Below are 121,896 nucleotides of genomic sequence, written 5' to 3' on the forward strand. Positions count from 1 at the left end.
CAAAAAATTTTTAAATAAATAATAAATTTTAAAAAATGTTCTAGAAAGCCAGGCTTCCTGGGTCAAGTGGTCAGCCTTTTAGTATGTTAAGGAAATGTTTTACCCACGTGGGTCTGCGAGCCTTGAGGAAGACGCCAACCCGGCAGTCCGCGATGTGCTGACCGGGGCAAGATGTTTGAGACACCAGTACCTCTAGGGTGGCCAGAGTGGGGCCCGATGGCACACAGAAGCCAGAGGAGCAGTACCAGACAGCAGACCTCTCTACCTGGCCTCCTGGACTGGTGGACTCAGGTGTGAATCAGGCAGGTGAGGGCAAGCAAGGAGGGGCATGAGAAACAGGGCTGGGTAAAGCTGACCCCTGTCCCCTAAACCAGGTCCATGCTGAGCCACACGGGGAAACTGGGGTCACCTTCTGCACTCTCTAGACCACACAGGGGGCTTTTCCTATGATGTCTGAGTTTCCTGGGGCTGCCGTAACAAGGGACCACAGACCTGCTGCTTAAACAATGGAAATTTTTTTAATCCTTTTTTTAAATTGAAGTACAGTCAGTTTACAATGTTGTGTCCATTTCTGGTGCACAGCATCAGGTTTCAGGCACACATATACATATATATATATTCCTTTTCAGATTCTTTTTTATTGTAGGTTACTATAAGATATTGAATGTCATTCCCTGTGCTGTACCGTAGAAACTTGTAAACAAAAGAAATTTATTCTCTCCAGTTCTGGAGGCCGGAAGTCTGAAATCAAGGGGTCGGCAGGGTTGGTTCCTTCTGAGGCTACTGGGAGAATCAGTTCCAGGCATCTCCCCTTGGCTTTTGGATGACTGTCTTTGCTCTGTGCATGTCTCTGGGACCCAATTTCCCCTTTTTATAAGACCTGGGTCAAATTGCATGAGGACTCACCCTAATGACCTCATCTTAACTAATTACACCTGCTACCACCCTACTTCCAAATAAGGTCACATGCTGAGGCACTAGGGGTGAGGACTCGAACATATGAATGGGGGGGGGGCACAAGGCAACCCGCTACCGCAAGTGACACATTTTCTCTGATGAAAGCCAGCCAGGAAGGCTGCTGGCTAAGCCGCACGCTGACCTGACAGGATTGCACCCTCCCTGAGCGGTCACCCAGGGCTCTAATGAAATGCTGTTTAAAAGCACCTGATCTGTGGAATAGTCCAGGCAAATTAAATATACAGCATCCGAAAAGCCAAGTGGCTTGGAAGAACACATTAGTGGCTCAGCAAAAGATGGAGGAGAGGGACCAGCAAGCAAGACACAGCACTAAGAGGCAGCCTCTTGCCTCCGCCCCACAGCTGCCTTGTGGATTCGTCTGGGGAAAAAAAAGTGTTGAAGCCTTGAAATTAAACACTTTAAAGAACAGACTAATGTTCCCAGAGACCACATTTTAAAGACAGCTTTTGTTCCATATTCTGGGTTTTCCCAATCAGCAGAAAACACCGTCTCGCATGGACAGGGGCACGAGATAAGAGGGAGACACCAATTTAAACATTCCGAGAGCAATTTTCTCTTCTATCTTACACAGCCTTCGAGACACATTATTTTCACCTGAAATGTGGTTTCAAATTGGGGAAGGAAAAAAAAAACTTTTTCATCTCTCCCATTCCTCATTTTTTTCTCTCTCTTCCCTAACGGAAGAACTTGCCTGCACTCCCCATGGCTTTGGAATCCCATCAAACATGCCGGCAGCTGCAGTGTTTTGGACCAACAAACCCCTGTCCAACCCACCACACGGGCCCAGCACGAGCTGTCATGGTCGCTCTGCAGACCTGGTGCGGGGGAACCAACGAGGCTTGGCAGGAAGCAGGAGGGGGGCGCAGAGGAGAGGTGCCGAACTGCGGGGAGAATCTGAGGGTCCCAAGTGCACTTTGCCCGCAAGCGCCCCACGTGCCACCCAGCCCTCCTTGGGCACCACTGTCTGCCTCGGTGCCAAGTCTGCATCTGGGTTCTCATCCATCCACAGACAACATAACCGCGAAGCCAGCTTTACCACTCCGCTCAGAAAGTTCCTTTTCCTTTGAGTCCTTGAAGCACAGAATTGAAGGGCCCGGAGGCTCAACTTCCCCTGTCCTTTTTCATCTCTGCTCCCCAAACCGGAATAAGGGAGATTTCCAGGACAACTTGACTGGTGTCACTGGGAAGTCATTCCAAGGCAGTCGGCCTCAGGATGGACAGTCTGAGCTCAGAAGACCTCAGAGACCACCCAAGGCAAAGGGACAGACAGGGAACAGGGGCCTACCTGGGGCCAGTCCCACAGCATCCTGTCTGCAGAGGCATTTCCAGCAGGTAGGAGAGAGACGGCGTGTCCGGAGAGCATGGAATATAAACACTCCGCTCCCTCCAACCGCAACTGATGGATGATGTGTGGCAGATCTGGTCAGGAGAACAAATGGGTGACATGGCACCATACTCAGGCTGTCACGGGGCCCAGGCGCTGCAGGATTATGGAGAACTGTGTTTGCATGTGAGCACTGACATCCACTGACATCCCTGAGGCAGCCTGAAAAATGAGAACCTCTGGAGAGACAAAAATTGGACTTTGAATTACTTTATTATATTGAGAGTCCTTCCTGAGTGCGTTTTCTCTCTCTCTCTCCTTCTCTCTCTGCCCGCATCTGTCAGTCTCTCTGTCTCTGTCTCTTGAGCAGTAATCACCAAATAACGTGGAAAATGATATGACTTGTGTCCTTTTCATTTCCGAGATGACTTCAGGACCCGGCTCTTTCAAGACCTAAGGTGAGTGGGGTGGGTACAGCTCAGCGGTGGAGTGCGTGCTTAGCATGCACAAGGTCCTGGGTTCAATTTCTAGTACCTCTATCAAAAAATTAATAAATAGATAGCTTAATTCTCCCCCCACCAAAAAACCCAAAAAACACAAAAGACCTCTGGGGAGTTGGTACGTGCGGTTGGTGGCTCGGATGCACATTACTGCTGAGGAACACTGTTAAGAGCTGAGGGGTGCTCCAGCAAACCTGGCTCCCCTGCCAACCTTTACAAGTCAGTTTCACTGGTGTGTTTCCTTTCTACATTTGGGAAGAGATGGGTCCACGTGGGAATTATTTCCCTCCAACCAACTGAAGCTGAGTTGGTCCGTAAAGTCCCCACAGTCCTGGAGGCAGAGTTTCAGACCCCCATTGTGCTTTCCTCCGGTGATAGGCCACCTGGAAGCCAGACGATATATACCAGCTACAGACACGTGGCACCTGGGGTGTGTGTGTGTGTGCAGGTGTATGGCTGGGGCTCTACTCCCCTCCAGGCTGGCGCTGTAGACAAGTCTTGCTTTATAGCCCAAAGCGCCCCCACCCTCCCATCTTACCATCTATCTCTGACCCCCAAAGCAACCGGCTGGAATGCCTTTCAAGCTTTTTCCACCTGAAGAAATGTGTGTGTTTTTGGGTCCTCAGCCTCTGCTCCCCTTTTTGTGGACTCAAAAGAAGAGAGCAGGGAAGAAAAATGATGAATGTTGTTAGCCTCTCTCAGGCTCAGGGCTGTGAGCTTAACAGACGTTCTCACCGAATCCTCAGCACGTCCCTGTCCCGGGGCACAGGGGTTGTTTCTAGTTTATAAAGGAGGTGGAAGCTTTTGAGGTCACTCGGCTAGGGCGGACCCAGGTAGGATGTCAGACCCCAAAGCCCACACTCTTGTTTCCCAAAATGCTGGCGTGATCCTGTTTACAGCAGAAACAGTTCTAGCTGTTGGGCTGCCCTTCTGCGTGATAAGTTGGCCAAACTGCCTGCTACACTAACCTTCGCAATTCTTCCCTTAACCCTCCAACCAGCCTGTTATTTTGAGGGTCCTCCTTCCCGTGGGCCCTTCCTAGCCTAGGCAGTGCCCCTGAGTTCAGATCTTAGCACCTGCTCTGTTCTTTCTGCTCCTTTCCTTGGAAAATGCCGCCCCCTCCAACCTATGAGAATGGCCCTCCCTCTGTGTCAGTGGCCCATCCTGTCTCCGGAACCTCCAGCCATCTGCTCGGCCCTGCGCAGGCTCCCAGGGGTCTATCACCCACCCGTCAGGTGTGAAACGCACAGGGAAGCTGGGAACTGTAGCATTACGTGATTCGGGGGAAACAGCTTTGTTGTAAGACCGTGCCTCTCATCTCCCTCCTTACACACACATTAATCCAGTTTGGATCCTAGATATCCACGTAAAAAAAAAAATCATCAAAACAGGAGAAGAAAACCTGGACAGATATTTTCAGATTCTCGGTACTGAGAAAGCTTGAGAGGTGTGGTGGGTGTAAACCCACGTCAACAAGTTCAGGAAAACAAGGTGTCTATTTTGTGTGTGACTTAATTTGCATTTCAAGCAGGCTTGGGGGTTGGGGGACCCCTCCAACCCCCCTTAGTTAAGGATGTGCCTCAGGTTCTGAGCCTTTAAACCGTGCTGGTGGAGAAGATGAAGTTCAAACAGGGAACTTTTAAGGGGAAAAGACCCAGAAAGTAAGCGAACATTTGGTTCATTTGAGCTTGGAAGCGTGAACTCTCTTTTTAGCTGTGTTTCCATGGGTTTATAACCCACGCGGATTATAACCTGAAGTCACATCACTGGAGCGGAAAGGGAATCGCGGTTCCACCTGACTTAGGGGCGTTCCGGTGGTAGATGCTGGGTGCTGGGTCTCAGCGTGTGCTTGCAAACAGCCACCCAGTGGTGCTTTTCTTCCTTCTCTCTCTCCGTTCTCTTTCCTTCCATCCTCCTGCAGCAGGATGAAAGCAGCTTGTAACCTTTTCCCGTGGGCAGGGGGGCTGGGGGGCTGGGGAGCTGGGGTGGAGGGAAAACATGAGGACTGTAATCGACTGTTTGGCTGGTTTATTGAGCAGTCTCAGACTCCACGGTATAAACATAAAATGGTTTTATAGTTTCTCTAATTGATGCCGCAAGCCCCACTCTGTCCAGTTCCGCTTTCTGTGTCCCATAGAAAGCCCAGGCAGATCCCACTGTTTCCTGATCACTGTCAGTTACTACAAATTCTTCTGGGCTTAAATCACTACCTGACGTCCAGGTCAGAGCTCGCGGGTCTCAGTCTCCCACCAGCCCAGCTGTGTCTCTGAGATGAGTGGAAGAGACTCGCTGCCCGTCTCGCTCTGACTTGGTCTGGCCCATCTTCCCCTGGGTAGCTTCTGCTCTCAAGGCGGTCTCCATGGAGACCATCACCCCCCAGGTTTCCCAGGGTGCTGTTCAGACTCAAGCTGGACATCATCTCCATTGGTGAGGACACCCTTTCAAAGAAACTCCCACGTATCTCCTTGGGCCCTTCCCGGTGGTCCACCTGAGGGCAGCTTGGGCAGTCCACGACTGCTGTCTCTTTTCAGGGTCACCGTCGTTCACATGGAACCACAGGAGGGACTGCAGAGTCACAAGCCAAAGGGCAGCAATTTCTCACTCTCATGCTGGGAGTGAGTAAAGAGTTAGAAGCAAGGCGGGGGCAGGGGGTACACCTCAGTGGTAGAGCGCCTGTTTAGCATGCATAAGGTCCTAGGTTCAATCCCCAGGACCTCCGTTTAAAAAAAAATCTAATTACCACCCTCCCTGCCTCCGCCTCCTCACCCCCACCAAAAAAGAAATAGAAGCAAAGATCTCATCCACCACAGTTGGGGATCCAGGATTTGAACTTGAATCTTGTCGGACTCAAGAATCTATATCTTATCCCTCTGCTACACTGACTTCTGTCCTGGGCAAACTGTCATAAGTGCAATAAAGGAAAAAGAACAGGAAAGCCATGGAGAAAAGAACACAGAAAGACATTTCCATTGTTCTCAATCCACAAGAGCTTTTTCTGAGCCCCACTGGGTACCACCCAGCACATCACCATCTCCTGTAACCAATAAAGCTAGCAACTGTAAACAAAGTCAAAATGTCTTCTGAAAACCCTTGGAAAGCCTCAGCAAGTGCTTGCAAAATCAGCATAGTGTTCAGGAATAACTGAATACGTACTGACAGGAAGTGGAAAGGTTCTGAAGACCATCCTTTCAATTACCCAGCAGGCATTCTCGGAGCCAGCTTCTTTCAGAGTCAGAATATAAATAAGTCATGTGTGTCTGGAAGCCCTTACAAATGAGAAGAAGGAGACGGGAGAAGAAAACTTTGCAATTACCCCTCTGCCCGCTTTTCATGCAAGCAGGAGGGCGCAGACCCACTGCAGAGCCTCCTGGTTGTGACACAGGAAGCCTCGCGGGAGTCAGGATCTGTTCAGCATTTATTGTGCTGAGTGACAAGGATGGAAACAGTGTGGGAGAGGATGATGAATAAATGCCTGGGCATTACAGCAACTGAGCGAGCCTCCCGCGGCCCCGAGTTCATTCTCCAGGTCGTAATGGAATCAGGCACTTGCCAAGAAATCGACAGGAGGGAGAAAGAATTTATAAAACATGTACGTGCTGCTCGTTTGGCTGCTGCTGTTCGGAAAGAAAGACAGGAGAAGAAGGGAAACTTAGCAGATAATATGGTGACACGGACATGCTGTAGAACGTGGTGAGATGGGGGAGGGTTCCTTTTCAAGCTCCACGGAGAATCAAAGAAGCTAAGAAACAGTGGACGTAGAGGATCTTTGGATAACCGCAGGTCAGAAATACTGTATGTGAGGAGATGTCGTCTTGGTTCAAATCCCTACGATTATTGTCTTTCTGAATTGTGTTCTGAATAAAATCAAATGTTTCTGCGCATGCAAGTTTCTTTACTTACATATGCAGAAGAGTAAAAACTACTATTTAGTGAGAACTTATTCGTACCAGGCAGAAAATGTCTTAAAGACAGGATTCCATTTAACCCTACCTATGAGGAGCATGTAACTACGCCCACAGTACACATGAAGAGACTGAGACTAGAACAGAAAGGTTCAGTGACTTGCCTGAGGCAGCCCAGCTCATCAGTAATAGAGCTGAAGCTAAAAATTGGATCTACCGGGGACCAGACCGGTGGTTTTCATTCATTACGCAGCCTCCCCAAAGAGGAGGTTAAAGCACTTTACCCACAAGGGGATATAATTTAGGCCATTTCTGTGGCTGCAAAAATTTTGTTTGCAAAATGAAAACATCACCCTCCCAATTAGGAGCTTCCTGCGGCCCCAACTCACCTACACTGCAAACCCTGGAGGAGGTGAGGACCAGCTCAAATCAATCCCCAGTTTGTCCTGCCCCCAGGACCACCGTGACGAGGCTCACTGGAAGAGACTGGGCACCCACTGGCTTCTCCCCACTAGCTGTTTCCCACTCTTACCCCCAACATTTGGTTATGAAGATTCTCAAATATACAGCCAAGCTGAGAAGACGATCCAGTGAACACTCATATGTCTATCACCTAGTTGCTACCATGAACACCTTACGACTGTTGCTTTGTCTCCATGCCTCCACCCATCTACCCAGGCATCTTATTTCTGATGCATTTCAAAGTAAGTTGCTGTCATCCGTCCACTTTCGTGAAATAATTCAGCATGCCTATCATTAGCTAGAACTCTATATTTATCTACATTTTTAGGTAAAATTTACATACAGTGCAATGCCCAGATCGGAAGTGTACACTTGCTGCATTTTGACAAATTAATATATAGTGTATCCCAAACCTTGATCACTGATATAGAGCATTACCAGAAAGTTCCCTTCTGCCCAGTTAATCCTCACTTCCAACTCAGAGGCAAAGAAGATGTGATAATGTGCAGGTGACTGTTAACAGATCCATTGGACTCACCATACACTCCACCGTCTGGTAACATCTGGACTAAGAGAACAGGAGGATGGCTCATTAAAGACTTACCGAAGGCACCTGATAAGAAGTAACATCCTGCAGCGTCGGTGTGCTGACCGCCAGACGTGGGAGACGCACTGGATCGATGGCCAATACGTGGGGCTGTACCCACAGGTACTAGAATACACCGGTACTAACACAGAGCTATGGATATAGGAGCAAGGATCACTGTGGCCATCTTGGGGCTGGCTATCACAGCTACCAACAGCCCAGAAGTACCAGGGAGTTAATGCCAAGAAGTCGGCTTGGATCCATGGGGGACAGGAGCCAATGAAAGATGCTTCCCCTCTGTCCTCCCAGGCAGACAGTTCTGAGATGCATGTCATAGGACTCCTGAGAAGGTCCTGGTGAAATCTGGTGCCAGTCGCCACTGGCAGTGGCCAAACTGATGATGCTTCTGGTCTTGATTTTTCCTCCTCCCCTGTTCTACACCCCAAGTCCCTCACACCTGCTCACTGGGATTACTTCCCAAATAAACATGTCTTTGTGCCTGGTTAGCGCGCGCACGTGTGTGTGTGTGTGTGTGTGTGTGTGTGTGTGTGTGTGTGTGTTGAGGGGGGAGGGGAACTAAGGCTAAAACAACTATGTGGTATTTCTTGTTGCCTGTTTATTTATTAAGGTGTAATTATATATAGCAAAACACACAGCTCTGAAGCACCCAGTTTGATGAGTCTTGACAAATGTGTATACACCCATGTAACCAACACCCCCCATCAATATAGTCTTGCCACCACCCTAGAAAATCCCCTTGTATTGTTTTTCAGTCCCTCTCCCGCCCCGGCCCCCAGAAGCAACCACTATTCAGATACCTATTCCTGTAGGTTCATTTTGTCTGTTTCGAGCTTTATAGAAATAGACTAGAGAGGCAGTATTTTCACCGTGCTGGTGAATGGAAGATGACTGAAAATTCCTTGTCACTCTCTGACAAGCGGCTGAATCTCTTTCTGTTGAATCTGGGCTGGCCCTGTGACTTGTTTTGACAAGAGAATGCTGCAAAGTGACACTGTGATTTCCAAAGCTGTGACTTAAAAAGTCTGCAGCTTCTGCATTCTCGATTTGGATGTCCCCTCTGGGGAGTGGCGCTGGCAGGAGCTGGGGGAAGAAGAGGGGCCACGAAAGTCTGCAGAAGTGCATAGGAGGTGTCCAATACGACATCAGAACGCGGGAGATGCAGCCAACATGGTGCTTAAGGGCATAGGGAACCCCTAAAAATAAGAAAGGTGGAAAACATGAGTCAAGTAGGCAATTTAAGAAGATGGGAGGGTGGGGAAAGACGGCAGCGTAAAGCTGAAGACAGTGAAGTAAAAGAAATAACAAAGGTGAAAGCAAAAATTCATGAAACAGATAACAGAGAGCATCAATGAACAAGTTTTTTTTCTTTGAAAAACTTAAGAAAAACTCTAGCCAGGAATAAAAGGTAAGAGCCAATACCAGGAACGGAGAAGAGGGTCTAACTCCAAAAGGAGAGGGGGGGACTTTAAAAATTATATATAAACGCTATGAACAGCTTTATGTCACTGCATTTGAGTATAGCCGGGGAGACGGGCAGATAGACACAGCACAAGGTGAAGGAGACATCATGGGGTGGGATGCCCAGGGGCTGAGGGAGCGGGAACGAATGATAATTTTCAAAAAAGTTGAAAACATGACCTTCACGTATAAAATGGCCGTTGTGTAAGTAGTTGTTTCCAACTCATTAATTGATGAGGGAACCAATAAGATATTAAGGCCAGCTGAAAGGACGATTCGAAAATCAGCCCTGTACATAGGCAATCAGGAACGCCAGAACGCGCTTGCTAACAGTTGCAACACAGGGCAACAGGGCCATGAAATGGGATGTTTCATGTCGTCTTTTCCAGACGACAGAAGCCGGTTGAATCTCTGCAGGACAAAATCCGTTCGCATTGTTGAGAACAGTAATTATTTCCACTTCCATTTCGCAAGCCAACTTCTCCCCGATGTGAGCTATAAAAATAGCGGAGTCCAGAGAAAGATAGAGGTTCAGGCTCAGCCAGAGCCAGGCAGCTCCTCTAGGGGGGCTGCACCCGCCTGCCCAGCAGCTCTAGGCCTGTTTCCAAGTCTTGGGCAGTTTCTCTAGACAGGGGGCTGCCTCAGTCCATGCACACCTGCAGGACAGAGAGCGCCACAACCCAGCGCCTTAGAATGATCCTGGTCCCAGGCCAGACCCCGGACCCTTAAAATCAGTATTTCTGTGGGTGGTGCCTGGCGTCAGGGTCTTTAAAACTCCCGGACGATGCTGATGTGCGACCACTTTCCAGTCCCAGCCCCTCCCAACCCCAACCCCCCACCCCGACCTCTCCCACCCTCCAATCCCCGCCCCTCCCATCGTCCACTCCTAGCCCCTCCCACCCGACACCCTCCACTCCCACCCACCTCCACGCAGCCCGCCCCTCCCTCCTCTCCTCTCCCGCAACCTGGCCTCCCTTGTGCCTCAGGGGGCAGCCATCGCTGCTGCTGTGCACAAGGGACCGAGTGGGGTCAGCCCAGGACAGCCCCCCTTCCAAAGCATGCCTTCCCCCGAGGGTTAGTCCCAGGAGACGGCCTCTTCTGAAAGAGTTTTGTTCCCGGACACAGAAGGAACCGCAGCTTGAGAGCAGCAGATGAGAAGAAATCGATCATCCTCAGGAAATTGGTTCCGGCCGCCCCGCGGAGTGACGGTAATCACCGAGGCCCTGCAGATGCCCGGCGAAGTGAAAAGGTTCACCGGGGACGCGCCCGCCGTCTCTGCTCGGGCATGGATCCGGGCGCTCTGCGGGGGGAGCCCCAGCCCCCAGCAGCTCCTTCCACAGAAAGCGGGATGGGGCGGATCTGCTTTCGGCTTCCAGGCCAGTTTTCAGCCTGGGGAGAGCGCAGCCCTCAGCTCCCCAGGCCCACGTCCCACCCTGGAGAGCAGCCTGGGGAGAAGGTCTGGGAGGGCAGGGCTGCCCTTGACGGGACCTGGCCAGCTCTCCCGGCGGCCAAAACCCTGAGCAGGCTGACCTGCCGGAAGGCTGAGCGGGGAGCAATGGCTGGTTTGGAGTTCTGCCCCTGGGATGACCTTGAGGACATCACAGATCCCCGCAGACCCTGGGGGCAGTCAGGCGGTGAGGGGGGCAGTCCACCAGGGTTTGTAGAGTGACCTCAGGCAAGTCTGAACCTCTAAAAAATAAGCACGGTAATACCTGGTTCCTGAGGTTGCTCTGAAGGTTAAATGCCACCGTGCACAAAAGACCAGCACGAAGCCAGGACCCAGCCAGCCTCTGTGGTATAATCTCCCTCTTTCTCCCCGTTTATCCCCCAAGAATCAGGGCTTGGGCTTGGCGGCCTGCAGGCCCTAGACATGCACTTTGCCTGGTGGCAGCCACATGTGACCACTGAGCACTTAGAACGGGGCTGGTGCAAACCCAGAGGAGCCGTAAGTGTAAAACACGCTGGACTTCGAAGGCTCGGCTTAAACAACAAAAAAGTAAAACCTCTCATTATTATTAATTTTTATTTGATTATGTATTAAAACAGTATTTTTGGTGTATTGAATGAAATCAAATTACTATTTAAGTTGATTTCACCTGCTTCTTTTTACTTTTTTTAAATGGAGGTCCTGGGGACTGAACCCAGTATGCTAAGCACACACTTTGCCACTGAGCTATAGCCTCCTCCCATGCTTTACTGCTTTTACATGTTAATTCGCTTTTAATTCTCATCAGAGAGAATGGGTCGGACCTGGGATTCGAACCGAGCCAAGGATGCTCAGCTGGGCACATGTGCTCTTGTGGGCTATGTCACACCCCTTCCAACTGGCTCCCCAGTAGCTTCCTCCAAAGTTGCCACCAAAACCTGGGCAGAGGGGCCCCCCCTCCATCACTGTGGGGGCTCCTAGGCACACCTAGCACTGCAGGTTTGAAGTCAGACCCTCTCCCCTCAGGGAGGGGAGGCCAGGTGTTCCCAGGAAGAGCATTGTGTGGGCTGATGGGGCCCCCTTGCTAAATTTCATTTTTTTAATTCTTACTTTTTATTGAAGTGTAGTCGATTTACAATGTTAGTTTCAGGGGTAGAGCCAGAGATTCACATTTCATTCGTTGATCTAAGATGTAAGTTGAGGCCAGTTGAGCCGCTACACACCTCAGTGTATCCTGAGAAGTGTGTCCATGGGAGGGAGCCTCTTCCAAACCCAGGCAGTAATATTTCATTTGGTGAGAGAGGAGTGTTCTCTCTCCCCCTTTCAAAGCCTTTCTCTCTGGTTCCCCAGCCTTATGAAGAAGAGTGGTCTGTTGTTCAGTGGTTAAAAGCAAAGGCTTAGACAGCACTGTTGACAATAGTCAAGACGTGGAAGCAAACTAAATGTCCACCGATAGATGACTGGATAAGGAAGATGTGGCGTACACACACACGTGTGCACACACACACACACACACAGTGGAATACTGCTCAGCCATAAAAAGGAATGAAATAATGCCATTTTGCAGCAACATATGTGGACCTAGAGATTATCATACAGAGTGAAGTAAACCAGAAAGAGAAAGAAAAATATCATATGATATCACTTATATGTGGATTCTAAAAAAATGACACAAATGAACTTATTTACAAAACAGACAAACAGACATAGAGAACAAATTTATGGTGACCAGAGGGGAAAGAGGGGAGTGGAGAAATAAATTGGGAGTTAGGGATTTGCAGATAATAACTACTATATATAAAACAGATAAACATCAAGGCCTACTATACAACACAGGGTGCGGGGGGCCACTCATGACCTGAGGGCTGCCGAGCACAGAAACTGGGCCTAAACTCCCAGAGTGCGGGGCGCCAGGCTCTGAGGTTGGGACTGCCGAGCACAGAAACTGGGCCTAAACTCCCAGAGTGCGGGGCGTCAGGCTCTAAGGTTGATTGAGCAAAGACAATCTCTGTCCCGCCACCCCTTTGTTAGAAAAACAGCAGGTGCATTTGGAGTCGGAAAAACATCTTGATGCCATTGAGTTATTAAGAACAGGGGCTTTTGGAAAGAGAGATACAGGTCACACAAGTTAGTGATCTTAGTAACAATCACCTGAGTTACCTATACACAAGTTACATAAGTTAGTGATCTTAGCGACAATTACCTGAGTTACCAATACACAAATCTTAGCCTAGAGGAACAATAACAGTAATCAATAATGTTAGCTCTTGGGGAACGGTTAGTCTTGATTGATGAGAAATATAAACAATAATGATGTATGTAACTATGCACAAGTTACTGATTTCAGTACACATTGTTAAGAGATCATAAAAACAATCCGTTACCTACGATACCGTTGCCTATGGGTTAAAAGCATATAAATTAACTGCTGGAAATAAACACGAGGTCCACTCTTGACCTAGCGTCTTGCGGGCTAGAGTGAGACCCTCTCCCCCAGCTTTTAGTCTTGTCTTCCTTTTAGTCTTGTCTTTCTTTTCTCAGTCCTGCAGCACAGATTTCTGGACCTGATCGATTGTCGGCTGGCTCCGACAACAGGGAACTATATTCAGTATCTTATAGTAACCTATAATGAAAAACAACATGAAAAGGAATGTATGTATGTTTATGTATGACTGAAACATTATGCGTATGCCCCAATTGACACATTATAAACTGACTATACTTCAATTAAAAAATTAAAAATTAAAAAAAAGAAATTTCCATTAAAATGTCCAAAAGAAAAAAGGAAAAACCCTAGCTCTGCCATTCACTGGCTTTGTGATCTCAGCAAAGTTACTTAACCTCTCTGAACCCCCACATCCCCATCTGTAAAATGGGCTCTATGAGGCTTTGATGGAGGAGGTCAAGTGGTTAGAGCCCCAGCCCCACCCACAGAAGACAACGTAGCTTTCATTACTAGAGGGTCGGGGTGATAAGGGGGCTTCGGCCCACAAACCTGCAGGAAGTTCCTGCACACAGGGGCTCCTCGGTGTCCTGCCATCTGCCTGCACTCCCGAGGGTACAGGTGCAGCCTGGGCCCAACACCACCCAGAGCTATCAAGGCCATAGGGGGACTCACTTCCTGGCCCCGGTTCCTTGATGGGTTCTGCCAGCTGCTGTGGCTGCAGGACCTTAGGCTGGCGCTTTGAAAACCATATCCACAGTGGACCAGTGGGCCCCTCGCCCTTTAATCCAACACACCTGGTCTCTTCTGCCCCCCTACCCCAGCGTCCCCAACACTACGTTCCGCTCCACCACGCAAACAATTCTTCAGGAACCACTGGCCATACACTGCCCAGCCTTTGCTTGGGGAGAGCTTGTAGCTGGGGATTGATATGCCTGTTCTCCAAATGATAAAGCCACAGGCACTCAGACCGTCCTGGCCCTTACTTTGAGCATCCATGTAACGCTGGCGGTAGCTTCCCTGTCCCTCGGCCACTTCCTCTCCCAAAGCTGTACCAGTGGCTTCTGCCTTGCAATTAGAGTTGCCAGATAAAATACAGAATACCCGGTTAAATCTGAACTTCAGATAAACCACAAAGAATTTTTTTAAGTTTAAGCATATCCCACGCACTATTTGGGACATACTTAAACTAAAAAAACAAACTCCTGTTTTATCTGAAATTCAGACTTAACTCAGGCAACCTGTTTTGTCTTGATTTGCTCAATCCAGCAGCCCTGCTTGGAATACTTCTCCAGAGCTGGGCTTGGGGTTTGGGTATGTAGTGTTGAGAGTGCCCACTCTGGGTTCACATTTTGCTTCTGCCACCTGCCAGCTCCATATCCCTAACCTCCAGGCCTCAGTTTTCTCATCTGCAAAATGGAGATGACAGTAATGGTCCCTGCTTTGAGTGACTGTGCTGGGGAGGAGACAGGGCACGTCGGAAGTGTTCCCCTGCCGTATGGCTGATGAGGTGGGAGGGGGCAGCAGTGGGATGGGGTTCAGCTCTCAAAGCCAGGGCAGGATGTTCCCTTCCTCCAAAAGGGGGTGCGCTGGGGGTGTCAGGTACAAAGGCACATGTTCCCCGTGACACCATGGCATTTGAACTCTCGGACTCTGGATTCCAAAGGGAAATGTCCTGCCACGTGGGTACAGACAGCAGCACTTGTCTGCTGAATCCTGGGCTTGTTTGAGCCCCCTGACCTGAGTGAGCACACCCAGAGCCTCCCAGAGGAGTGAGCGAGCTCTGCCGGGCCTCTGGGCCACTGGGAGCCACTAGACCGACAAGAGGACAAAAGACAAGCGGAGATCACTCAGCTCACCATCAGGCAGCACGCCACACCTGCTCCCTCTTCTCAGTCATGACTTCTGCGAGAAGTGTCACTGTGTGATGAGGCTGTTTGTGAAATCAAAGTAAAAGGTCCCGAAAATCAGTTAATCACTGCCGGTCTGCAAGGCTCCTGCTACAGACATAAATGTGCTTGGCCTTCAGGGGGGCGCTTTGAAAAGAAAGACAGAGAAGCACGTCTGCTGTTGCAGCAAATGTCACTTTCTGAGTGCCAGCTCTCGCCTGGCCCTGGTATCTGCAGGCAAGCTCTCCAAACACCCTGCAGACACTGGGCAGAGACCCCTTCCAAGAGCCACTCCCCTCCCTGGCCGCAGGAACACTCTGGTAAAAGGCTGCACTTCCCAAACTCCCTCGAAGGTAAGCGTGACAGATCTAGGCGTCCAGGGCACTGCTTCCTCCTGGAGGTTCCTGGGAAAGGGTTGATTTTCAAGGAGTGCACAGTCTAGTCTAATAAGGATTTCGGTACCTAGACATAGGAAAATACAGTGGCTCTTGAATTGTCATCACTTCATCTTGGGCTGGAAATCAAGAAGGATCTTTACACTTGCATGGTTTACCGGGTGTTTAAGAGCGCAGGTCCTTAAATCGAGGGACACGCGATCTGTGTGTCTCCGTGTTGCCTTGTTAATCCAATGAAGCAGAAACAGAAACAGAGGAAGACGGTAGTTTGGATGGTGCCCCACAGCTCGCAGAGAGGCAGGGTGAGCCTTCGAGCAGAACTGCCAGGCCGGCTGGTTCGTTTCTGACCCTGCCTGCGGTCAGCAGCGCCACCAACAGCCGTGATAGAATAAAATTTATGTTTTTGAGGCCGGACAAGAAAATGCAAGTGTAACATACTCCCTGCCCTGTGTTGGGCCCTCCCTAACGTGCAAGTATACGTTAACCGGACCTCCTCAAAGGCAGGGGTGTCCACTCAACCATAAAGAACAATTTTTTCCCCTTCTTCAGACACCAGCACTGTAACTCCTTAGAAGAGAACATTCTTTCCCGACCCCGTCAGGGGTCATGGTGACCGACTGCTTGCCTCCTGCCGATTTGGACCGTGACTCTTTGGTGAACGTGGTGTAGAATGTCAGCGTGTCATTTTGATGTGTGATCCTTTGTCTCAAAAATGCACATAATTGTGCTTTCAATTGCTAACATGCGGAGCCGTCCTCAGAGCTTCCTGGGACGGTCGCCTTATAATTCTCAGGTTGGCTCAAATAAAATCCTCCGTTTCTCCCTCAGATGGACACTGGTTAATTTTTGTCAACAGTAACCACCAAAGAGCACAGCAGGGGCCAGGGTGCAGCCCCCCTCCCCACCGGTGTCTGCCCAGGCACCTCTCTCCCGGTGCTGTTCCTGCCCCCGTCCTTGGGGAACTGTCCCTACTCACTCCAAGTTGTTCTGGTGGGGGTGACAAAAACAGCCCAGCAGGAAGCTCTCTCACCAGACACCTGCCTCCAAGGCTCTGGTCCTCTGGGAAAGTCCTCACGCTCTCCAGGAAACTCAGACGCCAAAGGCTGATGCTCCTCCCTGGGAGGACTCAGGCTTCTGCTCCGACTCGATGAGCGAAGCCTTGCCCAAAGCCACTTGGATTTGTTCCCAAATGTATTCGTGCCACTTGAAGTTGTTCGATAACGACATGACTTAAGTACAATGTAGACTGGTGAGATTCTGCAAAAAACAAACAAAGAGAATTGTTGTTCCTATTCAAAATAAAAACAAAACAGATCTACACTGTGTGGAGGGGAAAAATCAATACGCAGTCTATAATAGGAATAGAAAAGGGTTTTATGTGAACCAAACTGAGGATGGTAGTCCAGGAGACAGTCCTTTTGTTTTGATTTTTTTTAACTGAAGTACAGTCAGTTACAATGTGTCAAGTTCTGGTGTACAGCACAGTGTCCAGTCACACATATCCGTACATATATTCGTTTTCATTAAAGGTTGTTACAAGATATTGAACGTAGTTCCCTGTGCTGTACAGCAGAATCTTTCAGGAGACAGTCTTAACTGAATCACTATGCTGTACACCAGAAAATAACACAACATTGTTATTTAAAAAGTGGATCTTGGAAGACCTTCTATCCACTTTCTCATTTTTTTTTCATTGTGCTAAAATAGAAATAACATAGAAGTTGCTATTTTAATCACTTTTTCTAATTAGTAAAAAACTGTATTATGGGAAAACATACATAAAACTTACCATTTTAACCATTTTTAAATGTACAGTCTGTGGCATTAAGTATATTCACAATGTTGTGCAACCATCACCCCTATCTACTTCCAAAATGTTTTCATCAGCCCAAATAGAAACTCCATCACCCTTCCTCCAGCGCTGTGACCTCTAGTCTACTTTGTGCTTAAGAGTGGCCTGGGCTACACAGTTCACGTGAACAGAATCACACACCGTGGGGCCTTTCCTGCCTGGCTTCTGTCACTGCTTTCAAGGTCCATGCCTATGTCAGAACCGTGTTCCTTTTCTGGCTGAATAGTATTGCACCGTGTGCATAGCCCACATTTTGTTTATCTGCTCCTCTGTTGATGGACACTCAGATTGTTTCCACCTTTTAGCTTTTATAAATAAAACTGCTATGAGCACGGGTGTATAAGCTTCTGTTTGAGTCTCTATTTGCAGTTCTTCGGGGTAACTACCTAGGGGTGGAATTGCTGGGTCGCATGATAATCCTATGTTTAACTTTTTGAGGAACTTCCAAACAATGGTCCACGGTGGCTGCACCATTTTACATTCCCCAGCAATGTACAAGGGCTACAATTTCTCTATATCCTCCCCACCATTCCTTATTTTCAGATATTTGATACCAGCCCTCCTGGTGGGCAGGTGTGATATCTCATTGTGGTTGTGATTGCATTTCCCTCGTGACTCACGACACTCATGTCTTTTCATGTGATTTTCGGCCACTGGTATGTCTTCTTTGGAGATATGTTGATTCAAGTCCTTTGTCCTTTTTTTTTTTTTGAAGCCATACAAACATTTATTCTGCATTTGATTTCACTGGTTCAGAAGTCCAAGGCTGGAGTAAATCCACCTGGCTCCCTTCGGTGTCCTTACTCTGAAGTCGCTGGACTGAACCGAGGCTGGCAAGACACTGCTGCTGATTTCTGGCCCTCCGAGGCCTAGAGACTCACCCCCTAGACAGGCCTGGGACCAGACCGAGCTCAGGAGGCCACAGGTGCAGTCTCAGTGGCATCAGACACTGTTTGGGCCGATTCCTGAGGTCTCGCTCCTGCACCCCAGAACACGAGGGTCTGGCTCATGAGCCCGTGACCCCTGTGGAAATACCAGGCCTTTGGCTGGGCTGGCCTCTAGCCCGTTTCCTCTGGGTAGCATGTGGGAAAGAGCTCCCTGCTTCTTTTTGTGCAGGGGAGGAGGGTTGTAGGTAATTAGATTTTATTTATTTTTTTTGATGGAGATACTGGGGATTGAACCCAAGACCTCGTGCATGCAAGCACGTGCTCTACCATTTAAGCTCTACCTCTCCCTGTTTTTCTTAAGTCATCCAGATCTAGCTTCAACGGGTCCTGAAACACCTTTGCCCCACCTGCACTAGAAAACAAGAGCTGATTTTTAAAAGCCAAATTCTCATTGCATTTGGACAGAATGAATAAAGTATTTTTCATACTTTCTTTATATTTCCTTTCAAGAGTTGTATGACCCAACATCTTTCTGTCTGCTCTATACAATGAAAATACAAACTAAATGAGAATAGAAAAAAATAACGAAAGCATTAAATCGTACAAATTACAAATCTGTTCCAAAATATACTTACATTAAATAAAATACACATTTCAGTAAGAGATTTACAGTGAATGACTAGTTTCTAGGAAGCTGCAGAACACCTAGGCAGGGCCGACATTCTAGGAAGGAGCTAAGAGGATTTGCATCCAATCACAGTTTGTAGTGGGTTTCTGATCACCGACCTTCAAGCCACACTGAACACGTCATTAGCATCACTGTGCAGAGAACGGACTTTGCCCATTCTTAAGGGAGGTTTCTTGTCTTTCTGTTGTTGGGTTTTAGAAAGTTCATGTTTTAACTACTGGATTTCTGAAAGATATTGCATCTAAAAAAAAAAGTTTTCCTGATAAATGAAAGCTGGGACCTGGTCCAGTCTTTTTTCTTTCACCAATAGAGAAACAGAGACTCATGAAGTCAAGACACCTGGGAAGTAGCGAAGCAGAGCCTGACAGACGGCCTCACCTCCTCTGACCTCACTCAGCACCTGGAGTGAGAGAGGACCAGGAGTGCGCCCTGGTGCCTTCCAGGCCAGAGGAGCAACACATGCAAAGACAAATCCTGCTGTAACGGACCAGGACCCTGTGCGGCCTTCCAGGGTCAGACCCCTCCCCCATGTCCTCTGCTGCAGCTCCTCTGTGAAGGACCCATGGATCTCATGGATATTTCCTGAGTTTTTCAGCAACTTAAAACCACCACCAATGGGAAGGAAAGAACTACTTGATGATGGCGAACACATAGCCCCCAGACCTTCTGGCGCCCAGGGGTTGATAATGTTCCCTCAGCATCGACCAGTCAGAGAATTGCGCACAAGCTGTTTGTGCTCTCCCTTGCCTGGCCTTTAAATGGGCTTTGCTGAAACCCTTCGGGGAGTTTGGGGTTTTCTTGGGCATGAGGCACCCCGTCCTCCTTGCTCGGCCCTGCAGTAAACCTTCCTCTGCTTCAAACTCCAACGTTTCAGTGTGTTTGGCCTCATGGTGCGGCGGGCATATGAACTTGCCTTGGTAACACTGTCCTTCAGGACTTGGCTCCAGCAGTCGTCTCGGGTGGGAAGATGAGGCTGGCGGGGTTGGGTGTTTGCGGGCATGGTGGGAAGTTCCCTGTAATTGAGGGAGGGAGAGAGTGGTGGCAAATGAGGCTAGATTCGGATTTTATTTTAATTATTTTATTTTGGTTGGGGGATGTAACTAGGTTTATTTTCAGAGGAGTTATTGGGGAATGAACCCAGGACCTCATGCATGCTAAGCAAGCACTCTACCACTTGAGCTATACCCTCCCCCTGGAAGGTTGTTTTTTTTTTTTATTGAGTTATAGTTTACAATGTTGTGTAGACTTGGAAGGATCTAAATGCCAGTAAGTTGGGATTTTCAGCCAGGAGACCCCAAGCTACAAATTCAAACACCCTCCTGGGACCGCAGGTACTGTAAATGTGAAGAACAGAGGGTGTGAGGCGATACGGAGTGGAGGGGCCTGTGGCTAACCAGAGAGGGCCTGTCCTCCCTAAAGGCAGAGCGCAAGACTGCCGGTTTGTGATTCCTAATGTATGAAGGCGAGGACCAATAGCCACCCGGCTGGCCAGCCTTGGGAAAGGAGCTCCTCTTGTTTGCAGCACCATTTTCGTCACCTGGAAAGCAGGCGTGATCCTGGGTTGCGTTAGGAGTAAAGGGATAGCTCACGCTCGGCTCCAGGCACCCAGCTGGCCTTCGATATCCCTTGTAAGGCCCACCCCTTCCCGCCAGGGCGCTCGTGCCCTTTAATCACCATCTCGCGGCTGCGGCCCCTTTAAGGCGGCCTTGGAGGACCCAGTTTTCGAAGCTAAGAGTGATCTTCTAGCTGCTGCCTCTATGGTAAACCGTCACTTCCGCCCGGAAGTGCGTGTGCGAGGCGGCTTTTCCCGGGGATTGGGAAGACCCCGGCAACGTGCTCGCTCTTGTCTGGGAGGCGCACTCTTGTCCGAGAGATGCACTCTCGTCGCCGAGGTGTGGCGGGTCCCCGGCCCGCAGGGTGACGCTGGGCCGCAGCTGGGCCGTCATGAAGCTCCGCGGGCCCGAACTTCAAGGACCGCTCCTCGCACTGCAGCTGGGGCTTGGACGGAGGAGACCGAACGCAGGCACCACAGTCGGGGTGAGGGGCTGTCGAGGCGCCCGCCCCTCAGAAGAGCCTTGGATTCCCCGGCTGGGGGTGGCCTTCGTGAGTTTCCGGGGTGTGTAAACATCCAGTGAGACTCACCCTCCAGAGCATATTGTCTCCCTTTCCCCAGGGTTTCCACCGAACCGGAGAGCTCTCCAGCCCCCGGCGATTGGATGAAGCCTTGCAACCTTGGTTTTCGCCTCCTCGTCGGTGACGGTATTCGGAGTGACATCAGTTTGGGGGATCCAGGTATGTCAAGCACGGAGACGCAGGGTCCTGAGGCCGGTGGTCTGGGAAGAGGCTCCTGTGTTGTTGAACCCTCCCAGTTGTGGGTGCAACCTTGTACCAGGCAGCCCGACCCTGACCTAAAGTAAATTCCCAGGAGACCGTTTCCCTGGGTTTTGAATTTGCAGTAACAGGTGTGAACATTCTAGCAGCCGTTTGATGATCATGTATGATACTGCAAACAGAACGTTCATTGCAAGAAGACCACTGTAGTTAGGATCAGAGATCAGGTCGTTTCCAAAAGCCTATAAACAGCGTTAATGTGACTTGTTTTATTCAGTAACTATGTTTTGAAATTTGGGCCAGGTACCATGCTGATTGTTAGGGATACAGAGATGAACAGAACAGTTACAGCCCTTGTTCTCAGGCAGCAACAGCCCAGCTGGGGTGACGTCAGTAAGTGCCTGGACAACAGAAGGGAGCCATCCTAGCTGAGAAGACATGTGACAAAAGGCCAGACACATGAGAGGAGGCTTCAGAGGAGGTGGGGACCTCAAGGCTTGGGACCAAACTGGAGACCACCACGGCGACAGGTAGGGGAGAAAATGTACGACTAAATGGGCTGGTGGTGGATTTGGGGGTGCTTTGTCAGAGTTCAGGTTTATGGTGCCCATTACGGGCAGGTTTCTGAGGGAGGCCCCACGTGGTGGTGTGCAGATGTCCAGGTGTGCCAGGAGCAATGGGTTAGGAAGTCCTTGGGATGAAGCTTGTAGACTTGGAAGGACTAGGGGACTGGTTGGTCACTGCCAGGCACTGTCTGCATTGTATTCTGGGTGGAAGGTAGATTTTAGATTTGGGAGGGTGTTTTATTGTGCTAACAGTTTTAAATTCTCTGAACGTTCAGACTCGCCCCCGTAGTGTAGAAACTGTTAACAGGTGCTTCCTTTGCAGGTGAGTTTCCTGGAAGATTTGTGTATGCTGCACGACGACGGTGACTCCTGACGGGTGGCACTTGTGAGGGTTCGGTAAAGCTCGTAGGAGCACAGTGGACCAGTTAGCTGTGCCTTTGTGAGTGTTAGTTACCCTTTTCCCTCGGATTTTCAGTGCATTTTCACAGCATATCCAGCTGGGAACCTCTAGGGGTCTGCGGCGTCTGAAAGTTCTGGGGTCTTTACAGATGCTGCTTCCAACAAGAAGAGGCCTGCCTGCCTCAGGGTGAGCGAAACAGCCCCAGCGCCGAGGCAGGGGTCTGCTCCAGGCTCTTGACTTTTTACCGTTTTAGTTTTCCTGTTGGGGCCACTCACAAGGGCATACAGTTCACAGGACGGTGACCTGCACTCCCCCGTGTGTGCTTGTCTTTAGAGGGAGAGGCTGCAGTAATTGCCTAAATGAACCCGTTGTACTGAGATGGGGTGTGTCGGGGAAAGCGTACATGTGGGTATTTCTGGAATAAAGAGCTTTTGTGCCCGGGCGCTGCCTTGTTCTTCTACGTGGTGTTTCTCTGGAGTGCGGGTGTCGGCTTCCTCGCTGTGGCCGTGGGCGGGTCCTTGTCTGTCTGTCTCCATGTCAGTCTGGTCAAGCAGCCCCGGGGCTCCGTGTCTGCGGACTGTCCTCCAGGAGTTGATCCAGCCTTTGGTTTGCTGAGTTAATGGGAAGCATTAGCCGTGGGTCCCTCTGGGCAGTAGCGTGTCATTTGTAGCATGGAAGATGTTAGCGAATGAAGTTCACGTTGACGGAGCCGTTGTGATTTTTGAGGATGTTTTTGGACTCTGACAGCGAACAAGGACCATGCCTTCGTGTCCCCTGGGAGTCCCCTTGGGTTGGTCTGGGACTTCCTAGGACAGAAGAGCCTGCCAGGAGCAGGGAAGGGGATGCTGAGAAGAGAGTGGTTGTTCCCGGGCAGAGAGGCTTCGTCTTCCCCGGAAGCCCACGCATCCCCGGGTTACCTGCTTCTCTTTGCGTCCTGTCCTGCTTCCTGCTGCTGGGTCTGAACATTGACTGTCCGGCCCTTGTCTGTGACTGCAGCACAGGGCGTGAGTGTTCTTGGTTTCACACAGTGGGTGTGCCGGGTGCCTGAGTGGGTGATGAACGGAGCCCTCAAACCCATGGGAGGAGACACGTGAGAACATTTCATGGAGCCAGTGGATTCCTGGGTGTGGCTCCTGGAATGTTTCCCAGCGACTCTGGCTCCTGCGGCTCCAGCCCCCTCATCGAGTCGACCCCAGCTGGTCACAGCGTGGTGATGGCATGCTTGTTTTCCCCAGAGTGCGTGGTAGGCTGTGTGCACCGGGGATGGGCCTCAGCGCTTACGACGTTCCTCTGGATTGTGTAAGAGAGGGTTGAAGCAGGCAGGAGTCCAGACTTTCAAAAAGATGGTGTTTTGATAGTAGCAGTGGATAATCAAGCTTGTGAACTCTTAAGAAGTTGTTTTTAACGGCCCAAAGCAGAAAACTTAAAAATTGAGCCAAAGGACAGTTGCCAGGTCAAGATTTTGAACTTCTTTCTTTGTCCACTAGGGGGTGGAATCCTACACCAGACTGCTGTATTCTCTTGTAACTTGGTACAGAGTTTTCTGGGTTTGGGGGTTTTTGTTTCTTTGTTTTGTTTTGTTTTAATTTAGCCAAGCTCTTATTTCACCAGAAAATTATGCAGAAAGTTAATCTGCAGGGTTGTGCTCTTAGGAATCTGCTAGGGTGTCCCAGCTGCAGGCAGTTTCTGGGACATGCTTATCATGTCTTGGACCAGTTGAACCAAACTCGGTCATAGGACACGGCTGGCACTTGGAGACCAGAGCACATTCTAATGCAGCTTTCTGTCCAGAGTCACTCCCAGTGACAACAGGTGGTTCTACTCAGCATGAAAGGTTTTCTTTGATGAGAAATCCAGTGCAACACATACTAGTGTTTGAGGTCTCAGACGGTGTATTAAGGGTTTAAAAGCATCTCTGACCAGAACGTTGCTCATACTTGAAATTAAAAGGGACAGATTAAGACTGAAAGACGTTTGTACAAAACCAGTGTGTTTCAGATTGTTGATTACTATCTGCTAGAAAAGTGCCCTTGATTTGGCGGGGGAGAAGGAATCACAACTCTGGAGGTGTGATTTTAAGTAGAGTATTGCACATTTGGTTTATGAACCTGGTTGACAGCTTTCTGATGGATTAAACAGATGTTGGCCAAGTGAGGCCAAGACAGGGAGCAAAGCAGAGGCATCTTGTCCTCAGGGAGCTAACGTTCCAGTGCCCGGGAGACAGAAATCATTAGAGTTGTGGGATATCACAATTGTGCTGGGGAAAAAAAAGGGAACTGGGGTAGGAAGGAGTGGGGTATGAGGTTTGCAATTTTAGTTAGGGTGGCTGGGAAGGGCCTGGATCTTTAATTTAGCAAAATCCTGAAATAGGGAGTAAGTCATGTGACACCCTGGAACAGCATCCCAAGCAGAGGGAACAGCCAGTGAAAAGGCAGCAGAAGCAGCCAGAATAATAGACCATGAGCAAGAACGGCTTATGAGGAGGACTGAAGCGGCCTGGGGATCAGGTCTTGCAGAATCTTGTAGGGAATTGTGGGACTTTGGCTTTTACTCAGAGTAGTGGACCATTTTCCCCCCCTAATAAAGTAGTTAACGTTAGAAGTATTTCCTGTTCTTGTGCTAAGAAATTTGCACATTGAGCTGACCCCAGCTCTGTGCATTGGGAGCATTACTTTTCCCCTTGGCAGCTGGTGGCATCTCTCACTCTTGGCTCTGTTGAACTGTAACTTCCATGTCCTGAGATGAGTGACACGGCAAATGTTTAGATATGACAAGTAAAGTTCTGGGACAAATGACCCTCTTCACACATGAAGGCCCTGTGCCCTTCACCTCGTAGACGAAGCCAGAGGTTGCTCGAATGTCTGCCTGTCTCAGCGGCAAGGATGGGTCCCTGTCCGCCTGTGCTCACCTCCACCGTAGGACTCCTCCTGTTTTATGATTGTTTTCTTGTCTGTTTCCCCCTGGGAGGAACTGTGTACTTGTCTTTTCAACAGAGTAGATAATGTGTCATTTAAATCGTTACATTACCATCAGGAGGACTACACGAAGTACATTCCCCTGTAATCTTGACAATGTACAGGCCTGTTGGGGTTGGAAACACATAACAAATGCATTGAAAACAATTAGTCATTCTGATGTTTTTTTTTTTCACATCAGTTTTGTGGCTCCAGCAGAAAACTAGGTCTTTGTTGCAAATTTAATTCAAGTGGAGCTAAGTCAGGGGGAGCTCGCGTGTCTCCAGTCTGTCAGCCGTGCAGTTGTGTGCCAGTTACACAACACAACGCTGCTTTAGAAGGGCAGCCGCCGTCAGCAGGACGTTTGGATTACTGTATGGAGTCCATGTAAGACTCCTGTTTGCTGCCATCCCTGCCGAGTCGATTTCTTCCTATCAAACGCCCAGCATTTGTGCCCATTTGTAAACTTTGACGGGTTGTCATCTGTTAGGATGAGTTACCGTGATGAGTCTCTGGGAAAGCTCCCATAAATCCCCTTCGCTTGTGGGCCACCTTTGTTTCAAATTACTTGCAAATTAATTGCCCCTTGGAAAGTTAATGGGGGGAGATAAAAAGAGGAGATTAAGAAGTCAAAATGACAAAGGTCTCGCTTCCTCTGGTCACGTTAGATACGTGTAAACCCTGCTTGGTGTTTTTGTTCTTAGTTTTTTTTCCCTAAAGTAATAGTGCATTCATTTTAAAAGTTGATGGGATGGGGAGGGTATAGCTCAGTGGTAGAGCACTTACTTAGCATGCACGAGGTCCCGGGTTTAATCCTCAGTACCTCCATTATAAAAAACCTAATTACCTTCCCCCCAAATAAAAAAAAATTTTTTTAAGTTGATAGGACTCAAAGGCTGGCACTAAACAGCAGTTCCCCGCTTCCCACAGCCCTCCCCACAGGCAGGGTTTTGCACTGGTTCACTCCTCCCCCTGTTTCTGAAAAGCCCGTGTGTGTGCTGATCTCTGGACTCCCCACCACCCCCTCTAGTCCTTGCCTGTTGCCTGCCTTCCCGGTGGATCCGGGCTGAGTGCTCACAACCTGCCCCCTGCTTCCATCCTCTGCTGCAGTCACCCTGTATCTTTTCTGTTTCCATCATTGAGAGGCGACCCTGTTGCGAATGTGCGGAAGGGCTCTGCGTGGCCTTTTTACTTTCTCCCCTCATTGACATTTCGCGTCTTTGGCTGCGCTTTGTTTGAACCTCTTGCCAATGATTCTTCCCACGTTTATGGTAGCCTCTCAGCATAACTTGACACGAGGTCAACCCCATTAATAATCTATCCATTCTATTTTTGTAGGTGAATAGAAGACTTTCCAGAGAATTTCATGATGGATATATGTTACAAAGTTTTGTTGCAATCTTGTACGCAAGGGGAGAGGCCCCTGAGGGCCAATTTAGTTCATTTTTAGGTAGGGATTTTTTTAAAATACCATTTTTAGGCTAAATACGAAAAGAAACACTGGCTAAAGGCTCTGACAGTCAGCTGGGTGGATAGGTAACCAGTTTCCCAGATTACTCTTTATTAATTTTATCAGGGATGCCAATCTCTTCCCAGAAGGAGGATATGAATTATATCAGGCTAAGAGCCTCTGTTCCAAGCCTGATTTAGGCCAGTTGTTTGGCTTTTTTGTTTTGTTTTGTTCTTTTTAGAGTCCCTCTTTTTGGCAGGGACATCCTACCTGTTTAAGTTAAATACCTGACTTGGTCAAGAAGGCCCATCCAGTTGCACTTTTGTTCTAGGAACAAAGATGAGAGTGTTGCCTGGGTCAGCGCTTCCCAAACAATGCGGGCCAGTCCCCTGCGGGTTTGTCAGATGAGATTCTGGGGCCGCAGGTCTGGGGCGGGCCTGGACCCCTGCCTTTCTCTCCAGCGCCCAGGTGCTGCTGGTCTGGGCACCACACCTTGAGGAGGGAGGGAGGGCATTGTTAGTCGCTGTGTACATTTCTCACGGATGGCGGGGTGAAGTGGAGGCTTACCTTGTACCACACACGCACAGTTGATTCCTCGCGGTATTTATACTCACTGACCTTATTCCTTTGGGCCAGCATCTGTATCGGGGAAGGCTCTCTCAGCATCACCCCTAGGGGCAACGATTCTTGTAGTCTGTGCACCTGGGCCTCTGCGGCGGAATGGTAGCCGGGTCCCTGGAGGCCTTCCTACTTCAGTGGGTGCAGCAGAAGACAGCGATAAACACTCAAGGACGCCCTTGCTCTTTGCTTTAAAACTCTGTAGTCACGTGTTGAGGAAACAGAATTAAAAACAAAATCTCCCAACTGTCAAAAACCTGAGCTAGACAGTAGTTAAAGTGGTAAAAAGCCAATTTTGTTCAGGATTCTTGCAGTAGTGTGGGGGAGCAAAACTTGCCAACCGAAAAAGCGTCTCTTCGACATGCGTGTTATTTCCAGCAGGAAACAATCAAGGCCCAAGATCTGACAGAGCCTTTGACCTTCCCTCTAACAGCCTGAAGCATGTGGGCGGAGGACCTGTTGCGGGAAGGGAGCATCACTGTAGATCACTAGTGTGTGAACCAGGGGTGGAGACGGGGAGGACCCTGCAAAGTCTGTTGAAGTTCCTCGCTGTGTTCTCTGTCTCCGCAGGGCCCAACCAGCATTTGCTTTACCATCTCCAAGCCAGTTGCCTTCCTCTCCTTTAGGGTCCCAGGCTGCCACCCCACCCCTTTTGTCTTCAGCCGAAGATGGTGTTTAAGGTGAGGGTTTCGGCTGTTCCGACGAGTTGCTCGGTTTCCCTGGGTCTCTGCGGTGCACAGAGGTACTGAAAGTTTTGTTGGATTCTTCTCGTGTTCATCTGTCTCGTGTCGGTTCTTCTGACTGGTCTAAGAATTAAACTTAGAAGGGTAGAGGAAAATTCCTTCCTCCTCGGCAGAGGAAGGGAGACCACAGTAAACACACGGCTGGGTTCAGTTCTGAGTACAGCGTGGGCACGCGGGAATTCAGAGCCAGAGAGCAGGGTAGGGTTGGTGGATGGAAAATAACTCAGAGGAAACATCAGGGGGACCGGGAGGGGGTTCTGGCTGCACTGACCTAACGGGATTCTTGCTGAAGGCAGGGCAGGGGGCTCAGACTTCACCTGGGATGGTGAAGGACAAGAAACCTAATTAGACATGGAGGGAGGTGAGTGGTTCTGGCTAAACTGACTCAGCAGAACCAGATTTTACAGGGAAGTGCGCAGACGGGCCTCAGAGAAGGTCCAGGAGCCTGAGTAACGTGTGACCAAGCAAAGAAGCTTTGTCACAACCCAGAAAACATCCCCACAAAGGTAGAAGAGAAGGAAAACAGCGCTGCTATTCACTAGGCATTCCTCCAGCACGTCAGGAGCGCCACAGGCCGCTGCCGACGGAATTGCAAAGACAGAGAGCGGTCTTGCCCTTTGAAAGAGCTAAGTGGCCGCAACCCTTCATTTCAAGGACATGGCTCTCTGGCCCTTGGACAAACGTTCCAGAGTCGTGGGATTGCAAGAGACTTGTTCAGCCACGACAAAGATCTACAGACATTTGAGGACGAGGAAATTCTGGAAGAAAAGGGAGTCAGGGTCAGGGGGTTCTCCTTGATTTTCAACAGGGAGGACTACGCCTCTGATTGTTCATTTGCACCTGCCCTCGTCCACACTGGCTGATTCCTGAAGCTAAAGTGTTAAGAGCAGCCTGCAGCGTTGAAGAAAGTGCGTAGAGTGCCTGCTTAGCATGCACAAGGTTCTGGGTTCTATACCTACTACCTCCATTAAAAGTAAATAAATCTAATTACCTCCCCCAAAAAAAGTAAGGGAAGGGGGAAGGGAGGGGAGGGAGGACATTAGGGGGAAACAAAGGGCTTTTAGGAAAGATAAATGGGCCTTTAGAAGAATAGAGGAGAGTTCTGGCAGTTTTATGTCTGTCTGGGGGATTCTGATCTGCGCGTGGGTGTCTCCAGGGATAGGGGTCTGCCTGCACAGGTCTGCATCCCAGCCTGGGGAGGGGATTTGTGACAGTTGAATTCTCTTGGGAAGTTCTGCTTTTAGGCATATAAGGTGGGGCAGGGGGTCAGAAAAGAAAACAACAACAAAATTTTCTGGATCCCCTCAACCTGCCTTTTTTTTTTAATGAGTAGGTTCTTTTGTGGGTGGGGCGTAATTGGGTTTCTTTATTCATTTATTTAATGGAGGTACTGGGAATTGAACCCAGGACCTCATGCATGCTCGGCATGCCCTCTGCCACTGAGCTGTACCCTCCTCCCAACCTGCATTTTTTTTCTTTTCTAATTTTGGTACAAATCAAGGAACTCACCGTCTCCTTCCTTCCTGCCAAGTAAGAGGAAACTGAGATGACGCAGACTGGCTCTAGGGGCAGGCGGGCTCAGGCTCCAGCCTGGCTCCTGAGCGTCCCCCTGCCCTGCCCCCATCTCTCCAGCCGCTGACCCCCTCTCCCCACCATGAATCCTCGTGTGGTGACAGAGTTCCCCTCTGCACACCGGCAGTGGCTGTGTGTCACCTCCAGGAGCTCATTCATTCCCCCAGGCGTGTAATTTCCGTCAGGGAGTTGCTTCCTTGAGAAAATAGCTGCTCCACGTGGAGTTTCAGTGACTTCAAGACCCTGGGTCAGGGGCGAAGAGTCTCACTCATCCAGCCGTGGCGCTGCGGACCCACAGGGAAGGGGCAGAGAGCGCTAAACCTAAAAGCTGCCACCTAAGGCCCGCTTAACCTGCACCTGGCGCTGGGCTCCAGGCTTCGCCTGCGTCTCCTCGGCTCCTCCAAACAGGTTTCTGAAGCCAGGCGGCTCTTTTCTTCGCTTTGTCGAGAGAGGGCCTGGGCCACAGGGACTGTCACTGCCAGGGCCCCACGGCCAGTGAGCGCTGGGGCTGGAACATGGGCCCTGCCGACTCCCAGGGTGACACGCAGTGAAGGGAGGGTCTCATTCAAAAAAATTGTAGAAAATATTAACAGTATTTTAAACAAAATCTCTATCAGGTATTTCCATTCTCTGTTACGTCCAGTTAATGCAGACACAGGAGAAGGGGAGAGGTGGACGGAGCCCGGAGCACGGGAAGAGGGGAGCAAACGGGGGCTCCGCAGACCAGAGCAGAGCACCCTCCCCCACACGCGCGCGCCCGCACGCACGCCCGCGCACATACGCACACGCACGAAACGGAACAGAGGCCCAGAGGGAGGGACCCCAGCTTTATAAAATTATTGTAGAACACGTGTCATGTCATTTTCCGAATGACTTTTCATCTCAGTTCTGCTAAAGCTGTGGTCATCTCAAGAAAAAGTCCTGATGACACAAGAGTAAAGGGTGTTTAGTCAGATTTTCTAACTGCCTCTGAAAGGGATGAGTGAAGCCAGCTGTGAAAGGTCTACTTTCTAGTTCCTTTCTGCATTATTTATTTTTCATGCCTGGCATTGGGCGTCTAGACCATTCCATGTATTCTTGTTTTTCTTTTTGTAGGCGGGAAGTAATTAGGTTATTTTTTTTAATGGAGGCACTGGGGATTGAACCCAGGGCCTTGTGCGTGCTAAGCATGGGCTCTACCACTGAGCCACACCCCCTCCCCCATTCCATATATTCTAAGTGGAACAAACTAATACACAGGTGCTGAATACCTGCTCATTTCCAGCCATCAGAGACCCCAGTTCACTACAGTTGAACAGACTGTTAACCACTACATTAACTAAGTGCATAAAATGCTAATATCCTAATATGCACATTTTGGGCAAGTGATGTCATAATTTGTCAGCCTGCAAACATTTTCCTTGGGATATGCTGGGCTCCCCTACCCCTCTCCCTTCCGGACTTCCTGTGCAAACAACACAATAGCTGGAACCAACTGCAGGCCAACTGCTTCGGGTGTTAACTCTTGTCACGCTACCCGGAATAGAGGTGTGGACTTGTTTACTTGGTTTCCCTGGGAACAGTCTGTCTTCCAAGGAATACTGGGGAAGAGTTCCCGGCTGGAACACGAAGCTCTGAACGGCAGCTGGTCGACCTGGGGGAACGCGAGCTGACTGAGCTCGGGGAGGAAATGCCTTCTTGGTTGCCGGGTGGCAGGGAGAGGAAGTGGCCCGGATTGTGGGCTGTAAGAAAACAATCCTTCCAGCGGGGCCCTCGGTGTCCTCCAGGAGGCCTGGGTCTTGCAGGGATCTGTCACAGCAGTGGGCCGGGGAAGAGGGTGATAGTGTGTGAAGACCGAGCCGGAAGGCTGTGTGTGTGGATTGTCACCGCTGGCCCACCTGCCTCTGGGGGTGGAAGAAGCCCGCTGCATCTTTGATGTTTACGTCTCAAAATTACCCGCAAACTGGAAGCAACCAGAGGCAAAAGGAAGAAACAGATGAAACAAAGCATGGTACAGCTGTACAGTGGAAAGTTGCTCATATTTTGATGAGTGAAGGCAAAAAACTCACCATATGATTCCACGTACATTCACAAACCGCCAAGTCAGGCAGAAGTGATGCTGTGTTGACGGAGGTCGGAACACTGGTTGTTTGGGGGAGGGGGACGGGCACTGGGCTGAGGAGAGGGAGCCTTTGGGACAGGAAGTACTCCTTGTCCTGAGCCACAGGGCTGTTGAGGGTCTGCCTCTGTGAAAACAGGCCTAAAATTTGCACTTTTCAGTATGTGTACGTTATACCTCAATGAAAAAACCCAAAACAAAACACGTACGTACTGTGTGGTTTCATTTATAAACTTCCTGAGCAGGAAGTCTAGGCCATGTGTACAAGTCGGGAGGGGGTGACTGAGAGTAGGACAAGGGGCTTCTTTTTTTAACACCTTTATTGTGGTATGGTTCCTGTGCAGTAAACTACACACATTTGAGATGAACGATTTGAGGAGTTTTGATAGATGTATATACCAGTGAAACCGCCACCACAATCAAGATAGCTCACATTTCTGTTACTCCCCAAGGGGTGCAAATTTCAAATTCCCAGTTTATCCCCTCCCACTTCCTTTACCCCCCTGGTAACTGTGAGCTTGTTCTCTATGTCTGTGAGTCTGTTTCTGTTTTGTAGGTAAGTTCATTTGTGTCCTTTTTTTTAATATTCCACATATAAGTGATATCATACGGTATTTTTCTTTCTCTTTCTGACTTATTTCACTTAGAATGACAATCTCCAGTTCCATCCGTGTTGCTGCAAATGGCATTATTTGATTCTTTTTTATGGCTGAGTAGTATTCCATTGTATAAATATACCACATCTTCTTTCTCCAGTCATCTGTCGATGGACATTTGGGTGGTTTCCATGTCTTGGCTATTGTAAATAATGATACTGTGAACACTGGGGTGTGTGTTTCTTTTCTGATTAGAGTTCCCTCCAGGTATCTACCCAGGAGTGGGATTGCGGGATCATATGATGTCTATTTTTAGTTTTTTGAGGAATCTCCATACAGGACAAAGGAGCTTCTGGGGAGGGTGGCCATGTTAAGAGTTCTTGACTGGGGCTGTAGTTACATAGGAGTATTCTCTTTGTGACTGTCCAGCTGTAAGCTGGGGATTTGTGATTCTCTGTTTGGATGCTATACTTCAATGAAAGATTTATTTGAAAATATTATGTGCAGCATGGTCCTGTTTTTGGCGGGGTTGAAAATACATGTGCAAAGAAAAACCCTGGGAGCGACTGTGTTCATTTCCTGTGGTGGCTGTAACTAACAAGTTGCCACCAACTCAGTGGCTTGACACAACACAAATGGACTGTCTTCCACTTCCAGAGTCAGAAGTGTGTCTGGGGGCTCCTGAGCTGAAACCCGGGTGAGGGCAGAACGCTTATTTTCCCATGGGGCCACTGGGATAATCCAGGCTGATCTCCCTTTGTTAATTCCACCCGCAACTTTCATTCCTTTTGGCCACGTGACCTGACTTACAGGTTCTGGTTTGGGATGTGGACATCTTTGGGGGAACCATCCTTCTGTCAACCACAGGCATCCAATAAAAAGTTAAGAATGCTGATTTCTAAGTGGAAGGGTCTTCCCCCTAAACCTCATCTGTATTTTCAGAAGTTTCCCTGGGAATACACATACTGCTTTTGAGATGAGAAGAATGAAATACAGGCTGTCTATATGGATGGTGTCTTTCTAAGCTGTGGTCAGTCTTCCAGCCAGGGCAGTCCTGGGCAGCTAACAGCATACCTGAGCCTGAAGCGTTTTAAAAGATGAATCGAAAAGCATCGAAGCCTTGAGCAGATCACTGCCCTTGGAAATTCTTCTGTTTCAGCCAGGCATGCAGAGCAATCTTACCTGGAAAGAAGCCAGCTTTCCTGCTTAAAATTTCGATCAAACCTTAGAGTTTAACATTTGAAATAAAAGGATGCTTTACCATGGACTTTTAAAAATATGTGAGACAAGTGAATTACATTTGGGAAACAGAGTTTTGGTCACTTGCCAGGATACCATCACATTCCTTTCCCCAGGGGGGGCACCTGGTGTCTGTGAGAGGCGGCGCCACCCCCTGCCCACTTAACCGCGGAGAGTGGAGAGTGTGAAGTCAGCACTGGTCTCCCGTCTCACCCCTTTGCCTTCCCTGCCAGCCCTCCTTTCCTGGGTGCTTTCTGGGTCATAGGCTGAATGCACCCCAAAACGCATCTGCCGTCACAGACTCAGCAAAGAACAAGTTAAGAAATGCCAGCCGAGGTGAGTCTTTCTCTGCTCACTCGCCTCTGATATACCGCCAGTCTGAGGTTATCACTGCCTTTGGGACAAACGGCAGTTCACAGATGAGGATCCTTAAGGCCTCGCACTTCCCACGGAGTAAAACAGAGGGACTTGTGAGATGTGCGTCTTCACTGTTCCCACCTTACACCATCCCTTGCTCCTGACTCTGCCGTAATGAACACAACCTCTTCCCCTACTCACAGGCCTAAAATGCTCCCAGGCACATGCCTTCTGGTCTCAGGAGAGAGACCCTGGCTGCTAAATGTGGGGCACAGATAAGATTGGCAGAGGTCGCCCAGGGCAGAAAGGAGAGGCGAGGGCCAGCGTGCCTTGTCCGCCTAAGTGACTTCGTGTGTGTGTGTGTTTGTGTGTGTGTGTGTGTGTGTGTAGGGAGGTAATTACGTTTATTATTATTATTATTATTTTTTTAATGGAGGTACTGGGGATTGGACCCAGGATCTTATCCATGCTAAGCACGCACTCTACCACTGGGCTATACCCTCCGTCCAAGTGACGTCTTTTTTTACGACACCATTTGTATGGCCACCTGGGTATCTGGGATAAAAGACGTTATCTTAGAGATGCTAGAAGCCACTCTCTTCCCTCCACCCCACTCTTGATTCGAGAGTCAGGCACAAACTTCAAATAAAACATTAAGTCCCCACAGCATCTTCTGGAGGCTCGTAAACCACAGGAATGATGCTCCCCTTGGCTGCCAGCTCCCAGTCACAGAGCTGTGTTCTTGTTTCACCTTTAGTCCTTAATTTAACCATTCACTCCAGGAATCTGCCCCTCTTCCAGCTCCTTCCTAAGTCGAAAGAACGTTTGTATCAGTAACATCATGTTCAAACAATCTTGGGATTCCACGGATCTTTCCTCCACCAGTTTCAAATAAACTGGTAAACGCAAATGGGGGCTTTTTACCCTGGGAACGCGGGCTGAGCGTGTCTGTAGCTGCTGCATGATTGTTTTTAAAGCTGGGAGTCCTTTGTCCTGTGGCAGCCAAGTGTGGGCTCAGGTGTTTTCATCAATCAGACAGACTCTTGTTACGGGCTGGGGGGGTGGGGGTAGGGGGGGTTGGCCTTCACTCTGGGTGGCTGACGCCTTTCTCTGGTGCTGCTCACCTCCCAGAAAAGGGACATTTTGCTCTGACCACCCTGTGAGTTACTGCAACCAAAGCAGCGTCGTCTCTTGCTTTTAAAACCCAGGGGAACAAGTCACTGCCTCCTAAATGAAAAGGAACAAAACCAGCACTGGGAGAGGCCGTGGTGTGGGGGTGTTTTCCTGGTGTCCAAGAGTACTTGGCAGAGCAAAGCGAGAACACTGATGCTAAAATCCTCTTGATCAAGGCCTGTTTTGAAGTTGGTTCATTGTGCGGTAAGGGAAAGGAAAGGACTGAAAAGTTTTGACTCTCACATATTTTGAAACCCTATGAAAATTCGCATGGCTGTTCTAGGCTCTGGCTGCTGCAGGAAACTGGTGTGAGGGGGTCCCTAGACAAGGCAGGGTCTTCTGAGAGCTAGAATAATGGTGTGAGCAAAAACAGACCCAGAACCCAGAGGAAAGAGGACTTGATCCTGACCTTTGCATCGGAGGGATGGGGTTGGATTGCAGGGGGCAAAGACTGGGAAAAGAGGCCCTCCAGGTGGAAGAAGCTCAAAGTTCTAGAGAGGCATGCACTCCGGGGACAGGGAGTCCTTAGGTGGCCAGTCTCAGGACCTGGTTTTCAGCCCTGGCTCCTGGGGCACACACAGTAGCACTAAGTCAAATTTTTAGCATTGTTTCCATATTGTGCTTTATGAGTCAGAGAACTGGCACAGGTATCTATTTGCTTAAAAAGTCAGGAGTTTTTTTGATTTTTGTTTTTTTCCATTTTATTTATTTATTTTTTTATTTTTTTATTTTTTTATTTTTTTACATTTAAAAGTCAGGAGTTTTGATTTGGAATTCAAACGAGTATTTGTATCGGTAACATCATGTTCAAACAATCTTGGGATTCCACGGGTCTCTCCTCCACCTCCTCCCATTCCTCCGAGGAGCGACCCGGCGGCATGCTCAGTAGAATTCCTCACCCCACTTCACCCAACGCTGTGGATGTGATGGGGGCTGGTCCATGGGTAGGAGAGGTTTTTGGACTGTGATACCAGGCCAACCCCATACCCAACGCCGCCCATCTTTACAGAGTTAAATCTTGAGCATCCTTTTCATTTGCCATAACTGGTCATCTCTGGGTCTGTTGAGTGCCCCCTACCCAGCAAGTTTCCAGACTTTATTCTCTGCAGTAAATCCTCCTGCGGTAATCTGCATGCGAAGGCACTTTTTGGGCACAGGCAGAAACTCAATCAACCTCTCTGCAAAAGAGTGGTCTTTTTAAAAGCCCGAATAAGTTATTCCCGTCAGCTGAGTGACTGTTTTGACAGCCTGATGGTGATCGATGTGTTCTATAGCTTTTAGGCAGAGCTGATGAATTATAGAGTAATTCACAGATCAGGCCCTAGATGAGAATTTTCCCCGTGGAGTTGGCCTGTCACCAGCAACCTGCTCAAGAAAACCCAGTCCCCTGTTGGCCCTGGCCACCTCCCGCAGGAAGAAACACTCGTTAGGGCTGAGGGATTAGAAAGTCCTTCGTTCCAGTGGAGTTGGGGGAGAAAGGGTTTAGTCCGGAGGCATCAGATCTTTGAGATATTTTAAGGGTAAGGCTATCATTCCACCCATCCCTCTTCATTCTCATCACTCCAGGTAGATGTAGAATCCATGTAGAATCACAGAATACTTGGCCTTTGACGGGGGGTCTGGAAATGACCCAGCATGGGGAGAAGACCCTACAAACAGGACCAGTCCCACAGGGGCCAGTATCCTCTGCACAAGCCTGGTTCTGACGTTTCTCTTAAGCTACGACCTGAAGGCTTGGAGGCCAGCAGCCAGGTGACCGTTTCATCTCAGTCAGGTCTAGGGTCGACTGGATGGCAGGAACCATTTGATTTTTCCAGCCTGGCCATCCTGCGCAGGCCAACAGGCTCCCCCTCCCCCGGCTTAGTTTGATCAGCCCGGTGCCCCAGCAGCCGGGGGTGTGCAGCTGCTACGAGCCATTAGGGGCGGCCGCGGCTCTTTAGAGGGGCGTGGAAAAGCTGCTTCTCCCTGCTCTTTGTTCAGCCTAGAGCCCTCTTACCCAGGCTGGCTCTCAGGGGTCCACACCCACCAAGGGGCGTTGTCGCCCTCCTTCTTCTGGAGGATTACAAACCGGTGATCGTAATACTGATCACCTACTACGTCCCTTCTGAGAGTGAAAGGGGGCGTTATTAATAATTACCTTGACTCAGTAGGCATCAACGGAGACTGGGACCAACAAGGATGCCTGACACCCTAATTATAAGGGATGGAGAAGCGAAGGAATGTGACTCACTAATGAGGCCTGTTAATCTCCGCCCATGTAGGACTGTCCTTTGAGCCCCACACATTCCGAGTGACAATGGACACCTTTATGTAATACCACCCTGGGCGTCACCAAGTCCAAAGGTGACCAAGGACAGAGCACTTCCAGCTGCTGGTCCAGGAATGCCCTTTAACATAAGGAGAGCCCTGGCCCCAGCCAGAGAACTTCACGCTTTCCCAAGTCAAGGTTATAATTACGCAGCGCGGAAGCCTCCGAGTTCCCGTAATTGTTCTAATGTGCGTGCAGGCACACACGCAGGCGGTGCGCCTAGGAGCTGCCATCTATATTTAGCTGCCATTAGCATCGCCTCTGCACAGCGTTCCTGTCTTATTATGCAGGGAGCACAGGCTTTGACTGGCAGTGTAGTCCCGGGGGGGTTTAGAACGAGAAGGAAATAACTAGTACCTTCCAGTCACCGTCCCACCACCTTCAACGAGATGAAGGCGGACCTGGCTTTACCGTGCTCCTAAGCAGGGTCGCAAGAGCTACTTCCGCCCGCAGCAACGAGGGGAGAAAAACAGCCTAGAAGATCACTAGGCCACCCTTCCTTTGGGCTTATGGCTGAATTCTAGGCTTCTGTCCTACCCTGAAAGGACAAGTCTCAGATCCCTGCACCAACTGGGGGAAAACCGCAGAAAGGAGCTGGTGTCCCTGTTGTCCGGGATGCCAGCTCTCTCGAGGGACAAGTGGCAGTTCTTCTTTTATCCTCCTGTGGGATAAAAGAGTAGTTGATGAAATCACTTACACAGAGTGAATGCAAACTATCATTTTTGCAATTGAAGGTGATTAATAACGTCTTCGTCTGTAAGGACGAGGTGGCCGTCTGGCTTGTCTGGAAGGACCCTTACACTCTCTCCAGCACTTTGCACTCCTATCGTGTGTCTAATCCCTGGACTGCATAAGCCAGCCTGGGCTCACACTCACTGGCTCCGCTCACTCCAGGAGCAAAGGCTGTGATTATTAAAAAAAAAATCAGAGCCTGTACAGGTATGTTCTGATCCAGTTTTCCAGAGGAAAGGTAGCAGCTTAGAGCAGGAACAGCTTCAGGACTGACCATGGGGATTTTTCTGCGCTGCACTGCCCCTCAGGCTGCATTCGCCCTCACTCACAATATTTCCTTGGGGAGAGGGTAATAGCTCAGAGGTAGAGAGCATGCTTAGCATGCAAGAGATCCTGGGTTCACCCCAGTACCTCCATTAAAAAAATTTTTTTCCCTTTATTGCACCAAAGACAATTTCAGCTCCTTTGTTTAGTAAGATTTCATCCATCAGGGATGAAAGTTGACAGACATAGGAAAGGAAAATGTTTTTCTTGACTCTCTGAGGGTCCCTGGCCAAGTCTGAAAATTAACCTGACAAAGACAGATGAACAGGAGAAAAACATACAAATTTATTTAATGTACATTTTCTGAGGACCTACTGGATAGCACATGGAACTATATTCAATTTCTTATAACAGATATTAGAAAAGAATCTGAAAAAAAAATGTATGTATATGTATAACTGAATCACTTTGCTGTACACCTGAAACTAACATTGTAAATCAACTACACTTCCATAAAAATTTTTAAATTAAAAAATTTTTAAAAAATAAAATTTCTGTGACTTAAAATTTCTGGGAGACTTCAGATGGAAATGAAGATCCAAAGAAACAGTTAAACTTGAGTGTTTTTTGCTGGGTTTGACGGAGTGGAGGAAGAATATGATAGATCAGAGAGTGTGAGGGAAGTGTAGCAAGCTGGCAGAAACTTAGCAAGGCCTGTTTGGATTCTTCCCAGGGTCCCTTTGCTTCTTTGTTTTCAAAGGTAAGAATGCTACTTTCTTCTGGGTTTAGGGAGGATATCTTTCCTGTGAGGGTTTTTTTTTGGAGGTGGGGGGGAGCAGGTAATTAAGTTTTTATATTCATTTTTAGTGGAGGTACTGGGGATTGAACCCAGGACCTCGTGCATGCTAAGCACGCACGTGCTCTGCCACCGAGATATACTCTCTCCGCACCCCTGGCCCCTGTGAGGTTTTATGACCTGTTTCAGGGGAGAATTGGGGAGTGGGGGGAGATCAGAGTTAACTTCCTGCTTCTGTTATTTTCTCAAACTCCTTCAGCTTAAAATGTTTAATATGCCAAAGGGCTGTGTTGTAGGGTAGCGTATCCTGAACCCCATCCGAAGCAATTTCTTAAAAGTGCAATGTAGAGGGGAGAGTATAGCTCAGTGGTCAAAAGCACTGTGCTTAGCATGCACACATTCCTGGGTTCAATCCCCACTCCCTCCACTGAATACATAAATAAACCTAAGTGGTTCCCCCCACAGAAAAGTGCGTTGTGAAGGACCCATGAAGCACGTGTCCCTGGGAACGGGGCTGTTGAATCACCTGGCTTTGCATCTCGCATCTGAGCTCAGCTAAGAATCTAACTGGAGCATCTTACAATGCCATCTCTGAGGGACAAGGACAGAGGTACATAGCTTTAGAACATGTGTCCTTAGCCTGCTCCCCGCCCAGAATCTGAGGCTGCCCTGAGCTTTTGAGCCTCCTCTCCACACTCTGATCGTAATCAGATTTCCAGGCTGCAGGTCTCCCCTTTCCAACGCAGAAATGTAAAACCTGCTGGAGTTCAGATGTGTGATTTAGATTCAACCTGCAGGACACTTTGACTCAGAACTGATATGTGGAGACAGAGACAGCGAACAGGGCATCGTTTTGTTGGCATGGATCGTGGCAGAGGGAGCCTGGTTCTGGAGGCCAAGCTGACTTGGCAGCCTCCTGGTCTGGGTGAGGTGGCAGCTCCCTCGGTGAGCCCGTGTGACTCGAGGAGTCGTTTGTTCCTGGAAGCCTGCCTAGTGCCTGCATCGCCAGTCCTCCTGACAATTCTCTGAGCTCTGTAGCCCTTCGTCAACCCCCTTTGGCTTGAACCAGCTAGAGTGGATCCTTTTGTCTGCAACTAATTACCCACTGGCTAATACAAAGAAGCAAAGACAGCAGGGTTGGGGAAGAGAAGTTAAGAATGTAGTAGAAGAGTCTAGAAAGAGATACGGGCAGTTGGCAAATATTTTGAATAACGGCTACCATTTATTGAGTCTGTACCATGTGCATTATCTCCAAGCCTTCCACCAACTCTGTGAGGCATCATTATTCCCATTTTACAGCTGAGAAAATAGGCTCAGAATGGTTAAGGAACCTGCCCAAGGCCACACAGCCTTCAACAGTGAATCAGGAATTCGAAGCCAGATCCTTTGCGCTCTAGGCCCAGGATCTCTCCACTTTGTTTCCTCTGCCCAGGCCAGCCCTGCTTGCAGAAAGGAAGGGTAACTCCTTCCCCCGTTCCTCTCACTCCTCCTGGCTCCCCACTCTCAGAGCCCGGAGCTTCCGCCAGGCTGAGTCACCTACAGTTCACCCCTGTATGTGCTCCAGAGACTCTGCGGGCAGGATCGGCACTTAAAGCGCTGACACAGTGGGGGCAAAGCTCCCACCACGGGTGACAGACTGCCGCATCCTCCCCAAGGGGCGGGTTCCGGCAGCTGCTCCTATGTTTAGCAATTGTGCTATTTGATTTTTTTTCCACAAAAAGCAAGCGTATTACTTATGTAATTATGTGTCACAATTAACAGCATCCAAGAGTTGGATAAAAGCAACAAAACCTAAATTGCGGTTGTTACTGGCTGGTGGGGTGATAGGTGACTTTTATTTTCTCCTTTCTGCATTTCTGCATTTCAACACGTTTCTAAAATGAGCTCAGGTTGCTTTGAGCTACAAGGAAGAGAAAACCCTTCTCCAGGCTGGAGTGAACAAGGAGGACACTGATGAGTTCGGGTGGTGGGAAGTCTAGCAAGAAGGGGACCCCCGGACAAGGCAGGGACGTGTCACTGAAGACCTGCTCTGTTTCCTCCACCTCACCTCTCTGTGGTCCCGGCATCCCACACCCCCCCTATCAAAGGCTGCTTCCTCCCATGGGCACAGCACAGCCGTCCCAGTCCTGGGAATCAGAGTGGGAACAGCAGGATCCAGACACAGAAATGGACCCTCGAGGGGAGGGTGTAGCTCAGTGGCAGAGCATATGCTTAGTATGTGTGAGGTCCTGTGTTCAATCCCCAGTCCCTTCATTAAAAATAAATAAGTGAATAAAAATTAAAATAAATTTTAAAATAAACTTAATTATCTCCCCCCACCAAAAAAATTTAATAAAAGAAAGAAGGAAAAGAAATGGGCCTTGTTTTTTGGTGTCTCCTTTTTCAAGAGTGCAGGAAATTTCCAAAAATCCCTGGCAGGCTTCCCCGAGGGTCTCAGTGGTCAGAAGTGGGTTACGTGCCCACTCCTGAACTCAGTGCCCAGGAGAAGGGATGCCTTAGGCTCACCTGGTCAACTTGCTAGAGCAGGGGCGGGGCCCCGGCAGGTGGAGGAGGGTGGGCGCCTGGACAGAGTCCGAGCCTTGGAAAGAAAGACGTGGGGAATGAATGGATGCATGGAGACAGTCTGCTGGAGTGTGTGTGATCTTTATACTTGAAAAAATGACACTGATATTTAAAATTTCTGAATTACCCTGGTGGTGGTTAGAACTGCGGTTGAAAGCTTCTATCAGGGAAGAAATTTTGCTTTGTATCAAGACTCAAATTGGGCTTGCAGTCTTTGCTGCTGGGACATGAAAATAACTGGGTTTACTGTGTCCATAATCACCCAGAACTGGAGGCAACTGAGATGTCCTTCAACAGGTGACTGGATAAACAAACTATGGTGCCTCTGTACATGGAACACTATTCTGAAATAAAAATAAATGTGCTAGCAAGCGACAAAAACGTGGGTTTAAAGAAAAAGAAAAAGAAAGGAAAAAAAAAACTCTTCCTATTATTTTTGCCAAGTTTTGGGTGCCTTTAGTCTCATTCAGCATTCTCACACTTGAACTTAATCCCTAGCTTTCAAAGTTGCAAGCTGTTTTTTTGTTGTTTTTTGTGTTTTTTGTTTTTGCCTCCATTACATCATGTGCTAAGCACTCAGGAGCCTCATTATTATAAACCTCAGAACAATGAGCCGATGGAAGAATACATGGAACACTTAGAAGTCATACAGGTGATTGCCACATGCTATTTAAAGCATTTGTGATTCGCCCCTATTCACCTGCTATGCAAGGGCCATATGGAAATATTTTAAGGCCACATACATTCCTGGTTTGCCTGCTCAGCAGAACGCCCCGGGGTGCACAGGTGTCTCCATCCATCAGGTGCCCACGCACCGCCAGTCGGAAGCTACCTGGGCATTCACGTGCCTGTTCACGGTGACACCTGGGCGTTCAGGTCTTGAACGTGGTAAGCTGGAAGAAAGAACAAAAAGGAGAAAACCTGTGAGTGAAGCAGAGAGAGGTTAATGTTCCGGAAACCCTCCTGTGAGTGTTGGGGTCAGTGTCAAGGTCACCTTCTCAGCCCTGGAAGTTACTTATGATGTGTGTCCCTTGATGTCCCCACCTGCAAAATGGGCTCTTAGGAGGATCAGGGGTGACACGTGTACAGTGTCCGGCGCCAGGCCCATAGGGTTGGCGAGCAGCAGAGGGGGCTATCATTAAACTGTAACTAAATTAAATAGGTTACCACATTCAGTTATCGTAGAGGGTGAGAGGGGCCCCCAGAAGCTGGAAGAGGCAGGCGGCATCCTCCCCTCCAGCCTCCAGAGGGAGCAGGGCTCTGCCAGCACCTCGAATTTGCCTCCAGAACCTTGACAAAACATTTCCCTTCTTTTAAGCCACCTAGTTGGTGGCAATTTGTCACAGCAGCCCTGGGAAACTTAACATATCAGCCCCGGGTGCTTCCTGAGCCTTCGTGGTAAACGTGCTGTGAACAGTTCACAGGTGTGACTCGCATCCCTGGGGGTACGGAGAGGGGTCGAGCAGGCTCCTGGTTTTCCGTCAGAGTGTTTGCACGTGGGGCACGTTGCTTGGGAGCTGCCGAGAGCCCGCTGGGGCCCTGGAAGCAGCTGCGGGTGTGACGTGGCAGGGGCACAGCCCCTGCAGGGGCCGTGGTGGGAGCAGGGCTGGCTGGCGCGCCCCTGCTGGGACCCGTGCTCACTCACGCTTCAGCGCTGGGTCCAGTGAGCTTTGTGAACCTGGGGGGTGGCGGAGACGGTGTGTCCGCTAAGCCAGATGACGGTCTCTACACACTCCCCTGATCCCTGCAAGTCCCGTTCCTAATTATAGGAAGTGGTTTACCAGGAAAGACCCCTGTATTTTTCCAGCCTGTCTCTGCTTACAGCCATTCAGGTGAGGACTGATCGGTTTCGTTTTGTTTTGTGGCTGGCGGGTATTCAAGTTTATTTATTTATTTTTAACAGAGATACTGAGGATTGAACCTAGGACTTCATGCATGCTAAGCATGTGCTTTATAAACCCTGAACTGTACCCTCCCCCCAGGACTGCTCTTTTGAACAACACTCTATTATTTTTCTGCTTGGGGGAAACTTGAGGACGGATTTGTCAAAATAATAGAGGAAGATGCTGGTAGCCAACCTTAGGGGTGGGCAGGATAATAATAATTTATGCTGAAAGAACATTCTGGAGGCAGAGCTATTTGGATGCTTGGCTGTGGGAAGTATCTGCATAGAGCCTAACGACTTACAAAGTGTTTTCACAAACATTTTCTTATCTAAGCTTAACAACCCCGAGAGAGATATTTTTCTGACATCAAATTCCATCAGCTCCAATTTAAAAAAAATTTTTTTTTCCTTTGGAAGAGAAAAATCCCAAAAGCTGCTCTGGGCTATGAGATGGCACACAGGCCATGGTGGGGAGCGATGGGAGGTGGCATCTGTGGCAGGCGTGAAATGAGCAGATGAGTGCTTCTCAGCAGGAGGTCACAGAATATTCTGGAGGCAGAGCTGTAGGGCGCCTGGCTGCGGGGTGCACCTCAAGTCAGGAAATGAACCGAAACACCCCCCACCAACGAAAGCGTTAGGGGGACAGTAGAGCTGGGGGTCTGAGGTGGTCCTCTCTTTCACCCAAGGAGAAACTGGGGGAGCTCTGGACTCTGATGGCCTGTCTGTCTGTTTCCTGTGCGGGCCGGTCTCTGCCCAGGGAACTGAAGGCGGACTCTGTCTTCCACATTGAGCTTTGGGGAAGTTGCTTTGCTAACCGGATTTGGGATGCTCTGTTCCCCTCCCCACCCAGTCCCTCCTTGTCATGTGACCTTGGGTCCGTCCCTTGTTAGCGCCAGATCCCTTCTGTGAGGCTACCCCACCTCCACCTTGCGTGACCCGTGGTGGAGAAGCCCAGAACCAGGACGCAGTGCTGACTTGCTAATCTGAGTCCCAATCTGGCCCTTGAAAGCGCCACACAGCTGCGCCAGGCTAGGAGGAGCAAGGGCAATATTCTGCGAAAGAAACAAACCCCAAAGACGTCTAATTGGGTTGCCTATTTTTATTTCTCTGAGCCAGAAGCTAAGAGACCTCAGGTCATCCTTTCTTGTCCTGAATCTCATGCACACTGCAGCAATTCTCTTAAGCTGGGCTGCTTCTCTCGGCTTGATGTCCTCGTTTGGTGACACAGGGGACAGCATGGGGGTGTGTGTGTGTGTGTGTGTGTAAGCATCACCCCCAGGATGCGTCAGCTCAGTCCCTGGGATAGAGACATGAATTTAATACGCTCAGAATAAAAGTCTAATTTAAACCTCATCACTTCAACCCAACTGATGTTCATAGGTTTCTGGAAAGCGCTGAGTGCTATGATACATAGAAGGATGAGTGGATGTGATCCCAGGACCCAAGCAACTTAGAAATTGAGGGGAGAGGCAGACCTGACTCTGCTACAATCTCATCTCAGGTGGGATGCCTCATAATACAAGTGCCCAGGGCACAGACACAGAGAAAACAGAAGAGGCGAAAGGAAGGCTTCAGGGAGGGGTTACAGCACTTACCAGCCTGTGTTTCCACTGCTTGCATGTCTATCCTATGCCGCAGGCTGCACATCTTGAAGGAAAATCTGCTTTTATAGAGTGTACCTGCCCACATTCCCGGGCTTAATATGGTGTCTGAATGAATTAAGGGGATGAATAAATGTTTGCTGAGTTAACAAAGGAATGAACAAATGAGCAGATGAAGTGGAGGGGAAGCTAAAATCATTCTGGACAAAGGAAGGATTTTTAGAAGACCCCGGATGGCAGGCTCTGAAGCTTAAATTTATTTCTGTTGTCAGTGTCAGTTTTTGAGTGACGGAGTGGGTTCGTGTGTGTGTGTGTTTTGGAAAGAGAATTTTGCCAGCAGGATGGAGTGCCTTGGAAGAGGGAAGACTTTGAGGCAGGGAAACCAATTAAGATATGGGGAGCGTTGCCTCTCCAGATTGAAATGAAATATTTTAGAAATAGGCAAGGTTGGATGATAACTTTTACAGATCCGGCTTCTTGGCCTGCAGTTTTCCCAGGTTGGGAGTGATGCCATGGTAGTTTAGCTCAAGGCCACTGGACGACTGCCAGAGCTCAGTGAAGAAACTGTGCCTGTAGGGTAACCTATATTTTTTGTACTTTTCCAGGCTGGAAACTTTGCCAGATGCCCTTGTCGGGAGAATCTGTCCTGCCTTGCCAAGCTTTTACCTTTTTTTTTTTTTTACTACCAAATGAAAAAGTGATCTCTTTCAGACATGGAAGAGACCTGGCATGTCTCAACAGCTGACCAAGGTGGAAAGCACAAATGCCAGGTGGGTAGGGCCACCAGAGAATCAGAACAAAGTGCCACTGGGCCCCTTGGCCCAGCTGGAGTATCTCATTTACCCTGACACTTAGTAATATCAAAGGGGTCGTTCAGATTTACCTCCTGTTTCTTGTACTGTTGTGGAGACAAGGTTGGGCTCTGCAGACTAAAGTCTTAGCCAAGCCTGTCACGTGCCTCCCAGTGTCTTTCCTGCAGTGACCCTCCCCTTAATCTATAGCCCCAGTCCTCTTGGGGTCACCAAGAGACCCCGTGCTTTTCTTGAGATGATGCCCGATACTGCGCTAGGATTGACGGAGAAGGTGTGGTCGGAGGGACCGGTTCTCGTGCCCCCAGCTCAGGTTAATCCCGTCGGGGAAGAGGGAACAGGCCACAGAGGCTGTCAACGCCACATCCTGACGTCAGGCAGAGGTGGCCACAAGGGACGGCAGCTTCAGACTCAGGCTCCTTATGGGGATTCCGCTGAGCCCCTCAAAGGGACCACAGTGTCCTGCCAGGACCAGGGAATCCTCGGTCTCCACCCCTGAGGCACTTGATGAGCGGCCTTCACACAGCACCAGTCAAGACTTCCAGCCACCAAGTGAGAGGTGACGACAGATGCCTTGCAAGCTAGGGGCGCACTCAAGGTGTTTCAGATACTCTCATAACATGACCTGAGAGAGAATCTGTCTGCGGAAGAGAGCAGGTGTGCAGCTGAAGACAGGGGCACAGCAGGGTCTTTCCTGGAACACTGCTGTCCCACCAGCCCTGTCCTTTGTTCTGCTGGTTATCCCCACACGAGTGCACGCACACACACGCCTTCCGTTCGAGGAAGGACCTTTGATTCTCGGCACCCTTTCCTCCTGCTCGCTGGCTGGAGGTGGAAGATGCAGCATGATAACAGCAAAGCTGTGTCCCCGACCAGGAGACGGGAGACCGCCTGCACCCACATCCTGGTGGTTTTCCGGGAGCTGGCAGTTGCCAGTGATCACGGAGGTGCCGTTCCCGCCCTGGACTTCACTCACATGGGAAGGACGTAGGCTTCTATCTTGTCAAGGCACTTTTATGCTGTGGTTTTGATCACTGGCAACCAAACCTGATCCCAATACAGGTCCCCACTTCCCCTTCCACAGCATACTCATCCCACGCCTCACGTAGCGCCGGAAACGTAGTGAGGGCTCCGTGCACACATCTTAAAAGGACTGGATCCTTCCACCTAACTTTGCAGCACGGTGCTCAGTACAGTTTCTTATAGATTTTGGCTACCTGCCCAAGGAAACGGATTTATTTTTAATTGAAGTATAGCTGATTTACAATGTTATGTTAGTTTCTGGTGTACAGTGTAGTGATTTGGTTATATATATACACACAGACACACACATACACATATTCTTTTCCGCTATAGGTTATTATAAGAGATTGAATATAGAAAACTGATTTAAAAACCATCAAACCTACCATAACTTATGCATCTAGACAAATGTTGTTTCCTTCAATTGATTCACCCTGGGAATCTGTTCATGTATCTTAATGTCTACTTGAGACGTTTTCTTCTTTGTTTTAATTGAAGTCTAGTCAGTTTATAATGTTGTGTCAGTTTCTGGTGCACAGCATCATGTTTCAGTCACACATATACTACATATATTCCTTTTCATATTCCTTTTCATTATAGGTTACTACAAGATAATGAATATAGTTCCCTGTGCTCTACAGTAGAAACTTGCTGTTCATCTATTTTATATATAGTAGTTAGTATCTGCAAATCTCAATCTCCCAATTTATCCCTTCCCACCTTCTTCCTACACTAGTAACCATAAGTTTGTTTTCTATGTCTGTGAGTCTGTTTCTGTTTTGTAAGTGAGATCATGTGTCTTTTTTTTAGATTCCACAGAGAAGTGATATCATATGATATTTTTCTTTCTCTTTCTGGCTTACTTCACTTGGAAGAATGATCTCCAGGTCCATTCATGTTGCTGCAAATGGCATTATTTTATCAAATATCTCTTTTGTAATTATGTCTTGATTAGTCATCTTCAGTGGTGACAAACCATCCTTTTTATTAAAAATATTTTATTATAGATAACTTCAAGCATATACAAAAGTGTACAGAAGAAGTAATAAACAATTATCAACTTAGGACCAATCTTATTTCATCTAAGCCTTTATTCCTCCCTCTCTCCACCTGGACAATTTTGACTGTAATCCTAGACATCACATCAGTTACCCTAAAATATTTAAGCGTGCATTCCTAAAAAATAAGGCTTCTTTGAGAAATATTAGCTATAATACCATTATCCCATCTAAGAAATTAATAATAATTTATTAATTATTAGCAATGTTTAAACTTGTTCATAAAAATTGCTTTTACTATTTTATTAAATCAAGATGGAAATAAAATTCATGTATTGCAAGTGGTTGATACCTCAAGTCTCTTTTTTTCTTTAAAAGTTTTCATTGGAGGGAAGGCACCCTGGTGGAGGAGCTGGTTTTAGGGGTGTGGCAAGCAACCAACTTTAATAAGCAATTCTGCTCCTACTCAGAGAGTAAGCAATGGGAGGCTCCATGGAGTTCATCCTGCAACTCGCCTGACATCCATGGCAGCCTGGCCAGCAGCTGTCCCTCATCGTGGTCTGAGCCAACCACCTCGCCTTGGTTTGCAATTACAACAAAGACCTTTTAGACAATGTGGTGGAAATGGTGGGTGGGATTGAAGTGGAAGACCTGCCACGGTTGACGGCCAGAATCAGTGAAAAGCATCAAAGCTCAGGCAAGAGACCCATCACACATTCCTCCAGCTGCAGGCTTAGCAGGGAGGCTGGGAAGCCCACCACATGGACAGTAGCAGTTCTTCAAGACTCGTGGTATTACCAACACGGAGGAAGGCGTAATGAGGATGAAAGAAAATCTTGTACAGACTGGTGTTCTAAAAGGTCTTGTTGCTCCAGGAGCTTTCATTGTAAAAGTAGGCATGGATACTTATTTATAAACCACGCCCTCTTTATGATTTTCAGTTTTTGAATGTCAAACTGTTAAAAATGCCTATTTTTTAATGTTGATGTAGTAATGGCAGGTAGTGAATTTTACGATTTGGATTTTTCAACGATGTCCTTTCAAGTGTGGAAGACATTTTTTAATTGAAGTATAACGTATATGGAAAAAAGCATACAAAATCATAAACGTATGGCTCAATGAATTTTCCAATCTCTTTCAATCTGTAGATTGGCCCTTTCCCTATGTTTTCCTTTGAAATTTGATAAAGAATGTGTTTGTCATGCAGTATTTCCCATGATCCATACTTTGCTGATTACTTCCCCCTGGTATCATTAAACATGTTCCTTTGTTCTCTATTTCCTGTAAATTGGTGGTTGTATCTAGAGGCTTATTGGATTAGGTCAACTTTTGGTGAGACCACTTCATAGCCTGCTGCTGTTTACTGGGTTGTTTCTTTCTCCAAGCACCTTTCGAAGGCGGATGTGATTTTTACAAACAGGCAAAAGCCAGCCCTAGCTGACTTTAGTAAGCAGTGTCGGTGATCACGTTGGAGAATGACGGTTTGAGCTGAAAAACAAGGTGTGATCAAGTAATGAATAATTTTCTTGTGTGACTGGTAAACTGGCCCTGAAGGAAATTCCAAAACAGTTCCAAAAATGCGCTGTGCAGTGGCAACGTCAAATGTACAGCCACCCAGGGTGACGAACGCGAACGGAACAGTGACATTGATGGAGAAATTGTACGTTGGCTATAAAACCAGCCTCGTTGTGTGGGTGGACATACGTGCTGTCCCTTTCTAGTCATTAGCTCCTCTTGAGAACCCCTAAACGTCTCGGTGTGTATCACGCTTGTGTTTTAAAGCTTGTGCTCTTGCTGAAACGCCAGACCCACTTGGCTTAGTTCCATTGGCACAGCCTGGAAGTGTTGACAAGATGCTCTTGGCCTCCACTCAGCCCCTCCCCAGCCCGGGCGTTTGCCTCGTCTGCATTACTCGTGAGAATGTGGTCAGGGCACTGTAGCAGTCAACAAGAAATGAGGAAGCACGGGGCGCCTCCTGCGCCGACCAGACCAGGGGCAGGGCCTCAGAGCAGGCGGACAGCCGGGTTCAGGGCCTCAGGAAAGCCGGAAGGGCCCGGCTATTTTGATTCCTCGCACACTTCCCTGTTCCAAGTCAGCGGAACTCCTTCACCCACGCAGTCTGCCCCTTTCGCGTTTCGCTCGCCTCCGCCCCGCTCCTCGCAAGCCCCACCTCTCACCTTAGCCCCGCCCCGTAACGCAGAACTGGGCGGGACCAGGCGCCTTGGGCCAGGCCGGCCGTGCGTCAGGGCTGACGCTTGCTCCGAGCTCCTCCCACGCCCTCCGGCTTGTAGTTGGCGCCTGCGCAGCCCGGTCGTCACCCCTCCCCCCTCCATAGCAACTGTCGTCGCGCCCGCCTCCGCCCCCTCGGCCGCGTTCGCGCACGCGCGCCCCTTCCGGCCGCCCGGCCCCGCCCTCCCCGTCACCCGTAACAACCACTGGAGCCTCGCCCGGCCCCTCCTGCTCCCGCCCCCCGGCCCACTCCCCGGAACCGGCCGCCGAGCTGCGGCCGCCGGCAGTGGAACGGCAACGGCACCGCGGAGCCGCCAGCATGAGCGCCCCCCGCCGCCCCGCGCCCCCGGCCCGGCCCTTCTGACAAGAGGTAGGCGCGCGTCTCTGCGGCGGGCTCCGAGCGTGCCCCCGGCCCGGCCCCTCCCGGCGGCGCGGGGCTCTCGCGGCCGCTTCCTCGCCTTGCCCGCCCTTCCCCGGCCCCCCGGCTTCCCCGGTTCTCCCTGGCTCCCCCGCCCGGGTCCGGAGCCGACCCTGCTCCCGTCGCACTCAGAGCCCGCCGCCTCGCTGGCCGCTCCTACGGGACTGGTCGCCCCCTCCCCGCCCCCACCCGCCAGTCTTCCCAGCCAGGACCCTTCCTGCGGGAAGCAGAGTTTGGGGTCCCAGCCGGTCCCTGGCTCGCCTCCGCAGGTCGGCCGGGGCTGGGGACCCGCCGGAGCTGCCGTGCCGGACCCCCAGGCCGAGCAGAGGGCCCGGCCGCCCCTCCAGCCTGCCCGGGGTTGACTCAATGGGGTCTGGCCATTGGCTAATTTTTGAGCACCAATTGTCATGCAATAGAGGCTGCCATGGTCCACGATGCCACTTGGCCGTTGTAACTCCTGATTCCCACGTAGGACGTTTCTTTGGACCAGAGCATCCGAAGCTGGGGACTGGCAGGAGTTCAGAAGCTCGTGAATTAGCAGGTTCTTGAGCGTAGTAGTCGCCTTGGGTTCTGCCAAGCAGTGGAATCCTGAATGGGTGTTAGCGAGTCTTAGCCGAGCATTCCTCTTTTTTAACATTCTCCCCCAACTCCTTTTCATACCCGGTAATCGCTCTCTCCTTCTGTGGGAGATACCCTAAAAATTAATTCTCCTAATTAAAATTTTGAAAGGTTATTGAATTCCTGTTGTGCACCAGCATGATCAGGTTTGCAAAACTAAATAGAACGCGGTCCCGGCGCACCAGGACCTGCCAGTCCCCGAATCAAGATTAATGACGGCCTCCAGTTGATTGTGGTGGATTCAGGAGTTTGGCTGGGTCTCATGATTTCAGAGCTGGAAGTCTTTCAAGATTATCTCACCCAAACCTCACTTTACAGAGGTGGAATTGAGTCGGGGAGAAGTGAGATGACTTCCTTGAGGTCACCCAGAGTTATTCTTTAGCAGATTTCAGACTGCCTGATAATGGCTGTTTTCCACCCCGAGCCTGTACCTTCCGCGAGGTATGCTAAACATACCAGGGAAAATTCTAGACCTGTTTAATTGTGGTACTGTAGGGAGGAGTCTTATGAAATAAAATATATCTTCGTAATTTTTTCTCTTTTTACACCTAGACTTTGGGCTCCTTGAGGATATTCCATTTTGTTACTTTTGAATATCCTCTCACCATATTCAGCATAAAATAACATTCTTAATGGTTATCCTCGGCAAGACAGGTAGGCTCTTTGGATTTGTTTTTTTCCCTCCCTTTTAAATAGGGAAGTCAACTCCCATAGAGGACTCCAAGTAAAAATGTGCTTTCAGAAAGATCCATGGAGGCTGGGACCAGAGCGTGAACGCGTTGTATCTCTCAGGGCAGGAGGATTCCTTGACACATGAAGTAGGTCCAGCACTTAGCTGATTGCTCCCTGATGCTGCCGCTGTTTGAGGCTGGACATTTCAGTGGAGCCTTGAGCCAGAGTGCTTGGTGTCTCTGCCACTCGAAGATAAGTCCCCAAAGTCGTAGTCTGCGCAGTTAGAAAACAGAGATTGACAAGTTTCCTTTGAAGCTAGCTTTTGAGGAGTATTCCGGGATTTGAGATAGAATAGTATTTTTTTCTCCCACTTTTTTATTTTTGTGTGTCCTGGGCTTAAACGCCACCGTTTTTGTTTGCTTGTTTGTTTTTGGGGGGGAACATAATTAGGTTTATTTATTTATTTTTAATAGTGGTACTGGGGATTGAACCCAGGACCTTGTGCATGCTAAGCATGCACACTACCACTGAGCTATACTCTGTCCTCTGCCCAGTGCCATCGTTTTTATTTGGCTTCCAGTGGAAGTTGTTGAAAGTGAAAATGATTCAAGAACTAATTGTATGGGCTGTCAGAGCAATCAGATCATGACATTTCACTGCTCAGAAAGACCCAGGTCAGCTAACCCAGAGCAGCCCCTGGAGAGGCAGCAGGGTGGATGGGGGAGCAGAGTCCTCCCGTCCTCAGGCCGGTGCTGTTTCCCTCACTCCGCTTGGGCTGTTCTTCATCTCCCCCCGCCCACGTCTTGCCGACCCCCTGCCCCCCGCGCTTGTATAATCAGGCATCAGCTCTTGGTATTTGTGTACATGGGGTTGTGCCCTGTTGGGGTCCATTAGACTGCAGTATGTTGTGTGGATGCAGACTTAATTTTTCCACATCATGGTTATTTATCACATATGTTTGTGTCTTGCAGGTGTGAGAGGACTGCTGTTTTATTGCAATCATGGTGCAGAAATACCAGTCACCAGTGAGGGTGTATAAACACCCCTTTGAGTTAATTATGGCTGTGAGTACTTTTCAGTTTACCCTGGGGCTTCTTGTTGTTTTAGATGTTTGAATTTGGTGATCTGTAAACTTGTGTTTGCTATATTGCTTGTCTCCCTTGCTCCACTTTTACTTCTTCTGTTTTCATGCTTATAACTTTGTTGAGTTTGTGAATTGTTTTTAAGCTATAAGTCTCTGAAAATCATACTCTGCAGGTGTGTTTTTAGGAAATGCACTTCAGGGTAATGCATGAATTGGCGTTAATTCTCCTTTTGAAAACAAAGAAGTGGGATTCTGACTACGTACTTCTTCCTCTGGATTTTGCTCTTTTCTGGGGTTTGTTTGTTCAAGTAGAAAAGGGATGTGGAGAGTGGTTTTTTCCTCTGCTGCTCATTTAGCTTATGGGTGATTTCACTATGTGGAACTGGGCACTGGGATGGAGTTTAATTTATGTGATTCTAAGGACTCTGCTGACTGAGTTTCAGGGTCCTAATAGCAAATTCATGAGTCATATTAGAATTCCACGAGTGGGCCAACTCAAGTTTGTTTTTTTTTTTAAATTGGAGTATCGTCAGTTATAATGTGTCAGTTTCTGGTGTACAGCACAGTGTCCCAGTCATCCATATACATATGTGTGTGTGTCTGTGTGTGTGTATGTGTGTGTGTGTGTGTGTATGTTTTCATATTCTTTTTCATTGAAGATATTGAATATAGTACCCTGTGCTATACAGAAGAAATTTGTTTTTTTAATCTATTTTTATATATCCAACTCAAGTTTTAATTTTGTTATTTATGTGAAGTGAAGCATTTCACCAGAGGCCAAAAAAATCCCCAAACACACCTTCTGCCAGTCCCTTTCAGATTTCTGTAGGATTTTCTTTCCCTTCCCTTCTGTCTTGTGTTACCGTGAAGGTAGAATTCAGTGTGCGCACAGGAGGATGTCTCTGTTGTGAGATGCACCCCAGTGAATGGGTCAGGCTGACCTGGGATGCGAAGCAGACAGTCCAGCCCAGTAAGAAGACCACTCAGTCCCGGTCAGGTGGCCGCCTCTCTGCCTCTGACACGGAGGCGAGTTTGTGTCTCTCCTGTGTATATGTAGAAACTCAGGGATTTTTGCATTGGACTTCTCCCTGCTTAGCATTGTTTGTGAGATTTATCCAGACCAATTTAGTTTCGGAAAACAAAACAAAACTCAAGTCCTCTCAAGGGAACAGTTTAGATTTAGGGTGTCTGTTTCTTTAAATTGAGGTGTAATTTACCCACAGCGAAGTGGGCACGTGTTAGGTTCACAGTTTGATCAGTTTTGACCAAAGAGTGACATACATCTCTGTCGAGATGCAGCACCTTTCTGTCCATTACCTCTGAAAGTTCCCTTGTGCCCCTTCTCTGGCAGCTGTGAGGTTTGGGCTTTTTCTTTGGGGGGGGGGAGGTGTTTTTTAGTTCCGTATTTTCCTTAAATACTAGGACTGTTCCGTATTTTGTGTTAATAACTTATCAGAAGGGCTTGTTTCCTGTTTGTGCGTTCCGTGTGCTGGCTCGGGCTTCGGGTATGAGGGGCAGTGACCCGCTCCAGCGAGCCTGAGATGGGTACTTTTGGTGGGAACACATGCGGGGCCACAGGGTGGCCCCGAAATCCAGGAATGCTAGCTGGCTCAGGCTGAGCGCCAAGAACGTGGTGTTGGAGGGTGGTTCCCGGCAGCAGTTGTCCCTGGAACTTCCCCCGGGGACTCTGCCTCCTCCATCTGCCCAAGCCTGTCTCCCCCCACCAGCTGGCTGCTTTGCTCACTCCTACCTTTCCCTCCCCTGTGGCTTCGGCTCACTGGCCTTTTCCGCTGTCACAGCCCCTCTGGCCCCAGTTCAGCTTTGTGACATTTCTAGTTTCGTTATTTCAGTTTCTAAGTGACTGATTCTTGTCATGTTTCCTAGTTCAGATTCTAGAGAGACTTGATCTGGTCCTGCCCCCGGGCCCAGGATGTTGGTTCCTGGGCGGCCTGTGAATTATTTGCCCTGTTTGTCACCTGACCCTTTCCAGTTGGCAGGGGCTGGTGGCGAGGGGGCAGAGGTGTGGGGGTGTGGGGGCCGAGTGAGGCTGAGAGCTGCCTCGTGGGGCGGTGGGGGTGGAGGGGCAGGCACGGGTAGGGTACATTGTGTTTTCCAGAATGTTAAGGACGACTTTAAAATCTGGTACAACCCCATCACTGGAGGCAAAGTTTGGTCTCTGGGTGCAGACACTGGATTTAATAAAGAGGTATTTTGACTGTCTAATGTTCAACTTCCTTATTTTCCTTACTTTTCTATTTTCAAAAAGGTACAGTTTGCCTTGCCACTTTGATGCATGGATTTACAGAAGGATTTGAAATTGAAATTCTGAACCATCCCCCACAATCTTTAAAATTAACCAGTTTTTAACTTGCTTTCCTTTTGAGGCAGCAGTAATTTTTTTGAGTTGTTAGAAAATATTTTTAATCTGAAAATGAAATATGTGACATTTTTCCTTCCAGAATTAGATAGAAACTAGAATGTAAGGCTGTAGTGATTTTCACGTGGTGTCGTTTGCCAGTTTTCTGGCTGTAATTGTACAACATAAGTCCTCAGTATTTACCTTGCTTTCTTTTCTCTCATTGAGGACAAACAGCAGTAGAAAAGAGTTACTCTGAAAATGTCCTTTTCGATTCATTCAGGCAGAGGAAAGAGATCCCCAGTTAATGCAAGAAGAGAACTATAGCTTCAACAGAAATATTTGTGAGAACCTCAAAGTGCTTGTGCTTCAGTAATCTCAGCATGTGACAGTGACACAGGCGTGTCCCTCAGATGGTCCCTTGGGTGTATTAATAGGCAGATCCAAGTCCCAGTTTACAGGGTCCCATAGGAGACTGACCATTGGAAGAAATGCTGCTCCATCCACTTTATGCCTTTGCTCGTTTTCACCAAGAGTTTCGCTGTGATTTAGAATTGCCAGAACGCTGTTGAGGAAGAAGATACCTATGTCCACAGGTACATGGTGGGTACCCAGTATGTTAATTGAAGTTTGATTGATTTAATGAAAACTTACTTGTTTTGGGGTCAGTATACTGGTAGAATCAAGTTGCGTGTGCTTATATCACAGTTTATTCATCCGTTCTACTCTTGATGGACAATTGGATTATTTCCAGTTCTTTGCTACTACAAACAGTGCTGCAGTAGACATTCTCACTGACGACTTTTGGTGTACACGTGCGGTCCACAGTCCTAGGAATGGAGCTGCTGTTTGGCAGAGAAAAAAAATCAGGTTAATGTTCTCATGAACTAATTTGGATTAAAAATGGTAAACAAGCAAAACTGAAGTGGAGGTTTTTCAACAGGCATTTGTAGCATTTTAGGGGCATTCTTTTGTTAGATATTAGTCCAGAAACAGTTGTTGGAGCGTCTGTCCCTTTAGAGGGTGAGGAATCTGAGACTCAGGGAAGGTGAAGCCTCCACAGTCAGTGGGTGTGGAGAGTTCTGTGTTCTTTCATTGTATTCTCCCCCCAACCCCCGTCATAATTTGTACCCTGGAATGTCTTTTGAGGGTTCTTGTCCTTGAAGAGGTCTGTAACTTTTTCAGGCTCAGCCAGAAACACTTCTGGGGCTACTCTGCCTGACTTGTGGGAGGAGAATTTAATCAGTGAAGGACATTCCAGTCGATCTGCCTTCAAGGATCTGTGGTCTCTCCTGGGGGCTGGTGATGGGACCACAGAGAAGAAACTTAGGTTGGGAGGTGTACTTCTGAGATGCTTGGGTCAGAGTGTTTCATTTTGAGATTTCTAAGGTAAAAACAAATTTTAAAACTTAAGCATTTTCAAGAACAGCCTTCTCCCTCCTGATGTTAGTGGCCCCTTAATAAATGATACAGAGGAAGAGTGACGGAGAGAGAGATACTGGAACGGAAGTGCGGTGCAGGAGGGCGGCGCGGCAGAGGGGGTCGGGGCGTGGACCGAGAACCGTCCAAGAGAAGAAATCATGAATCTGTCTTCAGGAGCAGAGAGATCTCTATGGGGACAGTTGCCGGGAGGCGAGGACTTGTCTCTGGTCCTTTTTCGCCTGAGGACAGCTGCCAGTTCGACTGGTTGGCACATGTGATAGGAAGGGTGCACTGCCTTCGGGTAACCCCCGAGGTGGCATCTTGTCCGGTCCCCGTTCTGCTTGGGCTTCCTATTGTCCTCATGGATTTGGTCCCATCCTTGTTCTCTCTCTCCACCCACCCACTCTCGCAGGTTCCCTGCTCTCTGGGTCGGGCCATCGTGCTCCCAGAACCCCTTTACCATCTGTGTCGCCAGCAGACGCATCTTTTAGATTTTGCCTTGGAGTCACATTCTGTCCCTTTGTCTCCCGAGCACCGCCTTCATTCCAGCCCAAGCCCTCGTCCTAGGTGGGGGGTGACCGGAGTTGTTTCCTTACTGACATGTTCATCCCTTTGGGCCATCCTGTGCTCTCCGGCCCAGACACTGTTTCACGTGTCAGTCCTTTGGTTAAGTGATCTCTTACTATCTGCCCTAACCCTCTGTTTCGGTGATCTGTTATCAGTCACATCCGATCTAAATCACTTCGCTTCTTCTTCAAGGCTTCATGCTCTGTCCTCTCTGTTGAAGCTTTATTCTTTATTATACAGACTTCCCAGCATGAACTTTTAGGCCTGTTCTGTGCTGTCACTGTTTGTCCTCTCAGTGTCTTTTCCTGCCCACCCCCCCCCCTTTCTTTTGATACTTCCTTCCTCACTTTAGGTGTTTACCATCCCCCAGTGTCTGATGTTAACCTCTTGACCCACCCCACTTCCCTGTAGTGGTGCCCTTCATGCTTCCCCCCGTTCCTCTGACTCCTCCTTAACACTGTAGTCAGGGATGGGCACTTTCGCTTGTAATTAGAGTTTCTTTTATTCTCAGTGGTTCCTGAGTGTTGCTCTCTGTTTTGTGTAGTCCTCAGGGGCAGAGGCTTTGCTGTTTCTCTTGTTCCCTCCAGCGTTGGTACCCAGCACGCAGTCGGCACCGGGTATGTTTGATCAGCGGGTGTCTATTTATTTGTTCACTTGAGCTTTGAGTGTAAGGACTTGAGAAGTGGGTTTGATGGTTGAAACTCAGATCAGAAATGTAACTCTGCTCTGTTTTCAGACGGGGTTTGTGTTTTCTCCGTGGGGAAGAAGTCGCACGCTACAGGCCTTCGGTAACCAACGCCTCCCTTCGGAGCAAAGCCCTGTTGTGATGAAGCTGGCTTTTTTTTCTTTACCGTCTTTATAAATCATGTGAAACTCAGGTGGCAGACTTCATGAGAGTAGTTTAAGCGATGTGCTTTTATAGGTCAAATAACCAAGATGCCCTTTTTGCCCGCATGCAGGTCCTGATGGAACGGCCCCCGTGGCAGCATCTGCTTCTGCTCCTCTCAGCCTTGGGTCTGTCTTCTGTTTGTTTCATCCTCCCGGGCTTTTCGTTGCTTTTCTCTTTTCTCTCAGATATCTCCTGTCTCCCCCCTAAGACTAGGATGAAAGGGAGAGAAAGGGGTTTGCTGTGACACTAGGTCTGGATCCCGGCCCCACCACAGCCCCCTCTGTGACTTAGGGACAGGCCAGTTTCGGTGTGAGACTGTCGTGAAGAATTACACAGACCACAGACGTGGAGGTGGGGGAGGCCGGGCCCCGTCACGTGCATGTCCTCCCCTCCCTTCTGGCAGCTGGCCCCCGTCCCCCTCCAAGCACAAGGTGAAGTGGATCAGTTTGATGTCAGCAAATGACTGCTGTGATGTGTGGATCTTTTTTAGATTGAATAGACATTTGTGTTTATATTTAAGCTTTGTTTCATCCATTCAAATTGTATACACCAGGACAGCTGGGGAGGCATGTGGGGAGACACGTGGGGACCCTGGGTAGACTTGCACACTGCAGTGCAGTCTGCGAGAGCCTCACAACTGGTTCAGTCAAGTTGCTCTTTCTGGAACACAGAAATCCGGGCGGTAGAGCGCTTCCCGAGGAGGTGTCTTGGAACACAGGCCGCCCCCCATTCCCCCACGCAGTGCCTCCAGATTGTCCCTCTGTCGGCCCCACCATGGGTGGGCTGGCTCTGTCCTCCTGCCCTGAAGAGGCAGGTCTACTCACTCCCCCTTCCCTCCTGGCTCAAAGACCTCAGAGCCCTGCCCCCTTTCCTCTGATTTTGTTTTCTTCCTCTGACCTCAGTCTCATGCACGTTGGTTTTTAGCTTTATTTTACTTATGAAATACTACTGTTACATCTGTCATCTTTTTTTTTGGAAGCACATCCTCCTCCTCTCACCCCAGATATTCTCCCTGGGCCTTTTTGTAGTTTCCAGGTTTCTGATGGTTAGGTGTGCTGTTGAAATACAGCTTCTTCATTAATTGAGTTAGAAGTAGAATGTGCAGTAGAAATTATTTTTAGTCAAAGGGATAAGCGTCTGCATGGTTTTGGGTCGCTGACTTTAAAGCCGGTTTTACTCAGTCTGGGATGGAGGGAAATGCTCCAGTTTGTCTTAATCGTCTGTGAAGGGTCCTGGTCAGCTTTTAGTGGGGGAAAATGCACTCTTTTCGTTTATAAAGTTTCTGAATGTCGTAGTGTGAGTCCTGTCGTATTTAATAAAAGCTGGGATGTAGTCAAATTACTTGGTTTTGAAAGTGGACAATTACAGTATCCATCCTTTACACACTGCTTAGTACAGAACCAGGCACTTTCCCTTCTCTTAAACCCACTCTCCCAACGCATTATGCATTTGGACTTGCTTTCAGTGTGCTGGAGTGAAGGCAGTCATGGCTCAGTAGGGAATATTTCAAGGAGAAACAAAGCAGAATCTGATTCAGCTCCTTGCCTCTTTGATTTACCCATTTTTGTTAAAAAAAAAAAAACCCATAACAAAAAAACCTGCCCAAACCCCCTTGTATGATGGGAATTTTCAAGCATACCGAAGTAGAGAGACAGGTTCAATAAATGGCCAGGAGCTCATGGCCCAGGTCCAGTAGTGCCAGCGTTTTGCCAGTTTGTTTCATCTGCTGCCTCCACATTCCCCTTGGTGTATATAAAGCAAATTTCAGGCATCTTGTTAATTCGTCTGTAAACACTTCAGCATGTACCTCGAATCACAAGGACCTTTTTCTTTTTATAAGGTAACCACTGTGTCATTGCCACACTTAACAAGAGTACTAGTAACTCCTTGATAGCAGCTAATACTGAGTCCATGTTCGGACTTTCTCTACTTTCTTAAACAATGTCTTTTAATAAGTTGTTTGGATCCTGCTTCAGAAAAAACCCTTGTGTTTGGTTATGATGTATCTTCAGTCTCCTCTGTTCCCTGACATCCTCCTTTCTCTTTGTTTTCTTCCCTGCCGTTGCTTTGTTAGAGAAACTGGGTCATTTGTCCTGTTCAGTTACTTCAACCTTTTGCTGATTTAAATGTTCATTACAGCAAGTAGGCCCAGGGAGGAGGCGTGGACCTCAAATCAGTCAGTTCAGCTGCTTTGCAGCAGCTCTGTTTAAACATTTGCCAGTAGGGATTGAAGCGAATGGTTAAAACCGGCTCACCCCTCTTTGTCCCAGTGATTATCCTTTGTAATTTTGAGCAGCAAATTGGATGCAGAACATTTTTTCCCAAATTAAACTGGGTTTTTTCATTTATGATTACTTTTCAGCCTGCTTCATTGGTCCTAGTACTTCATGCAGAGAGCGTTTGAGAGGAGTTGCCTTATTGGCGGGGCTGATTAAGAGGGTTTCTGTGTGGTGTCTGCCGTGAGTGCCCAGGGGGAGCGGCCCGGGCTGGTGAGGTTGAGGAGGTGTCCAGCCTCGCTGGTCAGTCCTTTGTCCCTGCTGCTTTTATCAGACCCCGGATAGTCTGGTTGGGGACGCTCCCACAGAGAAATTCCCTGAAGGGAGGATTTTGGTTGTCAGGTGTGGTAATTGATCCTTTTCCTTTGATTTTTAATCTGTACAGAGTGAAACAGACAGTTGTATATATTTCGAGTGGAATAATTTTACGTATTACAACAGAAAGCATATATTGCATTATAATTCTCTTAAAAGGTACAGTCTGGTGTTGGGAGTACTAGCCTTGGTTTTGCTTTTTGTTTTTTGTTTTTTGTGGATAAGTCTTTGTATGTATGTAGGTTTATGTAATTATCACTCTATATAGGATAATTGCTGTATATACATCGTGATCGCACTGAAGCCTTTATCCATTCAGAAATCCACCTTCTGTATTTCATAGGTCTCCCCTGCACTGTCCGAGTTACTGGTGAGCGTCCAGTTCCTCAGTGTCCGCCAGTAGCTCTCTTCCTCTCAAGCCTCTGGTCCTCCCCTCTGGTCGCCCTTGCTTTTCCCACTCAGCCTCCTTGCCTTCTTGGGAACAGATGGACTCTTCCTCGCTATTTTGGGACCACCCCGCCAGTTGTATATTTTTTTTCCTGGACATCACAGGTATTTTAATTGTTAGTTAATGCTGTTTTTAGAAATATCCAGCTCTCTCTTACCTGACATCTCTGCCTGGGCAGCCTCACTTAAACCCATGGCTTCAACTATCACTTTATAAACCAAAGCTCTCGAAGCTTATCGTCAGCCTACACTCTGAGCTTCCAGACTTCTAGCCAGCTCCATGCTGGGACATCACCATCTGATCATTTCAAGGCAGGCTTAGCACATCTGAAACAGAATCCACTCCTTCCTCCTGCCTGAATGAGGAATACACCCCAACAGAAAGCACAGGCAGAACAAACAATGAACCACCCCTGGCAAGTTCTACCTTTTCCTCTGAGCCGCTGTTTCTGATGGGTGCCACCACGTGCCTGGCCCTCAGACCTGAAGCTGAGGGTCCCTGGCAGCTCTTGCCCCACCCCCAGCCTCAGCCATGCCGGACCCTCGCCTGTCAGGGATGTCTTCTGAGCTGGGCCTGAATCTGCCTCTCTGACCGAGTTGGCTCGTCCTCAGCTCACAGCTCAGCCCTGCACATCCAGGACCTCGCAGCAGCCTCCGGGCTCTGAATCCCAAGCCCATCTCGCCCACTCGTTCTCTCTCCGGGCTGCTGCTCCTGAGTCTCCAAATTGCACATCTGACCATCTCACTTACTAGTTTAACATTCTTAAGTGCTGCACCTACCTTCGAAGTGAAGTTCAGTTTCTTCTGGAGCCCCTCACCTTCTGCTCCCTGAGACCTTCTCCCGAGCCTCCACGTGCAGGAACCTCGGCAGGTGCCCCAGTTGAATTGCGTGGGATTACTTACCGCTCCCCAGGTGTCCGTTGTGTTCCAGAGCCTTCTGCAGCCTGCCTGCAGTTCCTTTCTCCCTCTTTCTCACCTGGCCAGCCCTCACCAGTCAGATTCAGTTCTCCTGGGAGTTCCCTCTCTGTGCTCTGCGGTCCCGTTGTCACCTTGCGGGTCACCGCCTTGCCGTGGGTGCTGGGCTTGTTAATGTCCCTTCCACGCCAGCGTCTCCAGCGTGGGAGTCACGCCGTCTTGCTTTTCACCCTGCGCGCAGAGGCGGCCCTCAGACATCCATCTGCCTGAAGAGTCAGTGAGCCTTGGGATGCACGCTCTAACTTCCTGCATTACTTCTGCTTTTCCGGTAGGGGGATTCGGGTAGAACGCCACACTGGAACATATATTTTTGGTTGGATTTACTATGTATACTTAAATCGTCTTTTGAAGGAAGCTGATGCAGATCATTTTTTGTGAGTTAAATAGAGTTTATATTCAGTGAACTGATGCTTGTAAATACTGTAGTTGACTGAAAATCATGCCTGGTTATATATCGCTTTGTGTTTGGGTGGCTTTTTTCCCATAGTGAGGAATGCCAAATATATTAAAAAATTTCATTACTTTGGTTCTCCTACAGAACATAAAATTCATTTAAAAATTCTTGGTTCTGATAAGATGGTGTTATAATTTTCTTCTCTGAGATCTCTACAGGTTTAAACCCGAGAGGCTGGGTATTGCATGACTCTTTTTCCTAGTGAACAAGTTACTCTGTACCATTAGGTAGTCCTAATCATCAAATGTGCACGTTTCTCTTCTTTTTCCTGGTTTAATGCCTGTGTATGTTTTAAAAACCAAGTCCAGAGCTAATAGCTGCAAGGTACATATTTTAAGAAGTAAATTGATTTAAGAGATCACTGGTTGTATTGCAGGATTTATGCTCTTAATATTTGGAAAGCTCTTCCTCAAACACCAGTTACCTTCATTTCACTTTTCTTAACACACAGTTGGTTTAGAATGCAGATTCTAACAATTCTGAATTCTGATTCTCCACTGAATCAGAATTTCTGAGGGTGGGCCCAGCAGTCTGTTTCCACAGAGGTGGTTCTGGCACCTGCTCAGGTTTGAGAACCACGGGTTTAGAGCGCCTTAATTTGAATTTGTAGCAAATGGAATAGAAAGAAAAGAAGTTGGTTTCAGTTACAGCTTATTTTAATGTAAAATTTTCAAGAAGAATGGATTCTTTAACAGGTTGTGTAGTAGCTCATCACATGATGCCTCCTTTTCAAGGATGTAACAAGTATGGAAAGGAGAGTACTTGCTTTATGTCTTCTCTAGACTGCTGTTCTTGAGTCTGTTTAGTGATACCAGCTTTATACCAACAAGCATGTGCTTCCTTGAACTTGTCTTAACTAAATTATTTGTATGGCTTTATTTGCCAATTTTCAGTTGGAGTAGATTTGTACTCTTTTAATGTGGTAAAATAAACATAACATAAAATTTACTATCTTAATTGTTTTTAAGTGTACAATTCAGTGGTATTAAGTAGATTCACATTGTTGGGTGGCTGTCACCACTACCCGTCTGTAGGACATTTTCATCTTCCCAAACAGAAACTCTGTCCCCATTAAACACTACCCCTCCCCTGCCCTCCACAGCCCCTGGCGAACACCACCCCTTTTCTACTTTATATCTCTGTAAATTTGACTGTTCTGGGTACTTCATGTAACAGAAGTTACGCAGCATTTGTCCATTTGTGACTGGCTCATTTCACTTAGCATAATGTCTCCACAGTTCATTCATGTTGTAACGTGTCAGAAGTTTTTTTCCTTTTTACAGTTGAGCAATCCTGTACACATACACGCACACACACTACAGTTTGTTTATCTATTCATCAGTGGACACTTGAGTTGCTCCCACTTTTTGGCTATTTGTGTTTACTCTACACTTTTAGTTTTTAATTATAATGTCAACCAAAAATAAGTGCATTCTGTCTAGGTTTGTTTTTTTGTCTTTTATATCTGATAGATTCCAGATCTAAAAGACAAGTTCGTTGAGGATTTCAACCACTGTATTTTATTCCATCTACTCAAAATATATCTTTAATTTACGTCTCATGATTGCCAGTGCTGTTAGTTTCCTAATAAAGAAAGAGCAGCATCTGAAAGTAGGTGCAGGATGGTGAGCCAGGCGGGGGGCCCAGCAGTGAAGTCGCGGGCTCCTGGCCCGAGGGAGTGGGAACGGCAGGGAAAGTAGAGAGTCAGATGCTTCAAGGTCTGTGAGGTGCAGCTCGCATAATGGCGTCTAATAAGCAGTACTTGATAGATATTTTCCTGGTGGATTAAACCAGCTCCTGCTGTTGGCCTCCTGATGACGGAGTTTTTATTCTGGTTCCTGAAACCAGATAATATTTCCATAGCTCATTACATTCTTTTATGTGGGCAAACACATGGCATCTTTAAAAGCTGACAGCTGCAATTCCCTGGAACACCAAATGCTCTTCTGAAGTCCACGGATTTATTTTTTATGCTCCGGAAAGTAAAACGGTGCTCTGCCAAATCCAGCTTGATTTGAAGAAGAATATGCAAAACTGCTATTTTTATTGTCACCTATACTCAGTTTGCTCTCATTTCATGGATTAGGGATAGTTTTAGAAAATCATGACCCATTTTGGATTCCGTCGGGTCCTGGATCAGTCACCTGACTGTTTTAAATACAGAAAACTGAGAGAAGAGAAACCTTTCATAGCATTCCAGACGTTCTTGTCTGCCTGAGGCTTCAATAACTGAGGCCTGGGAGTCATTTGACCTTCAAGATTTCTTGACAGAGACAAGATACCTTAAGTATAAAGATCTTCTTAAAGATGTGTCTACCTCTTTACCTCTATTTTTTCTGACTAGTACCTTTAATTCTCTAACAGGAATTGGTTAATATTGCGCTTTCATTTTGGAGGTTGAAAAAAATACTACGTTGAGATCATCTGGACGCCTAGCATATTCATAACTAAGTGCTATCGGACAGTATGTGTTTTGCTTTTATGTTTATTTTGGGGGCACCAAACAATACTATTTTTTTAAAAATTTGTTATAAATTTTTTTATAATAAGTATTCTTTTTTAAAAATTTTACTTTTTGAGGGAGTAATTAGGCTTATTTATTTATTTTTAATTTAACTTAATTTTTTTAATGGAGGTGCTGGGGGTTGAACCCAGGACCTGGTGCATGCTTAGCACGGACTCTACCACTGAACTGTACCCTCCCCCACCAAACAATACTATGTTAATGGTTGAAAGCAAGTACAAAAAGAATAGAGGTGGAATTGATACGTAAATGATGTGTTTGAACCAAGTATAAGTTAAGTTGCTTCGCAGACAGGGGGCTGTACCAATAGAGATTTAAATAGAGGAAAGTGGTGGGAGTGGTGAGTCATCTCTCGCCATCTCTCGGTGGGTGGTGTGGGCATGCCAAGTCTGAAAGCAGCTGTGCCCTGCTGAGCGGTTCCATATTCATGTTGGAAGAGGAATGTCATCCTTCCCGTTAAATGTATGTTGGTAGTTTGAGTTTTACAATTGTATTAGTTTTTACCTAGTTTGTTTGTACATATTTAAGTAACATTCCAATAAAAATAACTGGTCGACACTAAAAGTCCAAGGGAACTTTTCTCTTTTAAAAGGGGTTTGTACGTTACTCAAGTCACTTCTCTGAGTTAGAGATTTTATTATACTTCCATGAATCCAGATTAGCCAGGTCCTTAAATTGGATTTTGTTTGACACTCAACCAGAGGTTGGGGAGGGGGTTAAACTTTCTTGTGTCATTCTATCTGTGCTTCACTGGAGTGGCTCGTTGGCTGGACTGTTTTAAATAATGGGCAGTGAATCTGGAGTGATGGTTCTTTGACAGTTGTTTTAACTGAGTATTGACTGGTGAGGCTGAGAGTGGAGAACAGGGATAGCAGTGTCTTCACTTCTGGGTCTGACGGAGCGCTGTGGAAACTGGCATGACGTAGACATTTTGACTCTCTTTTGTCATCATATAGTGGAATGGTGGGAAGAGATGTCTTTATGTTTGTGATTCTCATGGTCATGTTTCTTTTTCATGAAGGGAATTTTAGGTTGTGAATGGTCCTCAGATTCAACTGTATCATGTTTTTAACCTAAACCTTAAAACTTTTAAAGCAGTTTAGTTTGAGAATGGTAGTCATGTACCCAGAAGGCAGAGTAGGGCTGGATGCTGTAGGGGGATGGGGAAGGTTCCAGAACAGGTTCTGCCTTCAGAGCTCTTGTTATCTTATCTCCCGGAGGGCTGGGAAGGGCATTCGGCTGTGCGAGGCCTTGAGCGTGCAGTGGGTACCAAACCAGTGAGGAGGCCTGGTGGCCAGACCCCTGTGGGCAGACGGGAATCCCGCTGCTGAACCACCTTTTACAAAACACTTAGAGGACATCTAAGAGGTCCAGGAATACGGGAAGCATGTGTGGGGTGCTCTGGGTCAGCAGCTCATTTACTGCTCACACTTATTTTGTGGGGAAGGCATTTCTACCCCCTCCCCCAGCTTAATTGAGATATAATTGATATACAACGTTGTATTTGTTGAAAGCCTGCAATATAATGATTTATGTACATACTGTGAAATGATGACCACAATAAGTTTATTGACGTCCATCACTTCACATAGTTACTTATTTTTTTCTTGTGGTGATAACTTTTAAGATCTCTCTTAGTAACTTTCAAATATACAATACAATATAGTTAACTCTAGTCATCATTCTGTATATTACATCCCCAGGACTTACTTATCTTGTAACTGGAAATGTGTACCTGTAGGGACAGGCTCTTCTCTTATTTCACTTTGCAAATGAGGAAACTTGAGGTTTAAATTGCTTGCTGAGTGACTGACTCTGACCTGCCTGACTGACTTGCCCACTGACAGCGGTGCAGACTTGCCCCGGGACCTGAGTTCCCAGCTGGCCACACGCTCACCCAGACCGCCTGCAGCCGGCTCACCTCCACACAAACCTGGGTCTGGACCTCTGGTTGGGGGGTGGCAGTCAGACCCTTGGCTTTCCTGGTTCTGGACAGGGCCAGTTTGCATTTCTCCTCCCCGCCTCCTTCTCCCTCTGGCCTGTCTGTGTCCGCACCGGTTCCCTGCTGGCAGTAAGCTCTCTCCCCTAGGGCCCCATCTTTGGTCGCTCAGCATCTTTCTGTTTCTGTAACAGGAGGTCTGGCTTGTGGGTGGCGCTGGAGGTCAAGGCCTGTGAACATTGAGCCCAGGCTCTCTGTGGGCTCCGTCCTGTGGCTCCGTGGTTTGTGTCCTAGTCTGACGTGGCAGCACTGGGGGAGTGAAGGTGAAGGACACTGCTGGGTGGCTGAGTGGAATACCTAGTAACTGGGAGGCGGGGGCGGTGTGTGGGAAGTCTCCCGGAACTCGCAATTTAAAATGGTTTGAGGCCACAAGTGCTGGTGCGCTTTGTAGACAGTTGTGCCACATTCCCTGGAGAAGGCTTTTGTTCTTAGAACAGCAGATAGCTCTCCCAGGGCTGTGGGACAACAGTCTGATGTTTACATGTATCCAGGCCGCGCCGGGGCTGAGCGATTAGTTTCCTGACACAAGTTCTTTCCCTTCCGAGTATATTGTGTTTCTTCCTTCTGTGGAAAATGTCCATACCGTCAGCAAAGCCTGAGTCAGGGCTACCTGTAACTGAACCCTTTTCAGAGAACATCCTTCCCTTTATTTTATGAACATCCTCTCCCAGCTTCGCTCATGTTTATCTTCAGGGCTGTATTTTCTGCTTCCAGCAACTGAGTGTAGTATATGTAGCTACTTAATGAGTTACCTTCCTGAATCCATGTATTTCTTGTGTTTGCTTCATACCACAGAGGGAATAGTTCACTCTCAATCCCTCAATTGAGATAATATCATTTCCATCTTTATTTTCTGTTGGCTTTTTCTTTTCCTCATAGGAGGAGGGAGACCTATGTGGTATTACTTACACCTAGTTCCTTTATTTAGTTGGCTAATTATGAACTTAAAGTAATTGATTTCCAACATAGTGTCGTTATATTTCTCTCTTTTGTTTCTCGGGCCATGGAGAACATAATGATCATTTTAGCCCGGTGAACACGTGGATTTGGGGGTGCATTTTCAAAGTATAGTAAAAAAGGTAAATGTCAAATGAAAATGCTTACAGTTTTTAAGGCCGTTTGCATTAGGAAGATTCTCTTCCTCCCTGCAGAGCCAGGCTGGGTCCTGGACTCTGAATGGCAATGTCTTTTCTTAATGATCAGGCACTCTTTTCCTCTTTGAGAAGTTTACATGAGACGCGGAACAGTAGACACATTTTTTAAGTATTGTGCTTGGGCCTGCTAAAAACTTTAAGTTTTCTTTTTTTAATTTTCCACAATTCTGTGCGTTAAAGAAGATGAAGAAACTAAGGTGAATTGAAGATGAAGAAACTAGGGCTTGACATCATTAAGTAACCTTCCCAGGGACCTACTCTGATGGTGGGGCGGGTGGGGCTGGGTCCTCTCTCCCGGGGCCTGTGCTCTGAGGTGTGACGCTGCCTTCTCCGGAGTGGGATAGCCTGGGTTCCAGTCCCTGGACTTTACTTTCTCAGCCTCAGTTTCCTCATTTTAAGGTGGGGAGATGCTCGTTTCATGGGAAGAGTATGCCCAGCATTGATCTTTGTGAACCCAGATAGGCATCAGGGAGGAGGCGGTGGTGGTGGTCTGCTCCTGACTTGGTGCTCCCTGGGTGAGAGGTCTTAACAGGGAGGATCCTTGTCGTCTATTCACGCGCCCCTGGTGCCTGCTCCCTGGTGCCTGTTTGTTGAATAAACGATGTTATGAATTTCACTAGGTTCTTTTTAGGAAAAGTTTTTTCTTTTTGTTTTTTTATAGCATAAGCCGTTACGGCTCTTACCTTTGCCCAAGGTGTTATTTGATGCCCTTTCCCCCCCATATTTAATAGATTTTACCTTTTAGAACAGTTTTAGGTTTACAGAAGATCGAGCAGAGAGCTTCTGTGCCATCTGCAGGCACCCTCTCCCGCCTCCCCCTCACTAACATCTCTGTGCTCTGTTTCTGTTGGCGGCTGAGCCAGCCTTTACACATTGTTATTCACCAAAGTCCACGGTTTACATCAGGATTCAGTCTTTGTGTTGTACAGGTCTGTGGGTTTTGACAAATGCATAGTGTCATGTGTCCCCCATTGCAGTGTCCCACAGGTGAGTTTCACTGCCCCAGGTCCCCCAGGCCCCAGCCCTCACGCCACCCTCCTCCCCTCCACGCTTGGCAGCCGCTGGTCTTTGTATTCTCTCCACGGTTGTGCCTTGTTCAGAATGTCATAGTTGGGGTCGTACAGTCTGTAGCCTTTTCACACAGCCTTGTTTCTTTAAACAGTAATCATTTAAGTTTCTCCCACGTCTTTTTGTGGCTTGTTAGCTCATTTCTCTGTTGCTGAAGACGACTCCATTGTACCTGTGTACCGCAGGCTGTTTATCCATTCACCTTTTGTAGGACACCTTGGTTGTTTCCGGTTTGGGGCAATTATGAATAAAGCCTTTATGCTGCGTTCCTCTTCACATGCTCTTGGATTTTCGTGCTCTGTGCTGGACGGTGGCAAGTGAAGCTTCTTTACCAGGAAATACTGGTCACTATTAGAAATGCTTCCCTGAGTTGGCCTGCTGGTTAAAACTGTTTATGTTTATGTTTTTGTTGTTTTTTCTGTTGAGGTGTAAGTGACAAATAATAAACTACATTCTAAAAGTACACAGTTCGATAAGTTCTGACGTATGTGTATACCTGTGAAACCATCGCCATGTTAAGATAGCGAACATACCCATCACCCCGGAAGTTCTTTATGCCCGTTGTAGTTTCTTCCTCTTTCCCATACCAACACACCTCCACCCCAGGGCAACCACTGATTTGCTTTCTGTTACCATGAATTAGTTTGCATTGCCTAGAATTTTACAGAAGTAGAATCATATAAACTTTTGTTTGCCTAGTCTCTTTGATTCAGCATAATTATCTTTGATTCATTCATGTGTGCATGAAAAATAGTTCACTAAGTTGTATTGCTAAAAACTGTTCCATTGGGTGGATATACCACAATTTATATACATCTCAGTGGAAAACATTGGCATTAAAACAAGATAATACTCTTTGATTCAATAGTATCTTTCTAACGTTTTGAATCTGTTAGAATCAAGAGTAAAACCTATTATTTATTTAAAAATCTAGATTAATACTTGTAAACTAGAAAACAAAGGGATACTTTTCAAGCTGTAAGCCAAAAAAAAGGAAAGAAAGAAAGAAGAAAACCAGTCACTCAAGTTATATTCTAGGCAGAAAGCAGAGCTAGACCTGTGAGTCCTGGCGACCTGGACAGGGAGGGCTATGGTGGGTACAGCAGAGCTAGCTAGCCCTGTGCATCCTGGGGACCTGGACGGGGAGGGCTATGGGGGAGGGCTATGTTGGGTACAGCAGAGCTAGTCCTGTGTATCCTGGGGACCTGGACGGGGAGGGCTATGGTGGGTACAGCAGAGCTAGCTAGCCCTGTGCGTCCTGGGGACCTGGACGGGGAGGGCTATGGGGGAGGGCTATGTTGGGTACAGCAGAGCTAGTCCTGTGTATCCTGGGGACCTGGACGGGGAGGGCTATGGTGGGTACAGCAGAGCTAGCCCTGTGCGTCCTGGGGACCTGGACAGGGAGGGCTATGGTGGGTACAGCAGAGCTAGCCCTGTGCGTCCTGGGGACCTGGACAGGGAGGGCTATGGTGGGTACAGCAGAGCTAGCCCTGTGCGTCCTGGGGACCTGGATTGGGAGGGCTATGGTGGGTACAGCAGAGCTAGCCCTGTGCGTCCTGGGGACCTGGACGGGGAGGGCTATGGTGGGTACAGCAGAGCTAGCCCTGTGCGTCCTGGGGACCTGGACGGGGAGGGCTATGGTGGGTACAGCAGAGCTAGCCCTGTGTGTCCTGGGGACCTGGACGGGGAGGGCTATGGTGGATAAAGCTGGGGGAAGATTTGAACAGGAAGGGAACTTGCAGGGATGGGCCTATGTCTGCCAGGGGTAGGAGGGACCAGTGGCCTGACAGGGGTCCCTCTGCCCCCAGAACCTCTTCAGAAGAGGCCTTTGAGCCACCCCAGGCACCTGTCTGTGGAAGAATTAGCTTATATTTACCTGTAAGTTGGCTTTATGATTGGTATGAGTTCAGAGGCTGCCTGTTTTTAAAGGAATTTCCCTCTGATGCCAGAAATTTTAGATAGGGGGGCCCAGCCTTCTGTTCTGCTTCTAGACAAAAGGCTTTAAATAAAAAAGCCAAGTTGATCAAACAGATCTGAAACTCATACTAGAGTTGTTTATCATTAAGTGTAAATGACTCTGGGTTCATGGGGAGAAGACGTTTATTGTAAGATTTGTTTTTCAGGGCGTCTGTTGCCGTAGCCTGGCAGACAAGTCTCAGGACTGGGACTGGGACAGAGATGTGGAGTTGTCAGGTCAGAGTGTTTGCTGCTGATTTAAGTTCTTCATTGTGAGTCTGCCAAGAAGATCAGAGCAGCTTCTTGAACTTGAAATGTGGCCATTGAGACTGAGGAACTGGATTCTAATATTGTGTACTTTTAATTAAATTTAGACAGCCACATGTGGTTAGTGGCTGGGGTTTAGATGAGATGGTCCTGGAGCTCATGTGTCCGTCGAGTGGAGGAGGCACAGTTGTCCTCACCGCTCACATTTGTTCTTTCCTCCTCACTTCTGTTTTGGGTTAAATGCACTAGTCAGATTTGTATGTGAGTTAGACGTGCGTTTGTGGGGACCCCGCTGTATAATGGAGAGCAGTTTAGTTAAATACAAGGAAGGAACAGTCCATTGGCTTCATAATTCTTTCTGTTTTATTGAAAGTTTTTGTCCTTCACAGTTTTGGCTGGTTGGCAGTTAAAATAACACTTGGATTTTTGTGAGAAAATAGTTAAATGGAACCTGTTACAGTTAAATCTCTTAAGTCAGGAGTGGGCGCACTGTGGCCTGCTGCCTGTTTTTATACGCAAGCTAAAAATGGTTTTTACATTTTTTAACGGTTGGGAAGAATTCAGAAGAATATTTCATGGCATGTGAAAAGTATATGAAATTCAAATTTCAGTCTCTATAAATACAGTTTTATTGGAACCCAGATATACTCAATTTGTTCACATAGTGTCTGTGGCTGCATCTGTCTCCAAAGGCAGAGTTGAGTATTTGCCACAGAGACTATCTGGCCCAGAAAGCTGAAAATATTTACTGTTTAGCCCTTTACTTACTGAAAATTTTGCTCACCTCTTTCTCAGATTTTTAAGGGCCTTTATGCAGAAATTGGAAACTTAACATGAATACTGGACCCTTTGTATTTAATAGAAAATTTGAGGATAATCAGTTGGGTTGAAGCTCATTTGTTTGCATTTTGAGCAGTGCATTTATAGGCAGACGGATCTGTGACTAAATGATTCGGATTTAAAGCACTTGGAGCCACAGTTCCCAAACTGTGTTCTGAGGCACCCCAGAGCACCCCAGGGCTGTAGGATATTTTTAATTTTTGAAGAAACACAGTCATACTCTGCATTTCTTAAACACTGCAAACTCCTAGTTCAAGGTAGCTCGTGGTCTCCACACCACACTGCATTGCCTTTGATGGTGTCACGTCTTTGTGAAGCCGGGGTCGCGGTGGTTGCTGTGCTGAAAGGCGGGCACCGCAGAGGAATCTGTTCAGTAGGAAATGGCGGGGGCAGGAGGGGGGCAGTGGGATCCAGTGATCCCAAGAGGTGCACACACATCTTTACGAGTAATTCTGGCTATTTAGGAGTGAAACAGGGACAGTTTTTTTCCTTCAACTTAAGTGTATTATTTTTTTGAAACAGTTACTGAGTTATTAAGACAAATGCTTTTAAAGTTGTTTGGCCCTAATGATTTGATCAAGTGGTGTTTCTTTTGGCCTTGGGGCACCCTGAAAATGATCCTGAGTTTCCAAGGTTGCTGGAGCCGAAGTTTAGAAACCTCTGACCTAGAGCACCAAGTAACAGCGCTTTAAGGACAGATGATCCCAGAGTGTCATCAGGGATTATCCTCAAGATAATAAACAAACTGAGTACAGGGCCCCGGGCTGTTGTCTGGCATGTCCATCTTGCGAGCTTGCAGAAATGTGACACAGTTGAGCAAGTGTGGGCCTCAGTTTTCTAACCTACGTTAAAATACCGAAGATGTGGTTAAACAAGCATACTGGATTATCCTGTGAATTTTATTTGAAAGCCCAGCAACTCTGTGTCGGTCCTAAGGACTGTGCTAACACAGGTGGTCTTCCTGGACGCTCCCGCGGAGGAGTGTGGTGCGGGGCTGCGAGGCACGGGGTGCGGTGGCCCGCGCTCAGCCGGGCCTTCACTGTGCAGCGGGCCCCCGTGTGAGGGTCCGCGCAGACAGCGGGGATGGGGCTGTTCCGTCTTTAACCAGGACCCACCAACACTGTCCTCTGGTGTGCGTTGTATCTAAGGCAAGAGCCGAATGGTAGTCCTGCTTTAGCCAAATGTAAAGAAGCCAATTTTTAAGTAGATTTAGATGATTATGACACACTTGCACACTCACCTTGCACTGGGGGGCGAGCGCAGGCGGGGGGCACTGTCCAGTCATGCGTTATGGTGCCTGCTGCCCCTTTGTACCCACTCCTTTGCCCCTTTGCTCACTGCTTTTTTTTTTTTGTCACGTACTAGTACTTGTTTCTAGGACTCAAAGGGTTAGGAAAATTTGAGGTGGTAGAGCGCTGTATTTAGGACCAACTCGTGCTGCTATTTGGGGGGGAGACCATCGTCAAAGGACACTTTGGGTTCAGAGCACTTCCATCCTGCTTGTCATTCAGCTCTGCACGAACACTGCCCCTAGGAGTAGAGTCCACCAGCCTGCATTACTTCAAAGAGGTCAAAAACCCTACTACTGTTTGGTTTTTTGGACACTTTAAGAATGTCATAGTAGGGATAAATCAGATTAGTGACCTGTCTGTGGAGGTGATAGTTTGCACATGTGAAGCCTCAATTTTGTGGGTAGGTTTTGCCAGGTCCTTTGAAATTGCACCGCTGTTGCCTGCTAATAGTCGCCTGAAGGTCAGTTAAAGGGCAGGTGGTACAGGTGGAGTCCAGTCGGGCCGCAGGGCAGAGGACAGATGGTCACTGGGTGCAGTGACTTTTCCTTCATGCAGGCCTGACACCCCACTTGGCACGCATGCCCTGAGTCCGTGTACTGTTTCCTGAGAGAAGATTCAGGGATTTTAGAAGGAATCCTGAAGTTTTGTATCCTTTAACAAAAATATTTCATATTCAGAACTGGTGGAGCAAAGAAGTCAATATATGAGTGAAAGAAACGGCTGTCTTGGTGCACAGCTCCCCACCTTTCTCACCAGTGTCTTCCCATCCCATTGCGGAGTGGTATATGTTGAAATGGCTTTTTTATCAAATGCACGTAGAGCTGATTTGTATCGGTGTGTGCTAACTGTGAGAGTGGGTGTGGGGAGGGAAGGACGCATTCCTGGTAAAGAAGGCCTGAAGTACCTGGAGTGGTGAGTGCTTGGGTGCGCGGTGCACGGTGTGCGGGCAGCACGGCCGCCACCTGTTCCTCCCGCTGTAATCTCACCCTCCACAGTCTCATCATAATCGCACTTCGGTGAGAAGGTTCTAGAAGAGAAACCAGCCTTTTATTGGGTTACTTTGGCATCTGTCGTGATTCTCTGAGATGCCCTTTCCCACGGGTTAAACTCAACGTCTTTTCCAGACTAAATATTACCTCTGGAAAAAGTGTGCTAGCAAGATCATTGAATTTGAGGTTGTCTGAGAGGAAATTAATCATTTAAACCTCAGATATGTTTGATCTTAGAGGGAAATGGCTTGGAGTGTATTAAATTTTTGTATGTTTCTTTTTGGTTTTAGTGTAATCGTTATGTTTTCTTGTTTGGTCTTACCAGTGGGCATCCAGCCTGTTGTTATGACTTGGTATCTGGGTCCAACTTAAGACTGGTGACTGAGGGAAGTGACTTCGGGTTGAAAATAGCGTTCATCTAATGCAACTGTGTGCACCGTTTTGCTGTTGTCCGTTTGCCAGTCTTGCACTAGTTTGAAAACAGCTGAGCTGATGGGGCCGTGTCTTTGGATGTATGAAGTGTAGCATGACAAGCTGGGTTATACCTTTTCTTTAAAGTGGCTCAGATTCTCACACGTTTTAGTTTCTATTAAAGTGGTGTTAAGTGTGCATATATTTATTGACAAACAGCACGTCATCGGGAGCCTCGGTTCAGAGGTGGCACGTGGAGCCCGTGGGGACTGAACTGCAGTGAGATGCGGTGCAGGGCCCCCAGGTTCCCTGGGTCATTGTCACTTTTACTGTACGGGATCGGCTTGGATGTTCACGTGGTTTGAGTTTCAGCCGCAGACGTGCTGCTTGTAGAGGGGCTGCCAGAGGAGAGACCTCCGTGCTCCCAGGAGCTGGTGCAGCCGCGCTCCCTTTTGGTTTGGCTCCTGTTCCTCCCACCAGGAGTGCTCCCTTCTCTTTGGGTTACTCCTCTAAAGCTGCCCACCTTTCGAGACTCACCGAAGCCTTCCTGGGGCGCCGAGCGGAGGGGTTTGGTGTCAGTGCAGCCCACGTGCTGGGCACGCCTCCCCCCTCAGAGGAGTGGCCCTTTCCGCTCCTGGCTCCAGGTGTCGCCTCTCCTAGAGAAGCCCCATTCCTGGTCCTCCACTCCTGTGTTGCAGAACCTCCGCGCAGCGCCGGATGCGGGGGCCTCCTTGCAGTCTGTTACTTTGATAGTGCACTACAGGATTACAACTCTGAGGGACTTTGGTCAGTTTGCCACATTCTCTTCACCTGCTGTGTATTTGTGTCCGAGCATTGGCAGCTTCTGAGAGAGACTCCTGCCGTAGTTAGTTTTCTCACTTAACCGACCCTTTCCTGGGTAAAAGCAGATCTGTTTATAGGGGTCACGGCTGGCGCCGTACAGCACCCAGCTCGCTGCTGGGAAAGCAGCCGGCTTAGTTTGTTGGCTAACTTGGGTGAGAACACAGTTCAATTTAAAGGTAGTTTCTTTAAATGGAGTTTTTCTTAGAAGGATTTTCCTGACAGAACGCAGGGTTGAGCTCATTAATTCTCAAGTTGAAATGTCTTCAGTAAAATAGGGTTTTCTTGAGCACAGTGCTAGCTTTTAATATGTCAAAATTACATTCAAAGGTTGGTTAAAAACTGAAAGTACTGTTGCCAAGCTCCCAAATTGCAGGCTCCGAAACCCTTTCTGAAAGAGGAGGAGCGGGTGTAGGAATCTGGGGGAGGCCGAGTTCCCCAGGAGGCAGCTTTCCGCCCAGGGGCAAATGGGAAAGGCTCGGAGGGTGCTTTTACCATTGAAACAGCCGCTGTGTTAGACACAAGGAGTGAACAAATGACTGCAGCGGTCACTTTTCTTACAAAAGTAACTTTTCCCTTTAAGAGGAGACATCAAAGAATGTTCCCCCTCCTCTAAAGAAATTACTTATGGAAGAGTTGATTTTGTTCAGCCTTTCTTGATTTTTGTGTTTGATGATTGTTGAGTGTGATCAGGGAACGACTTGACAGCCCTGCAGACAGTTTGCAGAAAAGAAGAGCTTTGAGAATGACGCCTGCCCTTCTGATGCCGTGCCTGGGCCTGGTAGACGTGGAAATGGGTCTTCCTCATGTCTCTGCTCCAGAGAGTTCTTAGTGCAGGACACAATTGAAGGCCCCCAGTGTGGGCTCTTTGGCGTTTTAAAAATAGGGAAGCTGCATAAAATCCAAGTTGCTGGCTTGTCTGAAAACCGGAGGCTTGAGCTCGCTGGGCCTGCATCTCGGTCTCTGAGCTGACCTGAGCTGGCCAGGGGCGGGAGGCCCCCGAGAAGGAGCAGGCACTGCAGGACCGCTCGCGCGGCCGGCTGCCTGGGCTGGGGCTCGGGCAGACCTAACGTCTGGGTGCATTTTCATGAGGTTGGGCTTGTCTGATTGTTCCTCGTGATTAGCCTTAGGTGCGCTGGTTTTGTCATGAGGACTGTCTGGGCTGTGTGTGCTTCCTTTTTTCTTTCTTTTTTTTCTTGTTTTCTTTAGGGGGGGCAGCAATTAGGTTTATTTATTTAATGGAGGTGCTGGGGAGGGAACCCGGGAACTCATGCGTGCCAGGCCTGCGCTCTGCCCCGAGCTGTACCCTCCCCAGCCTGCCTGTGCTCTCATTGCACTGCATCAGGTTGTCAGATCATCCCGTTGTCGGTCCTGAGTTCAACTGTTTGGCTAAGGTGATGTTTACTAGATCTTTCCATTGTAAAGTTACCGTTGTCCCTTTGTGACTAGAATCAGCAGGAAGACAATTTGAGACTGTGGTGTCTTTTCTAATAACCACCCTTCAGTAGCGTCCATTGATGATTGGTGTCCGAATCAGTTACTATAAATTGATGGTTACACAATGGCGATTTTTCTAATTCTGTCATTCCCCCTTGTGATTATTAGGTGATCTTTTCCTGTAAAATTTCCTCCTCCGCCCATTTTTCTTGAGTATCACTGTGTGGTTTATAATGCTTTACCGCCTTTTTTCTTTCTGTGCTGAAATTATCCAGAATTGGCAAGTGGAACCCCTTCAGGCTGGTTCCTGTGTCGTTTTGACACCTCCCCACCAGTCATTGAACAGTTCCTTGATTTCTGGTAAGAAATGCCTCAGACGCACCCTGATCTTTCCTCGCTGCAGACGTGCAATCAGCCACCTCTCTGAGGAGCACAGCTTCCTGTCTAGCAGGGAGTGGTAGTTAGAAAACAAGAGCTGGAGGCCAGTGTGCTCATGGCTGCTGAGGTGGTGTTGCCTCTTGGCCCTTCCTGTGGGTGGAGCTGGAGCATATATTGATGTTTTGAGTAAAATTGGAATGCTTCTGTTTTTCAGAGGCTTCATAAACTTTATGGGTTATAGTTCATGCTGAAAAACCAGGGTACTGGTATCCTAGGCAATTTCAGAGACTAAAGTTTTGTCGGCTTCTTGCAGTATTCCTTAGACAGACGTAGCCCTCTGGACAGTTAGGGTTTTCTCTGTGAACAGAGGCAGAATTCATTAACCTCACAGATCTCTGACGCGTAGGCCAAGGTAAGTGAGCACAGAAGCAGAAGGCTGGATTCACTGGTTTGTTTAGTAAGCTTTTACTCCACAGTTCAAAAAATGTCTGTTGAGGAGGGACTTTGCTGTAGGCTTTGAGTAAGGTCCTCATTCTCCTGTATAATCGAAGAGAAGTAGGTGAAACTAACATTGTAAATCAGCTACACTTCAATAAAAAATAAAATTAAAAAAAGAAAAAAACATAATTCTCAAAAAAAGAGAGAGAGGAAAAAATAGCACTTGGTCTCTGCCTGCGGCTGAGTGTCACCTGTATGTGGTGTTCGGGTGCTGGGTGGAGGGGAAGGTAGGTGGTTACTGATCACTTTCCACGCTGACGCAGCTTCGGGAGGAACGCGCCAGTCCCCTGCGTTAGTGGCTCGTTAGCCTGGATGCCTTAAATGCCACCTGGCCGGGTCATGCTGCGGTGAAAGCGAATGTCCCTGCAAGTATGAGCCTACATGAATGGATGATTTTACAGGGAATGGAAAGTTTTCACTGTGTTTTGAATTCAAGGCTAGCCTGTGTGGGTAATGCCTTCTGCTGACCACGCTGTTTTGAGAATTTAAAGGATGTTGTGGGTATTTTTTTAAAGTGATCTAATAGGTGCTTAAATAGGAGAGATCCTAGTGTGGGTTGTTTCTTGCTGAGCGCTCACTCTACCCTTTATGTAACTTAAAAAGACTCGTTTTGTTTGAAGCCCTTGTATCCTTGTATATCTTAGTGCTGGAATGTACAAAGCCTATTTTTTTTTGTATGAGTAAAAGTAGACTTATTTAGAGAGATGTACACGGGGGAACAAGGTGAGAGTGGTTAAAGTGAAGGTAGGTACCCACCCCACAGACACAGTTGGTTTTTTTTTTTAATGTAGTAAAGTTTAAAAGTCAGTTTAGTGTCCGTGTGCTGAACAAATGAAGCAGCTTTTTTCTAGAATTGTTCATGTGTGCAGCGCTCAATACTGACAGATTTTAGGGCCTCATTGAGACTTACTGTGGTATGATCTCAGCAGTTGAATAAACTTCATAAATGTTATTATAACATGCACTGAGAAAAATAGCGTGTGGTTTGTAATCTCATTATTGTGGTTATGGGATTCAGAATGTGTTTGAGTGGAGGAAGGGCGTAGGTAAGCTTGGAGGATGTATTTTCAACTCCCAAAGGAAAAGCATTTAAAAAGCAAATGCAGTTGGTCACCATGTGGGTCCTGCCTCCCTCCCAGACCATCCCGTGCGTGATTCTTGTGAATTCTCCTAAAAGGTGACTCTGGTCACGCGGTGGAGTTCCCTCCTTCCCCACAGCCCCGTCGGGGAGGTCAGCTCCAGGAGGGCAGGGCCTTCTGTTGGTCTCAGCCACCCTGTGCCCCGGGGCCTAGCCACGTGATGGTGCTTGGTAGGGACGTGCCTGGCCACAGTGTCATTGTAGGCCACCCTTTCCCTCGCCTGCCGGCTGCGGGTCCCTGCCCGTGCCCTGAGGCTTCCTCGAAGTCTCACTCCTGGTCCTCTTTCCCTGAAATGCTCTCCGCTTATCGCTGCCTGCGAACAGGCCTTCCCAGCTCGGAGGCCCAGTGTGCATGCCTCCTCTCCTTGGCAGCCTCCCAAACCTCATCCCGCCAAGCTGAGCGTGTTCTCTCCTTGAGGCCTCACAGCGCTTGCTTCTTCGTAGGGCACTTGTGTATTCCCCTGACACCTTGTCCTGAACCACCTGCATCATCCTCCCCGCCCTCCACGTCGCCCGCTGGTACCTTATAAATGTATGAATGGCAGGAGTGCAGCACGCTTTTCAGGTTGGGGTAACTTTACGATGTTATGAGAGAAGATGGGGTACGGACTTGGGAACTGAGGGTCACCGGAGCAGAGTGGCAGTGAAAATGCCGGGGGAGGAATGGCTAGGTGGCTCTGGTGCTTTCTGGGGTCTTCCGTGACAGCTCTGGTGATGTGAGTGTTACTTACATTCAGATGGTCAGAGCTGTTCAGGGGGACGTCAGGGAACTTCCCCACGAAGGCCGACTTTTTCTAGTGTGATGGTGCTCCTGCGCCTTGTCAGAGGTGAAATCGGAGCACTCTGCGCCATTTTCACGTTTCCATTCATCTTTTCAACACCATAAATTTTTTGCTCAAATCTGTGCTTGGTTGTCATTAATTTAAGATAGGAGGTTGCGGTCCTCCCCACCCCCTTTTTTACTGCAGCCTGATAGGAGAGCGGTCGGCAGTCTAACAGGACGTCAGCTCGTGGTCCCACCCCCTGGGCAGCAGTGCTGGGGCGGGCTCTGGGCTTCCCTTCTCATGTGTCCCCTTCAGCCCCTGTCCCGTGGTTTCCTGTTCACACACATCTGGGAGCCGCTGGATGGCTTAGGTTTTAGTGTGAATTCAGCAGTATCTTTACAGGCGTCTTCACAGATTGCTACAGAGCAAACTAAATCTGGTTACTGAGTACATTTTCTAAAAGTTTGTATGAATTTTATAGCAAGTTGTTTTCTTCCTTTTTTAAAATTAAGTTTTCATTTCGAGGTAAGATAGATTCATATATATAAATGGTACACTTTCACAAGGAGTATTATGGAGAGATCCTGGCTGCTCTTCACCCATTTCCTCCGGTGGCAACGTCTAGGGACAGTGTCATCCTTCATCACAACCAGGGTATTGACGTGACGCAGGCAAGACACGGAGCATCTCCCAAGTGTCCCCCTCTTGCTGTTACAGTCGCACCCACCCGCCTCCCACACCCACCTCTTTCCTCACCCCTGACAATCATTATTAGTCTTTTCTCTAGTTCTATGATTTTGTCATTTCAAGAATGTAACCAAAATGTTTAAGTCCATGATCTATTTTAAGATAATTTTTATATAAGGTTTGGGGTTAAACGGAGGTCCACATTTTTTGGCCTCTGGATGTGTGATTATTCATGAAAAGGCCATCCTTCCTCCATTAAATTGCTTTTGCAGCTTTGTTAAAAAGTCAGCCAGGCATGTCTGTGTGGGTTAGTTTGTGGCGCTCTGCTCTGTGACCAGTGCCGCTCGGTCTGGATTACTTAAGGCGTATGGAAAACCTTAGTGCCAAGTAGAGGGGTGCCTCCCAGTTTAGTCTCCTTTTTCAAAATTGTTTTAACTATTTTCATTCTTTTGCCTTTACATGTACATTTTAAAATACATGTATAGACAAGGTCTATAAACTACAGAAAAAAGTCTTGCTGGGATTTTGCTAGGGATTGTGTTAAGCCTTTATATCCATGTGGGGAGAGTTGACATCTTTACTATGTCGAGTCTTCCAGTCCCTGATCATTGGATGTCTTGTTGTTTTTCCATGAGAGCTTAAGGTTTAAAGACAAAGATAGCTGTGATGTCACACGTTGACCTGTATCAAGGGACGATTTTATTCCAGGGAGACTATTGATGACAAACTGTCTGGTTGCATCTTTGTTCAATTCCTCTCTTAAAAAATTTACTCATAGGCCTATGAAAGGAGGTTCCCCACGTGTCCTTTGATTCCAATGTTTGTGGACAGTGACACTGTGAATGAATTCAGGAGCGAAGATGGGGCCATTCACGTGATAGAAAGGCGCTGCAAGCTGGACATCGACGCGCCCAGACTGCTGAAAAAGGTAGCGGAGAGGGCGCCTCATGGGGCGGTCCCCGGACACCAAGAAGAGCTTGTGCTTAGAGCATCTGCTGCAGTTGGATGTTACTCATTAACCCTTTTTCTTTCTGTTTCTGTCTTAAAGATTGCAGGAGTTGATTATGTTTATTTTATCCAGAAAAACTCACTGAATTCTCGGGAGCGCACCCTGCACATCGAGGCCCACAATGAGACGTTCTCTAGCCGCGTCGTCATCCGTGAGCACTGCTGCTACAGCGTGAGTGTCGCGTGGGCCCCACTCTGTCCTGACCCCACTCTGACATCTGAGAGATGCAGCAAAGGGCCGGCCTGAGGTGCTGTGCCCCTCCAGGAGTGGAGCTGAGTCTCTAGCCTCTGTCTTCACCGCCTGCCAACCCATTTCAGAAACTTCTCGTCCCTAATAGGTCTCTCTGCTTTCCCCTTACTGTCCTACAGTATATCCTCAATGCCAGATCCAAAGTGATCCATTTAAAGTGTGTCAGATCATGTTACACATGCTGGGCTCACAACCCTGCAGTCTGCATTTCCCTCAGAGGAAAAGCCGGAGGCCTTACAGTGGCTCCCGAGGCCCTGCGTTTCCCCCGAGCCTCACCTCCGCCGTCCTGCCTGGGCACAGGCCTGCCCCCTGTCTCTCTGTCACTCATCACGTAGGCGTGCTTCCCGAAGGAACTTGCTCCAGGTGCTCCCTCTGCCCCTGGGTCTCTGCTTGACTCCCGTCCTTGCCTCCTTGAGGCTTTGCTCAGATCTCTCCTTCTCGATGAAGCCAGCCCTGAGCACCTGCTTTAATTCTGCATCCTTTTAATAGCCCTGCACCAACTTTCCTGTTTTCCGTAGCGCTTGCATTCCAACAGCGATGTAATATCTTACCTGTTCTGCTTTTAGCCAGCTGTCTGTCTCCTCCTGCTAGACTGTAGGCTTCACAAGGCAGGGTCTTTGTTTTGTTCAGGGTGGAGGACACTGCTCGACAAACATGGAGAATGAGTGAACCAAGAATGAAAATGAAGCTCTCCTTTCAGTAGTAATTTTTAGAATATTTTAGAAACATTATTGAGCCTTTTCAAGATTTTGCACCTCTCTGTGTAATTTTCATGATAATAACATTGTTAGCAAGTGTTCTTCCTGGGTACCAGCTGAGGGGCAGATGGGATTCTCAGTTGTTAGTGTAGTTTCTGGAACACTTCCTCTCTTACCTGCAGGTTCACCCTGAAAACGAAGATTGGACCTGCTTTGAACAGTCTGCAAGTTTAGATATTAAATCTTTCTTTGGTTTTGAAAGCACAGTGGAAAAAATTGCGATGAAACAATATACCAGCAACATTAAAAAAGTGAGTCTGTTTTGGGATCTTTTGGCAAAGAGTAAGCGTGCGTGTCTGAGATGATCCAAGCTGGCAGTCTTTTCAGGAGGCCAGGACTGGGTTAGGCAGGGGTCCCGGGGACTGGGAGGACAGACGGGCCTCAGACGATGATGCTGGTTGCTAAGGAAGGGAAGAGGGGTCGCGTGCAGCCCCTGGCCCTGGCACTGCCTGCTTGGGGTCCCGGGAAGGTGAAAGTTGAAGGGAGGGGGGCAGCTGCTTCCAACAGCCCTGGTGCCAGGGGGAGGGGAGGCACCGCTGTGCTGAAGAGACACTGCCCGGTGGTCTCTCGGGGATCCCAGGCCCCGGCGGGTTGGGCTCCTCTGCCCTGGAAGAGCCTGCCTTCTCGTTTTTATGCTGCTGCTCGTTTTGGAATTTCGGGGATGAAACGTGTGGTGCGGGGTTAGGAGTGCTTTCTGCAGGCTTGTTTTAAGTGGTGTTGGGAAGCAGGTGGATTGAAGCAAACACATACTGAGTACAGGTGTGGGAAATCGGGGCTTTTAACCGGTTATGTAAAAAATTCCATCTTAGATATTATTTCCCAGACCTTTAGAGAAGAGACAGTAAAATATTTCTGAAAAACAAAAAGACATTTGGCTTTTTTCCCCTCCTATTTATTCTGTAGCGACTCAGTTTTGATTACAGTTTTTAAAAACCAATGAGGGATGAATACTTTGAATGCTTGGTATATGCTGACCTTGAAACTGGTTTTGCTTTAAAGGGAAAAGAAATAATTGAGTACTACCTTCGCCAGTTAGAAGAGGAAGGCATAACGTTTGTGCCCCGCTGGACCCCGCCTGCCATGGCGCCCTCTTCAGAGACGTCCTCATCCTGCAAGAAGCAGGCGGCGGCCTTGGCTCTCGCTGTCCCGGACCCTGCGCTGAGGGAGGGGCTGGGCAGCGAGCCCCTCAGCAACCCGGGCGGGGCCCCCGAGCCCGCGGTGGGAACCCCCGACGGTGGGTCTGAAGGAGGCTTCATTCTGCGAGCAGGCCTCAGGGGTTACCTCGGGTCGTGGCCCCTCTGGCGGCATAGCTGTTCCCCGGGGGAAAGACTGACCCTGTTACTGTCCCCCTTCCTCTGCTTGTGTGACACGCTCACGTTATGTTTTTGTTAGAATGAAGACACTTAAAAAGTTTTTTTTTTAAAGGACGGGATGGGTTATATCAAGTTATTCTTTTATTGAGGCCAGGAAATGGTTTTTGTTTTAGTTGAAGGTCTCTAGTGAATGTAAGGCAGGAACTAACCTTTTGACACAGTTGTATCGTCGCCAAACACACTTTATGCTTCCTAGGGGCCAGGCACTGTTCTAAGCACTTTATGAATATTTGCCCATTTAATAATAGGTCCTTTGAGGTAGGAAGTGCTTCATGTCCTCATTTTATCTACGAGTTAACCCAGGCTCAGAGAAGCCAAGTAACTCGCATGGAGCCACACAGCTAGTAGTAGGTGGTAGGCTCCACAGAGCTGTGCTGCCTCTGTTGTGTGTTACACACACACACACACACACACACACACACACCTGTTTTATCTCTCAGTTAATGCTCGCTATAAAATAAGAAAATTATGCCACGCAGACGTTTTGGTGGGTCATGGGCATTTTTCTTCCCGTACGTTCTTTGTAGCTCAGCTGTGCCGTTGGTTAGCTTTCAACAGGTGGCAGGTATTTTACCTGGTTTGGGAATATGTTTTATTTTTCACTTTGTGAATTTTTCTTTGCTAAAGTTAATTTGAAATCTTAGTTTTATACGATGTACGTCCTCTTTATAGGACTTCGAATTAAACATCATTAAGTATCTGTAATAGCCATCATTTTACCATGAATAGAGTGCCATTTTGCAAATAGAGGTGGCCTGCTGGGAATCGGGCGTGATGGGGTCCACATGTTTACCTGTGGCTCGGTCACTGACTGGATTTAAAGACCCGTGTGGCTTCTCCCAGGCGGCTGCCTCCCTGCAGTTTCCCTCACCCCTCAGACTCCAGGTCACATGTGAGCGTCACCGAGTCAGGGGTACTTTGGAAGCCTCAAGCTCCAGTGTTCTTTGTGGTAAACAGTGTCACCTGGTTTGCATTCCAGACAAGCTAGACGCAGACTACATCAAGAGGTACCTGGGTGACCTGACTCCGCTGCAGGAGAGCTGCCTGATCCGGCTCCGCCAGTGGCTGCAGGAGACCCACAAGGGCAAGGTGAGAAGCCACAGCGCGTGCGGAGGGCTGCTGCGAGGCCCCGGCCCGGGCCTGTCCGCAGTTCCTCAGAGTGAATGTCCCCTCCCACCGTAGCTGGGGATGTCCTCCCATCTCGAGGGCACTGAGCCTGCCCCTTTGTGCGGGCAGCCGAGCCTCTGTGGCAAGTCAGGAGGCCCTTCTGTGTATAAGTAGCTGTATTTTTCTAGATGTTACAGAGAGTGGTCCCACTTAAAAACAATTAGATGTCAAGTGACAGAGCAATGTTATATTCCAGGTACTCACACATTTTCATTTTCAGAAGGTTTGGAAGCAGTTCACCGATTATGCAGAGATTAGAAATGTTTGGGCTTTGATGAGGTTTTGGTAAATACCCTCATGAGGAGTTAGATTTTTATAATCCTCAGACTGACGGGGAACGGTACGGAGCAGAGGCAGGCCTGTGTGTCTAGTGACCAGCGTTCCCAGTCGTGGGAGGCGAGGGGTTGCGTGCGGCTGGCCTGCTCTCTCTCCTGTCAGTCTTGTCATTGTGCCCAGAGCCTGGGACCGTTTAGCATCAGCTGTTGAGGGCACAGCCACTGGGTCAGCGGCTGCCGTCTGTGGCACCAGGCCCTGTTTAAAGATCTTTAGGAAATCCTCCCAGCAGTGTGGGAGGTGGGTGAGGCTTTTATCGCCCTGTTGTGCACACGGGGAAACCGAGGCTCAGAGACGTTCCTGCATCTTAGAAGGTCTTACATCCCTGGCGGGCCCAGGTTTGGAGCCGGGCCATTGGGTTCCAGAACCGACATTCCCTACCCTTCCACATGACCGTGGTCCTTTCTGAGTGAACCTACCACCATCTTGTGCTTGGAGTTGCTGTCCCAGGAGCGGGGTGGGTAGTCGGTGCCGCCTGCACCCTTGTCATCTCCTGCGCCCCGGTAGCCTGCATCCGTGAGCATGTGGCCGAGGAGGAAGACCGCTGGGCCACGTGAGGAGCAGACACGCTCTTGGCCTTGTTTCTTACTCAGGGAAGCCGACCCTTGACGGCCAGTAGCGGCAGCGAAGGTCCCTGTGTCCGGACATTGCCACCGTCATCAAAAGCAGCAGCACCTTTTTGTATTCTAAATTTTTGTTCAACTGAAATATATATAGAAAGTGCACAGATCGTAATAATTCACAGATTAGCATCTGGTGTTTAAGAAATGACTTATGCCTTCACTCTGCTTCACTGAATCTGCATTGGGAACGGTATAAAGGTTATTCAGACTTAAAGCGTTAAGGAAGAATTTTCTGGCAGTGACTAATTTTAAATAGTGCAATAATGCAGCTCACTCTTGATGAGAAGTGAGAGTTTTAGAGTCTTGCTCCCTTGGTGACTCAGTGTTTTCCCTTAGCAGCTTGAACATTGCTTAGAAGCATCTCTTTCTCCTCACAGATCCCAAAAGATGAGCACATTCTCCGGTTCTTACGCGCCCGGGACTTCAACATCGACAAAGCCAGAGAGACCATGTGCCAGTCGTTGACTTGGCGGAAGCAGCACCAGGTGGACTACATCCTCGACACCTGGAACCCTCCCCAGGTCCTTCAGGACTACTACGCGGGGGGCTGGCACCATCACGACAAAGGTATCTGTGCACGTGTAGCTCAGGACATGCTCACAGACCTCCTTCCACTGAACTGAGCGGGCCGTGAGCGCGTGGTCCCTCCCCTCTCCCAGCTTGCCCGGGGACGCCGTTTCACCGCGCCGCCTGCGAGGCGCCCGAGACCGCGTCGTCTCACCGCTCGCTGCCCCTGGCAGCTTGCTGCACTGCGTCCCTTACTTACTGGGGTTTGCCTGACTTACTTAAAAACCTTTGAAGGCACAGTTTTTGCAGGAGCACAGAACGTGTAAAGGTACTTTCCACTGACTTAACCCCTACAGTGTCTGTGAAAACATGTAGCCAGGTTTTCCACATCAAAAAAGTGGAGAACTTCAGCTCTGCCTGGGGAGCGAGCAAAACGCAAACCAAGGACAGCGATACCTGAAATGCTTGGTGAGGCGCGTGATTCGGCCTCACTGGCCAGCCGCGGCGGCAGCCTGGCGGTGGGCGGCGTGTGGTCCCTGCAGGGCCCTCCTCCACCCCAGCAGGCTCTTGCAGACTGAGTAGCTCTGACCTGTTTCCTGGTGTCGTCTGCTGTGTTTCTCCAGGTTAATTATAGCCTCATTAATTTTTACTAGAAACATGTATTTATTCTGCTTTCCGACCCTCAAAACATTAAAGTTTGGTAGTGACACATAAACAAATGTGCCTTATTAAATGTTGGAAGAGACTTTTTATAAATCTTCCTTTCAGCATGATTTGGGAGCATGAGACCCTTTTGCTGTAAGTGGAACAGGTCCAAGCCCGGGTTATGGAGGCGAGGCTCACCAGGTGACAGATACAGGGGAGATTTGAGGCCTGAGTCAGGGCGACAGCACCGCCCTTGGTTCCCAACAGAAGACAGGCCTTAGCTGCTTCCCAGGAGTGCAGTCCAGCCCCGTGCTTCCTGCTGCTCCCGAGACACCCAGTGGCAGGGGTCTAGGGTGCACTCGGGCCTCCGAGGCCTTTCCCTCCTCGTCGCTGTGCCGCGGGATGACGGGGAGTTTATGGAACGAGCTGGGGTCCCCTCAGGCTCCGCCCATCAGACCTCCAGGCTCTTAGGAGGTAGAACCAACGTGTCCTCATTTATCTCAGTCCTTAGGGTAGGAATTAATTAGGCTTTTTAAAAACCCTAACATTAACTTTTTGGTAACTTATGAAATGAAAAAAAATTTTTTTCCCCTAAGAAATAAAATTTTAGATGTCCTCTGTATTCACGGAAAAGTGTGAGTATTTGAGGTCCCCCTGCTGTTGGACGTCAGAGCTCAGCTCAGCCCCTGGTCAAGTAGGAGGCTGGGCCCAGCGATGGCCATGGTCAGCGCAGGTGGTCTGAGCTGGACAGAGGCTGAGCCCTGCTGGGCCCCCGCCCCAGGCCGAGCTGTCTCTGGGACCCGGCTTATAAGCTGCTCCATCAGTTGGCTTTTGTTTTTCTCTTTTACGATGTTGGAGGGGAGGAAGGAGAGGCTCTTATATACACCACAGAAGGTAGCTGCTGCTTCGCAGAGCAGGGAAGAGCTGAGCTCATCTGGAGTGTGGGCGTCAGGCTTCTTTGAGCTGTGCCCCAGCCTCGTGTCACAAACGGTGCTAACGCTGCCCCTCCTTCCCTCTGCAGACGGGCGGCCCCTCTACGTGCTCAGGCTGGGGCAGATGGACACCAAAGGCTTGGTGCGAGCCCTCGGGGAGGAGGCCCTGCTGAGATACGTGAGTGCTCCCTGCGGACACCCCCAGGCTCTGCGGTGGCTTCTCTTTCTGTCCCTGCCAGCAGGAGTGGGATACGACAGCTGTCCTGCTGGAACAGCATGCATTGCTTTTATAATTAGAAGGGAAGACCTATTCATATATTTTAAAAACTTCAAAAGAGGGCATGAAAGTTACACAGATGCTTTTCACCGTGGGGAGGCATGGTTGGCATAGTCAGGGGGCTGCGGGGACCTGGTTCCACATCGTCCCCTCCCTCAACCCTCACACTGGCTCGCTCCCTGCCTCCCACCCTCTCCTCCCCTGCCGGTCCCCTGAGACATCCAGTGGCAGGGGTCTTTTTCATTATAGGTTATGATAAGATACTGAGTACAGTTCCCTGTGCTGTGCAGGAGGACCTTGCTGTGTATCTGTTTTATATATAGTCGTTTGTATCTGCTAAGTCCAAACCCCAGTGTAGCCCTCCCCGCGCTCGTTCCCTTTTGAGCGTGAGAGATTCTTTGCCCGTGATGTGTTTTGTGCATATAAATATGTCGGAATTTAAATAGATGACTTTTTGGTTTACGTGCCTCCTAAAATGCACTGTGTCTGTCCCCTTGTAGCTGGAGGGCAGCAGCCGTGTTGCCTTCCTAGACTGATCGTGGAATTTTTGTGGCCCTTTTACACGTAGGTTCTCTCCATAAACGAAGAGGGGCTGAGGCGGTGTGAGGAAAACACCAAAGTCTTCGGCCGGCCTATCAGGTGCCTGCGATGCCGCGTGTCCTCTGGCTTAGTGACAAAATGCGTTCCATCTTCCTGGTTGAGTTTAGAACCAAAATTGGGTTTCCTTTTTAGGACCAAATCTAAATGGTTTACTGTTTTCCATAGTGTTTTGAAAGTTAGAAAATAGATTAAAATGTAAAACATGTGAAGTAGTCAGCTGGTGAGGGGCAGTGGCTGGCCTTTGGCGTTCCTGCCTGTGAGCGCCGCGTCACCTCAGCCGGGTGGCTGGCCTGTCTGCAGTCTGCATGGTGTTTGGGAGCCCAGGGTGGCAGGTGGTGGGGTTTTTTCCTCCTTTTTTTCCCTTTTTTTCTTTTTTGGTGGCGGGGAGGCTATTTCAAGAGCCTACTCTGTGCTCTTAAACCAGACTTCTGGTTATGGTAAACTGTTCTGCGAGTGTGCGGGGTTCGGAGGTTGGCCTTGAGAAGGGCTGACTAGCGTGTAAGTCCCACGAGGGCAGGGGTTTGGGCGCTTCTGTTCTCTGCTGTGTCCTGGGCTCCTGAGATAGTGCTTGACCCAGTGAGCCCTTAGAGAGGAGTAGGTCCCTGCAGGTCAGTCCCGCTGCGCATCTGAATGCCCACCCGCCCCGTCGGGTGGTGGAGGGCTCGGCACAGGGCCGGCTCGCGGCCTCCCGGGCGGGGCCTCTGAGCGCGTCAGACTGAGGCTTTGACTGTCTGTCAGCTCCTGGGGGCTTTGATATCTCAGGGGCTGGTCTTCCCACACCCACCCCATGTGCTTGATACAAGCAGTTACAAGGAGAGTCCATTACACTGTAATTTTAAAACCTGGTGTCGTTTTGGAAATGGATACAAATGACTGTATATAATACCGAAAAGAAAAGCAAGCCGCCACGGGCCGCGGTTTGCCGAGTGTGCCGGGCATTAAACCCAGCTCGCCTGCACCTGCAGCTCGTGGACCTGCCTGGTGGACCTGGAGGGGCTGAACATGCGGCACCTGTGGCGGCCGGGCGTGAAGGCCCTGCTGCGCATCATCGAGGTGGTGGAGGCCAACTACCCGGAGACCCTGGGCCGCCTCCTCATCCTGCGGGCCCCCAGGGTGTTTCCTGTCCTCTGGACGCTGGTAGGTTTCCGCACCGCTGGCAGTAACCGGGGGCCAGTCCTGGAAGGCAGACATGTGTGTGTCTGTGTTCATGTGTCTGTGACCTGAAGTCTTAGCTAGTTAAGAGAAAGCAAAATCAGCATGGAAAGCTAAGTGTCTTAGGGAAAAAGACCCTGAAGGTCCTCATGTCACACACATGGCTTCACAGGAAAAATGCATCAAACCTGAATTTCCTTTCCCCTGCTCCTACCGCCTCCATAATATCACAGTAATTTTAGTTTTTGAAATACAAAGCAAAGCAAAAATGACTATGTGTTCTTTTCTAATTATTCATAGGTTAGTCCGTTCATTGATGACAACACCAGAAGGAAGTTCCTTATTTATGCAGGAAATGACTACCAGGGCCCAGGGGGCCTGCTGGACTACATCGACAGAGAGATCATTCCGGACTTCCTGAGTGGGGAGTGCATGGTACGTGCCTCTGCGGGTAGCTGCGGGTTCGGCGGCTTACAGGGGTCGGAACGGGGGGCGTTGGTTCGCACAGATGATTTTCAGGACTTGGCTTTTAGTTTTTGGTTTTTGGCTGGCATCTCTCTGCTGTAGGGTTAAACTAAACAATCATTTAGGTGGTTGTTGATAACATGCACATTCTTCGTGTTTAAATAATGAGAACTTGTTTTAGAATCCGTGTAATTGCAGCTTGCTTTATTCACTGAGCTTTGGGTGCATCAGATTTTAAAACCTGTTTTAGAGGAGCCATGCCTTTTTGAAAAACATTGTTAAAAAATCAAATTGGTTCTTTCTTGACAATAAATCAGGGTAACATTTTAAAGGGGATCATTAAGGGAACTTCATGTAATTTGAGGTTTTAAGGGCATTGAGTTGCTAGGTTATCAGGCAGCTTCCTCCACGTCTGTCCCCTGTGCTTGACGAGGGCGTCAGAGAAGACTCGGGGCACCACTGCCCCACGGGAGGGTGGAGAAGACCCAAGGGGCCCACGTCCTTTGCTGATGTGCAGCCGGCAAGGGGTGGTGGTGGTCCTCAGAGGAGGGATTTCTGTCGTCCTTCGTATAAAGAGAGTCAGCCTCTGACATGCGGAGGTGTGTCCGCCTGGACTTGACTCCTGGTGGTAGCTAACGGTCGGGCTCGGGAATCTTCCTGGATTCCTGGAGGGATGTGACCAGCAGCTCTCAGGCCTTCAGTCCTGCTCTAAGGAATGGCAGGTGGCATCACAGTGCAGCACAAAGGAGCAATGAGTCCGAGGACCCTGCGTCACCCAGCGCTCGGGAGAGTGAAGCATGAGGTCAGGTCTGGAGAAACCCGCAGGCGACTTCCGTCTTCTGAGAGAGCAGCGGCTGCCCCTTCCAGCCGTGAGGTAGCATCTGGGCTGGAGCAGGAGACTTGACTCTCATGCTGACCCTACGCTGTGTTCACGACAACAAGAGTCCCTGAGGTGGCTGAGGTCTCCACCGTCCGGCCTTTAAGGCTGCTCAGCTCTTGTGTGCTACTGTTGGGGCTGGCGTGGAAGAGGCGGCGTTCAGTCCTGCCTGCCTGCACCTGGCCGGGCTCTAACCTCATGTCAGTCTGGGGTCTTCTGCTGTGACCTCACAGCTGTGACTTGTCACGGTCACGGGGCACTGCCACCTGGGGACAGCTGTTTCTTTCCCGTGTGGTCGCTGCCCAGGGCTGATAATGGGGAAAATGCTTGAATTTTATGAACCTGTGTCTTAAGTCATTATATCAAGGCCAGTTAGGAGATTTATGAGATGTACAAATTCTAAATCAGCCTGTTTGAAGCAAATTTAAAAGACGCTACCCTGTTTTATTTTTTGGCTGGCGTTATGGACCGATCATCTGACCTGGGTTAGGTACAAAGCCTTCTTCATGGATCATATGTCTTGATTATAATCGCATATAATAAAAATAACGCCTGTAGCTGCCGAGAACAAAACTCTTTTCCTAACCTGTTGTTGCCCCTTTTCAGCGCGGCATAAAGTCTTGTAATTCTTATGTAAACCAGCTTGAGTAATTGGGCCCAGTCCCACGTGCCTTTGGTGTGGATTCTGTGCCAAATCTGCTTCAACTTGTTCTCATTCAAAGCAAGACACATGTACTTAACTGGTTTTTAACAATGACTTTGCTAAGCAGTACAGCGGATTTTATGACACTGCCTCTGTTTTCCGTTTCCTGAGCGGCTCCGAGCTGTTGAGGGGGTTGGGGTGGGGGGCTGGGGCGTGTATGCACAGCTCTCACCACTGCCTTTCCGTCCCAGTGTGAAGTCCCGGAGGGGGGCCTGGTGCCCAAATCTCTGTACAGGACAGCAGAGGAGCTGGAGAACGAAGACCTCAAGCTCTGGACCGAAACCATCTACCAGTCCGCCAGCGTCTTCAAAGGGGCCCCACACGAGGTACGGCGCCGGGCGCATCCGCAGGTGGTCCCTCTCTGCCGGCCTTTCTTCAGTGCGGTGCCTCTGGGTTTAGCTTAGAAGAATCAGATACCTTTTCTGGCCTTTGTAGGTTTTTGCTGACCCTCGGTCTTCAGTTTAGGTGGACGTTGATGCTGAGGGGCGGGCATCTCAGAACAGATGCGGCCGCAGCGGAGCTTGGGTGTCTCAGCGTCCGGTTTAGCCGAGCTCCTTCGCACACGGGATGCGTCTCCGGGCTCCCTCGTGGGAAGATTTGTGACTCCTGAATTTGACTTAGTCAGTGATGGATAGGACCAATTCCACTTCCTGTTTTTTCTTGCCCAGCGTTGGTTATTTATTATTCCTAAGGACTTTGCCCGTTTCTGTAAGTCTGGCCGAGTGAGGAGCACCAGCCTGTCTCCATCCTCTCTCCTGGCTGTCACGTGGCAGTGCAGAAGCAGGAGTGTCCTTGCGTCCTCACACGCGCGGGTTTGCCGTGGGGCCATTTCCTGGACTCTGGGTTGTTGGGGTGGCAGCGCCTGGCACGGAGTGGCGCTCGGCCGATGGTGGCGCCAGGAGTGGAGCCGTGCCACCTCCTCCGTCCTCCCGGCCGGAGTGGCTCCCGCATGGCGGCCGGCACTCGTGGGCAGTGGACTGGGTGCGGCGGTTTGAACAAGCAGAGACAGGTTGGATGTGCCTCAGTCACGCAGTCTGCAGGCCCGACAACTGTCTTGAGGGTGGTTTGTATTAATTTCTAATTTGGAGGCCGGCAGGCTCAAGGGGGCTGAGTTCTTGTCTTTTCCTAGGTGACCTCTCGTCCAGGGTAGAGGGCTGAGTGGTGTGATCTGTGCTTGTGAGTCACAGGGTGTCTGTGAAAATGCTTCCCCGTCAAAACAGTGAGCTCTCCAGTTCTGCTCGGGGCTTAAGTAAAGCACGGATCAAGGTGAAGACTGAACTCCATGTCCCCGCTGTGAGCGCAGGACGGGGGTGCCTGTCAGCCGAGGGGCCGACGTCTCGGGGGAGCTCCGCCCTGCGGAGCCATGTGGGTGTCATTAGTGCCACTGCTGGGCTTGCACGCGGCCCTCGTGCTGTATGCAATCTGCTCTGTCAGGAGAGTCTGTGCTGGTCCGTTAATTGTGAGGAGTGGCCTGGCAGCCAGGGAAGGGCCTGCAGACGAGAAGCAGGTGCTCGGATGTCACGTGGGGCGCGGCAGGCAGGCCTCTGGGCGGGTGGGGCACGGGCCTGGCTGCTGCTGAAGTATTTCGGTGAATACGTAACTGTTCGCAGCTGGTTTTAATTCTCACATCCCTCCCCCTGTAATCTTTTGAAACTATAACTCTGATCATTCCCTGCTGGGAAAGCGTATGGGCAGAGTATAAAATTCAGCCTTTAGATTGGCACTCGCCCCGCAGGCCCGCCCCACCCCCGTGCTGCGCGGCTCCCTCTTCCCACCCGGCCCCGTGGCCCTGGCCCTTAGTGACCCCCTGTGCACATGCCCTCCCCTGCCTGAGCACTTCCTTCCCGTCCCGCCCGGGCTCTCTGTTCCGGGACCTTCCCTGTGCCTCCAGCCCAGAGCACCCCACGGAGCCACTTCTGTCCTGTCCTGCATTATTTCTGTTTTGTATCAAGACGTCGCTTACAGCCAGGACCCGGGATTGCAGGGTGCTGTCCAGAGGTCGTGGAGGGGGGCTCTTGGGCCATAGTGTAGCTGGCAGTGCAGAGCTTGCCCGGGACATGGGGCAGGAGCCATCGGTCTAAAGAACGCGTGAGCGGGAGACGGGCTTGTTGCGGAGTCGGGTGAGGCTGCCCGCTGTTGTGATTTGCACCCGCCAGGGTGGAAAAGCTATGGGGGGGGGCACTGCTGCCACCACGGTGGCGCAGAGGCTCGTGGTCACCTCAGTTGGTTGACGCAACCTCTTGTTCCAGATTCTCATTCAGATAGTGGACGCCTCTTCGGTGATCACTTGGGATTTCGACGTGTGCAAGGGAGACATTGTCTTTAACATCTACCACTCCAAGAGGTCGCCGCAGCCGCCCAAAAAGGACTCCCTGGGGGCACACAGCATCACGTCCCCAGGTGGGAACAACGTGCAGCTCATAGACAGAGTCTGGCAGCTGGGCCGCGACTACAGCATGGTGGAGTCGCCCCTCATCTGCAAGGAGGGGGAGAGCGTGCAGGTGAGCTGGCCTGGGACTCCCTGCAGCTGGGCGGCTTTGTCTGGAGGAGGAAGTCCTGCTCCTCCCTGCCCTGCCTGCTGTCTGGACGAGCAGTTGGGGTGTCCTCTCAGTCCTGGCGCGAGTGACTCAAGTCGCCAAGCGAGTCTTAGGAGAACTTGGACCTTGGCGGCGTCCAGGGCTTGTCTCTAAAGGCAGGGGTCTTTTCTAGAAGTACCTCCACAGAAGCAGCTTGGGAGGTGGGAAGCGGCGTTAGTCCACGTGCACAGCCGGGATTCAGAGGGCTCCTGCTAGGCTGGCCTTGGACTGGCGGCAGCATCCCCTCGAGGGACGAGCACCCCAAGAGAAGTGAGAGAGATGAGCACTCAGGGAGCCGTCACCTGTCGTTACTGAGCGTTCTGACGTCTTTAAGATGCTCTGTTGGCTCTCTTGTGTGGCGAGCTGTTGTGAGTGCTGGAGCTCGGATGGTATGGTTCGTGGTGCTTCTGGCCTTCGTAATAGATGCAGGATTTTGCCGCCTTTACAGTTTTCAGGGATAAGCAACTCAGCGTCTCGGTGGTCTTAGAAACAGAGTAAAAAAGAGTATTTTTTAAAATAATGAACATTTTTAGCTGTATCACGATCTTTCATTCCAGAATTAAGGGAGACAGTAATTTTCACTGATTGGCTTTCTATTTCAGATCGACATCCTTTTAACCCAGGGTACGTGGGTGAGGTCATTGGAAGCGTGTCAGAGAGAGCATTGCCTGGTTCGGGCAACCTTTTTTGACCTCACTCTGGTGGTCCTACCTTGTGGGTGCCGCTTCCTCCAGAGACTGAGTCCTGGGGGCAGACGGCCTCAGAGGGTCACTCCCCGTGGCCTTCCCAGCACCAGCAGAGACCTGGCTGTGGGGCTGACCCTGGTAATGAACCAGCATAGCAGATCCTTCCTGAGATGGTTAGTCATCACTGCTGGGCCCGAGTGCGCCCGGCGTGTGCCAGCCCTGCTGTGGGCGAGAAACTAGGGAGGGAGCCCTCCTCAGCGGGCGCTGCCTGACTCGTTCCAGGGCTCACACGTGACGCGGTGGCCGGGCTTCTACATCCTGCAGTGGAAGTTCCACAGCATGCCAGCCTGTGCGGCCACCAACCTGCCCCGGGTGGACGACGTGCTGGCCTCCCTGCAGGTGTCTTCCCACAAGTGTAAAGTGATGTACTACACTGAGGTGATCGGGTCCGAGGATTTCAGGTACGGGCTCCCCTCGCACGGCTGGGCCACCACGGGGTCAACAGGGTAAGAGGGGAGGCTTGTACGGCAGGTCCTGGGATGATAGGAGTGGCCTTTGGGCCATCTGTCATTGGCAGTTCATGGCATCATCTGTGTGCAAGGGCGGGGTGGGGTGGCCGTGTCCCCTGGGGTCCCAGCACAGCCACCCTGGCTTTGTAAGTGCTGGGGGAGCAGGGGGCAGGAACGACCAGACAGTCAGCGTGTGGCGGGGTGGCCGGCGGTGGGTGTTCACACCTCCCCCTCCCTGTGCTGCCTACAGGGGCTCCATGACCAGCCTGGAGTCCAGCCACAGCGGGTTCTCCCAGCTCAGCGCCGCCACCACCTCCTCCAGCCAGTCTCACTCCAGCTCCATGATCTCCAGGTAGTGCCCAGTGCGCGGAGGGGACGGCCGTGCCACCTCGGACCGCCGCTCGCCCGCCCGCCCGCGCGCCCGGCGGCCGCAGTGTGCAGACTGCTCTCACCCTCTAGGTAGCAGATAGCTCTCCAGCTGGTAAACGTAGTCACTGATCCCAGAACTATCTGCACAGGTAGTTTTAACTGTAATTCTAACTCAGTAGCCATAGATTTTGTATCCAGTATGCACAAAATCCAACCAGAGCACAAGGGCTCTCTTGAAAGAACAGCAGTTTATATACCAGTTATGAGGTTGATTGACTGTTTCAACTGTTGATGCAAAAAATGTTTCCAACAACCTCCGCACTGTCCGTTAGTGGATCGATCCCTCCAGCACCCGTCGGAGGTGACCCGCCTTCCTCCGAGGAGCAGACGCTGCCAGCCTGTCCCCGCCCCCCGCGTCGCAGCCCTCACCTCCTCCCTGCCGTGGTCCACACGGTCCTCCGCGGCAGGGACGGCCCGCCCGGGCCCTTCTCCTCCGAGCAGACGCCGCTTACCCGGGAAGGACTCAGGCAGCCTGCGGGCGCCCCAGCCCGGCCCCCGGGGCCACGTGGAGCCGCTGCTGAAACTGGGCGCTGGGGGTCGGGGGCTCTCGGGGGGTTCCCCACGACGCCAGGAGAAACACCGCCATCATTGAACATTATTTTCTCTTTCTTCCTTTTCATGTTTTTGGATACTTACAGAGCAGGATTTCTCTACATGAACCTGGGCCGAAGGGCTTCTTTCCCCTTTCCTTCTGCTGTGTTGCTCTTCCTGCCTGCACGGCAGCCCGAGCGCCTCCTAGCCCTGCCTCCCTGGGTCCCTCGCAGCGGGACAGCGTCCAAGCCCCAGTGGCCCTCTAGTCGCAGGGGTGGTTTCAAAGACAGAGTAAACCCCATTTGCCACGTTGAAGCCGTCCCAGGCTGACCGTAGCTGACAGTCTTCTCACTGTGTGGCCACTTCAGGCCCGTGGCTGTGGGAGTCCCGCTTCTCTGCCCAGGAGACCACGGCCACGTGTGCGCGGGGCACGTGTGCGCGGGCTGGGCGGGCGGCGGTGCGGCCCGGGCAGGTGGGCACTTGGGCCCAGTAGCAGGGGGCTCGCGTTCATAGAAGCAGGTCAGCTTGCGAGGTCAGAGTGCTTTTTACTCTTCCTTCTCGATGCCCAGTTACAGCAGCTGGTCTGTCTGGTGTGGGCCCTCATTTTCTCTGCTTTTCGTGGGAAAGGCAGGTTGTCTGCGAGTCTGTCTGGTTGCTGTTTTGGGGTTAGTCCCCCAGGTGAGGACGTGTGGTGTGTGGTGTGCACGGCGGAGGCTGTGCTTTGAGGGATGTGTGCTGAAACCCCGGCGGCCCTTACCCGGCTGTGCTGGTCGCCTTGTCATCAGTCTGCGGTGGTGGCGTCAGGTGGGCACCGCGTGACTGGAGAGCGTGTGCCCACAGGGGTGTCGAGGGCAGGGGCTCAGGAGAAGTGGCTGTTTTGAGCTCTGGCTGCCCGCTCGCCCAAGACGCCCGTGGGCTCTCCCACAATTGCTGGCCTTTCTGGAGCATGCATAGCTCTGCATTTCCTTTGCTAAGATGAGCTCACCATTGGCACCTAAAGGCTGCTTTCCAGAGAGCACAGCAGGGTTAGTTCGTGCATCCATGCTGCTCCCCGTCAGTGTTTCCTGTTTCCAAATTATAAGGACCTGAAGTCGGTCCTGTCTCTCTCTTTCTTTGTCTCTTTCTCTGTGTCTCAGATGGCGATTTTGCTGACAGCTGCCAGGAAAACGCTTCACTTGGACAGTCCACATCAGCCCAGGGATGTTTGTAGGACTGTTTGATTGCAGCCACCCCCCTCCCCCAGCCTGAAGATCTGTTCTTTTTAAGTTGATTCAGAAGTGGCACTGTTGCTCCCCAAGGAGTTGACTGCGTCCTTGAGAGTTCAAAGCACATCACTGCACAAATGCTCACGGGGTTCACTCCTGAGTAACACACCACCCGGTTCTCCTCGTCAGGGGACTGCGGGGCAGGTCGGCTTCGATGGCAGGGCTCACTGTCTCCCAGCGCCCTGCCCTCTTTTTTAAAAGCTGCTCTCGTTTCACCTTTTTTCAGCACTAATGATTCTTTCAGTTTCCCCTCTATTACTAGTGTCTTAATTCATTCTCCTTCCTAATTTCCTTATTTACGTATCAAATTCTGTACATGTTTTGTAAACATATTACCTCACTCTTGGTAATACAATACTGATAGTCTTTAAAAGATTTTTTTATTGTTATCAATAATAAATGTGAACTGTTTAAAGAAGAGAATGTCTTTTTCTTCCTGTGACATGGCAGTCTCCCTCCAAGAGTCTGACGTTGTCAGGAACTTCAGAGGTTGAAGGAGGGGGAGACCAGGGCCGGCGTGCTGGCACTGCAGAAGTTCGGGACCAGCGGGAGCCTGCGCAGGACCCCTGCGCCCTGTCCCGCAGAGAGATGGAGGTCGTCAGCTGCAGAGTCAGGAGCGGGCGGGTACTGACAGTCCGCTCGCTCCCCCAGGAGGACGTGCTGCAGTTTTCCTGAAACTCCACAGGGTCAGGCCCATCTCAGGCACGATGCCCGAGGCAGTGTTTCTTTAGTAACAAAGTAGATCCTTCATCAGTGAGGGCCCAGAGAGAGCAGAATGGGTGGGTGTGGGCCTTCAGAAACCTGGGCCACCCTACCCCTGGTCCTGCAGCGGAGCCTGCTGGGGTGGGGTGGGGGGAGGGGCGGTGTGGCGCCCCCCTCCCCCCATCAGGAGCCATGAGGTCCCTGACTTTCCTAGTTGGCCTCGGTGGGAGTGGCCGAGGGGACTGGCTGGGACGTAGGGTGGGAGCAGGTGAGGCCGGAACGTGCCCTCACACCCTGGCTCGGCCTGGGGTATGAGCTCATCCCCAGCAGTCAGGACCGGGCGCGTGTTTTGGTCCTGCCTCAGCAGCACACATGACTTGGATGGCTCAGCCAGCCTGTCACTGAGGGAGGGAAAGGCTTTTTCCACGAATCCCTTTTGCGCTCTGCCACCTCCTGGTGCCTGTTGTCACAGGTAGCCTTTGGGTTAGCATCAGTCAGACTCTCACGGTGGCAGCCAGAGCAGCCTAAAAATCAGATGAGGTTGTAAGCATCTGTTACCTGCCGCCCGTCGCTTGACTGTCTCAGAGCTGCAGTGGGACAGAAGGTCCAGTCCTCACGGTGGGCATCAGGTCTTCATGTTGGCCCCCAACCTGTAACACGTGTTGATCCGTGAGTTAAGTGTGCCATCCCCTTAGCCCAGATCCCCATCAGACGTCAGCAGAGCCCAAACCCAGGCCACCTGTCAGTCCTGGAGCTGTGGCAGGAGTGTTGTCATTAAAGTACTGGCATAAAGCAAAGCAGTGAATTTTCTTTGAAAAGCTAGAGCCTTGGGAAGCAGGGGATTGTGGGAGGATGGTAGTGTCGTCCCCATGTAAAAACAGAGCAACTGAAACCAACAGACAACTGACTAGGACGCTAAAAAGCGGTTAAAATGGCAGAGTTGGTTACAACATTCTCCGCAGTGTGAAAAAGCCCATGACAAAAAGTGAAAAACCATGACACCACTTACAACGGGTCTGGGTGATGAGGTGTCATCAGCCCCAGACAGAGGCACAGACCAGCCAAACTCATAGGACCCACGTGTTAGACCGTGGGGTCTCCAGTGGACTAGGAGCAGGGTCCGCCAGAGCCTGGAGGTGCCCAGTGCGTGGGCCAGCCCGGGGTCACTCCATCCAGCAGCCAGTGGACACCAAGGGCTGCTATAGGGAGGCCCGAGGGGACTGGAGCAGTCGGGCCCCTCTGAATCCCCAAACTGACCCACCAGGGCTCCCTTCTAGAAAGGACCCTGCACTGAGGGAAAACTGACCTTGCCTTTGGGTTTGAGACCCCAGTCAGTCACCGGGACCCTATTTGACAGCAGCAAACAGAGCAAGTCACGAGCCCGTGGAAATTCGCATCACTGAGCCTCTGTGCACCAGCCCCAGCTGCCCTGTCAAAGTGAGACAGATCGGGAGAGGCCTCGGGGCTGTTTCTGGGAAACAGCCAGGGCAAGTGCCAGGCTGCAGAAAGGAGGACCCTCAGCTCCATCTGTAGAGCAACCCAGGTTTCCATGGAATCGTCTGGCTGCCAAGTCCTGCCCCTTCCCTTTTGTAAGTCTGGTCTACACCTGTGATTTGAGTCCCCGGTGCTACAGCCAGAGAGTGAAACCCAGCCTCAGCCCCCAGGGTAGAGCCCCTTTCCAGCCGCCAAAGGTGGTCACGGCCCCATCCAGGGAATTGCCTCCGCTGACGCCACCTTGTGGCCACATGGGAGACGCGCATCCCCATCGCCCCGCTGGGGTAATGATGCCCCTTTCAGCTCTTGTCTGCGGAGCCTGAGCCAAGGCAGGAAACTCTCCATCCCTCGTGTCCACTGATGTCTTACCTCGGAAGGGGTGTGATGGTTAATTTTATGTGTCAATCTCACTAGGCCATGGGGCCCAGATATTTGGTTGAACGAAGGTTCTGGGTGTTTTTTCGATGAGATTAACATCTGAATGGGTAGACTGAATAAAGCTGGGCTCCATGCCTACGACTGGACCCAGGGGCTGTGGACACAGGTGGCACACCCCGGGAGGGCTGCTCCCAGGCCTTCCAGCATCTTCTCTCCGCCCCCACGTTGGCCTCCGGCTGCTCCCCACACGTCACCGTCTGTGAGAGGCTCATCGCAAGGCTTAGGGAGGCACAGCTCACGCACTCACGCACTTCCATGACCATGACTCTGTCCCTGTCAGGGCCTCAGACAGTGTCTGCCCCAGGACAGACACCCCAAGATACCTGCGAAGTGAACGTGGAATGAATGCCCATAGGTTCCAGCCTCACGCTGTTACTCTGACCATCCCCGGCTGTGCACGTTTGCCTTCCTCCATGAAACAATGTGAACGAGTGTATTTTACGGCCGGAGGTATAAAGATGGATGGAATCTCGACTGGACTCATATTCAGCATGAAGACCCCTTCAGCCCTCCGTGTCCGCGGGTTTCGCATCCGCGGGTTCCACTAGCCGTGCTCTTTCCGAGACGCAGTTGGTCGAATCTGCGGTTGCGAAACCTGCGGACACAGATCCTCCGGGCGTCGCCCGACCCTGTGAGGGATTCGCGCCTGCGCAGCGTTTGGGCTCCACTGGGCCGCTGGAGCCACCCCCCGCCCCCCCGGGATGCCGAGGGACGACTCTGCTCATATTTTCTTCTGATCTTAAAAGAAGTTAGAACATTTTGGGGGGTCCCCCAAAGGATCCTGGGCCCTGGGTGCTGGGCCTTCTGGGCCTGGTGGGGAAGGCGGCCCTGGCCCAGCGGCGGCGGGGAGGGCAGGCACCTGCCTGGTTTCCAGACGTCCAGATCCACCTACTGACAGGTAAACCTTGACCCTGCCAGCGGCCCTGCGAGGAGGTCCCTGCAGCGCTCCCAGGAGGGCAGGTCGCCCCCTCGCGGCCCTGGGCACTGGCGTGTGCATGTGTGTGCGCTGGGCCTGTGTCCGCCCTGTGGAGGTCCCTGCGGGGTGCGTGCCCGCTGAGCTCTGTGGACCACGCAGGAGAGGCCAGGAGGAGGGGAAGGGGCCCAGATGGTCAGTGCGTGGGTATGCGGGGCGGTGGCCCTCAGCTTCCCTGGACCTGGTTTCAGAACCGCTCTCTTCTGACCCACAGGCAGCACGCAAATGGGAGACCCTTTGTGTTTAGAAGCGAAATGGGGAACCTCTGAGTTCTGCACGGGAAACTGAACGAGAACAGGCATCTCGTGTAAATCGCTGGACGGGCACCTGCGGCTGCTTTCTCTCTTACTTGCGCTTTGATTTTGCCATCGCAGGACTTGGCTATTAGGGACGAGGACCCGGTACCAAGGAGATGAGCTGCCTGACGAGTGATGCCCAGTGTACTGCCCCCACCACAGAGGCCTGGAGCCAAATTAAACACGGACTCGCGTCTGCAAGGAAGCAGTTCCCCAGACCACAGTGGATTCTGTTAGAGCACGGATGGGTATGTTTGCTAATAATGTCTCCCTGGAGGAAATTTTTATTGAAACAGTTGTAGCTGCAGTAACACAGCAATTGTAAGAAATAATACAGAGAAATCCCTGGTACCCTTTACCCAGCTTCCCCCAAAGGCACCATCTGCAAAGCTGTAGTGCCCTCTCCCAAGCTGTGTGCCCACACTGATCCAAACCACCAGCCTTATGCTGCTTTTCCCAGTTTGCTTGTGCTCGTTTGCATGGGTGTGTATTTAGTCTCATATAGTTTTATCCTCCATGCAGGACTGTGTATCCACCACCGCGGTCAAGATCCCTCCTGTGCCCTCTTGTGGCTCCGTCTACCTCCCGCCCATCTCCCCCCACCTCCAACCCCCAGTAACCACTGCTTTCCATTTCTAAACGTCTGTCATTTCAAAATGTTATCTAAATGGAATCGCACAGTCCGCAGCCTTTTGGAATTAGCTGTTTCACTCAGCACACTTGCCTGGAGACTCACTCAGCTGTCTCCAGCATCGGTATTTCGTTTCTTGTTGCTGCAGACTAGGAAGTAAGTATCCAGGATGGTTTCTAGCCACTCGTGGAGGGTCACTGGGTTTGTCCGGTTTCTGTTACGAATAGAGCTGGTCTGAGCGTTTGTGGACAGGTTTTGATGTGAACATAAACTTTCATTTCTCCGGGGCAGATACCCAAGAACGCCACTGCTGGGTCATATGGTAGGTAGTTGCACGTTTGGTTTTTTGCAAGCAACTGCCCAATGGCTTTCCGGAGAGGCTGCGCTGTTTTCCATGCCCACCAGCAACGTGTGAGAGGTCCCGTTCCTCTGCATCCTCACCCGCATTTGGTGTTACTGCTGTTGCTATCGTGGCCGTTCTGGTGGGAGTGGGTGCTGGCTCGCTGTGGCTGCAATTTGCGTTTCCCTGAGGTCTCATGACGTTGGACATCTTTTCACGTGCTTGTTTGCTAATTTGTGGATCTTTTGGTGAAATGTGTCCTGTCTTTGGCCCATTTCCTAATTGGATTCCGTGTCGTTTTACTGTGGAGTGGACAGTTCTTCACAGGTTCCAGATACCAGTCCTCTGTAGGGTGTGTGCTTTGCGACATACCTGGTTTTACTACGGGAAAGATATACCCCTTATGAGCCCAAACTGGAAGACCGTAAAGATGTAAATACTTTCACGTCAATCCCTCTTTTTTTAAAATTGCAGAATGGGTGTTGTCAGATGATGGAAATACTGTGTTTCCAAAGGCCCTTTAAGCTTCAGGAGGGCCTCGTCCTGTTAGGCACCCATGACAAGGTACAGGTGTGGCTGTCCACTATATGGGTGGATACAAAGTCTGTGTTTGAGGGACCTTTTTTTATCTTGAGTCATTTTTCTTTTCTTTTTTTTAAAGTAATTGGGTTTTATCATAAGAAAATACTTTCTCATGGTGAAAATTTCAAACAGAAGAAAAGGGAATAAAACAGAAATACATGCCTCTTCCCAGCACCGTCCTCCTCGCACCGCGTCCTGTCTCCCCACCAGTGCCCCGCCCTGCTCTCCACAGGCACCTCCAGTGCCGTTTTCGGTGATCATTCCAGACCTGTTCTGGTCACGGGAACACACACGCACGTGCGTGATGGTGTGTTTTGCTCTGAGCGCGCTGGCCCCTCGCCTGCCGCCTGCCGCTGTCTCAGAGCTCCTTCCCTGCCAGCACCCGCAGCCCGCCCCGGGCTGCCGCCTGCCCGCCTCCTCGGTGCGTTGCTGGGTCGGGCTGCTCACTTTCTTTGGGACTGAAAAGCTCTTCAGGTCCTCAGGAGTGTCCCTGGCCTTCCTAGGTCACAGATGGTTGTCCCAGTTCCCCACGTGTCTTTTCTCCACGTCAGCATTTATAGATGCTCACCACGTGCCTCAGAGGTCCCAGGAGGGGAGGGGACACTGGTGCATTGAAAAGGGAAGCCCTGCTCTCAGGGGGCGTGCCTGCCAGCTCCTCCGGAGGCCTGGGGGTGCCCAGCCAGGTTCTCCACACCTGTGCGGTTGGCTCACCCACCTGGCCACACTCCCCTGAGTGCGGAATGCCTGCAGGGCTGTGCCCCTCCTCGGGCCCCGGAGCTGCTTGGGGTCCCTCGAGCCCTGAGCCTGCAGCCGAGGCCCACCCTGCAGCCCTCGCTTCTAGAAGGCTCACTTCTCCCTGTGTGTTCTCCTGGCCCCGGGGCCAGTCCCTGCTGCCTGCAGACGTGACCCCCTTTATGCTCTTTCAACCTCGAAACCTGTGCAGCGAACTTCCTGTGTCAGATCCCTTTGTTTGAAATACCTAAGACGACTCTGATTTTCCAGACTGGCCGGTGGCCAGGGTTCTGTCTCAGGTGGTGACCCGTGCCACCAGCTGACCATCCCTGAGAGGGGGCAGGAGCGATGGGGGTGGGCATGGGAGGCTGTACTCCTCCACAGGGTGGTCAGGAGAGGTCTCGCCCAAGGGGGTCACACTAGCAGATGTCCAGGAGAACATTCCAGAAAGAGAGAGGATCTAGGGCGAAGGTCATGAGACAGGAGTATGTTCGGTGTTCGAGACACAGCAGCAAAGCCAGTGTGGCTGGGAGAGTGAGCAGAAGAGGAGGAGGCTGGGCTGTGGCAGAGACAGTGCCAGTCCCCAGACATCCACCCACTCCCGCCTGTGGCTCCCAGCCCCACTGCGGCCACGAGGACCGTGTGGTCAGCCAGGCCAGAAGGCTGTGAGTAGCAGGAACGTGTGTCACTTCTGAGTGGAAACATATCCAGGGCAGCCTGGATCCCTGTGTCACTGCATGGAGTGGCTGCTGCCTGCCTCTCACTGGACTTGGTGTGAGTGGGAGTAAATCTGTGCTGTGTGACATCTCTTTGATGTCAGAGTTTATTTGTCACCACTGCAGGAAGGAGCTCGTCCCGACAAATAGAGGGATGAAAAGGCGGGGAGGAGGGTGGCTAGGTCCCAAAAGGCCATATAGGTCCTGTGAGGCCACCAGCTTTTTGGCTTAAGCTCTGAGTGAGGTGGGAGCAGCTGTCTTCTGTTTGTCATTTGGCCTTGACTTTTTTGTTTTGTTTACTTTTGAACAGAAAATTTTAATCTTATGAGGTCGAATCTGTTATCTTTTCCTTAATCACTTCCTGGGTTTGCATCTTGCAAAGGACTTCCCCACATTAAATTCTCCTACGTATCCTTCGGTACTTTCACGGTATAATTTTTTTTTACATTTAAATCTCTGAGACAGACTTCTGTGTCAAAGAGTAACATGGTGACTTTTAATTCTTCCTAAATCGTTTTCTTGATCCTTGGCTGCAGGACCAAGCTTGTTTCCAGCTCCTTGAAACACTCATGGGAAGTCCTTTAGGGGCTGGTTCTGGGTCGAGGGTGGGAAGGATGTGGAGGGAGGCCGACAGAGGCCGGTCCCCAGGGAGGGCCAGGGCCAGCCGGGCAGCTGCCTGTGGACGATCAGACAGTTGTCAGTGTTGAAAGATCGTGGCTCTGAGGCCAGTCGGCTCAGGCGTTCGCCCAGACACGGTCCACGCCCGCCGGCCGCGGCGGGGAGCGCCCTCGCGTGGACACAGGGCCTCGGCCGCCCCGGGCCAGCGGCCGGGTGACCAACTGGCCGTCCAACCGGCCGTCCTCCCAGAACAAGTGATTTCTTCTATTGCCTCATTTTAAAACACCTCAGCGAGCCTCCCAGGAAGCTATTTGGTTTGGAAAAATCCCACGAGAAAGCTGAAGAGACGGCTGGGGAAAGCTTTGTCCTGCTCTGGCCCGGTGCCCCAGCTCTGCTCTGCTGGGGGTGGGTTGAGGCCCCTGGAGTGGGTGGCCGTTTGCTGGGGGGGTCTGATCCCCAGTACAGATCTGAAAGAGGCACGTGGGTTTTTATTAAAGAACATAAAGACTGTTGGCCTCTCTGCCTCTGGAAAGAGTCAGTGAACATTTATCAGGGTAAACGGGCACCTGCCTGTCCCCGAAGCTATTAGGAAATGAACAAGCGAAGATGAGATGGAAGCTAGAGGGTGGGTCCGGGACTCAGTCACCCCGCACTCAGGAGAGCCCCAAGTCCCCAGGGTTCGCTGTGAGGAGCTCCAGGCTCAGCTGCCAGCCCCTCATATCTTCTCTGCTGTTCCCAGAGCAGAAGGAAGCATCTGAGGGAGTCCCATGGGAATGTCACTGGGTTCCCCGAAAAGCCTCCCGAACAGGGGAGAACTGGGCAGTGGGTCCTCTCCTCCTCCCCATTCAAGGCCTGCCCAGCCAGGGCTGGCTCCGGCCGCGGTCCTGTCCTGCCATCCAGACAGCCGGCATCAACTTTGGCCCCGCTGACACTCCGGGTGGGGTCATTCTTTGCGGTGGGGGTGGTCCGGTCTATCGTAGGATGTTTAGCATCATCCCTGGCCTCTGCCTTCCAGATGCCTGTAGCCACCCCCAGATGCAGCAACTAACAGTGTCTCCAGACATTGTCCTCTGTCCCTTGTGGGGAAGGGGGGCAAAAATCATCCCCTGTTAAGAATCCCTGTCCTAACCGAACACTGTATGACTGGAGGGAAGAAACAGAGGTCCAGAGAGGTTAGGACATTTGCTTAGAGGTAATAGTGAGTCGTGGAGGCGGAGGTGGAGCTCGGCTCCTGGCTCTGGGCCCTCAAGCTGGTACCCTGCCCATTGCACTCGCAGCAGCCGATGTGAGAAGCATGATTTTAATGACAGGTATGCAACTCGAATTCCTCCAGGGCCCAGTTCTGCTCAGCTTCCTGGAGCGCCAGCATGGTCAGCGTCATCAGTAAACACACTCTGAGGACGCCAAGGGCATGACGTGGTGCTCTTGTGAAACACGCAGACTCCACTCTGCCCAATAAACACCTTCCCAGTCGATCAGACCAGATTTTTTAAGATGTGTTCTGGGAAAAGGCTGTTGAAAGGAACCTGCAGCAAGAAATCCGTTCGTCATGCCAGACTCCCCTTGTGATTACTTCCTGATTTTTCTGTTTCATAAATGAAATTAGACACGGTGTGGAAATTCCCTAAATCACAAACACGTTTGTTTGGGGGCAGCAATAGGAGTGTGTGTGTGTGGTGTGGGGGCTCAGACGGGCCCGAAGGACTGAGTTTGTCCGAGAACAGGGTGCATGAACCTGCACTTGACTGCAATCCTGGGTTCGGCGGCTCCGGCAGACGGTGCGCACGTTGGAGGGAAGTTACACACGTGAGCAGAAGCGTCGCGTCTGATTTCAGCCTGTTCGCCCGCCTCCCTTGGGATGGCCTCCCTCCGACAGGGCCAGGTTGGGGTTTCTTATCTCCGTCCAAGCGCCTCCCACAGCCCTGAGGTCTGCGTGTGTCCTGTCTCATGACTGCAGGCTGGACACCTGCAGACCAAGGTGCGGGAGCCCCGGTGTGGAGCCGGCAGGGGCCTGGGGCCTCTGGGCCTCCGCTCTGCCACAGGCTGCTTGCACTGCACTGGGGAAGCTCCCAGACCTCTGAATCTCACGGGGGTCGTTCTCTGGATGGAATGAGCTCCTGTGCACGCTGTGCCTAGCATCGAGCCTGGCACCTACACAGCAAGTGTTCTAGAAATATTGGCCCCTGGGATGAGGCAGAGAATGGCCATGATTCAAGGTGACTTGAGGCCGTGGCCGTCACACCCAGGGTTCCGTTCCTTCCTGGGATGAGATCACGACTGGTCTGAGACTTCCCGAGCTCTCGGCTGCAGCTTGGCCCTCGGAGCCATCTCGGGCTCCAGCCCAGACCAGTTGGGTGTTGTCACTGGCTGCCTGCACCACTGTCCCTTTTCCTCCAGCGTTCACAGCCAGCAGAGGCCTGTTTGGTCTCAGAGGGAAAAACAGATGTCATCAACATTGTGGGGGTGGGGGAGTCTGGAGGGAAGGAGAGCGGAAGGTTCAGAGCTTTAGCAAGGAACTGTAGGGGACCCCAGGCTGGAGGAGAGTCTGTGCAAGGGAAGATGGCAATTAAACTACAAAGGTCAGATGGAGGAGGCGTAGGCAGAGGCTCTGAGACAGCACACCCCGGGGAGAGCAAGGGCTTCCAGTCCGCCCATGCCAGGCCTTGATTTTCTAGCTGTGAGGCCCTGCAGGAATGAACTTCTATAGAAGCTCATGCTTCTTACCTGCAAAATGGAGAGAACAGTGTCCACTACCCAGCAATGAGGTGGAAGACCATATTTGCCAATGCCTGGTCTGTCATATGAACCACCCCTGCCCATCAGCTCAGCCTCTCCTCTCCCCTGCCTCCCTTCCCTCCCAGAGCAGGTCTGGCTGGTCCCTGCCCCAGGGCCTTTGCACCTGCCATCTCTCCACCTCCAGGTCTAGGCATGGTGGCCCCTTCTCTGCCTGCCCGATCTAAATGGTATCGCCTGCCCAGGCACTCAGCACTCTCCTCTGAAGTGACCCAGTGTCTCTCCCACAGACTCAGGCCCCATGAGAGCAGGGGACCCATGTGCTGTGGCCAGTGCTGTAGCTCCAGAGTCTGACAGGTGGGAGTGGCTGAATCGAGGTTGGATAGAGATAGACTGCCAAGGTCCTTCATACACAAGAAGGTCGCAGGGCAGGGAGCGGGGTCTCCAGGCCCCCCAGGGGTCTCGGAGCTGCAGACCGTGCGGTCAAGACGACCCGGCAGAATCCGGGTCCTGCCCCTAGCCGCTGGCTCTGGGCCCTGGTGTGATTCTCAGCCTCTCTGAGACCTGACCTTCTCACCTGCCCCATGAAGACCTAGAGGGAGGATCAGTCTGAAGATGGAACCAAAACCAGTGGAAGGCACCTCAGCCCCGCAGGCCGGGAGAGGGGTGGGCACGTGCAAAGGTCAAGGAATGGCAGCCTGTTTGTTCCATCTGCGAGGTCTTGAGGCTCTTCTCAACTCCAAATGCCACGGTTCCACGATGATTAGAAGTAAAGCACTTGTAAATAGGGTTGAATTTTTAGCTCCCTCTTCTCTGGAATGGGGGACACTCTCCCCTCTTTACAGGCGGGAACTCGGACCGCCCCGGCCCCGCCCCCGGCCTCTGCTCCGCTCTCGGTCCCGCCCCGCCCTGGAGGGAGCCCGGCCTCGTTCCGAGGGGCGGCAGCGCCACCTGCTGGAGCGCGGACGGCGGGCACCAGGCCGACTCCCAGCCTCCCGCGTGGGTTCCGGGGCCTTACGTGGCCCTTCTCACTGGTAGACGGTACTGGAAGGAAGGACCGAGGCCAGGAAACTGGGCGACGTGGGGAAGGGCTGACACCCAGCGCTGGGCCTTGGGACCTTCAGTGGACACTCCAAGGGTCAGGGGACCAGGCTCCCTCCTCCCTCTCAGGGCCCGTCCTCCCTGAGCCTCATTCCACCAGGCGGGTGACGCTGCACCCCCTGCCCAGTTGCTTCTCCATCCTGAAGACTTGGAAACTGAGGCCCAAAGAAGTCACAGCCTGTGGGTGGTTGGAGGACCTGAGATTCCGACCCAGGTTGGTTGGCTGCTCAGTCACCTGTGGCTCTCTCTGCCTGGAATATTCTCTCCCTCTGCCTAACCTGAGGAACTTTACTTAGATACACCTCCTCCAGGAAGCCTTCCCTGACCCCTCCACATTAGGGCCGGGTACTCCTGCTCTGTGGTCACCTAGCAGCCAGTGTTCCCCATCCTAGTTCTCTCCAGGTTGGACCACCATTGTTCACTTGTCCCAGATTCACCTGCCTCCAGTCTCTGAGCTCCTGAAGGTGTCATGTCTGTTGTGTTCATCTGCCCTCTGTAATGAACCAAACCTTTAAGTGCACAAATTTAAGTTAATTACAAGGGGATGGAGAGCTATGAAGAAGCAGCAAGTTCAGAGGACTCACCAGAAGCCTATCTCCTGCTGGGTTAGGCTGGGGGAACCTCTGGGTGTCCCTCCAAGGAAGATGCTGAGCTGGGCTCTGAGCAGCTCACAGATGGGTACCAGGACCCTGGTCCACCAGCGGGATCCAGGGCAGCCGCTGCAGCTGGTCACACTTCAGACTCGACAGGAGCATCTTATGAGTGCTTCTCACCGGGGTGCTGACTTGTCACCCAGGGTCTCCTACCCTCCTTTGCCCTCCCCACCCTCTTTTCTAACAGGTGGGTCTACCTGTACCGCTGGCCTGTCCCAGTCACCTGCAGACCTCCGAGGTGGTCAGCACTCATGCCCCCAGGTGCTGGTCATCCCAGGGGCGGGTGGCACCCCAGCTCCCACACTGCTTCCAAGCCTGGTTCTCCCAGGGTCTCCCTGCTCATGCCAGGGTAACTGTGCCTCAGTGGGCGATGTTCTCTTTCCCTTGGCGCTCTTCAATATCCAACTCCCTGAGCCCAGAGCACCCTATCTCCATTTTGGGGGTCTCCCTCATCTGCCAAACTCGGCTCAGTGTCACCTCCTCTGAGAAGCCTTCCTTGGTTCCCCCAGCCTGGATTTGATGCGGTCTGTGCTCTCCTGGAAGTCTGCACTGCCCTCCTTAGAAGCCCTTGACCACACTGCATGTGAACTTTTTACTTTCTTGGTTCTCTTTCATTTGAGTTGTAACCCCCCTGGGTAGTAGTGAGCCCTGCGGTCACCTCAGCACCATGACAGGACTCGCCTCCATGAGCAGGGGCCCCCGGTCCGTCCCCTGGCTGGTTCTGCCTGGTGGGGCTGGTGGTTCCTTCTTTTTCATGGAAGCATCCAGCTGTGAATTCCACGTTCAGTGCGGCTGCGGCCGCATCCCACGCATTTTGGTGTGTGGTATCTTTAATTTTGCTCAGTTTTATGTATTTTAAATTTCTTTAGAGACTTCCTCTCTGACCCGTGGATTACTTGGAAGTGTTTTGTTTAATTTCCAGCTGTTTAGAGGTTTTCCCACTGTCTTGCTCTTACTGACTTCGTTTGATACTATTAGGGTTAGAGAACATATTGTGGGTGATTTCACTTTTAAAAAATTTGTTGAGGTTATTTTATGTCCTGGAATTTGGTCAATCTTGACAAACCTTCCCCGGGCACTGGGAGAAGGGGAGACGTTGACGGCAAAGGGAAATGCCACTGGGCTCTCTGCCCCAGGAAGCGGGAGTCCCGCCTCCTACCTAGAGGAGCCCCGGACGCACCTCCCAACCACACTGCCAGGGCTCTGGAAACAAGGCTGTCCGTGGAATCCTGGCCGTAGAAGTGCTGAAATGAGAGAACGGGTGACTGTGAATTTTAAACCTGACAATACTGTCCTTCAGGAATGCGGGGCATTCTCTGATAAAGGGAAACGCAAAGGAATTTTTCTAGCTGACGTATCCTTCAAGAGTGGCTGAAGGAAGTCCATAAAACAGAGAGGAAATACTAAGAGGAGGCACCTTAGAGCATGAGGAACATAGAAAGACTAATGGAAAGAGCAGAAGCGTGGGGCCAGACAGTGGACAGGCCTCCCTACGAGGGTTTGAAGTCGTATGTGATGGAAACAGCAATGGCAACACTGACCCCTGGCCCCTTGATGTCGGCGGCCCTGGGTCTGGCCCCTGGCCGGCTCTGCCTGGCAGGGCGGCGTCTGTGAGGCCCTGTGTCACCCCGGGTTGGGGGGGGGGTCGGGCCTGCTCGGCTGCTTCCTGTTTTGAGGTCAGGGCTTGGGAAATGCACACCTGGGTCACCTGCTTCTACAGGGTGGGGGGGTAGCGGGGGGCCATAGATGCTCTGCCGCTCATCCTCCCAGCTCAGCGCAGCCTTGGGGTCCCTGCCCAGCCCGCCTTCTCCTTCCACTCGTCAGGGCCCCCTTGGCGGCCTCCCGCGTCATTCCAGGGTTTATAGCCGTGCTTAGCAGAGAGGGGCAGGAGCAGTCTGGCTTGTACCGTCCTAGCCAGACTGAAGGTCTCTAATTATCTGACTGGGTGATGGAGCGTCTGTTCGCAGGACAGCCTTGGATGCTTGACCTTGGTCCAGGGCAGACCTTCCTCTGTGGAAAGCAGAGGAGCTGCCTCCTGCTGGACCCACGAGCCCCAGGCCGGACCCGCAGACCAGCCAGCTTCTCTCCTGCCCCACAGCCGGTGGGCACGACCCGCTGCTCATCCACCCTCCACTGAGAGGCGCTGGCCGGGGAGAAACAGCAGACCGCTCCTGCGGTGAGGGGCAGATCGAGAGAAGCAGGGAGGGGGACACCTGGGAAGCAGACCTCTGCCCCAGATGACGGTCACCCCTACAAGTGGGGGGTCTGTGAGGATGGGTGTGCTGGCCTTTCGGGGTGGGAAACAGAAAAGCTTGGGGCCCAGCCCCAGGGACCTCTTGAGACTGAATCTCCTTTCTCTGCGCTACAGCCGATGTCTCCTATGGCGTGAGCCTGGTGACCTCATAGCAGACAAGGGTGGGGGCTGCACAAACCTCTAGAAAGTTCTGTGGGCCTAACCAAACTCAGAGCTTTCTCACAAGCTTTTATTCCCAGGAAATGGCTGTGTCTCAGAACCTGCCATCCTGCGGCTCCTTCTCATCTGGAATCAGGGCCACTGAGTCTGTGTGTCAGCGCAGCCACTGGGTGGGGGCCCGCAGGGAGGCTGTGGAGGCAGGCGACTTGACTTTTGGGGGATTAGGCTGGGAAGAAAGGGAGACCCCAGAGGCCAGTCCTTTTCCGTTCCCTTCTATGAACATAGGAAGTCCCTTTCTGTGCCCAACTCTGTGCTGGGAAACAAGGGGGGATGTGGGGAGTGGGAGGAGGGGCGCACAGACCCGGCCCCACCTCTCCATGCCCATTCACACATCCTTAGCCCACAGGGGAGCTCAGCCCGCTCAGGAATGCAGTAAAGCCAGAGCACCTCCCATTCCTGCCCTCGGTGGGAACCATTCAGAATGCTGGAAGGTTCCAGACGCCAGGGTTTGGACAGGGCCAATCTCTCTCTCAGTTGGCACCTGACCAGGCGAGGGGGCTCTTCCTCCGTCACAGAGGGGGAGCTGAGGCTGGGCCCAGCCCCGGGTCCCTGCCCCCAGCCCGTCCTGTGCTCCCTCCCCGCTCTTTCCTGCTGGGACCTGCCTTCTGGGTCCCCCGCCCCCGGGGCCTGTCTGTGTCCTCCCCACCTCCCTTTGCCGGGGCCTGTCTGTGACTCCCGGAAGGCGTGACCCAGGTCACCTCAGAGGAGGCCCTGCCCCCACCGGCCTCTGCCAGCCTCTCCTTCCCCCAACCTGTATTTAGGGCCCTCATGGGCTGCTTCCTCCGACAGGCGCCCACCGGTCCTTGGAAACCTGTAATTTCCTGGGGCTGAGTCACCGCCGGCCGCCCAGAGCCGGGTCAGCGTGCTGCCTGGCACGGGCGCCGGGCTGAGCTCCCGGGCCCTGTGCCTGCGGTTAGGAGCCCAGAGGCCCGTTCCCAAGAGGCCTTGCCTGCGACTAAGTCTTTAAATGCTAGGAGTCCAGGCGGAGAATAACCACTCCTTTATCCCCTCACCCCGCCCATGTCGGGAACCGCTGGGCTCCCTGCATCCAAGGGGCTTTCCCTGATGCCCCAGGCTTTGGCTGAAGCCCAGCAGCAGAGAACAGACAGAGCCTGCATGTGTCAGATGGGGTGCTGGATGTTCCACGCAGGACTTGCCAAGAGATTGCTGAACAGTCCAGCGGAAGGACGGACAGGGCGGCAGGGTGGTGACGAGCACAGTAGTGCCAGGAGGTGTGCCGCCCGGGATGGAGTTTGGGCTGTGCCGCTGAGCAGCTGTGTGACCTTGAGCAGGTGGCTTAACCTCTCTGTGCTTCTGTTTCCTCACCTGTGAAATGGGACTGTGATGAAGTCTTAGGGAATTAGGAAAGCACTCAGACAGGGAGTGCTGGAGCCAAGGCCGTGTGAGCACAGAGGGTGCTAGAATCTGACAGTGGGGTTGGCTGGAGGCAAGGTTTTAGGAAGAGAGACGGGGAGTGGGGAAGGGGGGTGCTCCCTGCGCCCAGTGCAAGAGAGGGAGCCCTGAGGGAACCCCTTGCAGGTCAGATCCTCAGCCAGTCGCCAGAACCGTGCCCCAGGATGTGAGAGGTGGCATCCTTGGGAGGCGTGGCCCTTGTCTGCTGGCACAGGAGGCCCTGTGTGCAGAGAGGCAGAGTGGGTGGCCGCACTCTGCATTTCTGCTGCTCCCCACGTGGCACCGTGGGGGGTCAGGTGGGGAGTCTTTGGAGGGCTGGCTGCCAGAGTGCACTGAACCACCAGGCTAGGGCTGGGAGGGGGCCTGGAGAGGTCCCTGTGGGAGTCCCCAAGACAGCCTATGCAGGCAGGAGGCAGCCGCTGATGGCAGCTGAGTGAGCCTCAACTTTGCCCCTTTTCCTTTCTCCCTCCCGCCCCACAGAGGAGTCAGAAGCCAGAGGGAGGGGAGAGGAGGTGTGGATGGCGTGGATGTGAGGAGGGAGCTCTCCCAGCTTTGAATGGGGTGTGATGTTGGTATTTGCATTGGCCCAGTCTGGATTGGATTATTTGAATATGCAACAGCAAGTTTAGATGAGCAAAGATGGGGTGGTCCTTGGTGCTGAAGATGAAGGAAAATCTTCTCGAACTGCCAATATGTACTTTAACTAAACATTTCATAACAAAGCTGAAAGTTATTCAGTATTTCTATACTCTTTGGAAAGCTCCAACTCCCCACTGAACAGTCTCTGTTACTGTTTTTAGAATTTCAGTCCTACTCTGTAACGCAGGAAATTAGATATTATTTTCATAATCAGTAGTAACCAAATTAGCCAACATATTTCCACGTTCACCCTTGTTTCCTGCAGTCTTCTCTTTCCTCCTGGGTTCACTTTTCTTCCTGTTAAAGTTCACCCTTCGGTAAATCTTCCAGGGATGTTTTGTGGGAGGGGAACCCTTTCTTAGACTTTGCATGTCTGAAAATGTCTGTTTTTTGTTCTCACACTTGAATGATAGTTTAGCTGGCTATAGAATTCTAGGATGACAGCTGCGTTCCTTTAGCCTTTGAAAATATTGCTCCAGACTACAAGAACTCTGCTGAATTCCATTCATTTCTTTGTGAATAATCTTTTTGTCTCTGATAGCTTTTCAGATTTTTTCCTTTGTCCTTGGAAGGGCTACAGTTTCACTATTAAGTATCTGAGTATCAATTGATGTTTATTTATCCTCTCCTGCATTTTGTGTTTGGAGATTCATATCTTTTTATTTTGCGAAAGATTTTGGCTGTTATCTTCTAGAACATTCTTTTTGCATCATTCCTTCTATTCTCTTCTTCTGAAGCAGTTGTTGGACACATTCTGAAGCTTCTTGACCCACCTTCTGTGTTTCTTACCTGTAACTTATTTTTATCTATTTCATTTGTTTATTTCAGAGCCACATTCTCGATAATACCTGCCAACTAATTCTCTCTTCAGTGAGTCCAACCAAGTGTATTTCAGCTGTTGAGTTTTAATCTCAGTAATCACACTTTTCACCTCTGGGATTTCTAGTTGATTCTTTTTCGTGACCACCTGTTTTTGTTTCATTGGAGCCAGTCTGGGGTTCACAATTTTAAAATGTTCTTACATTCCTATTTGAAAATCATTTTCAGATTCCTCTGTTATTTCCGCTTCATGTGCAGTGATTTCATATCTCCATGGTTGATCTTAATGTCTTTATTAGCATTAGTTATGCCCATGTTTTGGGGGTCAGGTTTGTAGGTTCATCTTGAGTAGATGTTTCTTTCTCTTCAGTCCCCTCCCTCCCCGCCACCCCATCCTCCCCTGTTATCCAGCTGCCTCCACTTAGCCTCCTGGTGGTCCCACTCCAGAGCAATGAAGTCACTTCCTGTTGGCCCAGAGTGCCCACCTCCTGGAGGCGGGGAGGGTATATTGCGGACTCAGTTGCTAAGTCCCTGAGTGTCATGGCTTGGAAGCTATGGTTGCTTCCTCCTACCCCTCCAGGTTCACAACCGAGAGCCTTGCCTCGGCCCCTGTGCTGAGCGTGGCTCCAGTCCCCGCCAGATTAGTGTCTATTACATGGAGATGGGTATCTGATTTTTTATTGCAGCAACGCCTTTGAAGTTTCCCTTTTTATAGGAGGTGTGTCTGTCTTTTATGCCTATATGGGATGACTTGAAAAATGAACTTAAAATGCCATCAATTTCTTTTTAAGCTTTAAATATTTCCTTTTATTGCAAGCCCATTAAAAATGGAAAACCAGTGTAAATTTTTCATTTCCTGGAATGTAATAGGTTGGAAGGTTAATTTTTTAAAATAAAACCTCATCAAACTGACCCAGATGTGCGCTCAGCTGAACATTTTTATCTCGTAGGGGTGGGCTCTGCCAGCTGCATGCAGGTAACAAATAGTAAATTACTCTTCCCATTTAAAAGTGGGAGGTAGTAATATTTCTGCAAGATAAATCATGTCAGTTTCTCTCTGTTGGAAGCCTCTTTGCTAGTTGAACTTGATTGTTTGTTCCTAATAAATGATTTTATTGGATTATAGCGTTGACACTAGAAAACTGCACAGATTATAAGGTTATGGCATGAGGACACACCCATCCATCCTGAGCGACCCTGCAGCCTGGGTCACTGCCTCCATCTCATGGGCAGGAAGATGAAAGATCAGAGAGGTCTAACACTTTTCCCAAGGTTCCCAGCGAGGAAGGGAGGGCACAGCCAGGCCTTGTGGTCCCACATTCAGGAACAGCCCTGAGGGGCTGGGGATGCGTCAAGTGGAGAGCTGGGATGTGCCAGCTGGGAGCAGAGAATGAGGGGCTGAGCAAGAATCACCGAAGTCAGGTGGGACCCAGGGAGGGGCTGCAGGCAGGAGCTGTAGTAGGGCTGTAGCCTGGGGCGCTGGGCTCTGGTGCCCGTCCGCCCTAACGGTGATGTGGGAACGGTCATTTTCCCTCCCCTGGCTTTGGGATTTCACAGTCCAGTTTTGGTTGTTTGTTTTTTTCATTGGAGATTTAAGATGGAGTGGCTAGGTCTTCATTTTGCCAAAAAGATACATGATATATATATATTTTTATTGAAGTATAGCCAGTTACAATGTGTCAGTTTCCGGTATACAGCATAATGTCCCAGTCATGCATATATACACACAGATTCATTTTCATATTCTTTTCCACTAAAGGTTATTACAAGATATTGAATATAGTTCCCTGTGCTATACAGAAGAAATTTTTTATCTATTTTTATATAGAGTGATTATCATTTACAAATCTCAAACTCCCAAATTGATCCCTTCCCACCCCCTAAATAGATACATTTTAAAAGATACACACTACTTCCTGTTACCATTGTTTTATTTCTTAAGGACTTCTCACATAGGATGTTTATATGTGTAGGAGAGGAAAATTTCAGAATAAAGACTAGTCCTTTGAACATCTTAAGTTTTACCCCCCCAGAAAAAGAGAGCAAAAAAACCCCAAAAACCAGACTCCAAAACCTCACCCCTTGGCATTGCCCTCACTTACCTCATTTTATCTCTGACGGGTCAGCACCTGTCACAGGCTGGCCCTGGTCCCCAGCCTGGGGTTTGATGTGGGGGATGCTCAAAGCTCCCTTCCAGGACTACTAGGCTAGGTCTGGGGGCTGAGGCCACAGGGTTTCCTGCTTTAGCAAGTAAAATTCCAGGAGGCCCAGTTAAATTCTAATTTCAGATAAACAATCTTTTAAGTACAAGTATACCCCAAACAGTACATGGGATATACTTATACTACAAAAAGTATATGTTGCTTATCTGAAGCGCAAATCTCCCCAGGCATACTGTGTTTTATCTGGCAACTGCACGAGGGACACTTGAGAACCCAGGAGGAGTCTAAGTGTGCCAGGAGAACCCGAGGGCACAAGTGTGTCTTCCTGACTCCTGCCCTGTGACCTTCAGCCCCCTGCAGCTGTCTGGCAGGCCCTGTGTTTATTTACATTTTTAGCGAAAGCAAATTAAGATTCCCTTACTCTGGAGAACTGCACCACAATTGCTCTGGTGCTAAGTGGAGACGCTTGGTCTTTCTTTCCACCTGGGTCCTTTGTGGGGTGCGTTCCCACAGGCTGCCCTTCACCCCACCATCAGATCTGTAATCTGCGCGTCCGCCTACAGCGCTGAGGGAGGCAGGCTCCTGCCCTCTCACCCACCATCCGCGTTGGGACGCAGGAGCGCCACAGTGAGACCATAGCTAACTAAGCAGCACGCGTATTATCCCCCAACCCCTCGACAGCCCAGGACAGGCATCCCTATCCCCACGGAGCAGATGGGGAAACTGAGGCATGGAGGTTTAGGCTCGTGCCGAAAGGCACAGTGCTGAGAGCTAGCGGCGCTGGGATTTCAGCCCAGACCCCTGGTTTCCCTCCACCACACCCACGGGCTTAGCCAGGGAGCATTTCAACAGCTCTGCCCCAGAGATGCAGATTTAATGGGCCTGGGACTGGGTCTGAGTGGGTGGCTGTAATGCTCCCTGAGAGATTCCAAAGGACAGAGATAACTCTGGCTTCTCCCTGCTACGGAGATAAGGTCAGAGGAAGCCGCCCAGTGGGAGGAGAAGTCCACAGAAGTGGAGGAGGAGGAACTCCAGCAGGTTCCAAAGGCTGGATTAGAGTCCCTGGCGAGGGTGTACCGGGTGGAGGGGATGGCAGGAGCAAAGGCAGGCCGGTGGGAGTGTGCCTGCGGTTGAGTGAACCGGAGAGGGCCGAGATGGAGACCAGAGCCAGGACTTGGGGTGCCTGCGCTTTCCTAACGATGCTTCTGGATTCCCAGCGTCCCTCTGAGCCAGAGGCGCTGGGGAAATGCCAGTCCCTCCCCTTCCTCATTCCTAGGATCCAGTTTTCCCATCAGAAGGCTCATCCTGGCTCCTCCTTCTGCAGGACTGGAGAGAGACAGAGGAGGAGCCGGCAAGGCCAGCAGGAGGGGACGAGGGCAAAGGAGAGTAGGCCAAAGCTCAGGGGAGGGTTCCAAGGTGCGTTTCCAGCCCTGGCTGTGGCTGGCGCTGCCTGCCCCCACGCGACTGAGTGCAGTGTGCAGGCATCCTTCCCACAGGGTGTCACATGGACCTGCAAGGTGCCTGTGATGACAGAGCCCCAGAGTCCAATGAGTTTGGGAAAGGCTGCCTGCTCCAACCCTGGCTGGAGACTCGCAGTGTCTACGAGCATGTTAAAGGCTCTGAGAAGTCCTGCAACCAAGGGAAGCTGCATAGGTTTGTTGAATGTAAGTGTGGCCACTTAATGACCTCAGAGCCCTCTTTGCTGTGTGACAGAGAACCCATGAACATCGTGGACTGCACCCTGGAGAAAGGCAGGAGCGACAAGAGGGTCTTGGTTGCTCCTGGGAGCTCCTCTGAATGTTCCCAGAAGAAGTGTGGGCAGTGGAGTGGTCATCAGGGTCTGCGCTGCCCAGGCTGGTTTTCCAGAAGGGCTGCCCCTTCCTCAGAGGGCTGAATCTAGGGTGGATCTCTCTAGGGGAGGGTCAGCTGCTGTCTGAGGCCTGATCTGGGACCACGAGGGAGTCCGAGTCTCTGGGTCTGAAGGTTGGCTCTGGCTTTCGTAGTCCTGGAAGATGCTCAGACCTCCGCGGGGCTCAGCTAATGACAGACCCAGAACCCTGCTTCGTGGGGACGGAAATCCTAGTGTGTGCGCGCTGGGTAACCTCCGACTCCTTGTCATTTATTCTATATAATGTGGTCTTACGTGGAAACTGCCCATCTGAAATGAATGGGTAAAGGTGCTTTGAAATTCAGCAGGCCAAACGGCCCAAATCTAGAAAAAAAAACTAGCTTTAGGTCCTAGTGACAATGAGCATAATTGTAAAAGATTTCAAGATAAAGAGAACAAGGCTTTTAAAATACGCCAACATTGACCTCAAAGAAAGGTGTCCGTGGGTAAAATCTTACCCACTGGTGTGTTCCTGCCCACACGTGTGTGTACAGTGTGGATATCTATATTCTTCAGGTTGTGGACGCAGTATGTGTTCATTATGGAAAACACAGAAAAACACAATAAAGGAAGCATCGCCCACAGCCCCGTGACCGCGGGCAGCTGGAAGCGCTCCATGTGCTGCTTTCCTATATTTTTACGTTTTTCTTTTTATTATCATAAAATTACCTGTCTTTGTTTTTGTTTTCTATGCAAGATCATTATATGCCTGGAGCCCTTGTAGCCTTCTTTTCAAAAAATAATTTATTGAGGTGAAATTCATATAACATAAAATAACCATTAAAACACCCCATTTTGTTAAAGCGAGTAATTCAGCGGCATTCAGCACATGCACAGCACTGGGCACCCAGACCCCCACCTAGTTCCAAAACAGTTCCTGAAGTCCTTGCTTTGCAGCCCCAGAGTTGTGTGTGCTTCTCCACATAAGGCGACTGGGGAGGGTATAGGGCGGTGGTAGAGTGCACGCCTAGCATGTATGAGGTCCGGGGTTCAATCCCCAGTACTTCCTTAAAAAAAATTAAATAAATAAACCTAATTAGCTCCCCCCCCAAAAAAAAACCCCAGATAAGAGGACTGCTGGTTATTTAGCTCCTAGCCTGTTATCAAATACCAGCTCGTTTCGCATTTCCCGGTATTGTCAGTAAGACGGCCACCAGCATCCTTGTAAGACCGCCGCCGTCCTTGCGCCCACCTTGTCGGCAAGTCTGTCTGTTTCTAAACGGGAGGATCCGAGCAGTCATGTCCCCTCGGGCAGCTTGGTTCCCACCTCTACCCAGGTGAGACCCCGCTTCTGACACCAAACCATACATGCCGCCACCCACCCACCAGCCCCCCTTGGAAGCTCCGAAGCCTCTCATCCCCTCCTGTCGCTCCACCCTTCACCTAGGGCCAGGTTTTCAAAATACAGATCTGGTCATGTCAGCCCCTCCCCTCTCTGAACCTTTCCATGACTTCCCGTCTCTTTCAGGATAAAGATCTGAATCCTCCACGTGCCTGCCAGGCCTGGTTTCTCCACCATCCCTCCAGCTTCTCTGGAATCCAGCCTCCTGAGTCCTCTTCTGGTTCCTTATATGGACCAGATTTCCTCCCACCACAGGGCCTTTGCATAGGCTGTTCTCTGCCCGCAGTGTCTTCCCCCTTTGTTTTTCCGGGTTAATCCTTGTTCATCTTCCTGATCTCAGCCCAATTGCCCCTTCTGCAGGGAAGCCCTTTTTGACCCCAGACTACATGTGAAACTTTTGGTGTGTACCCTCATTGTACCTTCTTCTATGGTTACTTGGTTAGTGTTTGTTTTCCCTACTAAAGTGTAAGCTTCAGAGTGCAGGGGCCATAATGGGTAACCCAGAAATATATGTTGGCTCAGCCAATGAGAAAGCAGTGTCCTTACTGGGACAAAGCATACGGGCATTTTCAAGCCATTTAAATTTTATTGCCTAAGTGCTTTCTGGAAAGGTGGGGGCAGTGTACACTCCCAGA

At 50.2% G+C, this 121,896-nt stretch overlaps 1 protein-coding gene, 2 long non-coding RNA genes and 1 other non-coding gene across 11 annotated transcripts; 3 read left to right on the forward strand and 1 right to left on the reverse strand.

The window, feature by feature from the left end:
- The first annotated feature begins 20,596 nt into the window (after positions 1-20,596).
- On the forward strand, positions 20,597-32,636 carry LOC107033103 (uncharacterized). The gene is made up of 6 exons (XR_012059867.1): positions 20,597-20,848; positions 20,985-21,103; positions 21,507-21,672; positions 22,031-26,512; positions 27,701-27,810; positions 29,375-32,636. It is a non-coding gene; the product is annotated as an uncharacterized lncRNA (long non-coding RNA).
- LOC116283778 (small Cajal body-specific RNA 16) lies at positions 21,140-21,326 on the forward strand. Its single transcript, XR_004193486.1, has one exon.
- Positions 32,637-50,303: 17,667 nt separating the features above from the next.
- On the forward strand, positions 50,304-102,570 carry SEC14L1 (SEC14 like lipid binding 1). 8 transcript variants are annotated; one of them, XM_072939659.1, is made up of 18 exons: positions 50,304-50,485; positions 51,704-51,805; positions 52,795-52,887; positions 81,629-81,778; positions 81,899-82,030; positions 82,989-83,117; positions 83,866-84,100; positions 85,219-85,328; positions 86,740-86,929; positions 88,536-88,624; positions 89,292-89,362; positions 90,289-90,460; positions 90,776-90,910; positions 92,712-92,846; positions 94,770-95,021; positions 96,065-96,243; positions 96,542-96,643; positions 102,498-102,570. In XM_072939659.1, the coding sequence occupies exons 3-18, from the start codon at positions 52,825-52,827 to the stop codon at positions 102,553-102,555; spliced, it is 2,202 nt and encodes a 733-aa protein (XP_072795760.1). In that variant the 5' UTR covers positions 50,304-50,485; positions 51,704-51,805; positions 52,795-52,824; the 3' UTR covers positions 102,556-102,570. The 8 variants fall into 8 exon arrangements, with proteins under 8 accessions (XP_072795760.1, XP_072795764.1, XP_072795762.1 ...); XM_072939663.1 differs by lacking the exon at positions 102,498-102,570 and adding an exon at positions 98,388-98,934; XM_072939660.1 differs by lacking the exon at positions 50,304-50,485 and adding an exon at positions 51,469-51,592.
- LOC140686213 (uncharacterized) lies at positions 55,300-63,057 on the reverse strand. The gene is made up of 3 exons (XR_012059868.1): positions 62,083-63,057; positions 55,918-56,108; positions 55,300-55,828 (listed from the first exon to the last, which is right to left on the reverse strand). It is a non-coding gene; the product is annotated as an uncharacterized lncRNA (long non-coding RNA).
- Positions 102,571-121,896: the final 19,326 nt, after the last annotated feature.

The sequence above is a fragment of the Vicugna pacos genome, chromosome 16 (assembly GCF_048564905.1).
Source record: "Vicugna pacos chromosome 16, VicPac4, whole genome shotgun sequence".
NCBI classification, from domain to species: Eukaryota; Metazoa; Chordata; class Mammalia; order Artiodactyla; family Camelidae; genus Vicugna; species Vicugna pacos.

Bases quoted from the DNA above. Each gene is read 5' to 3' on its own strand.
- SEC14L1 (XM_072939659.1), top strand. From the start codon at position 52,825: ATGGTGCAGAAATACCAGTCACCAGTGAGGGTGTATAAACACCCCTTT. The intron at 52,888-81,628 runs GTGAGTACTTTT...ATTTACTCATAG, and splicing joins CCTTTGAGTTAATTATGGCT to GCCTATGAAAGGAGGTTCCC. The intron at 85,329-86,739 runs GTGAGAAGCCAC...TTCTCCTCACAG, and splicing joins AGGAGACCCACAAGGGCAAG to ATCCCAAAAGATGAGCACAT.